At 35.5% G+C, this 144,179-nt stretch overlaps 2 long non-coding RNA genes and 24 other non-coding genes across 26 annotated transcripts; 1 reads left to right on the forward strand and 25 right to left on the reverse strand.

The window, feature by feature from the left end:
• Positions 1-2,440: 2,440 nt before the first annotated feature.
• Positions 2,441-2,512, reverse strand: Trnaa-ugc (transfer RNA alanine (anticodon UGC)). The gene has a single exon. It is a non-coding gene; the product is annotated as a tRNA-Ala (tRNA).
• A 3,312-nt stretch (positions 2,513-5,824) lies between these two features.
• Positions 5,825-5,896, reverse strand: Trnaa-ugc (transfer RNA alanine (anticodon UGC)). Its single transcript has one exon. It is a non-coding gene; the product is annotated as a tRNA-Ala (tRNA).
• Positions 5,897-9,209: 3,313 nt separating this feature from the next.
• Positions 9,210-9,281, reverse strand: Trnaa-ugc (transfer RNA alanine (anticodon UGC)). The gene has a single exon. It is a non-coding gene; the product is annotated as a tRNA-Ala (tRNA).
• Positions 9,282-12,594: 3,313 nt separating this feature from the next.
• Positions 12,595-12,666, reverse strand: Trnaa-ugc (transfer RNA alanine (anticodon UGC)). The gene has a single exon. It is a non-coding gene; the product is annotated as a tRNA-Ala (tRNA).
• A 3,312-nt stretch (positions 12,667-15,978) lies between these two features.
• Positions 15,979-16,050, reverse strand: Trnaa-ugc (transfer RNA alanine (anticodon UGC)). Its single transcript has one exon. It is a non-coding gene; the product is annotated as a tRNA-Ala (tRNA).
• Positions 16,051-19,361: 3,311 nt separating this feature from the next.
• On the reverse strand, positions 19,362-19,433 carry Trnaa-ugc (transfer RNA alanine (anticodon UGC)). Its single transcript has one exon. It is a non-coding gene; the product is annotated as a tRNA-Ala (tRNA).
• A 3,297-nt stretch (positions 19,434-22,730) lies between these two features.
• Trnaa-ugc (transfer RNA alanine (anticodon UGC)) lies at positions 22,731-22,802 on the reverse strand. Its single transcript has one exon. It is a non-coding gene; the product is annotated as a tRNA-Ala (tRNA).
• A 3,314-nt stretch (positions 22,803-26,116) lies between these two features.
• Positions 26,117-26,188, reverse strand: Trnaa-ugc (transfer RNA alanine (anticodon UGC)). Its single transcript has one exon. It is a non-coding gene; the product is annotated as a tRNA-Ala (tRNA).
• Positions 26,189-35,235: 9,047 nt separating this feature from the next.
• Trnaa-ugc (transfer RNA alanine (anticodon UGC)) lies at positions 35,236-35,307 on the reverse strand. The gene has a single exon. It is a non-coding gene; the product is annotated as a tRNA-Ala (tRNA).
• Positions 35,308-38,618: 3,311 nt separating this feature from the next.
• Positions 38,619-38,690, reverse strand: Trnaa-ugc (transfer RNA alanine (anticodon UGC)). Its single transcript has one exon. It is a non-coding gene; the product is annotated as a tRNA-Ala (tRNA).
• Positions 38,691-47,738: 9,048 nt separating this feature from the next.
• On the reverse strand, positions 47,739-47,810 carry Trnaa-ugc (transfer RNA alanine (anticodon UGC)). Its single transcript has one exon. It is a non-coding gene; the product is annotated as a tRNA-Ala (tRNA).
• A 3,311-nt stretch (positions 47,811-51,121) lies between these two features.
• Positions 51,122-51,193, reverse strand: Trnaa-ugc (transfer RNA alanine (anticodon UGC)). Its single transcript has one exon. It is a non-coding gene; the product is annotated as a tRNA-Ala (tRNA).
• Positions 51,194-60,240: 9,047 nt separating this feature from the next.
• On the reverse strand, positions 60,241-60,312 carry Trnaa-ugc (transfer RNA alanine (anticodon UGC)). The gene has a single exon. It is a non-coding gene; the product is annotated as a tRNA-Ala (tRNA).
• Positions 60,313-63,623: 3,311 nt separating this feature from the next.
• On the reverse strand, positions 63,624-63,695 carry Trnaa-ugc (transfer RNA alanine (anticodon UGC)). Its single transcript has one exon. It is a non-coding gene; the product is annotated as a tRNA-Ala (tRNA).
• Positions 63,696-67,007: 3,312 nt separating this feature from the next.
• Trnaa-ugc (transfer RNA alanine (anticodon UGC)) lies at positions 67,008-67,079 on the reverse strand. Its single transcript has one exon. It is a non-coding gene; the product is annotated as a tRNA-Ala (tRNA).
• Positions 67,080-70,397: 3,318 nt separating this feature from the next.
• On the reverse strand, positions 70,398-70,469 carry Trnaa-ugc (transfer RNA alanine (anticodon UGC)). Its single transcript has one exon. It is a non-coding gene; the product is annotated as a tRNA-Ala (tRNA).
• A 6,597-nt stretch (positions 70,470-77,066) lies between these two features.
• Trnaa-ugc (transfer RNA alanine (anticodon UGC)) lies at positions 77,067-77,138 on the reverse strand. The gene has a single exon. It is a non-coding gene; the product is annotated as a tRNA-Ala (tRNA).
• Positions 77,139-80,450: 3,312 nt separating this feature from the next.
• On the reverse strand, positions 80,451-80,522 carry Trnaa-ugc (transfer RNA alanine (anticodon UGC)). Its single transcript has one exon. It is a non-coding gene; the product is annotated as a tRNA-Ala (tRNA).
• Positions 80,523-83,832: 3,310 nt separating this feature from the next.
• On the reverse strand, positions 83,833-83,904 carry Trnaa-ugc (transfer RNA alanine (anticodon UGC)). Its single transcript has one exon. It is a non-coding gene; the product is annotated as a tRNA-Ala (tRNA).
• A 3,311-nt stretch (positions 83,905-87,215) lies between these two features.
• On the reverse strand, positions 87,216-87,287 carry Trnaa-ugc (transfer RNA alanine (anticodon UGC)). The gene has a single exon. It is a non-coding gene; the product is annotated as a tRNA-Ala (tRNA).
• A 3,311-nt stretch (positions 87,288-90,598) lies between these two features.
• On the reverse strand, positions 90,599-90,670 carry Trnaa-ugc (transfer RNA alanine (anticodon UGC)). The gene has a single exon. It is a non-coding gene; the product is annotated as a tRNA-Ala (tRNA).
• A 3,311-nt stretch (positions 90,671-93,981) lies between these two features.
• Trnaa-ugc (transfer RNA alanine (anticodon UGC)) lies at positions 93,982-94,053 on the reverse strand. Its single transcript has one exon. It is a non-coding gene; the product is annotated as a tRNA-Ala (tRNA).
• A 3,119-nt stretch (positions 94,054-97,172) lies between these two features.
• Trnaa-ugc (transfer RNA alanine (anticodon UGC)) lies at positions 97,173-97,244 on the reverse strand. The gene has a single exon. It is a non-coding gene; the product is annotated as a tRNA-Ala (tRNA).
• Positions 97,245-102,369: 5,125 nt separating this feature from the next.
• LOC149775487 (uncharacterized) lies at positions 102,370-115,515 on the reverse strand. The gene is made up of 6 exons (XR_016416452.1): positions 115,337-115,515; positions 112,812-112,961; positions 110,287-110,436; positions 107,761-107,910; positions 105,235-105,384; positions 102,370-102,859 (listed from the first exon to the last, which is right to left on the reverse strand). It is a non-coding gene; the product is annotated as an uncharacterized LOC149775487 (long non-coding RNA).
• Positions 115,516-132,436: 16,921 nt separating this feature from the next.
• LOC149775488 (uncharacterized) lies at positions 132,437-139,034 on the reverse strand. Its single transcript, XR_016416510.1, has 4 exons — positions 139,015-139,034; positions 137,832-137,981; positions 135,303-135,452; positions 132,437-132,926 (listed from the first exon to the last, which is right to left on the reverse strand). It is a non-coding gene; the product is annotated as an uncharacterized LOC149775488 (long non-coding RNA).
• A 2,515-nt stretch (positions 139,035-141,549) lies between these two features.
• Trnaa-ugc (transfer RNA alanine (anticodon UGC)) lies at positions 141,550-141,621 on the forward strand. Its single transcript has one exon. It is a non-coding gene; the product is annotated as a tRNA-Ala (tRNA).
• The last annotated feature ends 2,558 nt before the right edge of the window (positions 141,622-144,179 follow it).

The raw sequence follows: 144,179 nt of genomic DNA on the forward strand, positions 1-144,179 counted from the left end.
ATAATAATGATTGTATTACATCAAATAATAATTTCCAAAATTACGTTATACTGTACATTTGTGTTACTCTGATGCATCTTATACAAGTATAACATTTTGAAGCAACCATATTTCGCTTTTGATGGGTGTGCCGCATAGTGTGCATGTTTCGACAATGAGAGTCGCTTGTATGTTATGATCGTGGAGTGAAGAAAACAGTGTCTGATTATTCCATGGATATTCGTAATATTGATCACATTTCTTGGCTAAGCAGCACCTATCAAGTAACTGCTATTTTCTCTTGCAAATTCGACATGAATTTGTCCACTTTCATTTTTATAATTCCTGAATTTTTGCCGATAAGCCATAGGGACTAATGGATAACCCTTTAAGATGTATTATTTCACCAGATGATAGGAAGCGCTTTTCTGTACTGTCAGGGAAGCACCGATGTCTCGGTCTTTGCTGAAAAGTGCAGTCTGTAATAATCGACTCAAATGTTCCGTTGGCTATTTCGAATTTTTCAGCAATTTTTTCAAAATGTCGAAAATATTTGTTTACTTCTTTCTCTTTAAAAGGGAAAACTAACCTAAAATTCATAGCAACATCACAACTTGAATTTGTACGTAAATTGGTGATGTGCTTTTCATTTGTCAGCTGCAATTCTCTTGATCTAAATGGAAATTCTCTTTCTACTTTTCTTTTTTGCATTTGCATCTGTCTCTCTCTCTCCTATTTTTCTAATTGTTTTGATTCATCTCTCTCTCTCTCCACTTTCACCAGCAACACTTGTTTCTCTTCTTTCTGTAACTGCATTTGTTTCTCTCTCCCCCCTTTCTCCAACTGCAAATGCATTGGTTTTCTTCTTTCTATAACTTCATTTGTATTTCTCTCTCATCTTTCTCCAACTGCAACTGTATTCTCCTCTCATTCTCCTCTTTATCTAATTGTAGTCGCTTCTCCTCTTTCTGAAGTTCAAGCTTTCTTCTCTCTAATTCCATCTTGTATTTTGACCTAAATTCCTTTACATTCATGTTAAGTGCTGACACAGACCGTAGACATACTAACCAAAACCAAGGCACATTTATCCAAACCATTCTTTTCCACCAAATATTGGATCAAAATATTTTTTCTTTCAAGTTTCGTTAAAAGAGATTTTGCCTCAGAAAGATCATATTTTCTGGCAGGTTGAAGCAATTCATCTTGTTTCAAACAATCTAACTGCTCCAGGGTAGGATTTGAAATACATATCTCCACTTTTGATGACATTGCAAAAAGCATGCTGATTGTATTTAAGATTTCTAAAACGTGAAATAATACATGGGATTTAATAATTCTGAAACCAGGGAAATTTCAGTTTCAAAAACAAAGATTTCTGATATATTTTAGGGCAATTCATATCCCAATGACGAGCTGTCAGTTTCCTGTTACGAGTCCATGCTCTTAAAAAAAGAAAAGGAAAAGAGTGAAGGCAACCAGCTTTGCAAAGTTTAAAAAATAATTTTTTTCCCTAGAATACAAAGTAAAAAATGAGAAAGGTGTTTTACAAATTGAATCCAAAAGTTATCCAAGAATTAAAGACAAAAGTCATAGAAACAAAAAGTCCTCAATTAATCTCAGTGCAAGTCCCAAGGAAATTTAAAAGTGAAGGCAATGATATATATGTCATGACCTGCTTTGTATTTCTTTGCCAACAGTCTCGTGTTGAATCACATAAATATAATTCCTGATGATAATTCTGTATCACTTCGAATGAATGTCTTTATCCAATAATTTTATCAGAGCTTTTTGGTATTTCCAGAGAAAAGAATTAATTGAATCCAAATATATGAATGCAAAATGAAGCCTAAACTGGCCGAAATATAAGAGAACTTCCAATGCCAGATGTTAAAGCACAACTGGTAAAATTCTGACAGTCACAAGATACCATAGTTGTCTGTTTAACCGCAGGACACAACGTAGTATATTCTAACAACAACCATTACATAACGTACATCTCTTCCTGACGGCTCCGAAGTTCATACACCATATCAATGTCGTTCTTTCCGCCCATTAGGAACAAAGACATAAATAATTTAGTCTGTATGTCATTACATTATTGACTTGCTTTGTGCTTTTGAGCTACAATATTAAGGCAGGTCACCATTAGGTCTTTCATTATTATTTCACATTTCTGAAAAGAAATTATCTCCGCGTGACGGCAAAAGCGTGCGATTTCAATTAAAATCATTTTAAAAAAAAACAAAACAACTTACTACCTTATCATGATTACATGTCTTTAACGTGTGTAGCTAATGAGCTAGTACCATCAAGAACCAGTCCTCAAATGAGGCAACTTTTCGGACTGTATCTTAACGAAAGAAATAAAATCAGAATCAGCTAATGAATGTTGGGGTTGTTCAATGAACATTTGCTAGTAAAATGCATAAAAAAGATCTTAAAAAGCAAAAATCAATTATCGTGGAGATGCCGGGTCTCGAACCCGGGGCCTTTCGCATGCAAAACGAACGCTCTACCGCTGAGCTACATCCCCGACTCATTTTCCCTTTAGAATCATCCCTGCGCTACATTGATATTTTCATAATATTTGTTTTATAATCAATTACAATTTTCTTTACAGCAATATTAGTTGTCTTAACATCGAATTCTGATCAAATTTGGGTTAGGATAAAAGTTAAGGTTAAGACTATTTAATCTCGCTTTCTTTTACGATATGGCGATTTTCAAAGCTTTTCTACAAAGCACCACCAAACGGTGCTCGACTCGAGCTTGATGTTGGACAAAAAACAATGATCGGAAGGAAACAAATCGTACAGAGCGATAAAAATACTTCAGGTTAAACCCATAACCCATTCCGAAATAGGACCTTGTCTATCATACTATAGAAGAGAGTGGGTAATTAACTTCCAAATACTACGTTCCACCCATGACCCTAGATTTCCTGCTGCTATTGCCGTCTATAAAGGCACACGATCTTACGCTATGATATTATGTTTCTCCTTAGATATGTTTCTATTCATCAAACCATCGTTGACGTTTCTGCGTTTCACCAAACTGAAGCTACGGGCTCTGAAACTTGTGAATTTCCCGACTTGTGCCTGCAGGGACAACGTTACGCTCAGGTGAAAACCGGTGAAAAGAGCTCCATTTTCCATGTGTGCGACTCGACGATACATCCTTCTTTAATTACAGAACAGTGGTCGATTCTAAAGTAAGTTTTTTTTTAACATTAACTCGATCCAACTTTAGGAGTCCTGTTCCATGGAATATTTAAACATTGTCTTCTTCACTCCACACTTGTCGCATACAAGTGACTCTCATTTTCGAAACATGTACACTATGCGGCACACACGTCAACGAAATATGAAAAATTGGAGAAATAAATATGTCAGTCATTATCTAACGTACGATCGCTAAAATAATAATGATTGCATTACATCAAATAATAATTTCAAGAAATACGTTAAACTACTTTTTATTACTCTGATGCATCCCATACAAGTATAACATTTTAAACCAATCATATTTCGCTTTTGACGTGTGTGCCGCATAGTGTACATGTTTCGACAATGAGTGACGCTTGTATGTTACGATCATGGAGTGAAGAAGACAATATCTGATTATTCCATGGATAATCATAATATTGATCAAATTTCTTGGCAAAGCAGCACCTATCAAGTAACTGCTATTTTCTCTTGCAAATTCGACATGAATTTGTCCACTTTCATTTTTCTAATTCCTGAATTTTTGCCGATAAGCCATAGGGACTAATGGATAACCCTTTAAGATGTATTATTTCACCAGATGATAGGAAGCGCTTTTCTGTACTGTCAGGGAAGCACCGATGTCTCGGTCTTTGCTGAAAAGTGCAGTCTGTAATAATCGACTCAAATGTTCCGTTGGCCATTTAGAATTTTTGCAATTTTTTTCAACATGTGGAAAATATTTGTTTACTTCTTTCTCTTTAAAAGGGAAAACTAACTTAATATTCTTAGTAACATCAAAACTTGAATTTGTATATAAGTTGGTGATGTGCTTTTCATTTGTCAACTCTAATTCTCTTGATCTAAATTGAAATTCTCTTTCTTCTTTTCTTTTTTGCATTTGCATTTGCATCTGTCTCTCCCTCTCCTCATTCACTAATTGCATTTGACTCATCTCTCTCTCTCTCCACATCCACCAACAACACTTGTTTCTCTTCTTTCTGTAACTGCATTTGTTTCTCTCTCCCCTCTTTCTCCAACTGCAAATGCATTGGTTTTCTTCTTTGTATAACTTCATTTGTATTTCTCTCTCATCTTTCTCCAATTGCAACTATATTCTCCTCTTTATCTAATTGCAGTTGCTTCTCTTTCTGAAGTTCAAGCTTTCTTCTCTCTAATTCCATCTTGTATTTTAACTTAAATTCCTTTACATTCATGTTAAGTGCTGACACAGAACATAGGCATGCTTATCAAAACCAAAGCACATTTATCCAAACCATTCTTTTCCACCAAATATTGGATCAAAATATTTTTTCTTTCAAGTTTCGTTAAAAGAGATTTTGCCTCAGAAAGATCATATTTTCTGGCAGGTTGAAGCAATTCATCTTGTTTCAAACAATCTAACTGCTCCAGGGTAGGATTTGAAATACATATCTCCACTTTTGATGGCATTGCAAAAAGCTTGATGATTGTATTTAAGATTTCTGAAATATGAAATAATACATGGGATTTAATAATTCTGAAACCAGGGAAATTTCAGTTTCAAAAACAAAGATTTCTGATATATTTTAGGGCAATTCATATCCCAATGACGAGCTCTCAGTTTCCTGTTACGAGTCTATGCTCTTAAAATAAGAGAAGGAAAAGAGTGAAGACAACCAGCTTTGCAAAGTTTAACAAATAATTTATTTCCCTAGAATACAAAGTAAAAAATGAGAAAGGTGTTTTGCAAATTGAATCCAAAAGTTATCCAAGAATTAAAGACAAAAGTCATAGAAACAAAAAGTCCTCAATTAATCTCAGTGCAAGTCCCAAGGAAATTTAAAAGTGAAGGCAATGATGTATATGTCATGACCTGCTTTGTATTTCTTTGCCAACAGTCTCGTGTTGAATCACATAAATATAATTCCTGATGATAATTCTGTATCACTTCGAATGAATGTCTTTATCCAATAATTTTATCAGAGCTTTTTGGTATTTCTAGAGAAAAGAATTAATTGAATCCAGTTACATGAATGCAAAAAGAAGCCTAAACTGGCCGAAATATAAGAGAACTTCCAATGCCAGATGTTAAAGCACAACTGGTAAAATTCTGACAGTCACAAGATACCATAGTTGTCTGTTTAACCGCAGGACACAACGTAGTATATTCTAACAACAACCATTACATAACGTACATCTCTTCCTGACGGCTCCGAAGTTCATACACCATATCAATGTCGTTCTTTCCGCCCATTAGGAACAAAGACATAAATAATTTGGTCTGTATGTCATTACATTATTGACTTGCTTTGTGCTTTTGGGCTACAATATTAAGGCAGGTCACCATTAGGTCTTTCATTATTATTTCACATTTCTGAAAAGAAATTATGTCCGTGTGACGGCAAAAGCGTGCGATTTCAATTAAAATCCTTTAAATAAAGAAAACAACTTAATACGCTATCATGATAACGGGTCTTTAACATGTGTGTAGCTAATGAGCTAGTACCATCAAGAACCAGTCCTCAAAAGAGGCATCTTTTCGGACTGTTTCTTAACGAAAGAAATAAAATCAGAATCAGCTAATGAATGTTGGGGTTGTTGAATAAACATTTGCTAGTAAAATGCATAAAAAAGATCTTAAAAAGCAAAATCAATTAACGTGGAGATGCCGGGTCTCGAACCCGGGGCCTTTCGCATGCAAAGCGAACGCTCTACCGCTGAGCTACATCCCCGACTCATATGCCCTTTAGAATCATCTCTGCGCTACATTCATATTTTCATAACGTTTGCTTTATAATCAATTACAATTTTTGTACAGCAATATTAGTTGTCTTAACATCGAATTTTCATCAAATTTGGGTTAGGATAAAAGTTACGGTTAGGACTATTTAATCTCGCTTTCTTTTACGATATCGTGATTTTCAAATCTTTTCTCCAAAGCGTCACCCAAAGGAGCTCTACGCGAGCTTGATGTTTGGAAAAAAAAAACATTGATCTGAAGCAAACAAATCGCACAGAGTGATACAAATACTTCATATTACCCCCATAACCCGTTCTGAAATAGGACCTTATCTATAATACTAAATAAGAGAGAGAGAGAGTAATTAACTTGCAAATACTACGTTCCACCCATGACCCTAGATTTCCTGCTGCTATTGCCGTCTTTAAAGGCACGCGATAATACGTTATTATTTTTTTTCTCCTTAAATACGTTTCTATTCATCAAGCAATCATTGACGTTTCTGCGTTACGGGCTCTGAAACTTGTGAATTTCGCGAATTGTGCCTGCAGGGACAACGTTACGCTCAGGTGAAAACCGGTGAAAAGAGCTCCATATACCATGTGTGCGACTCGACGATACATCCATCTTTAATTACAGAATAGTACTCGATTCTAAAGTAATTTTTGTTTTGACATTAACTCGATCCAACTTTAGGAGTCCTGTTCCATGGAATATTTAAACATTGTCTTCTTCACTCCACACTTGTCGCATACAAGTGACTCTCATTTTCGAAACATGTACACTATGCGGCACACACGTCAACGAAATATGAAAAATTGGAGAAATGAATATGTCAGTCATTATCTAACGTACGATCACTAAAATAATAATGATTGTATTACATCAAATAATAATTTCCAAAATTACGTTATACTGTACATTTGTGTTACTCTGATGCATCTTATACAAGTATAACATTTTGAAGCAACCATATTTCGCTTTTGATGGGTGTGCCGCATAGTGTGCATGTTTCGACAATGAGAGTCGCTTGTATGTTATGATCGTGGAGTGAAGAAAACAGTGTCTGATTATTCCATGGATATTCGTAATATTGATCACATTTCTTGGCTAAGCAGCACCTATCAAGTAACTGCTATTTTCTCTTGCAAATTCGACATGAATTTGTCCACTTTCATTTTTATAATTCCTGAATTTTTGCCGATAAGCCATAGGGACTAATGGATAACCCTTTAAGATGTATTATTTCACCAGATGATAGGAAGCGCTTTTCTGTACTGTCAGGGAAGCACCGATGTCTCGGTCTTTGCTGAAAAGTGCAGTCTGTAATAATCGACTCAAATGTTCCGTTGGCTATTTCGAATTTTTCAGCAATTTTTTCAAAATGTCGAAAATATTTGTTTACTTCTTTCTCTTTAAAAGGGAAAACTAACCTAAAATTCATAGCAACATCACAACTTGAATTTGTACGTAAATTGGTGATGTGCTTTTCATTTGTCAGCTGCAATTCTCTTGATCTAAATGGAAATTCTCTTTCTACTTTTCTTTTTTGCATTTGCATCTGTCTCTCTCTCTCCTATTTTTCTAATTGTTTTGATTCATCTCTCTCTCTCTCCACTTTCACCAGCAACACTTGTTTCTCTTCTTTCTGTAACTGCATTTGTTTCTCTCTCCCCCCTTTCTCCAACTGCAAATGCATTGGTTTTCTTCTTTCTATAACTTCATTTGTATTTCTCTCTCATCTTTCTCCAACTGCAACTGTATTCTCCTCTCATTCTCCTCTTTATCTAATTGTAGTCGCTTCTCCTCTTTCTGAAGTTCAAGCTTTCTTCTCTCTAATTCCATCTTGTATTTTGACCTAAATTCCTTTACATTCATGTTAAGTGCTGACACAGACCGTAGACATACTAACCAAAACCAAGGCACATTTATCCAAACCATTCTTTTCCACCAAATATTGGATCAAAATATTTTTTCTTTCAAGTTTCGTTAAAAGAGATTTTGCCTCAGAAAGATCATATTTTCTGGCAGGTTGAAGCAATTCATCTTGTTTCAAACAATCTAACTGCTCCAGGGTAGGATTTGAAATACATATCTCCACTTTTGATGACATTGCAAAAAGCATGCTGATTGTATTTAAGATTTCTAAAACGTGAAATAATACATGGGATTTAATAATTCTGAAACCAGGGAAATTTCAGTTTCAAAAACAAAGATTTCTGATATATTTTAGGGCAATTCATATCCCAATGACGAGCTGTCAGTTTCCTGTTACGAGTCCATGCTCTTAAAAAAAGAAAAGGAAAAGAGTGAAGGCAACCAGCTTTGCAAAGTTTAAAAAATAATTTTTTTCCCTAGAATACAAAGTAAAAAATGAGAAAGGTGTTTTACAAATTGAATCCAAAAGTTATCCAAGAATTAAAGACAAAAGTCATAGAAACAAAAAGTCCTCAATTAATCTCAGTGCAAGTCCCAAGGAAATTTAAAAGTGAAGGCAATGATATATATGTCATGACCTGCTTTGTATTTCTTTGCCAACAGTCTCGTGTTGAATCACATAAATATAATTCCTGATGATAATTCTGTATCACTTCGAATGAATGTCTTTATCCAATAATTTTATCAGAGCTTTTTGGTATTTCCAGAGAAAAGAATTAATTGAATCCAAATATATGAATGCAAAATGAAGCCTAAACTGGCCGAAATATAAGAGAACTTCCAATGCCAGATGTTAAAGCACAACTGGTAAAATTCTGACAGTCACAAGATACCATAGTTGTCTGTTTAACCGCAGGACACAACGTAGTATATTCTAACAACAACCATTACATAACGTACATCTCTTCCTGACGGCTCCGAAGTTCATACACCATATCAATGTCGTTCTTTCCGCCCATTAGGAACAAAGACATAAATAATTTAGTCTGTATGTCATTACATTATTGACTTGCTTTGTGCTTTTGAGCTACAATATTAAGGCAGGTCACCATTAGGTCTTTCATTATTATTTCACATTTCTGAAAAGAAATTATCTCCGCGTGACGGCAAAAGCGTGCGATTTCAATTAAAATCATTTTAAAAAAAAACAAAACAACTTACTACCTTATCATGATTACATGTCTTTAACGTGTGTAGCTAATGAGCTAGTACCATCAAGAACCAGTCCTCAAATGAGGCAACTTTTCGGACTGTATCTTAACGAAAGAAATAAAATCAGAATCAGCTAATGAATGTTGGGGTTGTTCAATGAACATTTGCTAGTAAAATGCATAAAAAAGATCTTAAAAAGCAAAAATCAATTATCGTGGAGATGCCGGGTCTCGAACCCGGGGCCTTTCGCATGCAAAACGAACGCTCTACCGCTGAGCTACATCCCCGACTCATTTTCCCTTTAGAATCATCCCTGCGCTACATTGATATTTTCATAATATTTGTTTTATAATCAATTACAATTTTCTTTACAGCAATATTAGTTGTCTTAACATCGAATTCTGATCAAATTTGGGTTAGGATAAAAGTTAAGGTTAAGACTATTTAATCTCGCTTTCTTTTACGATATGGCGATTTTCAAAGCTTTTCTACAAAGCACCACCAAACGGTGCTCGACTCGAGCTTGATGTTGGACAAAAAACAATGATCGGAAGGAAACAAATCGTACAGAGCGATAAAAATACTTCAGGTTAAACCCATAACCCATTCCGAAATAGGACCTTGTCTATCATACTATAGAAGAGAGTGGGTAATTAACTTCCAAATACTACGTTCCACCCATGACCCTAGATTTCCTGCTGCTATTGCCGTCTATAAAGGCACACGATCTTACGCTATGATATTATGTTTCTCCTTAGATATGTTTCTATTCATCAAACCATCGTTGACGTTTCTGCGTTTCACCAAACTGAAGCTACGGGCTCTGAAACTTGTGAATTTCCCGACTTGTGCCTGCAGGGACAACGTTACGCTCAGGTGAAAACCGGTGAAAAGAGCTCCATTTTCCATGTGTGCGACTCGACGATACATCCTTCTTTAATTACAGAACAGTGGTCGATTCTAAAGTAAGTTTTTTTTTAACATTAACTCGATCCAACTTTAGGAGTCCTGTTCCATGGAATATTTAAACATTGTCTTCTTCACTCCACACTTGTCGCATACAAGTGACTCTCATTTTCGAAACATGTACACTATGCGGCACACACGTCAACGAAATATGAAAAATTGGAGAAATAAATATGTCAGTCATTATCTAACGTACGATCGCTAAAATAATAATGATTGCATTACATCAAATAATAATTTCAAGAAATACGTTAAACTACTTTTTATTACTCTGATGCATCCCATACAAGTATAACATTTTAAACCAATCATATTTCGCTTTTGACGTGTGTGCCGCATAGTGTACATGTTTCGACAATGAGTGACGCTTGTATGTTACGATCATGGAGTGAAGAAGACAATATCTGATTATTCCATGGATAATCATAATATTGATCAAATTTCTTGGCAAAGCAGCACCTATCAAGTAACTGCTATTTTCTCTTGCAAATTCGACATGAATTTGTCCACTTTCATTTTTATAATTCCTGAATTTTTGCCGATAAGCCATAGGGACTAATGGATAACCCTTTAAGATGTATTATTTCACCAGATGATAGGAAGCGCTTTTCTGTACTGTCAGGGAAGCACCGATGTCTCGGTCTTTGCTGAAAAGTGCAGTCTGTAATAATCGACTCAAATGTTCCGTTGGCCATTTAGAATTTTTGCAATTTTTTTCAACATGTGGAAAATATTTGTTTACTTCTTTCTCTTTAAAAGGGAAAACTAACTTAATATTCTTAGTAACATCAAAACTTGAATTTGTATATAAGTTGGTGATGTGCTTTTCATTTGTCAACTCTAATTCTCTTGATCTAAATTGAAATTCTCTTTCTTCTTTTCTTTTTTGCATTTGCATTTGCATCTGTCTCTCCCTCTCCTCATTCACTAATTGCATTTGACTCATCTCTCTCTCTCTCCACATCCACCAACAACACTTGTTTCTCTTCTTTCTGTAACTGCATTTGTTTCTCTCTCCCCTCTTTCTCCAACTGCAAATGCATTGGTTTTCTTCTTTGTATAACTTCATTTGTATTTCTCTCTCATCTTTCTCCAATTGCAACTATATTCTCCTCTTTATCTAATTGCAGTTGCTTCTCTTTCTGAAGTTCAAGCTTTCTTCTCTCTAATTCCATCTTGTATTTTAACTTAAATTCCTTTACATTCATGTTAAGTGCTGACACAGAACATAGGCATGCTTATCAAAACCAAAGCACATTTATCCAAACCATTCTTTTCCACCAAATATTGGATCAAAATATTTTTTCTTTCAAGTTTCGTTAAAAGAGATTTTGCCTCAGAAAGATCATATTTTCTGGCAGGTTGAAGCAATTCATCTTGTTTCAAACAATCTAACTGCTCCAGGGTAGGATTTGAAATACATATCTCCACTTTTGATGGCATTGCAAAAAGCTTGATGATTGTATTTAAGATTTCTGAAATATGAAATAATACATGGGATTTAATAATTCTGAAACCAGGGAAATTTCAGTTTCAAAAACAAAGATTTCTGATATATTTTAGGGCAATTCATATCCCAATGACGAGCTCTCAGTTTCCTGTTACGAGTCTATGCTCTTAAAATAAGAGAAGGAAAAGAGTGAAGACAACCAGCTTTGCAAAGTTTAACAAATAATTTATTTCCCTAGAATACAAAGTAAAAAATGAGAAAGGTGTTTTGCAAATTGAATCCAAAAGTTATCCAAGAATTAAAGACAAAAGTCATAGAAACAAAAAGTCCTCAATTAATCTCAGTGCAAGTCCCAAGGAAATTTAAAAGTGAAGGCAATGATATATATGTCATGACCTGCTTTGTATTTCTTTGCCAACAGTCTCGTGTTGAATCACATAAATATAATTCCTGATGATAATTCTGTATCACTTCGAATGAATGTCTTTATCCAATAATTTTATCAGAGCTTTTTGGTATTTCCAGAGAAAAGAATTAATTGAATCCAAATATATGAATGCAAAATGAAGCCTAAACTGGCCGAAATATAAGAGAACTTCCAATGCCAGATGTTAAAGCACAACTGGTAAAATTCTGACAGTCACAAGATACCATAGTTGTCTGTTTAACCGCAGGACACAACGTAGTATATTCTAACAACAACCGTTACATAACGTACATCTCTTCCTGACGGCTCCGAAATTCTTACACCATATCAATGTCGTTCTTTCCGCCCATTAGGAACAAAGACATAAATAATTTGGTCTGTATGTCATTACATTATTGACTTGCTTTGTGCTTTTGGGCTACAATATTAAGGCAGGTCACCATTAGGTCTTTCATTATTATTTCACATTTCTGAAAAGAAATTATGTCCGTGTGACGGCAAAAGCGTGCGATTTCAATTAAAATCATTTTAAAAAAAACAAAACAACTTACTACCTTATCATGATTACATGTCTTTAACGTGTGTAGCTAATGAGCTAGTACCATCAAGAACCAGTCCTCAAATGAGGCAACTTTTCGGACTGTATCTTAACGAAAGAAATAAAATCAGAATCAGCTAATGAATGTTGGGGTTGTTCAATGAACATTTGCTAGTAAAATGCATAAAAAAGATCTTAAAAAGCAAAAATCAATTATCGTGGAGATGCCGGGTCTCGAACCCGGGGCCTTTCGCATGCAAAACGAACGCTCTACCGCTGAGCTACATCCCCGACTCATTTTCCCTTTAGAATCATCCCTGCGCTACATTGATATTTTCATAATATTTGTTTTATAATCAATTACAATTTTCTTTACAGCAATATTAGTTGTCTTAACATCGAATTCTGATCAAATTTGGGTTAGGATAAAAGTTAAGGTTAAGACTATTTAATCTCGCTTTCTTTTACGATATGGCGATTTTCAAAGCTTTTCTACAAAGCACCACCAAACGGTGCTCGACTCGAGCTTGATGTTGGACAAAAAACAATGATCGGAAGGAAACAAATCGTACAGAGCGATAAAAATACTTCAGGTTAAACCCATAACCCATTCCGAAATAGGACCTTGTCTATCATACTATAGAAGAGAGTGGGTAATTAACTTCCAAATACTACGTTCCACCCATGACCCTAGATTTCCTGCTGCTATTGCCGTCTATAAAGGCACACGATCTTACGCTATGATATTATGTTTCTCCTTAGATATGTTTCTATTCATCAAACCATCGTTGACGTTTCTGCGTTTCACCAAACTGAAGCTACGGGCTCTGAAACTTGTGAATTTCCCGACTTGTGCCTGCAGGGACAACGTTACGCTCAGGTGAAAACCGGTGAAAAGAGCTCCATTTTCCATGTGTGCGACTCGACGATACATCCTTCTTTAATTACAGAACAGTGGTCGATTCTAAAGTAAGTTTTTTTTTAACATTAACTCGATCCAACTTTAGGAGTCCTGTTCCATGGAATATTTAAACATTGTCTTCTTCACTCCACACTTGTCGCATACAAGTGACTCTCATTTTCGAAACATGTACACTATGCGGCACACACGTCAACGAAATATGAAAAATTGGAGAAATAAATATGTCAGTCATTATCTAACGTACGATCGCTAAAATAATAATGATTGCATTACATCAAATAATAATTTCAAGAAATACGTTAAACTACTTTTTATTACTCTGATGCATCCCATACAAGTATAACATTTTAAACCAATCATATTTCGCTTTTGACGTGTGTGCCGCATAGTGTACATGTTTCGACAATGAGTGACGCTTGTATGTTACGATCATGGAGTGAAGAAGACAATATCTGATTATTCCATGGATAATCATAATATTGATCAAATTTCTTGGCAAAGCAGCACCTATCAAGTAACTGCTATTTTCTCTTGCAAATTCGACATGAATTTGTCCACTTTCATTTTTCTAATTCCTGAATTTTTGCCGATAAGCCATAGGGACTAATGGATAACCCTTTAAGATGTATTATTTCACCAGATGATAGGAAGCGCTTTTCTGTACTGTCAGGGAAGCACCGATGTCTCGGTCTTTGCTGAAAAGTGCAGTCTGTAATAATCGACTCAAATGTTCCGTTGGCCATTTAGAATTTTTGCAATTTTTTTCAACATGTGGAAAATATTTGTTTACTTCTTTCTCTTTAAAAGGGAAAACTAACTTAATATTCTTAGTAACATCAAAACTTGAATTTGTATATAAGTTGGTGATGTGCTTTTCATTTGTCAACTCTAATTCTCTTGATCTAAATTGAAATTCTCTTTCTTCTTTTCTTTTTTGCATTTGCATTTGCATCTGTCTCTCCCTCTCCTCATTCACTAATTGCATTTGACTCATCTCTCTCTCTCTCCACATCCACCAACAACACTTGTTTCTCTTCTTTCTGTAACTGCATTTGTTTCTCTCTCCCCTCTTTCTCCAACTGCAAATGCATTGGTTTTCTTCTTTGTATAACTTCATTTGTATTTCTCTCTCATCTTTCTCCAATTGCAACTATATTCTCCTCTTTATCTAATTGCAGTTGCTTCTCTTTCTGAAGTTCAAGCTTTCTTCTCTCTAATTCCATCTTGTATTTTAACTTAAATTCCTTTACATTCATGTTAAGTGCTGACACAGAACATAGGCATGCTTATCAAAACCAAAGCACATTTATCCAAACCATTCTTTTCCACCAAATATTGGATCAAAATATTTTTTCTTTCAAGTTTCGTTAAAAGAGATTTTGCCTCAGAAAGATCATATTTTCTGGCAGGTTGAAGCAATTCATCTTGTTTCAAACAATCTAACTGCTCCAGGGTAGGATTTGAAATACATATCTCCACTTTTGATGGCATTGCAAAAAGCTTGATGATTGTATTTAAGATTTCTGAAATATGAAATAATACATGGGATTTAATAATTCTGAAACCAGGGAAATTTCAGTTTCAAAAACAAAGATTTCTGATATATTTTAGGGCAATTCATATCCCAATGACGAGCTCTCAGTTTCCTGTTACGAGTCTATGCTCTTAAAATAAGAGAAGGAAAAGAGTGAAGACAACCAGCTTTGCAAAGTTTAACAAATAATTTATTTCCCTAGAATACAAAGTAAAAAATGAGAAAGGTGTTTTGCAAATTGAATCCAAAAGTTATCCAAGAATTAAAGACAAAAGTCATAGAAACAAAAAGTCCTCAATTAATCTCAGTGCAAGTCCCAAGGAAATTTAAAAGTGAAGGCAATGATATATATGTCATGACCTGCTTTGTATTTCTTTGCCAACAGTCTCGTGTTGAATCACATAAATATAATTCCTGATGATAATTCTGTATCACTTCGAATGAATGTCTTTATCCAATAATTTTATCAGAGCTTTTTGGTATTTCCAGAGAAAAGAATTAATTGAATCCAAATATATGAATGCAAAATGAAGCCTAAACTGGCCGAAATATAAGAGAACTTCCAATGCCAGATGTTAAAGCACAACTGGTAAAATTCTGACAGTCACAAGATACCATAGTTGTCTGTTTAACCGCAGGACACAACGTAGTATATTCTAACAACAACCGTTACATAACGTACATCTCTTCCTGACGGCTCCGAAATTCTTACACCATATCAATGTCGTTCTTTCCGCCCATTAGGAACAAAGACATAAATAATTTAGTCTGTATGTCATTACATTATTGACTTGCTTTGTGCTTTTGAGCTACAATATTAAGGCAGGTCACCATTAGGTCTTTCATTATTATTTCACATTTCTGAAAAGAAATTATCTCCGCGTGACGGCAAAAGCGTGCGATTTCAATTAAAATCATTTTAAAAAAAACAAAACAACTTACTACCTTATCATGATTACATGTCTTTAACGTGTGTAGCTAATGAGCTAGTACCATCAAGAACCAGTCCTCTAAAGAGGCATCTTTTCGGACTGTTTCTTAACGAAAGAAATAAAATCAGAATCAGCTAATGAATGTTGGGGTTGTTGAATAAACATTTGCTAGTAAAATGCATAAAAAAGATCTTAAAAAGCAAAATCAATTAACGTGGAGATGCCGGGTCTCGAACCCGGGGCCTTTCGCATGCAAAGCGAACGCTCTACCGCTGAGCTACATCCCCGACTCATATGCCCTTTAGAATCATCTCTGCGCTACATTCATATTTTCATAACGTTTGCTTTATAATCAATTACAATTTTTGTACAGCAATATTAGTTGTCTTAACATCGAATTTTCATCAAATTTGGGTTAGGATAAAAGTTACGGTTAGGACTATTTAATCTCGCTTTCTTTTACGATATCGTGATTTTCAAATCTTTTCTCCAAAGCGTCACCCAAAGGAGCTCTACGCGAGCTTGATGTTCGGAAAAAAAAAACATTGATCTGAAGCAAACAAATCGCACAGAGTGATACAAATACTTCAGATTACCCCCATAACCCGTTCTGAAATAGGACCTTATCTTTAATACTAAATAAGAGAGAGAGAGTAATTAACTTGCAAATACTACGTTCCACCCATGACCCTAGATTTCCTGCTGCTATTGCCGTCTTTAAAGGCACGCGATAATACGTTATTATTTTTTTTCTCCTTAAATACGTTTCTATTCATCAAGCAATCATTGACGTTTCTGCGTTACGGGCTCTGAAACTTGTGAATTTCGCGAATTGTGCCTGCAGGGACAACGTTACGCTCAGGTGAAAACCGGTGAAAAGAGCTCCATATACCATGTGTGCGACTCGACGATACATCCATCTTTAATTACAGAATAGTACTCGATTCTAAAGTAATTTTTGTTTTAACATTAACTCGATCCAACTTTAGGAGTCCTGTTCCATGGAATATTTAAACATTTTCTTCTTCACTCCACACTTGTCGCATACAAGTGACTCTCATTTTCGAAACATGTACACTATGCGGCACACACGTCAACGAAATATGAAAAATTGGAGAAATGAATATGTCAGTCATTATCTAACGTACGATCACTAAAATAATAATGATTGTATTACATCAAATAATAATTTCCAAAATTACGTTATACTGTACATTTGTGTTACTCTGATGCATCTTATACAAGTATAACATTTTGAAGCAACCATATTTCGCTTTTGATGGGTGTGCCGCATAGTGTGCATGTTTCGACAATGAGAGTCGCTTGTATGTTATGATCGTGGAGTGAAGAAAACAGTGTCTGATTATTCCATGGATATTCGTAATATTGATCACATTTCTTGGCTAAGCAGCACCTATCAAGTAACTGCTATTTTCTCTTGCAAATTCGACATGAATTTGTCCACTTTCATTTTTAAAATTCCTGAATTTTTGCCGATAAGCCATAGGGACTAATGGATAACCCTTTAAGATGTATTATTTCACCAGATGATAGGAAGCGCTTTTCTGTACTGTCAGGGAAGCACCGATGTCTCGGTCTTTGCTGAAAAGTGCAGTCTGTAATAATCGACTCAAATGTTCCGTTGGCTATTTCGAATTTTTCAGCAATTTTTTCAAAATGTCGAAAATATTTGTTTACTTCTTTCTCTTTAAAAGGGAAAACTAACCTAAAATTCATAGCAACATCACAACTTGAATTTGTACGTAAATTGGTGATGTGCTTTTCATTTGTCAGCTGCAATTCTCATGATCTAAATGGAAATTCTCTTTCTACTTTTCTTTTTTGCATTTGCATCTGTCTCTCTCTCTCCTATTTTTCTAATTGTTTTGATTCATCTCTCTCTCTCTCCACTTTCACCAGCAACACTTGTTTCTCTTCTTTCTGTAACTGCATTTGTTTCTCTCTCCCCTCTTTCTCCAACTGCAAATGCATTGGTTTTCTTCTTTCTATAACTTCATTTGTATTTCTCTCTCATCTTTCTCCAACTGCAACTGTATTCTCCTCTCATTCTCCTCTTTATCTAATTGTAGTCGCTTCTCCTCTTTCTGAAGTTCAAGCTTTCTTCTCTCTAATTCCATCTTGTATTTTGACCTAAATTCCTTTACATTCATGTTAAGTGCTGACACAGACCGTAGACATACTAACCAAAACCAAGGCACATTTATCCAAACCATTCTTTTCCACCAAATATTGGATCAAAATATTTTTTCTTTCAAGTTTCGTTAAAAGAGATTTTGCCTCAGAAAGATCATATTTTCTGGCAGGTTGAAGCAATTCATCTTGTTTCAAACAATCTAACTGCTCCAGGGTAGGATTTGAAATACATATCTCCACTTTTGATGACATTGCAAAAAGCATGCTGATTGTATTTAAGATTTCTAAAACGTGAAATAATACATGGGATTTAATAATTCTGAAACCAGGGAAATTTCACTTTCAAAAACAAAGATTTCTGATATATTTTAGGGCAATTCATATCCCAATGACGAGCTCTCAGTTTCCTGTTACGAGTCCATGCTCTTAAAAAAAGAAAAGGAAAAGAGTGAAGGCAACCAGCTTTGCAAAGTTTAAAAAATAATTTTTTTCCCTAGAATACAAAGTAAAAAATGAGAAAGGTGTTTTACAAATTGAATCCAAAAGTTATCCAAGAATTAAAGACAAAAGTCATAGAAACAAAAAGTCCTCAATTAATCTCAGTGCAAGTCCCAAGGAAATTTAAAAGTGAAGGCAATGATATATATGTCATGACCTGCTTTGTATTTCTTTGCCAACAGTCTCGTGTTGAATCACATAAATATAATTCCTGATGATAATTCTGTATCACTTCGAATGAATGTCTTTATCCAATAATTTTATCAGAGCTTTTTGGTATTTCCAGAGAAAAGAATTAATTGAGTCCAAATATATGAATGCAAAATGAAGCCTAAACTGGCCGAAATATAAGAGAACTTCCAATGCCAGATGTTAAAGCACAACTGGTAAAATTCTGACAGTCACAAGATACCATAGTTGTCTGTTTAACCGCAGGACACAACGTAGTATATTCTAACAACAACCGTTACATAACGTACATCTCTTCCTGACGGCTCCGAAATTCTTACACCATATCAATGTCGTACTTTTCGCCCATTAGGAACAAAGACATAAATAATTTAGTTTGTATGTCATTACATTATTGACTTGCTTTGTGCTTTTGAGCTACAATATTAAGGCAGGTCACCATTAGGTCTTTCATTATTATTTCACATTTCTGAAAAGAAATTATCTCCGCGTGACGGCAAAAGCGTGCGATTTCAATTAAAATCATTTTAAAAAAAAACAAAACAACTTACTACCTTATCATGATTACATGTCTTTAACGTGTGTAGCTAATGAGCTAGTACCATCAAGAACCAGTCCTCAAATGAGGCAACTTTTCGGACTGTATCTTAACGAAAGAAATAAAATCAGAATCAGCTAATGAATGTTGGGGTTGTTCAATGAACATTTGCTAGTAAAATGCATAAAAAAGATCTTAAAAAGCAAAAATCAATTATCGTGGAGATGCCGGGTCTCGAACCCGGGGCCTTTCGCATGCAAAACGAACGCTCTACCGCTGAGCTACATCTCCGACTCATTTTCCCTTTAGAATCATCCCTGCGCTACATTGATATTTTCATAATATTTGTTTTATAATCAATTACAATTTTCTTTACAGCAATATTAGTTGTCTTAACATCGAATTCTGATCAAATTTGGGTTAGGATAAAAGTTAAGGTTAAGACTATTTAATCTCGCTTTCTTTTACGATATGGCGATTTTCAAAGCTTTTCTACAAAGCACCACCAAACGGTGCTCGACTCGAGCTTGATGTTGGACAAAAAACAATGATCGGAAGGAAACAAATCGTACAGAGCGATAAAAATACTTCAGGTTAAACCCATAACCCATTCCGAAATAGGACCTTGTCTATCATACTATAGAAGAGAGTGGGTAATTAACTTGCAAATACTACGTTCCACCCATGACCCTAGATTTCCTGCTGCTATTGCCGTCTTTAAAGGCACGCGATAATACGTTATTATTTTTTTTCTCCTTAAATACGTTTCTATTCATCAAGCAATCATTGACGTTTCTGCGTTACGGGCTCTGAAACTTGTGAATTTCGCGAATTGTGCCTGCAGGGACAACGTTACGCTCAGGTGAAAACCGGTGAAAAGAGCTCCATATACCATGTGTGCGACTCGACGATACATCCATCTTTAATTACAGAATAGTACTCGATTCTAAAGTAATTTTTGTTTTAACATTAACTCGATCCAACTTTAGGAGTCCTGTTCCATGGAATATTTAAACATTGTCTTCTTCACTCCACACTTGTCGCATACAAGTGACTCTCATTTTCGAAACATGTACACTATGCGGCACACACGTCAACGAAATATGAAAAATTGGAGAAATGAATATGTCAGTCATTATCTAACGTACGATCACTAAAATAATAATGATTGTATTACATCAAATAATAATTTCCAAAATTACGTTATACTGTACATTTGTGTTACTCTGATGCATCTTATACAAGTATAACATTTTGAAGCAACCATATTTCGCTTTTGATGGGTGTGCCGCATAGTGTGCATGTTTCGACAATGAGAGTCGCTTGTATGTTATGATCGTGGAGTGAAGAAAACAGTGTCTGATTATTCCATGGATATTCGTAATATTGATCACATTTCTTGGCTAAGCAGCACCTATCAAGTAACTGCTATTTTCTCTTGCAAATTCGACATGAATTTGTCCACTTTCATTTTTATAATTCCTGAATTTTTGCCGATAAGCCATAGGGACTAATGGATAACCCTTTAAGATGTATTATTTCACCAGATGATAGGAAGCGCTTTTCTGTACTGTCAGGGAAGCACCGATGTCTCGGTCTTTGCTGAAAAGTGCAGTCTGTAATAATCGACTCAAATGTTCCGTTGGCCATTTAGAATTTTTGCAATTTTTTTCAACATGTGGAAAATATTTGTTTACTTCTTTCTCTTTAAAAGGGAAAACTAACTTAATATTCTTAGTAACATCAAAACTTGAATTTGTATATAAGTTGGTGATGTGCTTTTCATTTGTCAGCTCTAATTCTCTTGATCTAAATTGAAATTCTCTTTCTTCTTTTCTTTTTTGCATTTGCATTTGCATCTGTCTCTCCCTCTCCTCATTCACTAATTGCATTTGACTCATCTCTCTCTCTCTCCACATCCACCAACAACACTTGTTTCTCTTCTTTCTGTAACTGCATTTGTTTCTCTCTCCCCTCTTTCTCCAACTGCAAATGCATTGGTTTTCTTCTTTGTATAACTTCATTTGTATTTCTCTCTCATCTTTCTCCAATTGCAACTATATTCTCCTCTTTATCGAATTGCAGTTGCTTCTCTTTCTGAAGTTCAAGCTTTCTTCTCTCTAATTCCATCTTGTATTTTAACTTAAATTCCTTTACATTCATGTTAAGTGCTGACACAGAACATAGGCATGCTTATCAAAACCAAAGCACATTTATCCAAACCATTCTTTTCCACCAAATATTGGATCAAAATATTTTTTCTTTCAAGTTTCGTTAAAAGAGATTTTGCCTCAGAAAGATCATATTTTCTGGCAGGTTGAAGCAATTCATCTTGTTTCAAACAATCTAACTGCTCCAGGGTAGGATTTGAAATACATATCTCCACTTTTGATGGCATTGCAAAAAGCTTGATGATTGTATTTAAGATTTCTGAAATATGAAATAATACATGGGATTTAATAATTCTGAAACCAGGGAAATTTCAGTTTCAAAAACAAAGATTTCTGATATATTTTAGGGCAATTCATATCCCAATGACGAGCTCTCAGTTTCCTGTTACGAGTCTATGCTCTTAAAATAAGAGAAGGAAAAGAGTGAAGACAACCAGCTTTGCAAAGTTTAACAAATAATTTATTTCCCTAGAATACAAAGTAAAAAATGAGAAAGGTGTTTTGCAAATTGAATCCAAAAGTTATCCAAGAATTAAAGACAAAAGTCATAGAAACAAAAAGTCCTCAATTAATCTCAGTGCAAGTCCCAAGGAAATTTAAAAGTGAAGGCAATGATGTATATGTCATGACCTGCTTTGTATTTCTTTGCCAACAGTCTCGTGTTGAATCACATAAATATAATTCCTGATGATAATTCTGTATCACTTCGAATGAATGTCTTTATCCAATAATTTTATCAGAGCTTTTTGGTATTTCTAGAGAAAAGAATTAATTGAATCCAGTTACATGAATGCAAAAAGAAGCCTAAACTGGCCGAAATATAAGAGAACTTCCAATGCCAGATGTTAAAGCACAACTGGTAAAATTCTGACAGTCACAAGATACCATAGTTGTCTGTTTAACCGCAGGACACAACGTAGTATATTCTAACAACAACCATTACATAACGTACATCTCTTCCTGACGGCTCCGAAGTTCATACACCATATCAATGTCGTTCTTTCCGTCCATTAGGAACAAAGACATAAATAATTTGGTCTGTATGTCATTACATTATTGACTTGCTTTGTGCTTTTGGGCTACAATATTAAGGCAGGTCACCATTAGGTCTTTCATTATTATTTCACATTTCTGAAAAGAAATTATGTCCGTGTGACGGCAAAAGCGTGCGATTTCAATTAAAATCCTTTAAATAAAGAAAACAACTTAATACGCTATCATGATAACGGGTCTTTAACATGTGTGTAGCTAATGAGCTAGTACCATCAAGAACCAGTCCTCTAAAGAGGCATCTTTTCGGACTGTTTCTTAACGAAAGAAATAAAATCAGAATCAGCTAATGAATGTTGGGGTTGTTGAATAAACATTTGCTAGTAAAATGCATAAAAAAGATCTTAAAAAGCAAAATCAATTAACGTGGAGATGCCGGGTCTCGAACCCGGGGCCTTTCGCATGCAAAGCGAACGCTCTACCGCTGAGCTACATCCCCGACTCATATGCCCTTTAGAATCATCTCTGCGCTACATTCATATTTTCATAACGTTTGCTTTATAATCAATTACAATTTTTGTACAGCAATATTAGTTGTCTTAACATCGAATTTTCATCAAATTTGGGTTAGGATAAAAGTTACGGTTAGGACTATTTAATCTCGCTTTCTTTTACGATATCGCGATTTTCAAAGCTTTTCTCCAAAGCGTCACCCAAAGGAGCTCTACGCGAGCTTGATGTTTGGAAAAAAAACAAAACATTGATCTGAAGCAAACAAATCGTACAGAGTGACACAAATATTTCAGATTACCCCCATAACCCGTTCTGAAATAGGACCTTATCTATAATACTAAATAAGAGAGAGAGAGTAATTAACTTGCAAATACTACGTTCCACCCATGACCCTAGATTTCCTGCTGCTATTGCCGTCTTTAAAGGCACGCGATAATACGTTATTATTTTTTTTCTCCTTAAATACGTTTCTATTCATCAAGCAATCATTGACGTTTCTGCGTTACGGGCTCTGAAACTTGTGAATTTCCCGACTTGTGCCTGCAGGGACAACGTTACGCTCAGGTGAAAACCGGTGAAAAGAGCTCCATATACCATGTGTGCGACTCGACGATACATCCATCTTTAATTACAGAATAGTACTCGATTCTAAAGTAATTTTTGTTTTAACATTAACTCGATCCAACTTTAGGAGTCCTGTTCCATGGAATATTTAAACATTGTCTTCTTCACTCCACACTTGTCGCATACAAGTGACTCTCATTTTCGAAACATGTACACTATGCGGCACACACGTCAACGAAATATGAAAAATTGGAGAAATGAATATGTCAGTCATTATCTAACGTACGATCACTAAAATAATAATGATTGTATTACATCAAATAATAATTTCCAAAATTACGTTATACTGTACATTTGTGTTACTCTGATGCATCTTATACAAGTATAACATTTTGAAGCAACCATATTTCGCTTTTGATGGGTGTGCCGCATAGTGTGCATGTTTCGACAATGAGAGTCGCTTGTATGTTATGATCGTGGAGTGAAGAAAACAGTGTCTGATTATTCCATGGATATTCGTAATATTGATCACATTTCTTGGCTAAGCAGCACCTATCAAGTAACTGCTATTTTCTCTTGCAAATTCGACATGAATTTGTCCACTTTCATTTTTATAATTCCTGAATTTTTGCCGATAAGCCATAGGGACTAATGGATAACCCTTTAAGATGTATTATTTCACCAGATGATAGGAAGCGCTTTTCTGTACTGTCAGGGAAGCACCGATGTCTCGGTCTTTGCTGAAAAGTGCAGTCTGTAATAATCGACTCAAATGTTCCGTTGGCTATTTCGAATTTTTCAGCAATTTTTTCAAAATGTCGAAAATATTTGTTTACTTCTTTCTCTTTAAAAGGGAAAACTAACCTAAAATTCATAGCAACATCACAACTTGAATTTGTACGTAAATTGGTGATGTGCTTTTCATTTGTCAGCTGCAATTCTCTTGATCTAAATGGAAATTCTCTTTCTACTTTTCTTTTTTGCATTTGCATCTGTCTCTCTCTCTCCTATTTTTCTAATTGTTTTGATTCATCTCTCTCTCTCTCCACTTTCACCAGCAACACTTGTTTCTCTTCTTTCTGTAACTGCATTTGTTTCTCTCTCCCCCCTTTCTCCAACTGCAAATGCATTGGTTTTCTTCTTTCTATAACTTCATTTGTATTTCTCTCTCATCTTTCTCCAACTGCAACTGTATTCTCCTCTCATTCTCCTCTTTATCTAATTGTAGTCGCTTCTCCTCTTTCTGAAGTTCAAGCTTTCTTCTCTCTAATTCCATCTTGTATTTTGACCTAAATTCCTTTACATTCATGTTAAGTGCTGACACAGACCGTAGACATACTAACCAAAACCAAGGCACATTTATCCAAACCATTCTTTTCCACCAAATATTGGATCAAAATATTTTTTCTTTCAAGTTTCGTTAAAAGAGATTTTGCCTCAGAAAGATCATATTTTCTGGCAGGTTGAAGCAATTCATCTTGTTTCAAACAATCTAACTGCTCCAGGGTAGGATTTGAAATACATATCTCCACTTTTGATGACATTGCAAAAAGCATGCTGATTGTATTTAAGATTTCTAAAACGTGAAATAATACATGGGATTTAATAATTCTGAAACCAGGGAAATTTCACTTTCAAAAACAAAGATTTCTGATATATTTTAGGGCAATTCATATCCCAATGACGAGCTGTCAGTTTCCTGTTACGAGTCCATGCTCTTAAAAAAAGAAAAGGAAAAGAGTGAAGGCAACCAGCTTTGCAAAGTTTAAAAAATAATTTTTTTCCCTAGAATACAAAGTAAAAAATGAGAAAGGTGTTTTACAAATTGAATCCAAAAGTTATCCAAGAATTAAAGACAAAAGTCATAGAAACAAAAAGTCCTCAATTAATCTCAGTGCAAGTCCCAAGGAAATTTAAAAGTGAAGGCAATGATATATATGTCATGACCTGCTTTGTATTTCTTTGCCAACAGTCTCGTGTTGAATCACATAAATATAATTCCTGATGATAATTCTGTATCACTTCGAATGAATGTCTTTATCCAATAATTTTATCAGAGCTTTTTGGTATTTCCAGAGAAAAGAATTAATTGAATCCAAATATATGAATGCAAAAATAAGCCTAAACTGGCCGAAATATAAGAGAACTTCAAATGCCAGATGTTAAAGCACAACTGGTAAAATTCTGACAGTCACAAGATACCATAGTTGTCTGTTTAACCGCAGGACACAACGTAGTATATTCTAACAACAACCATTACATAACGTACATCTCTTCCTGACGGCTCCGAAATTCATACACCATATCAATGTCGTTCTTTCCGCCCATTAGGAACAAAGACATAAATAATTTGGTCTGTATGTCATTACATTATTGACTTGCTTTGTGCTTTTGAGCTACAATATTAAGGCAGGTCACCATTAGGTCTTTCATTATTATTTCACATTTCTGAAAAGAAATTATCTCCGCGTGACGGCAAAAGCGTGCGATTTCAATTAAAATCATTTTAAAAAAAAACAAAACAACTTACTACCTTATCATGATTACATGTCTTTAACGTGTGTAGCTAGTGAGCTAGTACCATCAAGAACCAGTCCTCAAATGAGGCAACTTTTCGGACTGTATCTTAACGAAAGAAATAAAATCAGAATCAGCTAATGAATGTTGGGGTTGTTCAATGAACATTTGCTAGTAAAATGCATAAAAAAGATCTTAAAAAGCAAAAATCAATTATCGTGGAGATGCCGGGTCTCGAACCCGGGGCCTTTCGCATGCAAAGCGAACGCTCTACCGCTGAGCTACATCCCCGACTCATTTTCCCTTTAGAATCATCCCTGCGCTACATTGATATTTTCATAATATTTGTTTTATAATCAATTACAATTTTCTTTACAGCAATATTAGTTGTCTTAACATCGAATTCTGATCAAATTTGGGTTAGGATAAAAGTTAAGGTTAAGACTATTTAATCTCGCTTTCTTTTACGATATGGCGATTTTCAAAGCTTTTCTACAAAGCACCACCAAACGGTGCTCGACTCGAGCTTGATGTTGGACAAAAAACAATGATCGGAAGGAAACAAATCGTACAGAGCGATAAAAATACTTCAGGTTAAACCCATAACCCATTCCGAAATAGGACCTTGTCTATCATACTATAGAAGAGAGTGGGTAATTAACTTCCAAATACTACGTTCCACCCATGACCCTAGATTTCCTGCTGCTATTGCCGTCTATAAAGGCACACGATCTTACGCTATGATATTATGTTTCTCCTTAGATATGTTTCTATTCATCAAACCATCGTTGACGTTTCTGCGTTTCACCAAACTGAAGCTACGGGCTCTGAAACTTGTGAATTTCCCGACTTGTGCTTGCAGGGACAACGTTACGCTCAGGTGAAAACCGGTGAAAAGAGCTCCATATACCATGTGTGCGACTCGACGATACATCCTTCTTTAATTACAGAACAGTGGTCGATTCTAAAGTAAGTTTTTTTTTAACATTAACTCGATCCAACTTTAGGAGTCCTGTTCCATGGAATATTTAAACATTGTCTTCTTCACTCCACACTTGTCGCATACAAGTGACTCTCATTTTCGAAACATGTACACTATGCGGCACACACGTCAACGAAATATGAAAAATTGGAGAAATAAATATGTCAGTCATTATCTAACGTACGATCGCTAAAATAATAATGATTGCATTACATCAAATAATAATTTCAAGAAATACGTTAAACTACTTTTTATTACTCTGATGCATCCCATACAAGTATAACATTTTAAACCAATCATATTTCGCTTTTGACGTGTGTGCCGCATAGTGTACATGTTTCGACAATGAGTGACGCTTGTATGTTACGATCATGGAGTGAAGAAGACAATATCTGATTCTTCCATGGATAATCATAATATTGATCAAATTTCTTGGCAAAGCAGCACCTATCAAGTAACTGCTATTTTCTCTTGCAAATTCGACATGAATTTGTCCACTTTCATTTTTCTAATTCCTGAATTTTTGCCGATAAGCCATAGGGACTAATGGATAACCCTTTAAGATGTATTATTTCACCAGATGATAGGAAGCGCTTTTCTGTACTGTCAGGGAAGCACCGATGTCTCGGTCTTTGCTGAAAAGTGCAGTCTGTAATAATCGACTCAAATGTTCCGTTGGCCATTTAGAATTTTTGCAATTTTTTTCAACATGTGGAAAATATTTGTTTACTTCTTTCTCTTTAAAAGGGAAAACTAACTTAATATTCTTAGTAACATCAAAACTTGAATTTGTATATAAGTTGGTGATGTGCTTTTCATTTGTCAGCTCTAATTCTCTTGATCTAAATTGAAATTCTCTTTCTTCTTTTCTTTTTTGCATTTGCATTTGCATCTGTCTCTCCCTCTCCTCATTCACTAATTGCATTTGACTCATCTCTCTCTCTCTCCACATCCACCAACAACACTTGTTTCTCTTCTTTCTGTAACTGCATTTGTTTCTCTCTCCCCTCTTTCTCCAACTGCAAATGCATTGGTTTTCTTCTTTCTATAACTTCATTTGTATTTCTCTCTCATCTTTCTCCAATTGCAACTATATTCTCCTCTTTATCGAATTGCAGTTGCTTCTCTTTCTGAAGTTCAAGCTTTCTTCTCTCTAATTCCATCTTGTATTTTAACTTAAATTCCTTTACATTCATGTTAAGTGCTGACACAGAACATAGGCATGCTTATCAAAACCAAAGCACATTTATCCAAACCATTCTTTTCCACCAAATATTGGATCAAAATATTTTTTCTTTCAAGTTTCGTTAAAAGAGATTTTGCCTCAGAAAGATCATATTTTCTGGCAGGTTGAAGCAATTCATCTTGTTTCAAACAATCTAACTGCTCCAGGGTAGGATTTGAAATACATATCTCCACTTTTGATGGCATTGCAAAAAGCTTGATGATTGTATTTAAGATTTCTGAAATATGAAATAATACATGGGATTTAATAATTCTGAAACCAGGGAAATTTCAGTTTCAAAAACAAAGATTTCTGATATATTTTAGGGCAATTCATATCCCAATGACGAGCTCTCAGTTTCCTGTTACGAGTCTATGCTCTTAAAATAAGAGAAGGAAAAGAGTGAAGACAACCAGCTTTGCAAAGTTTAACAAATAATTTATTTCCCTAGAATACAAAGTAAAAAATGAGAAAGGTGTTTTGCAAATTGAATCCAAAAGTTATCCAAGAATTAAAGACAAAAGTCATAGAAACAAAAAGTCCTCAATTAATCTCAGTGCAAGTCCCAAGGAAATTTAAAAGTGAAGGCAATGATGTATATGTCATGACCTGCTTTGTATTTCTTTGCCAACAGTCTCGTGTTGAATCACATAAATATAATTCCTGATGATAATTCTGTATCACTTCGAATGAATGTCTTTATCCAATAATTTTATCAGAGCTTTTTGGTATTTCTAGAGAAAAGAATTAATTGAATCCAATTACATGAATGCAAAAAGAAGCCTAAACTGGCCGAAATATAAGAGAACTTCCAATGCCAGATGTTAAAGCACAACTGGTAAAATTCTGACAGTCACAAGATACCATAGTTGTCTGTTTAACCGCAGGACACAACGTAGTATATTCTAACAACAAACATTACATAACGTACATCTCTTCCTGACGGCTCCGAAGTTCATACACCATATCAATGTCGTTCTTTCCGCCCATTAGGAACAAAGACATAAATAATTTGGTCTGTATGTCATTACATTATTGACTTGCTTTGTGCTTTTGGGCTACAATATTAAGGCAGGTCACCATTAGGTCTTTCATTATTATTTCACATTTCTGAAAAGAAATTATGTCCGTGTGACGGCAAAAGCGTGCGATTTCAATTAAAATCCTTTAAATAAAGAAAACAACTTAATACGCTATCATGATAACGGGTCTTTAACATGTGTGTAGCTAATGAGCTAGTACCATCAAGAACCAGTCCTCAAAAGAGGCATCTTTTCGGACTGTTTCTTAACGAAAGAAATAAAATCAGAATCAGCTAATGAATGTTGGGGTTGTTGAATAAACATTTGCTAGTAAAATGCATAAAAAAGATCTTAAAAAGCAAAATCAATTAACGTGGAGATGCCGGGTCTCGAACCCGGGGCCTTTCGCATGCAAAGCGAACGCTTTTTTTTTTCTTTCTTTATTTAAAAAACGCTTTGTACAGTATATAAGTTAAAAGTATACAGTCAGTATGTACATAGTAGTTTGTAATGCTATATTACAAAATAATGGTTCTACAATAGTATTTTGTAATGCTATATTACAAAACAATGATTCTACAATATTATTTTGTTAAGCTATGTTACAGAACAATGATTCTAAAATTTTATTTTGTAATCCTATAGTACAAAACAATGATTCTACAATGTAATAAACAGTTTATCCTCTTCTATTCTCATTAAAGGATTATCTTTTACAAAATACTTCGTAATCAATGTCTGATTTTTGTCTTTGTAATGTTGATACGCATATAATATATATTTTCTAGTCAAATATTGGAACAATCTTTCGATGTCTATTTGTTTCCCTAATAACGACATAATGTTTCTTCTTTTGTAAATGCACAATCGAGCAATGATCAGAATGTAGTTCAAAAAATAACTATTTACTAATTTTGTTTCTTTGTTATATCCTATCATGAGCATTTGTTCAAAAGAAGTGCTATTGAGAACACCAACTCTACAATTTTTAAAAAGAATCTCAACTATATATACAATATAATTCTTAAAAGAGCTTAATTCAGGACATTTCAAAAACATGTGAAATAAATCCTCTGTTTCCAACTGGCACACTGGACATAAGTCATTATCAATTTTGCCATAGTATTTTAGTCTCTCTTTTGTAAATATTCGATTGTGCATTATTCTGTAATCCAAATCTATACAATCTGGGGTCTTGAAAGGTAGGTGTATCAATTTCCAGTATTTATGCTTTTCCAAACTAAATATCTTACTCCAAAAGGAAACAGAAGCTGGTTCTTGAAAAATCAACGTACATAAAAGCTTGTAAAATAGTTGTGTTGTACATAAACAGAGGTCATATAATTTTGTATCAACTCTGAGAAACATATTATTTCTCCCATTGGTTACGGTGGGTTTTGACTCTGTTGCAACAATATTTCTCCAGCCTAATGGTATACTTTCTATTAAGCAATTATAGTCTTTTTTTATCTTATCTGTTTTGATCTCAGAATTTGATTTGTATATCATTTCTTGAATAGCTCTATAAGGTAGTATTCCAGGTACAAATTCATATGTAATATCCTGAACACGAACAATTCCTGCTTCTATAAATTCTGCGAAAAACAACGTTTTACCAGCACATGTAATATTAGGATTTAAAAAGAGAGGTTGTTCAAAAACATTCCTCACATCAATATTTGTATCGATATTATTTCTAAGTTTTCCCATGCATGAAACATTTCTCTGTAAAATATAGGTAGGGTATTCAATTGTTGCTTATTTAAAGACATGAGAAACAACTCTTTGGTCAACCTCATGTTCAGGACAGTAGATAAAAAGTGATCAAAGGTATTTTTCCACATAGCATGGCAATTCACATCAAAGTATCTTTTTAAAAATTTTAGTCTGAATGCATACATTTTCATCTTTATATCAGTTAACTGTAGTCCGCCATTTCGCTTATCACCAATTATTGTATAATAGTGAACCAAATGGGACTTTCCTGACCAGATAAATCTGAGAAATAATTGCTTCAATTCATCAGCAATCATATCAGGAAGAGGCTGAACTGACACTATGTACAATACTCTAGAAACTAATAAGTTATTAACAACTGTTACTTTTCCTTGTATTGTCAAAAATCTCTGTGACCACAGTTGCAATAAGTTTTTAATTTTAGACAATCTATCATTCCAGTTCAGTTGCTCACATAACTTTGCACATTTTCCAACATAAGCTCCCAAAATTAAGATGACTTGATCACACATTTGAATTTGTAATTGTTTGCAATAATCATCAGTAAGTTTACCAGATCCAATACACAGAAGTTCTGTCTTTTCCTTGTTCACCTTTGCACCAGATCCTTTACAATACAAGTCAAGTACATTAAAAGATTGATTAATGGATTGTGTGTCCGCTAATGTCAAGGTTGTATCATCTGCATGTTGAAAAACTTTACTTGTATTACTAGACAGTGGGAGTGGAATACCTTTAATAGTGGAATTTGCTTTGATAGCGAGTCCTAAGGGTTCTGCTGCTAATACATATAACATTGCTGATATAGGACAACCTTGTCTGACTGAATTTTTAATTAAAAAGGGTTTCATTAGATGACCATTGCATTTAACACTACTTTTAATTTCATTATAAAATATCTTTATCCACTGAATAAAATTGTCACCAAAACCGAACTTTCGTAAAACAGAAATCAGATATGAGTGGCAAACTCTGTCAAACGCTTTTTCTTGATCAATTTTTAAGATATATCCCTCAAGATTGTCTCTCTCAACCATATCTATAATATCTCTTACAGTGACTATAGTATCAGCAATATCTCTCCCAACTATACAACATGTCTGAGTTTGAGAAATAATTTTGGGTAATACCATTTTTAAACGTGTAGACAAAATCCTTGCCAAAATTTTATAATCTACATTAAGTAAACTGATAGGACGCCAATTTTGCAATCTTCTATTATCCCCCTTATTTTTATAAATAAGTGATATAACCCCAAATCTCATTGATCTCGACATAATATTGTCATTCTTAACACTCTGAAAGATGTGCAACAGAATATCATATATACAATCATAAAATTTACAATACCACTCTACTGTCAATCCGTCCGGGCCGGGGCTTTTATTTTTAGCCATCCCTTTTATAGCTGTATGTATTTCATCAACTGTTATTATGGCATCACACATATCTTTATCCTCATCAGATACAGAACAGTTTACAAAATTTAAAAGTGAATCAGTACAATTATCATCAACAGTTACCGAAGAATATAAATGACTATAAAACTGATGTATTTCATCTAAGATCCCGCTTGTATTTGAAATAATTACACCATCATCATCAATCAATTCATTAATTACATTTTTGTTGTGTCGATATTTCTCAAGATTTAGAAAGTATTTAGTATTTCTATCGCTTTCAATTGCCCATTTCGCCTTAGATCTCAAAATAGCACCCCGACAAAAATCAGTTTCATAGTCACTTAGCTGATGTTTTAGTTCTTCATATTTGTTAATGTCATATGATTCTTTATTTGCGACTTTTTCTGAAAATGATTTTAATTTATTTTGCAATGTAAAGTATTCTTGTAATCTTTCCTTATTTCTTCTTGTACAGTATACTTGGGAAAATTTTTTAATTTTGTATTTTACATTATCCCACCAAATGAGTGGTTCCCTGAAATACATTTCGTCAGTTTTTCCTTCGGTAAGAATTGATTTCACTCTTTGTACATATTTTTCCTCAAAAAGAACATTGTTGTTTAGTATCCATAATCCGGGCCCTGTTTCCACTTTGCAGGTATTTAGTTTAAGGTATACAAAAGAATGATCACTAAAGGATGTATCTGCATAATAAATATTTTGCACATTGGAATGCAATTTTGAGGAAATCAAAAAATAATCTATTCTACTCTGCTTCATTTCGCCTAGTACAACTTGTTTTCTGGAGAAACTACGAGTACTAGGATTTCGTGATCTCCATAAATCGGTAATATTCCTATCATGAATAATTTTATAAAGTTCACGCACTGCTACATCATCAATATGTAAGGCTTTGTTATGTCGATCAATACCTGCTAAAGTTGTATTAAAATCACCAGCCAGGATAGTGCTATCACTAGTACTGTTATGTAAATATGTATTTAGCTTCATGAAAAAGTTAAACCTTTCCTTCACAACATTTGGAGCATAAATATTGATTAAATCAATCACTTTATCATCAATAGCTATTTTAAGATGTAAAATCCTACCCTTTTCAATAATTTCTTGTGTCACCTGATTTCTCAATTCTCTCACTACTAAAACAGCAACACCTGCCCTCCTATTGTCTGCATTACTATAAAATATGTCACCATTCCAAATCTCATTTTCTCTAACACTTTCAACAAACTCATCATCCCAAAAGGTTTCTTGCAATAATAAAATATGGCCTCTTTTCTCTTTAAATATTTCTAAAACAGACTTTAGTTTATTCAAATTACGCAAGCCATTTACATTTAGAGATACAATATTTAAAGCCATGATTATGATGAGTGTATTGAAAGTATTAAAAAATGTTGAGTGTTTGATCATTTCTTAATAGGTGTTCGTCGCATGTTATTCAATTTCATGTTAGGTACTGGATTAAACCTTCTCCTTCTCCTTTGTACTACTTTGAAATTTTCGATATTAGTACCGTTTTCTTGACATGTACGTGATTCGTTTGATCTTTCAACAACGTCTGCAGCCATCTTCCTGTCATCATCTGAATCTGTCCCCGATCCATCTCCAATTGTATGATTGTTGTTTACTTCCTCTATTTCTACATTGGTCATATCAACTCCACTTCTTTCTTTTTCTTCCCCACTTTCTCCACTCTCATTATCTTTTTTTGCATTCTCAATTTCTTCTTTATCATCTTCATCACTCGGTAAGTCCAATATGTCTTCCCTCGTATCATCATCAACTTGCGAATGAATGCCTGCAATGGCCTCTCTGTAACACATACATGTTTGCGCCTCTTTGTGGCGTTTGTCGCATATCCTGCATGTACACATAAGAGGAAAACTTCCACAACTATCACATCTTTGCCTTGTGCAATTTTTTGCTACATGGCCTTGCTCCCCACACTTGTAGCATACAAAATCAGGGCAGTCTTTTATAACATGTCCCGGATCTAGACATCTAGAACATACCTTAACTTGATTATCATGTAATACTCTAAAGTATTGTTGACCATTAACAGTCTGAAATTTCAGACTGTAAGGCAAGGATTTTACCTGCTGTGGAAATTTACATTTGACATAACGAGTCCCATCAGCCACACTAGTTCCAGGATAATATCTGCGTTGAATGGGAGAAAGAAGTTCTACTCCGTATTCACCGAGCTTCATACTTATATCATCATCATTGATGTATGCTGGTAAATGAAGAATTGACACTATAATAGTGTCTGAATATAATAGAGTACAATCAAAGTGTTCACTTCCAATATCAATTCCACACAAGGTATTATATGCTACTTCCTTGCTCGGTAGTGTGACCTCATACAAATTTGCACCTTTGGGCACAACTGCATAGACCGACATATCTCCGGTTAATTCTTCTACACTTCTAACAATATCACTTGCCTTTATTTTCTTCACATCCTTTACATCAATCACCACGGTACATTCTTTCCCAAAACGACGAGAAGCTCCTGTCTGTCTATCAATGTTACTCGACATGCCATTCTTATTGTTAGCTATTCCACTGGTGTCATTAGAGTGTGAGTCAGCTCCTTGTGCTGCACGTGCAGCACGACCAGGCTTTGTATTCACTGTCACAGAAAATAATATATTGTGTGGTGGATAAAGTTATCCACACACTCAAAATATATCTCACTTATATATGAATGCGATCACACAAATCTTATCAACGTACCTGTAACAAATTAAAACAGCAAAAATGTCTATTAAAGGAAAAAAACTGGAAAATTCACGGAGCGATCATCAAACGTGTTTTCCTTCTGATGTCATCTTTCTTAACGAAAGAAATAAAATCAGAATCAGCTAATGAATGTTGGGGTTGTTGAATAAACATTTGCTAGTAAAATGCATAAAAAAGATCTTAAAAAGCAAAATCAATTAACGTGGAGATGCCGGGTCTCGAACCCGGGGCCTTTCGCATGCAAAGCGAACGCTCTACCGCTGAGCTACATCCCCGACTCATATGCCCTTTAGAATCATCTCTGCGCTACATTCATATTTTCATAACGTTTGCTTTATAATCAATTACAATTTTTGTACAGCAATATTAGTTGTCTTAACATCGAATTTTCATCAAATTTGGGTTAGGATAAAAGTTACGGTTAGGACTATTTAATCTCGCTTTCTTTTACGATATCGCGATTTTCAACGCTTTTCTCCAAAGCGTCACCCAAAGGAGCTCTACGCGAACTTGATGTTTGGAAAAAAAAAACATTGATCTGAAGCAAACAAATCGTACAGAGTGATACAAATACTTCAGATTACCCCCATAACCCGTTCTGAAATAGGACCTTATCTATAATACTAAATAAGAGAGAGAGAGAGTAATTAACTTGCAAATACTACGTTCCACCCATGACCCTAGATTTCCTGCTGCTATTGCCGTCTTTAAAGGCACGCGATAATACGTTATTATTTTTTTTCTCCTTAAATACGTTTCTATTCATCAAGCAATCATTGACGTTTCTGCGTTACGGGCTCTGAAACTTGTGAATTTCGCGAATTGTGCCTGCAGGGACAACGTTACGCTCAGGTGAAAACCGGTGAAAAGAGCTCCATATACCATGTGTGCGACTCGACGATACATCCATCTTTAATTACAGAATAGTACTCGATTCTAAAGTAATTTTTGTTTTAACATTAACTCGATCCAACTTTAGGAGTCCTGTTCCATGGAATATTTAAACATTGTCTTCTTCACTCCACACTTGTCGCATACAAGTGACTCTCATTTTCGAAACATGTACACTATGCGGCACACACGTCAACGAAATATGAAAAATTGGAGAAATGAATATGTCAGTCATTATCTAACGTACGATCACTAAAATAATAATGATTGTATTACATCAAATAATAATTTCCAAAATTACGTTATACTGTACATTTGTGTTACTCTGATGCATCTTATACAAGTATAACATTTTGAAGCAACCATATTTCGCTTTTGATGGGTGTGCCGCATAGTGTGCATGTTTCGACAATGAGAGTCGCTTGTATGTTATGATCGTGGAGTGAAGAAAACAGTGTCTGATTATTCCATGGATATTCGTAATATTGATCACATTTCTTGGCTAAGCAGCACCTATCAAGTAACTGCTATTTTCTCTTGCAAATTCGACATGAATTTGTCCACTTTCATTTTTATAATTCCTGAATTTTTGCCGATAAGCCATAGGGACTAATGGATAACCCTTTAAGATGTATTATTTCACCAGATGATAGGAAGCGCTTTTCTGTACTGTCAGGGAAGCACCGATGTCTCGGTCTTTGCTGAAAAGTGCAGTCTGTAATAATCGACTCAAATGTTCCGTTGGCTATTTCGAATTTTTCAGCAATTTTTTCAAAATGTCGAAAATATTTGTTTACTTCTTTCTCTTTAAAAGGGAAAACTAACCTAAAATTCATAGCAACATCACAACTTGAATTTGTACGTAAATTGGTGATGTGCTTTTCATTTGTCAGCTGCAATTCTCTTGATCTAAATGGAAATTCTCTTTCTACTTTTCTTTTTTGCATTTGCATCTGTCTCTCTCTCTCCTATTTTTCTAATTGTTTTGATTCATCTCTCTCTCTCTCCACTTTCACCAGCAACACTTGTTTCTCTTCTTTCTGTAACTGCATTTGTTTCTCTCTCCCCTCTTTCTCCAACTGCAAATGCATTGGTTTTCTTCTTTCTATAACTTCATTTGTATTTCTCTCTCATCTTTCTCCAACTGCAACTGTATTCTCCTCTCATTCTCCTCTTTATCTAATTGTAGTCGCTTCTAATCTTTCTGAAGTTCAAGCTTTCTTCTCTCTAATTCCCTCTTGTATTTTGACTTAAATTCCTTTACATTCATGTTAAGTGCTGACACAGACCGTAGACATACTAACCAAAACCAAGGCACATTTATCCAAACCATTCTTTTCCACCAAATATTGGATCAAAATAATTTTTCTTTCAAGTTTCGTTGAAAGAGATTTTGCCTCAGAAAGATCATATTTTCTGGCAGGTTGAAGCAATTCATCTTGTTTCAAACAATCTAACTGCTCCAGGGTAGGATTTGAAATACATATCTCCACTTTTGATGACATTGCAAAAAGCATGCTGATTGTATTTAAGATTTCTAAAACGTGAAATAATACATGGGATTTAATAATTCTGAAACCAGGGAAATTTCAGTTTCAAAAACAAAGATTTCTGATATATTTTAGGGCAATTCATATCCCAATGACGAGCTGTCAGTTTCCTGTTACGAGTCCATGCTCTTAAAAAAGTAAAGGAAAAGAGTGAAGACAACCAGCTTTGCAAAGTTTGACAAATAATTTTTTTCCCTAGAATACAAAGTAAAAAATGAGAAAGGTGTTTTACAAATTGAATCCAAAAGTTATCCAAGAATTAAAGACAAAAGTCATAGAAACAAAAAGTCCTCAATTAATCTCAGTGCAAGTCCCAAGGAAATTTAAAAGTGAAGGCAATGATGTATATGTCATGACCTGCTTTGTATTTCTTTGCCAACAGTCTCGTGTTGAATCACATAAATATAATTCCTGATGATAATTCTGTATCACTTCGAATGAATGTCTTTATCCAATAATTTTATCAGAGCTTTTTGGTATTTCCAGAGAAAAGAATTAATTGAATCCAAATATATGAATGCAAAAAGAAGCCTAAACTGGCCGAAATATAAGAGAACTTCCAATGCCAGATGTTAAAGCACAACTGGTAAAATTCTGACAGTCACAAGATACCATAGTTGTCTGTTTAACCGCAGGACACAACGTAGTATATTCTAACAACAACCGTTACATAACGTACATCTCTTCCTGACGGCTCCGAAATTCTTACACCATATCAATGTCGTTCTTTCCGCCCATTAGGAACAAAGACATAAATAATTTGGTCTGTATGTCATTACATTATTGACTTGCTTTGTGCTTTTGGGCTACAATATTAAGGCAGGTCACCATTAGGTCTTTCATTATTATTTCACATTTCTGAAAAGAAATTATCTCCGCGTGACGGCAAAAGCGTGCGATTTCAATTAAAATCATTTAAAAAAAAACAAAACAACTTACTACGCTATCATGATTACATGTCCTTAACGTGTGTAGCTAATGAGCTAGTACCATCAAGAACCAGTCCTCAAATGAGGCAACTTTTCGGACTGTATCTTAACGAAAGAAATAAAATCAGAATCAGCTAATGAATGTTGGGGTTGTTCAATGAACATTTGCTAGTAAAATGCATAAAAAAGATCTTAAAAAGCAAAAATCAATTATCGTGGAGATGCCGGGTCTCGAACCCGGGGCCTTTCGCATGCAAAGCGAACGCTCTACCGCTGAGCTACATCCCCGACTCATTTTCCCTTTAGAATCATCCCTGCGCTACATTGATATTTTCATAATATTTGTTTTATAATCAATTACAATTTTCTTTACAGCAATATTAGTTGTCTTAACATCGAATTCTGATCAAATTTGGGTTAGGATAAAAGTTAAGGTTAAGACTATTTAATCTCGCTTTCTTTTACGATATGGCGATTTTCAAAGCTTTTCTACAAAGCACCACCAAACGGTGCTCGACTCGAGCTTGATGTTGGACAAAAAACAATGATCGGAAGGAAACAAACCGTACAGAGCGATCAAAAATACTTCAGGTTAAACCCATAACCCATTCCGAAATAGGACCTTGTCTATCATACTATAGAAGAGAGTGGGTAATTAACTTCCAAATACTACGTTCCACCAATGACCCTAGATTTCCTGCTGCTATTGCCGTCTATAAAGGCACACGATCTTACGCTATGATATTATGTTTCTCCTTAGATATGTTTCTATTCATCAAACCATCGTTGACGTTTCTGCGTTTCACCAAACTGAAGCTACGGGCTCTGAAACTTGTGAATTTCCCGACTTGTGCCTGCAGGGACAACGTTACGCTCAGGTGAAAACCGGTGAAAAGAGCTCCATATACCATGTGTGCGACTCGACGATACATCCTTCTTTAATTACAGAACAGTGGTCGATTCTAAAGTAAGTTTTTTTTTAACATTAACTCGATCCAACTTTAGGAGTCCTGTTCCATGGAATATTTAAACATTGTCTTCTTCACTCCACACTTGTCGCATACAAGTGACTCTCATTTTCGAAACATGTACACTATGCGGCACACACGTCAACGAAATATGAAAAATTGGAGAAATAAATATGTCAGTCATTATCTAACGTACGATCACTAAAATAATAATGATTGCATTACATCAAATAATAATTTCAAGAAATACGTTAAACTACTTTTTATTACTCTGATGCATCCCATACAAGTATAACATTTTAAACCAATCATATTTCGCTTTTGACGTGTGTGCCGCATAGTGTACATGTTTCGACAATGAGTGACGCTTGTATGTTACGATCATGGAGTGAAGAAGACAATATCTGATTATTCCATGGATAATCATAATATTGATCAAATTTCTTGGCAAAGCAGCACCTATCAAGTAACTGCTATTTTCTCTTGCAAATTCGACATGAATTTGTCCACTTTCATTTTTATAATTCCTGAATTTTTGCCGATAAGCCATAGGGACTAATGGATAACCCTTTAAGATGTATTATTTCACCAGATGATAGGAAGCGCTTTTCTGTACTGTCAGGGAAGCACCGATGTCTCGGTCTTTGCTGAAAAGTGCAGTCTGTAATAATCGACTCAAATGTTCCGTTGGCCATTTCGAATGTTTGCAATTTTTTTCAACATGTGGAAAATATTTGTTTACTTCTTTCTCTTTAAAAGGGAAAACTAACTTAATATTCTTAGTAACATCAAAACTTGAATTTGTATATAAGTTGGTGATGTGCTTTTCATTTGTCAGCTCTAATTCTCTTGATCTAAATTGAAATTCTCTTTCTTCTTTTCTTTTTTGCATTTGCATTTGCATCTGTCTCTCCCTCTCCTCATTCACTAATTGCATTTGACTCATCTCTCTCTCTCTCCACATCCACCAACAACACTTGTTTCTCTTCTTTCTGTAACTGCATTTGTTTCTCTCTCCCCTCTTTCTCCAACTGCAAATGCATTGGTTTTCTTCTTTCTATAACTTCATTTGTATTTCTCTCTCATCTTTCTCCAATTGCAACTATATTCTCCTCTTTATCTAATTGCAGTTGCTTCTCTTTCTGAAGTTCAAGCTTTCTTCTCTCTAATTCCATCTTGTATTTTAACTTAAATTCCTTTACATTCATGTTAAGTGCTGACACAGAACGTAGGCATGCTTATCAAAACCAAAGCACATTTATCCAAACCATTCTTTTCCACCAAATATTGGATCAAAATATTTTTTCTTTCAAGTTTCGTTAAAAGAGATTTTGCCTCAGAAAGATCATATTTTCTGGCAGGTTGAAGCAATTCATCTTGTTTCAAACAATCTAACTGCTCCAGGGTAGGATTTGAAATACATATCTCCACTTTTGATGGCATTGCAAAAAGCTTGATGATTGTATTTAAGATTTCTGAAATATGAAATAATACATGGGATTTAATAATTATGAAACCAGGGAAATTTCAGTTTCAAAAACAAAGATTTCTGATATATTTTAGGGCAATTCATATCCCAATGACGAGCTCTCAGTTTCCTGTTACGAGTCTATGCTCTTAAAATAAGAGAAGGAAAAGAGTGAAGACAACCAGCTTTGCAAAGTTTAACAAATAATTTATTTCCCTAGAATACAAAGTAAAAAATGAGAAAGGTGTTTTGCAAATTGAATCCAAAAGTTATCCAAGAATTAAAGACAAAAGTCATAGAAACAAAAAGTCCTCAATTAATCTCAGTGCAAGTCCCAAGGAAATTTAAAAGTGAAGGCAATGATGTATATGTCATGACCTGCTTTGTATTTCTTTGCCAACAGTCTCGTGTTGAATCACATAAATATAATTCCTGATGATAATTCTGTATCACTTCGAATGAATGTCTTTATCCAATAATTTTATCAGAGCTTTTTGGTATTTCCAGAGAAAAGAATTAATTGAATCCAATTACATGAATGCAAAAAGAAGCCTAAACTGGCCGAAATATAAGAGAACTTCCAATGCCAGATGTTAAAGCACAACTGGTAAAATTCTGACAGTCACAAGATACCATAGTTGTCTGTTTAACCGCAGGACACAACGTAGTATATTCTAACAACAAACATTACATAACGTACATCTCTTCCTGACGGCTCCGAAGTTCATACACCATATCAATGTCGTTCTTTCCGCCCATTAGGAACAAAGACATAAATAATTTGGTCTGTATGTCATTACATTATTGACTTGCTTTGTGCTTTTGGGCTACAATATTAAGGCAGGTCACCATTAGGTCTTTCATTATTATTTCACATTTCTGAAAAGAAATTATGTCCGTGTGACGGCAAAAGCGTGCGATTTCAATTAAAATCCTTTAAATAAAGAAAACAACTTAATACGCTATCATGATAACGGGTCTTTAACATGTGTGTAGCTAATGAGCTAGTACCATCAAGAACCAGTCCTCAAAAGAGGCATCTTTTCGGACTGTTTCTTAACGAAAGAAATAAAATCAGAATCAGCTAATGAATGTTGGGGTTGTTGAATAAACATTTGCTAGTAAAATGCATAAAAAAGATCTTAAAAAGCAAAATCAATTAACGTGGAGATGCCGGGTCTCGAACCCGGGGCCTTTCGCATGCAAAGCGAACGCTTTTTTTTTTCTTTCTTTATTTAAAAAACGCTTTGTACAGTATATAAGTTAAAAGTATACAGTCAGTATGTACATAGTAGTTTGTAATGCTATATTACAAAATAATGGTTCTACAATAGTATTTTGTAATGCTATATTACAAAACAATGATTCTACAATATTATTTTGTTAAGCTATGTTACAGAACAATGATTCTAAAATTTTATTTTGTAATCCTATAGTACAAAACAATGATTCTACAATGTAATAAACAGTTTATCCTCTTCTATTCTCATTAAAGGATTATCTTTTACAAAATACTTCGTAATCAATGTCTGATTTTTGTCTTTGTAATGTTGATACGCATATAATATATATTTTCTAGTCAAATATTGGAACAATCTTTCGATGTCTATTTGTTTCCCTAATAACGACATAATGTTTCTTCTTTTGTAAATGCACAATCGAGCAATGATCAGAATGTAGTTCAAAAAATAACTATTTACTAATTTTGTTTCTTTGTTATATCCTATCATGAGCATTTGTTCAAAAGAAGTGCTATTGAGAACACCAACTCTACAATTTTTAAAAAGAATCTCAACTATATATACAATATAATTCTTAAAAGAGCTTAATTCAGGACATTTCAAAAACATGTGAAATAAATCCTCTGTTTCCAACTGGCACACTGGACATAAGTCATTATCAATTTTGCCATAGTATTTTAGTCTCTCTTTTGTAAATATTCGATTGTGCATTATTCTGTAATCCAAATCTATACAATCTGGGGTCTTGAAAGGTAGGTGTATCAATTTCCAGTATTTATGCTTTTCCAAACTAAATATCTTACTCCAAAAGGAAACAGAAGCTGGTTCTTGAAAAATCAACGTACATAAAAGCTTGTAAAATAGTTGTGTTGTACATAAACAGAGGTCATATAATTTTGTATCAACTCTGAGAAACATATTATTTCTCCCATTGGTTACGGTGGGTTTTGACTCTGTTGCAACAATATTTCTCCAGCCTAATGGTATACTTTCTATTAAGCAATTATAGTCTTTTTTTATCTTATCTGTTTTGATCTCAGAATTTGATTTGTATATCATTTCTTGAATAGCTCTATAAGGTAGTATTCCAGGTACAAATTCATATGTAATATCCTGAACACGAACAATTCCTGCTTCTATAAATTCTGCGAAAAACAACGTTTTACCAGCACATGTAATATTAGGATTTAAAAAGAGAGGTTGTTCAAAAACATTCCTCACATCAATATTTGTATCGATATTATTTCTAAGTTTTCCCATGCATGAAACATTTCTCTGTAAAATATAGGTAGGGTATTCAATTGTTGCTTATTTAAAGACATGAGAAACAACTCTTTGGTCAACCTCATGTTCAGGACAGTAGATAAAAAGTGATCAAAGGTATTTTTCCACATAGCATGGCAATTCACATCAAAGTATCTTTTTAAAAATTTTAGTCTGAATGCATACATTTTCATCTTTATATCAGTTAACTGTAGTCCGCCATTTCGCTTATCACCAATTATTGTATAATAGTGAACCAAATGGGACTTTCCTGACCAGATAAATCTGAGAAATAATTGCTTCAATTCATCAGCAATCATATCAGGAAGAGGCTGAACTGACACTATGTACAATACTCTAGAAACTAATAAGTTATTAACAACTGTTACTTTTCCTTGTATTGTCAAAAATCTCTGTGACCACAGTTGCAATAAGTTTTTAATTTTAGACAATCTATCATTCCAGTTCAGTTGCTCACATAACTTTGCACATTTTCCAACATAAGCTCCCAAAATTAAGATGACTTGATCACACATTTGAATTTGTAATTGTTTGCAATAATCATCAGTAAGTTTACCAGATCCAATACACAGAAGTTCTGTCTTTTCCTTGTTCACCTTTGCACCAGATCCTTTACAATACAAGTCAAGTACATTAAAAGATTGATTAATGGATTGTGTGTCCGCTAATGTCAAGGTTGTATCATCTGCATGTTGAAAAACTTTACTTGTATTACTAGACAGTGGGAGTGGAATACCTTTAATAGTGGAATTTGCTTTGATAGCGAGTCCTAAGGGTTCTGCTGCTAATACATATAACATTGCTGATATAGGACAACCTTGTCTGACTGAATTTTTAATTAAAAAGGGTTTCATTAGATGACCATTGCATTTAACACTACTTTTAATTTCATTATAAAATATCTTTATCCACTGAATAAAATTGTCACCAAAACCGAACTTTCGTAAAACAGAAATCAGATATGAGTGGCAAACTCTGTCAAACGCTTTTTCTTGATCAATTTTTAAGATATATCCCTCAAGATTGTCTCTCTCAACCATATCTATAATATCTCTTACAGTGACTATAGTATCAGCAATATCTCTCCCAACTATACAACATGTCTGAGTTTGAGAAATAATTTTGGGTAATACCATTTTTAAACGTGTAGACAAAATCCTTGCCAAAATTTTATAATCTACATTAAGTAAACTGATAGGACGCCAATTTTGCAATCTTCTATTATCCCCCTTATTTTTATAAATAAGTGATATAACCCCAAATCTCATTGATCTCGACATAATATTGTCATTCTTAACACTCTGAAAGATGTGCAACAGAATATCATATATACAATCATAAAATTTACAATACCACTCTACTGTCAATCCGTCCGGGCCGGGGCTTTTATTTTTAGCCATCCCTTTTATAGCTGTATGTATTTCATCAACTGTTATTATGGCATCACACATATCTTTATCCTCATCAGATACAGAACAGTTTACAAAATTTAAAAGTGAATCAGTACAATTATCATCAACAGTTACCGAAGAATATAAATGACTATAAAACTGATGTATTTCATCTAAGATCCCGCTTGTATTTGAAATAATTACACCATCATCATCAATCAATTCATTAATTACATTTTTGTTGTGTCGATATTTCTCAAGATTTAGAAAGTATTTAGTATTTCTATCGCTTTCAATTGCCCATTTCGCCTTAGATCTCAAAATAGCACCCCGACAAAAATCAGTTTCATAGTCACTTAGCTGATGTTTTAGTTCTTCATATTTGTTAATGTCATATGATTCTTTATTTGCGACTTTTTCTGAAAATGATTTTAATTTATTTTGCAATGTAAAGTATTCTTGTAATCTTTCCTTATTTCTTCTTGTACAGTATACTTGGGAAAATTTTTTAATTTTGTATTTTACATTATCCCACCAAATGAGTGGTTCCCTGAAATACATTTCGTCAGTTTTTCCTTCGGTAAGAATTGATTTCACTCTTTGTACATATTTTTCCTCAAAAAGAACATTGTTGTTTAGTATCCATAATCCGGGCCCTGTTTCCACTTTGCAGGTATTTAGTTTAAGGTATACAAAAGAATGATCACTAAAGGATGTATCTGCATAATAAATATTTTGCACATTGGAATGCAATTTTGAGGAAATCAAAAAATAATCTATTCTACTCTGCTTCATTTCGCCTAGTACAACTTGTTTTCTGGAGAAACTACGAGTACTAGGATTTCGTGATCTCCATAAATCGGTAATATTCCTATCATGAATAATTTTATAAAGTTCACGCACTGCTACATCATCAATATGTAAGGCTTTGTTATGTCGATCAATACCTGCTAAAGTTGTATTAAAATCACCAGCCAGGATAGTGCTATCACTAGTACTGTTATGTAAATATGTATTTAGCTTCATGAAAAAGTTAAACCTTTCCTTCACAACATTTGGAGCATAAATATTGATTAAATCAATCACTTTATCATCAATAGCTATTTTAAGATGTAAAATCCTACCCTTTTCAATAATTTCTTGTGTCACCTGATTTCTCAATTCTCTCACTACTAAAACAGCAACACCTGCCCTCCTATTGTCTGCATTACTATAAAATATGTCACCATTCCAAATCTCATTTTCTCTAACACTTTCAACAAACTCATCATCCCAAAAGGTTTCTTGCAATAATAAAATATGGCCTCTTTTCTCTTTAAATATTTCTAAAACAGACTTTAGTTTATTCAAATTACGCAAGCCATTTACATTTAGAGATACAATATTTAAAGCCATGATTATGATGAGTGTATTGAAAGTATTAAAAAATGTTGAGTGTTTGATCATTTCTTAATAGGTGTTCGTCGCATGTTATTCAATTTCATGTTAGGTACTGGATTAAACCTTCTCCTTCTCCTTTGTACTACTTTGAAATTTTCGATATTAGTACCGTTTTCTTGACATGTACGTGATTCGTTTGATCTTTCAACAACGTCTGCAGCCATCTTCCTGTCATCATCTGAATCTGTCCCCGATCCATCTCCAATTGTATGATTGTTGTTTACTTCCTCTATTTCTACATTGGTCATATCAACTCCACTTCTTTCTTTTTCTTCCCCACTTTCTCCACTCTCATTATCTTTTTTTGCATTCTCAATTTCTTCTTTATCATCTTCATCACTCGGTAAGTCCAATATGTCTTCCCTCGTATCATCATCAACTTGCGAATGAATGCCTGCAATGGCCTCTCTGTAACACATACATGTTTGCGCCTCTTTGTGGCGTTTGTCGCATATCCTGCATGTACACATAAGAGGAAAACTTCCACAACTATCACATCTTTGCCTTGTGCAATTTTTTGCTACATGGCCTTGCTCCCCACACTTGTAGCATACAAAATCAGGGCAGTCTTTTATAACATGTCCCGGATCTAGACATCTAGAACATACCTTAACTTGATTATCATGTAATACTCTAAAGTATTGTTGACCATTAACAGTCTGAAATTTCAGACTGTAAGGCAAGGATTTTACCTGCTGTGGAAATTTACATTTGACATAACGAGTCCCATCAGCCACACTAGTTCCAGGATAATATCTGCGTTGAATGGGAGAAAGAAGTTCTACTCCGTATTCACCGAGCTTCATACTTATATCATCATCATTGATGTATGCTGGTAAATGAAGAATTGACACTATAATAGTGTCTGAATATAATAGAGTACAATCAAAGTGTTCACTTCCAATATCAATTCCACACAAGGTATTATATGCTACTTCCTTGCTCGGTAGTGTGACCTCATACAAATTTGCACCTTTGGGCACAACTGCATAGACCGACATATCTCCGGTTAATTCTTCTACACTTCTAACAATATCACTTGCCTTTATTTTCTTCACATCCTTTACATCAATCACCACGGTACATTCTTTCCCAAAACGACGAGAAGCTCCTGTCTGTCTATCAATGTTACTCGACATGCCATTCTTATTGTTAGCTATTCCACTGGTGTCATTAGAGTGTGAGTCAGCTCCTTGTGCTGCACGTGCAGCACGACCAGGCTTTGTATTCACTGTCACAGAAAATAATATATTGTGTGGTGGATAAAGTTATCCACACACTCAAAATATATCTCACTTATATATGAATGCGATCACACAAATCTTATCAACGTACCTGTAACAAATTAAAACAGCAAAAATGTCTATTAAAGGAAAAAAACTGGAAAATTCACGGAGCGATCATCAAACGTGTTTTCCTTCTGATGTCATCTTTCTTAACGAAAGAAATAAAATCAGAATCAGCTAATGAATGTTGGGGTTGTTGAATAAACATTTGCTAGTAAAATGCATAAAAAAGATCTTAAAAAGCAAAATCAATTAACGTGGAGATGCCGGGTCTCGAACCCGGGGCCTTTCGCATGCAAAGCGAACGCTCTACCGCTGAGCTACATCCCCGACTCATATGCCCTTTAGAATCATCTCTGCGCTACATTCATATTTTCATAACGTTTGCTTTATAATCAATTACAATTTTTGTACAGCAATATTAGTTGTCTTAACATCGAATTTTCATCAAATTTGGGTTAGGATAAAAGTTACGGTTAGGACTATTTAATCTCGCTTTCTTTTACGATATCGCGATTTTCAACGCTTTTCTCCAAAGCGTCACCCAAAGGAGCTCTACGCGAACTTGATGTTTGGAAAAAAAAAACATTGATCTGAAGCAAACAAATCGTACAGAGTGATACAAATACTTCAGATTACCCCCATAACCCGTTCTGAAATAGGACCTTATCTATAATACTAAATAAGAGAGAGAGAGAGTAATTAACTTGCAAATACTACGTTCCACCCATGACCCTAGATTTCCTGCTGCTATTGCCGTCTTTAAAGGCACGCGATAATACGTTATTATTTTTTTTCTCCTTAAATACGTTTCTATTCATCAAGCAATCATTGACGTTTCTGCGTTACGGGCTCTGAAACTTGTGAATTTCGCGAATTGTGCCTGCAGGGACAACGTTACGCTCAGGTGAAAACCGGTGAAAAGAGCTCCATATACCATGTGTGCGACTCGACGATACATCCATCTTTAATTACAGAATAGTACTCGATTCTAAAGTAATTTTTGTTTTAACATTAACTCGATCCAACTTTAGGAGTCCTGTTCCATGGAATATTTAAACATTGTCTTCTTCACTCCACACTTGTCGCATACAAGTGACTCTCATTTTCGAAACATGTACACTATGCGGCACACACGTCAACGAAATATGAAAAATTGGAGAAATGAATATGTCAGTCATTATCTAACGTACGATCACTAAAATAATAATGATTGTATTACATCAAATAATAATTTCCAAAATTACGTTATACTGTACATTTGTGTTACTCTGATGCATCTTATACAAGTATAACATTTTGAAGCAACCATATTTCGCTTTTGATGGGTGTGCCGCATAGTGTGCATGTTTCGACAATGAGAGTCGCTTGTATGTTATGATCGTGGAGTGAAGAAAACAGTGTCTGATTATTCCATGGATATTCGTAATATTGATCACATTTCTTGGCTAAGCAGCACCTATCAAGTAACTGCTATTTTCTCTTGCAAATTCGACATGAATTTGTCCACTTTCATTTTTATAATTCCTGAATTTTTGCCGATAAGCCATAGGGACTAATGGATAACCCTTTAAGATGTATTATTTCACCAGATGATAGGAAGCGCTTTTCTGTACTGTCAGGGAAGCACCGATGTCTCGGTCTTTGCTGAAAAGTGCAGTCTGTAATAATCGACTCAAATGTTCCGTTGGCTATTTCGAATTTTTCAGCAATTTTTTCAAAATGTCGAAAATATTTGTTTACTTCTTTCTCTTTAAAAGGGAAAACTAACCTAAAATTCATAGCAACATCACAACTTGAATTTGTACGTAAATTGGTGATGTGCTTTTCATTTGTCAGCTGCAATTCTCTTGATCTAAATGGAAATTCTCTTTCTACTTTTCTTTTTTGCATTTGCATCTGTCTCTCTCTCTCCTATTTTTCTAATTGTTTTGATTCATCTCTCTCTCTCTCCACTTTCACCAGCAACACTTGTTTCTCTTCTTTCTGTAACTGCATTTGTTTCTCTCTCCCCTCTTTCTCCAACTGCAAATGCATTGGTTTTCTTCTTTCTATAACTTCATTTGTATTTCTCTCTCATCTTTCTCCAACTGCAACTGTATTCTCCTCTCATTCTCCTCTTTATCTAATTGTAGTCGCTTCTAATCTTTCTGAAGTTCAAGCTTTCTTCTCTCTAATTCCCTCTTGTATTTTGACTTAAATTCCTTTACATTCATGTTAAGTGCTGACACAGACCGTAGACATACTAACCAAAACCAAGGCACATTTATCCAAACCATTCTTTTCCACCAAATATTGGATCAAAATAATTTTTCTTTCAAGTTTCGTTGAAAGAGATTTTGCCTCAGAAAGATCATATTTTCTGGCAGGTTGAAGCAATTCATCTTGTTTCAAACAATCTAACTGCTCCAGGGTAGGATTTGAAATACATATCTCCACTTTTGATGACATTGCAAAAAGCATGCTGATTGTATTTAAGATTTCTAAAACGTGAAATAATACATGGGATTTAATAATTCTGAAACCAGGGAAATTTCAGTTTCAAAAACAAAGATTTCTGATATATTTTAGGGCAATTCATATCCCAATGACGAGCTGTCAGTTTCCTGTTACGAGTCCATGCTCTTAAAAAAGTAAAGGAAAAGAGTGAAGACAACCAGCTTTGCAAAGTTTGACAAATAATTTTTTTCCCTAGAATACAAAGTAAAAAATGAGAAAGGTGTTTTACAAATTGAATCCAAAAGTTATCCAAGAATTAAAGACAAAAGTCATAGAAACAAAAAGTCCTCAATTAATCTCAGTGCAAGTCCCAAGGAAATTTAAAAGTGAAGGCAATGATGTATATGTCATGACCTGCTTTGTATTTCTTTGCCAACAGTCTCGTGTTGAATCACATAAATATAATTCCTGATGATAATTCTGTATCACTTCGAATGAATGTCTTTATCCAATAATTTTATCAGAGCTTTTTGGTATTTCCAGAGAAAAGAATTAATTGAATCCAAATATATGAATGCAAAAAGAAGCCTAAACTGGCCGAAATATAAGAGAACTTCCAATGCCAGATGTTAAAGCACAACTGGTAAAATTCTGACAGTCACAAGATACCATAGTTGTCTGTTTAACCGCAGGACACAACGTAGTATATTCTAACAACAACCGTTACATAACGTACATCTCTTCCTGACGGCTCCGAAATTCTTACACCATATCAATGTCGTTCTTTCCGCCCATTAGGAACAAAGACATAAATAATTTGGTCTGTATGTCATTACATTATTGACTTGCTTTGTGCTTTTGGGCTACAATATTAAGGCAGGTCACCATTAGGTCTTTCATTATTATTTCACATTTCTGAAAAGAAATTATCTCCGCGTGACGGCAAAAGCGTGCGATTTCAATTAAAATCATTTAAAAAAAAACAAAACAACTTACTACGCTATCATGATTACATGTCCTTAACGTGTGTAGCTAATGAGCTAGTACCATCAAGAACCAGTCCTCAAATGAGGCAACTTTTCGGACTGTATCTTAACGAAAGAAATAAAATCAGAATCAGCTAATGAATGTTGGGGTTGTTCAATGAACATTTGCTAGTAAAATGCATAAAAAAGATCTTAAAAAGCAAAAATCAATTATCGTGGAGATGCCGGGTCTCGAACCCGGGGCCTTTCGCATGCAAAGCGAACGCTCTACCGCTGAGCTACATCCCCGACTCATTTTCCCTTTAGAATCATCCCTGCGCTACATTGATATTTTCATAATATTTGTTTTATAATCAATTACAATTTTCTTTACAGCAATATTAGTTGTCTTAACATCGAATTCTGATCAAATTTGGGTTAGGATAAAAGTTAAGGTTAAGACTATTTAATCTCGCTTTCTTTTACGATATGGCGATTTTCAAAGCTTTTCTACAAAGCACCACCAAACGGTGCTCGACTCGAGCTTGATGTTGGACAAAAAACAATGATCGGAAGGAAACAAACCGTACAGAGCGATCAAAAATACTTCAGGTTAAACCCATAACCCATTCCGAAATAGGACCTTGTCTATCATACTATAGAAGAGAGTGGGTAATTAACTTCCAAATACTACGTTCCACCAATGACCCTAGATTTCCTGCTGCTATTGCCGTCTATAAAGGCACACGATCTTACGCTATGATATTATGTTTCTCCTTAGATATGTTTCTATTCATCAAACCATCGTTGACGTTTCTGCGTTTCACCAAACTGAAGCTACGGGCTCTGAAACTTGTGAATTTCCCGACTTGTGCCTGCAGGGACAACGTTACGCTCAGGTGAAAACCGGTGAAAAGAGCTCCATATACCATGTGTGCGACTCGACGATACATCCTTCTTTAATTACAGAACAGTGGTCGATTCTAAAGTAAGTTTTTTTTTAACATTAACTCGATCCAACTTTAGGAGTCCTGTTCCATGGAATATTTAAACATTGTCTTCTTCACTCCACACTTGTCGCATACAAGTGACTCTCATTTTCGAAACATGTACACTATGCGGCACACACGTCAACGAAATATGAAAAATTGGAGAAATAAATATGTCAGTCATTATCTAACGTACGATCACTAAAATAATAATGATTGCATTACATCAAATAATAATTTCAAGAAATACGTTAAACTACTTTTTATTACTCTGATGCATCCCATACAAGTATAACATTTTAAACCAATCATATTTCGCTTTTGACGTGTGTGCCGCATAGTGTACATGTTTCGACAATGAGTGACGCTTGTATGTTACGATCATGGAGTGAAGAAGACAATATCTGATTATTCCATGGATAATCATAATATTGATCAAATTTCTTGGCAAAGCAGCACCTATCAAGTAACTGCTATTTTCTCTTGCAAATTCGACATGAATTTGTCCACTTTCATTTTTATAATTCCTGAATTTTTGCCGATAAGCCATAGGGACTAATGGATAACCCTTTAAGATGTATTATTTCACCAGATGATAGGAAGCGCTTTTCTGTACTGTCAGGGAAGCACCGATGTCTCGGTCTTTGCTGAAAAGTGCAGTCTGTAATAATCGACTCAAATGTTCCGTTGGCCATTTCGAATGTTTGCAATTTTTTTCAACATGTGGAAAATATTTGTTTACTTCTTTCTCTTTAAAAGGGAAAACTAACTTAATATTCTTAGTAACATCAAAACTTGAATTTGTATATAAGTTGGTGATGTGCTTTTCATTTGTCAGCTCTAATTCTCTTGATCTAAATTGAAATTCTCTTTCTTCTTTTCTTTTTTGCATTTGCATTTGCATCTGTCTCTCCCTCTCCTCATTCACTAATTGCATTTGACTCATCTCTCTCTCTCTCCACATCCACCAACAACACTTGTTTCTCTTCTTTCTGTAACTGCATTTGTTTCTCTCTCCCCTCTTTCTCCAACTGCAAATGCATTGGTTTTCTTCTTTCTATAACTTCATTTGTATTTCTCTCTCATCTTTCTCCAATTGCAACTATATTCTCCTCTTTATCTAATTGCAGTTGCTTCTCTTTCTGAAGTTCAAGCTTTCTTCTCTCTAATTCCATCTTGTATTTTAACTTAAATTCCTTTACATTCATGTTAAGTGCTGACACAGAACGTAGGCATGCTTATCAAAACCAAAGCACATTTATCCAAACCATTCTTTTCCACCAAATATTGGATCAAAATATTTTTTCTTTCAAGTTTCGTTAAAAGAGATTTTGCCTCAGAAAGATCATATTTTCTGGCAGGTTGAAGCAATTCATCTTGTTTCAAACAATCTAACTGCTCCAGGGTAGGATTTGAAATACATATCTCCACTTTTGATGGCATTGCAAAAAGCTTGATGATTGTATTTAAGATTTCTGAAATATGAAATAATACATGGGATTTAATAATTATGAAACCAGGGAAATTTCAGTTTCAAAAACAAAGATTTCTGATATATTTTAGGGCAATTCATATCCCAATGACGAGCTCTCAGTTTCCTGTTACGAGTCTATGCTCTTAAAATAAGAGAAGGAAAAGAGTGAAGACAACCAGCTTTGCAAAGTTTAACAAATAATTTATTTCCCTAGAATACAAAGTAAAAAATGAGAAAGGTGTTTTGCAAATTGAATCCAAAAGTTATCCAAGAATTAAAGACAAAAGTCATAGAAACAAAAAGTCCTCAATTAATCTCAGTGCAAGTCCCAAGGAAATTTAAAAGTGAAGGCAATGATGTATATGTCATGACCTGCTTTGTATTTCTTTGCCAACAGTCTCGTGTTGAATCACATAAATATAATTCCTGATGATAATTCTGTATCACTTCGAATGAATGTCTTTATCCAATAATTTTATCAGAGCTTTTTGGTATTTCCAGAGAAAAGAATTAATTGAATCCAATTACATGAATGCAAAAAGAAGCCTAAACTGGCCGAAATATAAGAGAACTTCCAATGCCAGATGTTAAAGCACAACTGGTAAAATTCTGACAGTCACAAGATACCATAGTTGTCTGTTTAACCGCAGGACACAACGTAGTATATTCTAACAACAAACATTACATAACGTACATCTCTTCCTGACGGCTCCGAAGTTCATACACCATATCAATGTCGTTCTTTCCGCCCATTAGGAACAAAGACATAAATAATTTGGTCTGTATGTCATTACATTATTGACTTGCTTTGTGCTTTTGGGCTACAATATTAAGGCAGGTCACCATTAGGTCTTTCATTATTATTTCACATTTCTGAAAAGAAATTATGTCCGTGTGACGGCAAAAGCGTGCGATTTCAATTAAAATCCTTTAAATAAAGAAAACAACTTAATACGCTATCATGATAACGGGTCTTTAACATGTGTGTAGCTAATGAGCTAGTACCATCAAGAACCAGTCCTCAAAAGAGGCATCTTTTCGGACTGTTTCTTAACGAAAGAAATAAAATCAGAATCAGCTAATGAATGTTGGGGTTGTTGAATAAACATTTGCTAGTAAAATGCATAAAAAAGATCTTAAAAAGCAAAATCAATTAACGTGGAGATGCCGGGTCTCGAACCCGGGGCCTTTCGCATGCAAAGCGAACGCTTTTTTTTTCTTTCTTTATTTAAAAAACGCTTTGTACAGTATATAAGTTAAAAGTATACAGTCAGTATGTACATAGTAGTTTGTAATGCTATATTACAAAATAATGGTTCTACAATAGTATTTTGTAATGCTATATTACAAAACAATGATTCTACAATATTATTTTGTTAAGCTATGTTACAGAACAATGATTCTAAAATTTTATTTTGTAATCCTATAGTACAAAACAATGATTCTACAATGTAATAAACAGTTTATCCTCTTCTATTCTCATTAAAGGATTATCTTTTACAAAATACTTCGTAATCAATGTCTGATTTTTGTCTTTGTAATGTTGATACGCATATAATATATATTTTCTAGTCAAATATTGGAACAATCTTTCGATGTCTATTTGTTTCCCTAATAACGACATAATGTTTCTTCTTTTGTAAATGCACAATCGAGCAATGATCAGAATGTAGTTCAAAAAATAACTATTTACTAATTTTGTTTCTTTGTTATATCCTATCATGAGCATTTGTTCAAAAGAAGTGCTATTGAGAACACCAACTCTACAATTTTTAAAAAGAATCTCAACTATATATACAATATAATTCTTAAAAGAGCTTAATTCAGGACATTTCAAAAACATGTGAAATAAATCCTCTGTTTCCAACTGGCACACTGGACATAAGTCATTATCAATTTTGCCATAGTATTTTAGTCTCTCTTTTGTAAATATTCGATTGTGCATTATTCTGTAATCCAAATCTATACAATCTGGGGTCTTGAAAGGTAGGTGTATCAATTTCCAGTATTTATGCTTTTCCAAACTAAATATCTTACTCCAAAAGGAAACAGAAGCTGGTTCTTGAAAAATCAACGGACATAAAAGCTTGTAAAATAGTTGTGTTGTACATAAACAGAGGTCATATAATTTTGTATCAACTCTGAGAAACATATTATTTCTCCCATTGGTTACAGTGGGTTTTGACTCTGTTGCAACAATATTTCTCCAGCCTAATGGTATACTTTCTATTATGCAATTATAGTCTTTTTTTATCTTATCTGTTTTGATCTCAGAATTTGATTTGTATATCATTTCTTGAATAGCTCTATAAGGTAGTATTCCAGGTACAAATTCATATGTAATATCCTGAACGCGAACAATTCCTGCTTCTATAAATTCTGCGAAAAACAACGTTTTACCAGCACATGTAATATTAGGATTTAAAACGAGAGGTTGTTCAAAAACATTCCTCACATCAATATTTGTATCGATATTATTTCTAAGTTTTCCCATGCATGAAACATTTCTCTGTAAAATATAGGTAGGGTATTCAATTGTTGCTTATTTAAAGACATGAGAAACAACTCTTTGGTCAACCTCATGTTCAGGACAGTAGATAAAAAGTGATCAAAGGTATTTTTCCACATAGCATGGCAATTCACATCAAAGTATCTTTTTAAAAATTTTAGTCTGAATGCATACATTTTCATCTTTATATCAGTTAACTGTAGTCCGCCATTTCGCTTATCACCAATTATTGTATAATAGTGAACCAAATGGGACTTTCCTGACCAGATAAATCTGAGAAATAATTGCTTCAATTCATCAGCAATCATATCAGGAAGAGGCTGAACTGACACTATGTACAATACTCTAGAAACTAATAAGTTATTAACAACTGTTACTTTTCCTTGTATTGTCAAAAATCTCTGTGACCACAGTTGCAATAAGTTTTTAATTTTAGACAATCTATCATTCCAGTTCAGTTGCTCACATAACTTTGCACATTTTCCAACATAAGCTCCCAAAATTAAGATGACTTGATCACACATTTGAATTTGTAATTGTTTGCAATAATCATCAGTAAGTTTACCAGATCCAATACACAGAAGTTCTGTCTTTTCCTTGTTCACCTTTGCACCAGATCCTTTACAATACAAGTCAAGTACATTAAAAGATTGATTAATGGATTGTGTGTCCGCTAATGTCAAGGTTGTATCATCTGCATGTTGAAAAACTTTACTTGTATTACTAGACAGTGGGAGTGGAATACCTTTAATAGTGGAATTTGCTTTGATAGCGAGTCCTAAGGGTTCTGCTGCTAATACATATAACATTGCTGATATAGGACAACCTTGTCTGACTGAATTTTTAATTAAAAAGGGTTTCATTAGATGACCATTGCATTTAACACTACTTTTAATTTCATTATAAAATATCTTTATCCACTGAATAAAATTGTCACCAAAACCGAACTTTCGTAAAACAGAAATCAGATATGAGTGGCAAACTCTGTCAAACGCTTTTTCTTGATCAATTTTTAAGATATATCCCTCAAGATTGTCTCTCTCAACCATATCTATAATATCTCTTACAGTGACTATAGTATCAGCAATATCTCTCCCAACTATACAACATGTCTGAGTTTGAGAAATAATTTTGGGTAATACCATTTTTAAACGTGTAGACAAAATCCTTGCCAAAATTTTATAATCTACATTAAATAAACTGATAGGACGCCAATTTTGCAATCTTCTATTATCCCCCTTATTTTTATAAATAAGTGATATAACCCCAAATCTCATTGATCTCGACATAATATTGTCATTCTTAACACTCTGAAAGATGTGCAACAGAATATCATATATACAATCATAAAATTTACAATACCACTCTACTGTCAATCCGTCCGGGCCGGGGCTTTTATTTTTAGCCATCCCTTTTATAGCTGTATGTATTTCATCAACTGTTATTATGGCATCACACATATCTTTATCCTCATCAGATACAGAACAGTTTACAAAATTTAAAAGTGAATCAGTACAATTATCATCAACAGTTACCGAAGAATATAAATGACTATAAAACTGATGTATTTCATCTAAGATCCCGCTTGTATTTGAAATAATTACACCATCATCATCAATCAATTCATTAATTACATTTTTGTTGTGTCGATATTTCTCAAGATTTAGAAAGTATTTAGTATTTCTATCGCTTTCAATTGCCCATTTCGCCTTAGATCTCAAAATAGCACCCCGACAAAAATCAGTTTCATAGTCACTTAGCTGATGTTTTAGTTCTTCATATTTGTTAATGTCATATGATTCTTTATTTGCGACTTTTTCTGAAAATGATTTTAATTTATTTTGCAATGTAAAGTATTCTTGTAATCTTTCCTTATTTCTTCTTGTACAGTATACTTGGGAAAATTTTTTAATTTTGTATTTTACATTATCCCACCAAATGAGTGGTTCCCTGAAATACATTTCGTCAGTTTTTCCTTCGGTAAGAATTGATTTCACTCTTTGTACATATTTTTCCTCAAAAAGAACATTGTTGTTTAGTATCCATAATCCGGGCCCTGTTTCCACTTTGCAGGTATTTAGTTTAAGGTATACAAAAGAATGATCACTAAAGGATGTATCTGCATAATAAATATTTTGCACATTGGAATGCAATTTTGAGGAAATCAAAAAATAATCTATTCTACTCTGCTTCATTTCGCCTAGTACAACTTGTTTTCTGGAGAAACTACGAGTACTAGGATTTCGTGATCTCCATAAATCGGTAATATTCCTATCATGAATAATTTTATAAAGTTCACGCACTGCTACATCATCAATATGTAAGGCTTTGTTATGTCGATCAATACCTGCTAAAGTTGTATTAAAATCACCAGCCAGGATAGTGCTATCACTAGTACTGTTATGTAAATATGTATTTAGCTTCATGAAAAAGTTAAACCTTTCCTTCACAACATTTGGAGCATAAATATTGATTAAATCAATCACTTTATCATCAATAGCTATTTTAAGATGTAAAATCCTACCCTTTTCAATAATTTCTTGTGTCACCTGATTTCTCAATTCTCTCACTACTAAAACAGCAACACCTGCCCTCCTATTGTCTGCATTACTATAAAATATGTCACCATTCCAAATCTCATTTTCTCTAACACTTTCAACAAACTCATCATCCCAAAAGGTTTCTTGCAATAATAAAATATGGCCTCTTTTCTCTTTAAATATTTCTAAAACAGACTTTAGTTTATTCAAATTACGCAAGCCATTTACATTTAGAGATACAATATTTAAAGCCATGATTATGATGAGTGTATTGAAAGTATTAAAAAATGTTGAGTGTTTGATCATTTCTTAATAGGTGTTCGTCGCATGTTATTCAATTTCATGTTAGGTACTGGATTAAACCTTCTCCTTCTCCTTTGTACTACTTTGAAATTTTCGATATTAGTACCGTTTTCTTGACATGTACGTGATTCGTTTGATCTTTCAACAACGTCTGCAGCCATCTTCCTGTCATCATCTGAATCTGTCCCCGATCCATCTCCAATTGTATGATTGTTGTTTACTTCCTCTATTTCTACATTGGTCATATCAACTCCACTTCTTTCTTTTTCTTCCCCACTTTCTCCACTCTCATTATCTTTTTTTGCATTCTCAATTTCTTCTTTATCATCTTCATCACTCGGTAAGTCCAATATGTCTTCCCTCGTATCATCATCAACTTGCGAATGAATGCCTGCAATGGCCTCTCTGTAACACATACATGTTTGCGCCTCTTTGTGGCATTTGTCGCATATCCTGCATGTACACATAAGAGGAAAACTTCCACAACTATCACATCTTTGCCTTGTGCAATTTTTTGCTACATGGCCTTGCTCCCCACACTTGTAGCATACAAAATCAGGGCAGTCTTTTATAACATGTCCCGGATCTAGACATCTAGAACATACCTTAACTTGATTATCATGTAATACTCTAAAGTATTGTTGACCATTAACAGTCTGAAATTTCAGACTGTAAGGCAAGGATTTTACCTGCTGTGGAAATTTACATTTGACATAACGAGTCCCATCAGCCACACTAGTTCCAGGATAATATCTGCGTTGAATGGGAGAAAGAAGTTCTACTCCGTATTCACCGAGCTTCATACTTATATCATCATCATTGATGTATGCTGGTAAATGAAGAATTGACACTATAATAGTGTCTGAATATAATAGAGTACAATCAAAGTGTTCACTTCCAATATCAATTCCACACAAGGTATTATATGCTACTTCCTTGCTCGGTAGTGTGACCTCATACAAATTTGCACCTTTGGGCACAACTGCATAGACCGACATATCTCCGGTTAATTCTTCTACACTTCTAACAATATCACTTGCCTTTATTTTCTTCACATCCTTTACATCAATCACCACGGTACATTCTTTCCCAAAACGACGAGAAGCTCCTGTCTGTCTATCAATGTTACTCGACATGCCATTCTTATTGTTAGCTATTCCACTGGTGTCATTAGAGTGTGAGTCAGCTCCTTGTGCTGCACGTGCAGCACGACCAGGCTTTGTATTCACTGTCACAGAAAATAATATATTGTGTGGTGGATAAAGTTATCCACACACTCAAAATATATCTCACTTATATATGAATGCGATCACACAAATCTTATCAACGTACCTGTAACAAATTAAAACAGCAAAAATGTCTATTAAAGGAAAAAAACTGGAAAATTCACGGAGCGATCATCAAACGTGTTTTCCTTCTGATGTCATCTTTCTTAACGAAAGAAATAAAATCAGAATCAGCTAATGAATGTTGGGGTTGTTGAATAAACATTTGCTAGTAAAATGCATAAAAAAGATCTTAAAAAGCAAAATCAATTAACGTGGAGATGCCGGGTCTCGAACCCGGGGCCTTTCGCATGCAAAGCGAACGCTCTACCGCTGAGCTACATCCCCGACTCATATGCCCTTTAGAATCATCTCTGCGCTACATTCATATTTTCATAACGTTTGCTTTATAATCAATTACAATTTTTGTACAGCAATATTAGTTGTCTTAACATCGAATTTTCATCAAATTTGGGTTAGGATAAAAGTTACGGTTAGGACTATTTAATCTCGCTTTCTTTTACGATATCGCGATTTTCAACGCTTTTCTCCAAAGCGTCACCCAAAGGAGCTCTACGCGAACTTGATGTTTGGAAAAAAAAAACATTGATCTGAAGCAAACAAATCGTACAGAGTGATACAAATACTTCAGATTACCCCCATAACCCGTTCTGAAATAGGACCTTATCTATAATACTAAATAAGAGAGAGAGAGAGTAATTAACTTGCAAATACTACGTTCCACCCATGACCCTAGATTTCCTGCTGCTATTGCCGTCTTTAAAGGCACGCGATAATACGTTATTATTTTTTTTCTCCTTAAATACGTTTCTATTCATCAAGCAATCATTGACGTTTCTGCGTTACGGGCTCTGAAACTTGTGAATTTCGCGAATTGTGCCTGCAGGGACAACGTTACGCTCAGGTGAAAACCGGTGAAAAGAGCTCCATATACCATGTGTGCGACTCGACGATACATCCATCTTTAATTACAGAATAGTACTCGATTCTAAAGTAATTTTTGTTTTAACATTAACTCGATCCAACTTTAGGAGTCCTGTTCCATGGAATATTTAAACATTGTCTTCTTCACTCCACACTTGTCGCATACAAGTGACTCTCATTTTCGAAACATGTACACTATGCGGCACACACGTCAACGAAATATGAAAAATTGGAGAAATGAATATGTCAGTCATTATCTAACGTACGATCACTAAAATAATAATGATTGTATTACATCAAATAATAATTTCCAAAATTACGTTATACTGTACATTTGTGTTACTCTGATGCATCTTATACAAGTATAACATTTTGAAGCAACCATATTTCGCTTTTGATGGGTGTGCCGCATAGTGTGCATGTTTCGACAATGAGAGTCGCTTGTATGTTATGATCGTGGAGTGAAGAAAACAGTGTCTGATTATTCCATGGATATTCGTAATATTGATCACATTTCTTGGCTAAGCAGCACCTATCAAGTAACTGCTATTTTCTCTTGCAAATTCGACATGAATTTGTCCACTTTCATTTTTATAATTCCTGAATTTTTGCCGATAAGCCATAGGGACTAATGGATAACCCTTTAAGATGTATTATTTCACCAGATGATAGGAAGCGCTTTTCTGTACTGTCAGGGAAGCACCGATGTCTCGGTCTTTGCTGAAAAGTGCAGTCTGTAATAATCGACTCAAATGTTCCGTTGGCTATTTCGAATTTTTCAGCAATTTTTTCAAAATGTCGAAAATATTTGTTTACTTCTTTCTCTTTAAAAGGGAAAACTAACCTAAAATTCATAGCAACATCACAACTTGAATTTGTACGTAAATTGGTGATGTGCTTTTCATTTGTCAGCTGCAATTCTCTTGATCTAAATGGAAATTCTCTTTCTACTTTTCTTTTTTGCATTTGCATCTGTCTCTCTCTCTCCTATTTTTCTAATTGTTTTGATTCATCTCTCTCTCTCTCCACTTTCACCAGCAACACTTGTTTCTCTTCTTTCTGTAACTGCATTTGTTTCTCTCTCCCCCCTTTCTCCAACTGCAAATGCATTGGTTTTCTTCTTTCTATAACTTCATTTGTATTTCTCTCTCATCTTTCTCCAACTGCAACTGTATTCTCCTCTCATTCTCCTCTTTATCTAATTGTAGTCGCTTCTAATCTTTCTGAAGTTCAAGCTTTCTTCTCTCTAATTCCCTCTTGTATTTTGACTTAAATTCCTTTACATTCATGTTAAGTGCTGACACAGACCGTAGACATACTAACCAAAACCAAGGCACATTTATCCAAACCATTCTTTTCCACCAAATATTGGATCAAAATAATTTTTCTTTCAAGTTTCGTTGAAAGAGATTTTGTCTCAGAAAGATCATATTTTCTGGCAGGTTGAAGCAATTCATCTTGTTTCAAACAATCTAACTGCTCCAGGGTAGGATTTGAAATACATATCTCCACTTTTGATGACATTGCAAAAAGCATGCTGATTGTATTTAAGATTTCTAAAACGTGAAATAATACATGGGATTTAATAATTCTGAAACCAGGGAAATTTCAGTTTCAAAAACAAAGATTTCTGATATATTTTAGGGCAATTCATATCCCAATGACGAGCTGTCAGTTTCCTGTTACGAGTCCATGCTCTTAAAAAAGTAAAGGAAAAGAGTGAAGACAACCAGCTTTGCAAAGTTTGACAAATAATTTTTTTCCCTAGAATACAAAGTAAAAAATGAGAAAGGTGTTTTACAAATTGAATCCAAAAGTTATCCAAGAATTAAAGACAAAAGTCATAGAAACAAAAAGTCCTCAATTAATCTCAGTGCAAGTCCCAAGGAAATTTAAAAGTGAAGGCAATGATGTATATGTCATGACCTGCTTTGTATTTCTTTGCCAACAGTCTCGTGTTGAATCACATAAATATAATTCCTGATGATAATTCTGTATCACTTCGAATGAATGTCTTTATCCAATAATTTTATCAGAGCTTTTTGGTATTTCCAGAGAAAAGAATTAATTGAATCCAAATATATGAATGCAAAAAGAAGCCTAAACTGGCCGAAATATAAGAGAACTTCCAATGCCAGATGTTAAAGCACAACTGGTAAAATTCTGACAGTCACAAGATACCATAGTTGTCTGTTTAACCGCAGGACACAACGTAGTATATTCTAACAACAACCGTTACATAACGTACATCTCTTCCTGACGGCTCCGAAATTCTTACACCATATCAATGTCGTTCTTTCCGCCCATTAGGAACAAAGACATAAATAATTTGGTCTGTATGTCATTACATTATTGACTTGCTTTGTGCTTTTGGGCTACAATATTAAGGCAGGTCACCATTAGGTCTTTCATTATTATTTCACATTTCTGAAAAGAAATTATCTCCGCGTGACGGCAAAAGCGTGCGATTTCAATTAAAATCATTTAAAAAAAAACAAAACAACTTACTACGCTATCATGATTACATGTCCTTAACGTGTGTAGCTAATGAGCTAGTACCATCAAGAACCAGTCCTCAAATGAGGCAACTTTTCGGACTGTATCTTAACGAAAGAAATAAAATCAGAATCAGCTAATGAATGTTGGGGTTGTTCAATGAACATTTGCTAGTAAAATGCATAAAAAAGATCTTAAAAAGCAAAAATCAATTATCGTGGAGATGCCGGGTCTCGAACCCGGGGCCTTTCGCATGCAAAGCGAACGCTCTACCGCTGAGCTACATCCCCGACTCATTTTCCCTTTAGAATCATCCCTGCGCTACATTGATATTTTCATAATATTTGTTTTATAATCAATTACAATTTTCTTTACAGCAATATTAGTTGTCTTAACATCGAATTCTGATCAAATTTGGGTTAGGATAAAAGTTAAGGTTAAGACTATTTAATCTCGCTTTCTTTTACGATATGGCGATTTTCAAAGCTTTTCTACAAAGCACCACCAAACGGTGCTCGACTCGAGCTTGATGTTGGACAAAAAACAATGATCGGAAGGAAACAAACCGTACAGAGCGATAAAAATACTTCAGGTTAAACCCATAACCCATTCCGAAATAGGACCTTGTCTATCATACTATAGAAGAGAGTGGGTAATTAACTTCCAAATACTACGTTCCACCAATGACCCTAGATTTCCTGCTGCTATTGCCGTCTATAAAGGCACACGATCTTACGCTATGATATTATGTTTCTCCTTAGATATGTTTCTATTCATCAAACCATCGTTGACGTTTCTGCGTTTCACCAAACTGAAGCTACGGGCTCTGAAACTTGTGAATTTCCCGACTTGTGCCTGCAGGGACAACGTTACGCTCAGGTGAAAACCGGTGAAAAGAGCTCCATATACCATGTGTGCGACTCGACGATACATCCTTCTTTAATTACAGAACAGTGGTCGATTCTAAAGTAAGTTTTTTTTTAACATTAACTCGATCCAACTTTAGGAGTCCTGTTCCATGGAATATTTAAACATTGTCTTCTTCACTCCACACTTGTCGCATACAAGTGACTCTCATTTTCGAAACATGTACACTATGCGGCACACACGTCAACGAAATATGAAAAATTGGAGAAATAAATATGTCAGTCATTATCTAACGTACGATCGCTAAAATAATAATGATTGCATTACATCAAATAATAATTTCAAGAAATACGTTAAGCTACTTTTTATTACTCTGATGCATCCCATACAAGTATAACATTTTAAACCAATCATATTTCGCTTTTGACGTGTGTGCCGCATAGTGTACATGTTTCGACAATGAGTGACGCTTGTATGTTACGATCATGGAGTGAAGAAGACAATATCTGATTATTCCATGGATAATCATAATATTGATCAAATTTCTTGGCAAAGCAGCACCTATCAAGTAACTGCTATTTTCTCTTGCAAATTCGACATGAATTTGTCCACTTTCATTTTTATAATTCCTGAATTTTTGCCGATAAGCCATAGGGACTAATGGATAACCCTTTAAGATGTATTATTTCACCAGATGATAGGAAGCGCTTTTCTGTACTGTCAGGGAAGCACCGATGTCTCGGTCTTTGCTGAAAAGTGCAGTCTGTAATAATCGACTCAAATGTTCCGTTGGCCATTTCGAATGTTTGCAATTTTTTTCAACATGTGGAAAATATTTGTTTACTTCTTTCTCTTTAAAAGGGAAAACTAACTTAATATTCTTAGTAACATCAAAACTTGAATTTGTATATAAGTTGGTGATGTGCTTTTCATTTGTCAGCTCTAATTCTCTTGATCTAAATTGAAATTCTCTTTCTTCTTTTCTTTTTTGCATTTGCATTTGCATCTGTCTCTCCCTCTCCTCATTCACTAATTGCATTTGACTCATCTCTCTCTCTCTCCACATCCACCAACAACACTTGTTTCTCTTCTTTCTGTAACTGCATTTGTTTCTCTCTCCCCTCTTTCTCCAACTGCAAATGCATTGGTTTTCTTCTTTCTATAACTTCATTTGTATTTCTCTCTCATCTTTCTCCAATTGCAACTATATTCTCCTCTTTATCTAATTGCAGTTGCTTCTCTTTCTGAAGTTCAAGCTTTCTTCTCTCTAATTCCATCTTGTATTTTAACTTAAATTCCTTTACATTCATGTTAAGTGCTGACACAGAACATAGGCATGCTTATCAAAACCAAAGCACATTTATCCAAACCATTCTTTTCCACCAAATATTGGATCAAAATATTTTTTCTTTCAAGTTTCGTTAAAAGAGATTTTGCCTCAGAAAGATCATATTTTCTGGCAGGTTGAAGCAATTCATCTTGTTTCAAACAATCTAACTGCTCCAGGGTAGGATTTGAAATACATATCTCCACTTTTGATGGCATTGCAAAAAGCTTGATGATTGTATTTAAGATTTCTGAAATATGAAATAATACATGGGATTTAATAATTATGAAACCAGGGAAATTTCAGTTTCAAAAACAAAGATTTCTGATATATTTTAGGGCAATTCATATCCCAATGACGAGCTCTCAGTTTCCTGTTACGAGTCTATGCTCTTAAAATAAGAGAAGGAAAAGAGTGAAGACAACCAGCTTTGCAAAGTTTAACAAATAATTTATTTCCCTAGAATACAAAGTAAAAAATGAGAAAGGTGTTTTGCAAATTGAATCCAAAAGTTATCCAAGAATTAAAGACAAAAGTCATAGAAACAAAAAGTCCTCAATTAATCTCAGTGCAAGTCCCAAGGAAATTTAAAAGTGAAGGCAATGATGTATATGTCATGACCTGCTTTGTATTTCTTTGCCAACAGTCTCGTGTTGAATCACATAAATATAATTCCTGATGATAATTCTGTATCACTTCGAATGAATGTCTTTATCCAATAATTTTATCAGAGCTTTTTGGTATTTCCAGAGAAAAGAATTAATTGAATCCAAATATATGAATGCAAAAAGAAGCCTAAACTGGCCGAAATATAAGAGAACTTCCAATGCCAGATGTTAAAGCACAACAGGTAAAATTCTGACAGTCACAAGATACCATAGTTGTCTGTTTAACCGCAGGACACAACGTAGTATATTCTAACAACAACCATTACATAACGTACATCTCTTCCTGACGGCTCCGAAGTTCATACACCATATCAATGTCGTTCTTTCCGCCCATTAGGAACAAAGACATAAATAATTTGGTCTGTATGTCATTACATTATTGACTTGCTTTGTGCTTTTGGGCTACAATATTAAGGCAGGTCACCATTAGGTCTTTCATTATTATTTCACATTTCTGAAAAGAAATTATGTCCGTGTGACGGCAAAAGCGTGCGATTTCAATTAAAATCCTTTAAATAAAGAAAACAACTTAATACGCTATCATGATAACGGGTCTTTAACATGTGTGTAGCTAATGAGCTAGTACCATCAAGAACCAGTCCTCAAAAGAGGCATCTTTTCGGACTGTTTCTTAACGAAAGAAATAAAATCAGAATCAGCTAATGAATGTTGGGGTTGTTGAATAAACATTTGCTAGTAAAATGCATAAAAAAGATCTTAAAAAGCAAAATCAATTAACGTGGAGATGCCGGGTCTCGAACCCGGGGCCTTTCGCATGCAAAGCGAACGCTCTACCGCTGAGCTACATCCCCGACTCATTTTCCCTTTAGAATCATCCCTGCGCTACATTGATATTTTCATAATATTTGTTTTATAATCAATTACAATATTTTTACAGCAATATTAGTTGTCTTAACATCGAATTCTGATCAAATTTGGGTTAGGATAAAAGTTACGGTTAGGACTATTTAATCTCGCTTTCTTTTACGATATCGCGATTTTCAAAGCTTTTCTCCAAAGCGTCACACAAAGGAGCTCAAACCGAGCTTGATGTTTGGAAAAAAGAAACTAAACATTGATCTGAAGCAAACAAATCGTACAGAGTGATACAAATACTTCAGATTACCCCCATAACCCGTTCTGAAATAGGACCTTATCTATAATACTAAATAAGAGAGAGAGAGTAATTAACTTGCAAATACTACGTTCCACCCATGACCCTAGATTTCCTGCTGCTATTGCCGTCTTTAAAGGCACGCGATAATACGTTATTATTTTTTTTTTCTCCTTAAATACGTTTCTATTCATCAAGCAATCATTGACGTTTCTGCGTTACGGGCTCTGAAACTTGTGAATTTCGCGAATTGTGCCTGCAGGGACAACGTTACGCTCAGGTGAAAACCGGTGAAAAGAGCTCCATATACCATGTGTGCGACTCGACGATACATCCATCTTTAATTACAGAATAGTGCTCGATTCTAAAGTAATTTTTGTTTTAACATTAACTCGATCCAACTTTAGGAGTCCTGTTCCATGGAATATTCAAACATTGTCTTCTTCACTCCACACTTGTCGCATACAAGTGACTCTCATTTTCGAAACATGTACACTATGCGGCACACACGTCAACGAAATATGAAAAATTGGAGAAATGAATATGTCAGTCATTATCTAACGTACGATCACTAAAATAATAATGATTGTATTACATCAAATAATAATTTCCAAAATTACGTTATACTGTACATTTGTATTACTCTGATGCATCTTATACAAGTATAACATTTTGAAGCAACCATATTTCGCTTTTGATGGGTGTGCCGCATAGTGTGCATGTTTCGACAATGAGAGTCGCTTGTATGTTATGATCGTGGAGTGAAGAAAACAGTGTCTGATTATTCCATGGATATTCGTAATATTGATCACATTTCTTGGCTAAGCAGCACCTATCAAGTAACTGCTATTTTCTCTTGCAAATTCGACATGAATTTGTCCACTTTCATTTTTATAATTCCTGAATTTTTGCCGATAAGCCATAGGGACTAATGGATAACCCTTTAAGATGTATTATTTCACCAGATGATAGGAAGCGCTTTTCTGTACTGTCAGGGAAGCACCGATGTCTCGGTCTTTGCTGAAAAGTGCAGTCTGTAATAATCGACTCAAATGTTCCGTTGGCTATTTCGAATTTTTCAGCAATTTTTTCAAAATGTCGAAAATATTTGTTTACTTCTTTCTCTTTAAAAGGGAAAACTAACCTAAAATTCATAGCAACATCACAACTTGAATTTGTACGTAAATTGGTGATGTGCTTTTCATTTGTCAGCTGCAATTCTCTTGATCTAAATGGAAATTCTCTTTCTTCTTTTCTTTTTTGCATTTGCATCTGTCTCTCTCTCTCTCCTATTTTTCTAATTGTTTTGATTCATCTCTCTCTCTCTCCACTTTCACCAGCAACACTTGTTTCTCTTCTTTCTGTAACTGCATTTGTTTCTCTCTCCCCCCTTTCTCCAACTGCAAATGCATTGGTTTTCTTCTTTCTATAACTTCATTTGTATTTCTCTCTCATCTTTCTCCAACTGCAACTGTATTCTCCTCTCATTCTCCTCTTTATCTAATTGTAGTCGCTTCTAATCTTTCTGAAGTTCAAGCTTTCTTCTCTCTAATTCCCTCTTGTATTTTGACTTAAATTCCTTTACATTCATGTTAAGTGCTGACACAGACCGTAGACATACTAACCAAAACCAAGGCACATTTATCCAAACCATTCTTTTCCACCAAATATTGGATCAAAATATTTTTTCTTTCAAGTTTCGTTGAAAGAGATTTTGCCTCAGAAAGATCATATTTTCTGGCAGGTTGAAGCAATTCATCTTGTTTCAAACAATCTAACTGCTCCAGGGTAGGATTTGAAATACATATCTCCACTTTTGATGACATTGCAAAAAGCATGCTGATTGTATTTAAGATTTCTAAAACGTGAAATAATACATGGGATTTAATAATTCTGAAACCAGGGAAATTTCAGTTTCAAAAACAAAGATTTCTGATATATTTTAGGGCAATTCATATCCCAATGACGAGCTGTCAGTTTCCTGTTACGAGTCCATGCTCTTAAAAAAAGTAAAGGAAAAGAGTGAAGACAACCAGCTTTGCAAAGTTTAACAAATAATTTTTTTCCCTAGAATACAAAGTAAAAAATGAGAAAGGTGTTTTACAAATTGAATCCAAAAGTTATCCAAGAATTAAAGACAAAAGTCATAGAAACAAAAAGTCCTCAATTAATCTCAGTGCAAGTCCCAAGGAAATTTAAAAGTGAAGGCAATGATGTATATGTCATGACCTGCTTTATATTTCTTTGCCAACAGTCTCGTGTTGAATCACATAAATATAATTCCTGATGATAATTCTGTATCACTTCGAATGAATGTCTTTATCCAATAATTTTATCAGAGCTTTTTGGTATTTCCAGAGAAAAGAATTAATTGAATCCAAATATATGAATGCAAAAAGAAGCCTAAACTGGCCGAAATATAAGAGAACTTCCAATGCCAGATGTTAAAGCACAACTGGTAAAATTCTGACAGTCACAAGATACCATAGTTGTCTGTTTAACCGCAGGACACAACGTAGTATATTCTAACAACAACCGTTACATAACGTACATCTCTTCCTGACGGCTCCGAAATTCTTACACCATATCAATGTCGTTCTTTCCGCCCATTAGGAACAAAGACATAAATAATTTGGTCTGTATGTCATTACATTATTGACTTGCTTTGTGCTTTTGGGCTACAATATTAAGGCAGGTCACCATTAGGTCTTTCATTATTATTTCACATTTCTGAAAAGAAATTATCTCCGCGTGACGGCAAAAGCGTGCGATTTCAATTAAAATCATTTAAAAAAAAAAAAAACAACTTACTACGCTATCATGATTACATGTCCTTAACGTGTGTAGCTAATGAGCTAGTACCATCAAGAACCAGTCCTCAAATGAGGCAACTTTTCGGACTGTATCTTAACGAAAGTAATAAAATCAGAATCAGCTAATGAATGTTGGGGTTGTTCAATGAACATTTGCTAGTAAAATACATAAAAAAGATCTTAAAAGGCAAATTCAATTATCGTGGAGATGCCGGGTCTCGAACCCGGGGCCTTTCGCATGCAAAGCGAACGCTCTACCGCTGAGCTACATCCCCGACTCATTTTCCCTTTAGAATCATCCCTGCGCTACATTGATATTTTCATAATATTTGTTTTATAATCAATTACAATTTTTTTACAGCAATATTAGTTGTCTTAACATCGAATTCTGATCAAATTTGGGTTAGGATAAAAGTTAAGGTTAAGACTATTTAATCTCGCTTTCTTTTACGATATGGCGATTTTCAAAGCTTTTCTACAAAGCACCACCAAACGGTGCTCGACTCGAGCTTGATGTTGGACAAAAAACAATGATCGGAAGCAAACAAATCGTACAGAGCGATAAAAATACTTCAGGTTAAACCCATAACCCATTCCGAAATAGGACCTTGTCTATCATACTATAGAAGAGAGTGGGTAATTAACTTCCAAATACTACGTTCCACCCATGACCCTAGATTTCCTGCTGCTATTGCCGTCTATAAAGGCACACGATCTTACGCTATGATATTATGTTTCTCCTTAGATATGTTTCTATTCATCAAACCATCGTTGACGTTTCTGCGTTTCACCAAACTGAAGCTACGGGCTCTGAAACTTGTGAATTTCCCGACTTGTGCCTGCAGGGACAACGTTACGCTCAGGTGAAAACCGGTGAAAAGAGCTCCATATACCATGTGTGCGACTCGACGATACATCCTTCTTTAATTACAGAACAGTGGTCGATTCTAAAGTAATTTTTTTTTTAACATTAACTCGATCCAACTTTAGGAGTCCTGTTCCATGGAATATTTAAACATTGTCTTCTTCACTCAACACTTGTCGCATACAAGTGACTCTCATTTTCGAAACATGTACACTATGCGGCACACACGTCAACGAAATATGAAAAATTGGAGAAATAAATATGTCAGTCATTATCTAACGTACGATCACTAAAATGATAATGATTGCATTACATCAAATAATAATTTCAAGAAATACGTTAAACTACTTTTTATTACTCTGATGCATCCCATACAAGTATAACATTTTAAACCAATCATATTTCGCTTTTGACGTGTGTGCCGCATAGTGTACATGTTTCGACAATGAGTGACGCTTGTATGTTACGATCATGGAGTGAAGAAGACAATATCTGATTATTCCATGGATAATCATAATATTGATCAAATTTCTTGGCAAAGCAGCACCTATCAAGTAACTGCTATTTTCTCTTGCAAATTCGACATGAATTTGTCCACTTTCATTTTTCTAATTCCTGAATGTTTGCCGATAAGCCATAGGGACTAATGGATAACCCTTTAAGATGTATTATTTCACCAGATGATAGGAAGCGCTTTTCTGTACTGTCAGGGAAGCACCGATCTCTCGGTCTTTGCTGAAAAGTGCAGTCTGTAATAATCGACTTAAATGTTCCGTTGGCCATTTAGAATTTTTGCAATTTTTTTCAACATGTAGAAACTATTTGTTTACTTCTTTCTCTTTAAAAGGGAAAACTAACTTAATATTCTTAGTAACATCAAAACTTGAATTTGTATATAAATTGGTGATGTGCTTTTCATTTGTCAACTCTAATTCTCTTGATCTAAATTGAAATTCTCTTTCTTCTTTTCCTTTTTGCATTTGCATTTGCATCTGTCTCTCCCTCTCCTCATTCACTAATTGCATTTGACTCATCTCTCTCTCTCCACATCCACCAACAACACTTGTTTCTCTTCTTTCTGTAACTGCATTTGTTTCTCTCTCCCCTCTTTCTCCAACTGCAAATGCATTGGTTTTCTTCTTTGCATAACTTCATTTGTATTTCTCTCTCATATTTCTCCAATTGCAACTATATTCTCCTCTTTATCTAATTGCAGTTGCTTCTCTTTCTGAAGTTCAAGCTTTCTTCTCTCTAATTCCATCTTGTATTTTAACTTAAATTCCTTTACATTCATGTTAAGTGCTGACACAGAACATAGGCATGCTTATCAAAACCAAAGCACATTTATCCAAACCATTCTTTTCCACCAAACATTGAATCAAAATATTTTTTCTTTCAAGTTTCGTTAAAAGAGATTTTGCCTCAGAAAGATCATATTTTCTGGCAGGTTGAAGCAATTCATCTTGTTTCAAACAATCTAAATGCTCCAGGGTAGGATTTGAAATACATATCTCCACTTTTGATGACATTGCAAAAAGCATGCTGATTGTATTTAGGATTTCTAAAACGTGAAATAATACATGGGATTTAATAATTCTGAAACCAGGGAAATTTCAGTTTCAAAAACAAAGATTTCTGATATATTTTAGGGCAATTCATATCCCAATGACGAGCTCTCAGTTTCCTGTTACGAGCCTATGCTCTCAAAAAAACAAAAGGAAAAGAGTGAAGACAACCAGCTTTGCAAAGTTTAACAAATAATTTTTTTCCCTAGAATACAAAGTAAAAAATGAGAAAGGTGTTTTACAAATTGAATCCAAAAGTTATCCAAGAATTAAAGACAAAAGTCATAGAAACAAAAAGTCCTCAATTAATCTCAGTGCAAGTCCCAAGGAAATTTAAAAGTGAAGGCAATGATGTATATGTCATGACCTGCTTTGTATTTCTTTGCCAACAGTCTCGTGTTGAATCACATAAATATAATTCCTGATGATAATTCTGTATCACTTCGAATGAATGTCTTTATCCAATAATTTTATCAGAGCTTTTTGGTATTTCCAGAGAAAAGAATTAATTGAATCCAAATATATGAATGCAAAAAGAAGCCTAAACTGGCCGAAATATAAGAGAACTTCAAATGCCAGATGTTAAAGCACAACTGGTAAAATTCTGACAGTCACAAGATACCATAGTTGTCTGTTTAACCGCAGGACACAACGTAGTATATTCTAACAACAACCGTTACATAACGTACATCTCTTCCTGACGGCTCCGAAATTCTTACACCATATCAATGTCGTTCTTTCCGCCCATTAGGAACAAAGACATAAATAATTTAGTCTGTATGTCATTACATTATTGACTTGCTTTGTGCTTTTGAGCTACAATATTAAGGCAGGTCACCATTAGGTCTTTCATTATTATTTCACATTTCTGAAAAGAAATTATGTCCGTGTGACGGCAAAAGCGTGCGATTTCAATTAAAATCCTTTAAATAAAGAAAACAACTTAATACGCTATCATGATAACGGGTCTTTAACATGTGTGTAGCTAATGAGCTAGTACCATCAAGAACCAGTCCTCAAAAGAGGCATCTTTTCGGACTGTTTCTTAACGAAAGAAATAAAATCAGAATCAGCTAATGAATGTTGGGGTTGTTGAATAAACATTTGCTAGTAAAATGCATAAAAAAGATCTTAAAAAGCAAAATCAATTAACGTGGAGATGCCGGGTCTCGAACCCGGGGCCTTTCGCATGCAAAGCGAACGCAATTGTACAGCAATATTAGTTGTCTTAACATCGAATTTTCATCAAATTTGGGTTAGGATAAAAGTTACGGTTAGGACTATTTAATCTCGCTTTCTTTTACGATATCGCGATTTTCAAAGCTTTTCTCCAAAGCGTCACCCAAAGGAGCTCTACGCGAGCTTGATGTTTGGGAAAAAAAACAAAACATTGATCTGAAGCAAACAAATCGTACAGAGTGATACAAATACTTCAGATTACCCCCATAACCCGTTCTGAAATAGGACCTTATCTATAATACTAAATAAGAGAGAGAGAGTAATTAACTTGCAAATACTACGTTCCACCCATGACCCTAGATTTCCTGCTGCTATTGCCGTCTTTAAAGGCATGCGATAATACGTTATTATTTTTTTTCTCCTTAAATACGTTTCTATTCATCAAGCAATCATTGACGTTTCTGCGTTACGGGCTCTGAAACTTATGAATTTCGCGAATTGTGCCTGCAGGGACAACGTTACGCTCAGGTGAAAACCGGTGAAAAGAGCTCCATATACCATGTGTGCGACTCGACGATACATTCATCTTTAATTACAGAATAGTGCTCGATTCTAAAGTAATTTTTGTTTTAACATTAACTCGATCCAACTTTAGGAGTCCTGTTCCATGGAATATTCAAACATTGTCTTCTTCACTCCACACTTGTCGCATACAAGTGACTCTCATTTTCGAAACATGTACACTATGCGGCACACACGTCAACAAAATATGAAAAATTGGAGAAATGAATATGTCAGTCATTATCTAACGTACGATCACTAAAATAATAATGATTGTATTACATCAAATAATAATTTCCAAAATTACGTTATACTGTACATTTGTATTACTCTGATGCATCTTATACAAGTATAACATTTTGAAGCAACCATATTTCGCTTTTGATGGGTGTGCCGCATAGTGTGCATGTTTCGACAATGAGAGTCGCTTGTATGTTATGATCGTGGAGTGAAGAAAACAGTGTCTGATTATTCCATGGATATTCGTAATATTTTGATCACATTTCTTGGCTAAGAAGCACCTATCAAGTAACTGCTATTTTCTCTTGCAAATTCGACATGAATTTGTCCACTTTCATTTTTATAATTCCTGAATTTTTGCCGATAAGCCATAGGGACTAATGGATAACCCTTTAACATGTATTATTTCACCAGATGATAGGAAGCGCTTTTCTGTACTGTCAGGGAAGCACCGATGTCTCGGTCTTTGCTGAAAAGTGCAGTCTGTAATAATCGACTCAAATGTTCCGTTGGCTATTTCGAATTTTTCAGCAATTTTTCCAAAATGTCGAAAATATTTGTTTACTTCTTTCTCTTTAAAAGGGAAAACTAACCTAAAATTCATAGCAACATCACAACTTGAATTTGTACGTAAATTGGTGATGTGCTTTTCATTTGTCAGCTGCAATTCTCTTCATCTAAATGGAAATTCTCTTTCTTCTTTTCTTTTTTGCATTTGCATCTGTCTCTCTCTCTCCTTTTTTTCTAATTCTTTTGATTCATCTCTCTCTCTCCACTTTAACCAGCAACACTTGTTTCTCTTCTTTCTGTAACTGCATTTGTTTCTCTCTCCCCTCTTTCTCCAACTGCAAATGCATTGGTTTTCTTCTTTCTATAACTTCATTTGTATTTCTCTCTCATCTTTCTCCAACTGCAACTGTATTCTCTTCTCATTCTCCTCTTTATCTAATTGTAGTCGCTTCTCCTCTTTCTGAAGTTCAAGCTTTCTTCTCTCTAATTCCATCTTGTATTTTAACTTAAATTCCTTTACATTCATGTTAAGTTCTGACACAGACCGTAGACATACTAACCAAAACCAAGGCACATTTATCCAAACCATTCTTTTCCACCAAATATTGGATCAAAATATTTTTTCTTTCAAGTTTCGTTAAAAGAGATTTTGCCTCAGAAAGATCATATTTTCTGGCAGGTTGAAGCAATTCATCTTGTTTCAAACAATCTAACTGCTCCAGGGTAGGATTTGAAATACATATCTCCACTTTTGATGACATTGCAAAAAGCATGCTGATTGTATTTAGGATTTCTAAAACGTGAAATAATACATGGGATTTAATAATTCTGAAACCAGGGAAATTTCAGTTTCAAAAACAAAGATTTCTGATATATTTTAGGGCAATTCATATCCCAATGACGAGCTCTCAGTTTCCTGTTACGAGCCTATGCTCTCAAAAAAAGAAAAGGAAAAGAGTGAAGACAACCAGCTTTGCAAAGTTTAACAAATAATTTTTTCCCTAGAATACAAAGTAAAAAATGAGAAAGGTGTTTTACAAATTGAATCCAAAAGTTATCCAAGAATTAAAGACAAAAGTCATAGAAACAAAAAGTCCTCAATTAATCTCAGTGCAAGTCCCAAGGAAATTTAAAAGTGAAGGCAATGATGTATATGTCATGACCTGCTTTGTATTTCTTTGCCAACAGTCTCGTGTTGAATCACATAAATATAATTCCTGATGATAATTCTGTATCACTTCGAATGAATGTCTTTATCCAATAATTTTATCAGAGCTTTTTGGTATTTCCAGAGAAAAGAATTAATTGAATCCAAATATATGAATGCAAAAAGAAGCCTAAACTGGCCGAAATATAAGAGAACTTCCAATGCCAGATGTTAAAGCACAACTGGTAAAATTCTGACAGTCACAAGATACCATAGTTGTCTGTTTAACCGCAGGACACAACGTAGTATATTCTAACAACAACCGTTACATAACGTACATCTCTTCCTGACGGCTCCGAAATTCTTACACCATATCAATGTCGTTCTTTCCGCCCATTAGGAACAAAGACATAAATAATTTAGTCTGTATGTCATTACATTATTGACTTGCTTTGTGCTTTTGAGCTACAATATTAAGGTAGGTCACCATTAGGTCTTTCATTATTATTTCACATTTCTGAAAAGAAGTTATCTCCGCGTGACGGCAAAAGCGTGCGATTTCAATTAAAATCATTTAAAAAAACAAAACAACTTACTACGCTATCATGATTACATGTCTTTAACATGTGTGTAGCTAATGAGCTAGTACCATCAAGAACCAGTCCTCAAATGAGGCAACTTTTCGGACTGTATCTTAACGAAAGAAATAAAATCAGAATCAGCTAATGAATGTTGGGGTTGTTCAATGAACATTTGCTAGTAAAATGCATAAAAAAAAAATCTTAAAAAGCAAAATCAATTATCGTGGAGATGCCGGGTCTCGAACCCGGGGCCTTTCGCATGCAAAGCGAACGCTCTACCGCTGAGCTACATCCCCGACTCATTTTCCCTTTAGAATCATCCCTGCGCTACATTGATATTTTCATAATATTTGTTTTATAATCAATTACAATTTTTTTTACAGCAATATTAGTTGTCTTAACATCGAATTCTGATCAAATTTGGGTTAGGATAAAAGTTAAGGTTAAGACTATTTAATCTCGCTTTCTTTTACGATATGGCGATTTTCAAAGCTTTTCTACAAAGCACCACCAAACGGTGCTCGACTCGAGCTTGATGTTGGACAAAAAACAATGATCGGAAGGAAACAAATCGTACAGAGCGATAAAAATACTTCAGGTTAAACCCATAACCCATTCCGAAATAGGACCTTGTCTATCATACTATAGAAGAGAGTGGGTAATTAACTTCCAAATACTACGTTCCACCCATGACCCTAGATTTCCTGCTGCTATTGCCGTCTATAAAGGCACACGATCTTACGCTATGATATTATGTTTCTCCTTGGATATGTTTCTATTCATCAAACCATCGTTGACGTTTCTGCGTTTCACCAAACTGAAGCTACGGGCTCTGAAACTTGTGAATTTCCCGACTTGTGCCTGCAGGGACAACGTTACGCTCAGGTGAAAACCGGTGAAAAGAGCTCCATATACCATGTGTGCGACTCGACGATACATCCTTCTTTAATTACAGCACAGTGGTCCATTCTAAAGTAAGTTTTTTTTTAACATTAACTCGATCCAACTTTAGGAGTCCTGTTCCATGGAATATTCAAACATTGTCTTCTTCACTCCACACTTGTCGCATACAAGTGACTCTCATTTTCGAAACATGTACACTATGCGGCACACACGTCAACGAAATATGAAAAATTGGAGAAATAAATATGTCAGTCATTATCTAACGTACGATCACTAAAATAATAATGATTGCATTACATCAAATAATAATTTCAAGAAATACGTTAAACTACTTTTTATTACTCTGATGCATCCCATACAAGTATAACATTTTAAACCAATCATATTTCGCTTTTGACGTGTGTGCCGCATAGTGTACATGTTTCGACAATGAGTGACGCTTGTATGTTACGATCATGGAGTGAAGAAGACAATATCTGATTATTCCATGGATAATCATAATATTGATCAAATTTCTTGGCAAAGCAGCACCTATCAAGTAACTGCTATTTTCTCTTGCAAATTCGACATGAATTTGTCCACTTTCATTTTTCTAATTCCTGAATTTTTGCCGATAAGCCATAGGGACTAATGGATACCCCTTTAAGATGTATTATTTCACCAGATGATAGGAAGCGCTTTTCTGTACTGTCAGGGAAGCACCGATGTCTCGGTCTTTGCTGAAAAGTGCAGTCTGTAATAATCGACTTAAATGTTCCGTTGGCCATTTAGAATTTTTGCAATTTTTTTCAACATGTGGAAACTATTTGTTTACTTCTTTCTCTTTAAAAGGGAAAACTAACTTAATATTCTTAGTAACATCAAAACTTGAATTTGTATATAAATTGGTGATGTGCTTTTCATTTGTCAACTCTAATTCTCTTGATCTAAATTGAAATTCTCTTTCTTCTTTTCCTTTTTGCATTTGCATTTGCATCTGTCTCTCCCTCTCCTCATTCACTAATTGCATTTGACTCATCTCTCTCTCTCCACATCCACCAACAACACTTGTTTCTCTTCTTTCTGTAACTGCATTTGTTTCTCTCTCCCCTCTTTCTCCAACTGCAAATGCATTGGTTTTCTTCTTTGCATAACTTCATTTGTATTTCTCTCTCATCTTTCTCCAATTGCAACTATATTCTCCTCTTTATCTAATTGCAGTTGCTTCTCTTTCTGAAGTTCAAGCTTTCTTCTCTCTAATTCCATCTTGTATTTTAACTTAAATTCCTTTACATTCATGTTAAGTGCTGACACAGAACATAGGCATGCTTATCAAAACCAAAGCACATTTATCCAAAGGATTCATTTCCACCAAACATTGGATCAAAATATTTTTTCTTTCAAGTTTCGTTAAAAGAGATTTTGCCTCAGAAAGATCATATTTTCTGGCAGGTTGAAGCAATTCATCTTGTTTCAAACAATCTAACTGCTCCAGGGTAGGATTTGAAATACATATCTCCACTTTTGATGACATTGCAAAAAGCATGCTGATTGTATTTAGGATTTCTAAAACGTGAAATAATACATGGGATTTAATAATTCTGAAACCAGGGAAATTTCAGTTTCAAAAACAAAGATTTCTGATATATTTTAGGGCAATTCATATCCCAATGACGAGCTCTCAGTTTCCTGTTACGAGCCTATGCTCTCAAAAAAAGAAAAGGAAAAGAGTGAAGACAACCAGCTTTGCAAAGTTTAACAAATAATTTTTTTCCCTAGAATACAAAGTAAAAAATGAGAAAGGTGTTTTACAAATTGAATCCAAAAGTTATCCAAGAATTAAAGACAAAAGTCATAGAAACAAAAAGTCCTCAATTAATCTCAGTGCAAGTCCCAAGGAAATTTAAAAGTGAAGGCAATGATGTATATGTCATGACCTGCTTTGTATTTCTTTGCCAACAGTCTCGTGTTGAATCACATAAATATAATTCCTGATGATAATTCTGTATCACTTCGAATGAATGTCTTTATCCAATAATTTTATCAGAGCTTTTTGGTATTTCCAGAGAAAAGAATTAATTGAATCCAAATATATGAATGCAAAAAGAAGCCTAAACTGGCCGAAATATAAGAGAACTTCAAATGCCAGATGTTAAAGCACAACTGGTAAAATTCTGACAGTCACAAGATACCATAGTTGTCTGTTTAACCGCAGGACACAACGTAGTATATTCTAACAACAACCGTTACATAACGTACATCTCTTCCTGACGGCTCCGAAATTCTTACACCATATCAATGTCGTTCTTTCCGCCCATTAGGAACAAAGACATAAATAATTTAGTCTGTATGTCATTACATTATTGACTTGCTTTGTGCTTTTGAGCTACAATATTAAGGTAGGTCACCATTAGGTCTTTCATTATTATTTCACATTTCTGAAAAGAAGTTATCTCCGCGTGACGGCAAAAGCGTGCGATTTCAATTAAAATCATTTAAAAAAACAAAACAACTTACTACGCTATCATGATTACATGTCTTTAACATGTGTGTAGCTAATGAGCTAGTACCATCAAGAACCAGTCCTCAAATGAGGCAACTTTTCGGACTGTATCTTAACGAAAGAAATAAAATCAGAATCAGCTAATGAATGTTGGGGTTGTTCAATGAACATTTGCTAGTAAAATGCATTAAAAAAAAATCTTAAAAAGCAAAATCAATTATCGTGGAGATGCCGGGTCTCGAACCCGGGGCCTTTCGCATGCAAAGCGAACGCTCTACCGCTGAGCTACATCCCCGACTCATTTTCCCTTTAGAATCATCCCTGCGCTACATTGATATTTTCATAATATTTGTTTTATAATCAATTACAATTTTTTTTACAGCAATATTAGTTGTCTTAACATCGAATTCTGATCAAATTTGGGTTAGGATAAAAGTTAAGGTTAAGACTATTTAATCTCGCTTTCTTTTACGATATGGCGATTTTCAAAGCTTTTCTACAAAGCACCACCAAACGGTGCTCGACTCGAGCTTGATGTTGGACAAAAAACAATGATCGGAAGGAAACAAATCGTACAGAGCGATAAAAATACTTCAGGTTAAACCCATAACCCATTCCGAAATAGGACCTTGTCTATCATACTATAGAAGAGAGTGGGTAATTAACTTCCAAATACTACGTTCCACCCATGACCCTAGATTTCCTGCTGCTATTGCCGTCTATAAAGGCACACGATCTTACGCTATGATATTATGTTTCTCCTTAGATATGTTTCTATTCATCAAACCATCGTTGACGTTTCTGCGTTTCACCAAACTGAAGCTACGGGCTCTGAAACTTGTGAATTTCCCGACTTGTGCCTGCAGGGACAACGTTACGCTCAGGTGAAAACCGGTGAAAAGAGCTCCATATACCATGTGTGCGACTCGACGATACATCCTTCTTTAATTACAGAACAGTGGTCGATTCTAAAGTAAGTTTTTTTTTAACATTAACTCGATCCAACTTTAGGAGTCCTGTTCCATGGAATATTCAAACATTGTCTTCTTCACTCCACACTTGTCGCATACAAGTGACTCTCATTTTCGAAACATGTACACTATGCGGCACACACGTCAACGAAATATGAAAAATTGGAGAAATAAATATGTCAGTCATTATCTAACGTACGATCACTAAAATAATAATGATTGCATTACATCAAATAATAATTTCAAGAAATACGTTAAACTACTTTTTATTACTCTGATGCATCCCATACAAGTATAACATTTTAAACCAATCATATTTCGCTTTTGACGTGTGTGCCGCATAGTGTACATGTTTCGACAATGAGTGACGCTTGTATGTTACGATCATGGAGTGAAGAAGACAATATCTGATTATTCCATGGATAATCATAATATTGATCAAATTTCTTGGCAAAGCAGCACCTATCAAGTAACTGCTATTTTCTCTTGCAAATTCGACATGAATTTGTCCACTTTCATTTTTCTAATTCCTGAATTTTTGCCGATAAGCCATAGGGACTAATGGATACCCCTTTAAGATGTATTATTTCACCAGATGATAGGAAGCGCTTTTCTGTACTGTCAGGGAAGCACCGATGTCTCGGTCTTTGCTGAAAAGTGCAGTCTGTAATAATCGACTTAAATGTTCCGTTGGCCATTTAGAATTTTTGCAATTTTTTTCAACATGTGGAAACTATTTGTTTACTTCTTTCTCTTTAAAAGGGAAAACTAACTTAATATTCTTAGTAACATCAAAACTTGAATTTGTATATAAATTGGTGATGTGCTTTTCATTTGTCAACTCTAATTCTCTTGATCTAAATTGAAATTCTCTTTCTTCTTTTCCTTTTTGCATTTGCATTTGCATCTGTCTCTCCCTCTCCTCATTCACTAATTGCATTTGACTCATCTCTCTCTCTCCACATCCACCAACAACACTTGTTTCTCTTCTTTCTGTAACTGCATTTGTTTCTCTCTCCCCTCTTTCTCCAACTGCAAATGCATTGGTTTTCTTCTTTGCATAACTTCATTTGTATTTCTCTCTCATCTTTCTCCAATTGCAACTATATTCTCCTCTTTATCTAATTGCAGTTGCTTCTCTTTCTGAAGTTCAAGCTTTCTTCTCTCTAATTCCATCTTGTATTTTAACTTAAATTCCTTTACATTCATGTTAAGTGCTGACACAGAACATAGGCATGCTTATCAAAACCAAAGCACATTTATCCAAAGGATTCATTTCCACCAAACATTGGATCAAAATATTTTTTCTTTCAAGTTTCGTTAAAAGAGATTTTGCCTCAGAAAGATCATATTTTCTGGCAGGTTGAAGCAATTCATCTTGTTTCAAACAATCTAACTGCTCCAGGGTAGGATTTGAAATACATATCTCCACTTTTGATGGCATTGCAAAAAGCTTGCTGATTGTATTTAAGATTTCTAAAACGTGAAATAATACATGGGATTTAATAATTCTGAAACCAGGGAAATTTCAGTTTCAAAAACAAAGATTTCTGATATATTTTAGGGCAATTCATATCCCAATGACGAGCTGTCAGTTTCCTGTTACGAGTCTATGCTCTTAAAAAAAGAAAAGGAAAAGAGTGAAGACAACCAGCTTTGCAAAGTTTAACAAATAATTTTTTTCCCTAGAATACAAAGTAAAAAATGAGAAAGGTGTTTTACAAATTGAATCCAAAAGTTATCCAAGAATTAAAGACAAAAGTCATAGAAACAAAAAGTCCTCAATTAATCTCAGTGCAAGTCCCAAGGAAATTTAAAAGTGAAGGCAATGATGTATATGTCATGACCTGCTTTGTATTTCTTTGCCAACAGTCTCGTGTTGAATCACATAAATATAATTCCTGATGATAATTCTGTATCACTTCGAATGAATGTCTTTATCCAATAATTTTATCAGAGCTTTTTGGTATTTCCAGAGAAAAGAATTAATTGAATCCAATTACATGAATGCAAAAAGAAGCCTAAACTGGCCGAAATATAAGAGAACTTCCAATGCCAGATATTGAAGCACAACTGGTAAAATTCTGACAGTCACAAGATACCATAGTTGTCTGTTTAACCGCAGGACACAACGTAGTATATTCTAACAACAACCATTACATAACGTACATCTCTTCCTGACGGCTCCGAAGTTCATACACCATATCAATGTCGTTCTTTCCGCCCATTAGGAACAAAGACATAAATAATTTAGTCTGTATGTCATTACATGATTGACTTGCTTTGTGCTTTTGGGCTACAATATTAAGGCAGGTCACCATTAGGTCTTTCATTATTATTTCACATTTCTGAAAAGAAATTATGTCCGTGTGACGGCAAAAGCGTGCGATTTCAATTAAAATCATTTAAATAAACAAAACAACTTAATACGCTATCATGATAACGGGTCTTTAACATGTGTGTAGCTAATGAGCTAGTACCATCAAGAAGCAGTCCTCAAAAGGGGCATTTTTTCGGACTGTTTCTTAACGAAAGAAATAAAATCAGAATCAGCTAATGAATGTTGGGGTTGTTGAATAAACATTTGCTAGTAAAATGCATAAAAAAGATCTTAAAAAGCAAAATCAATTAACGTGGAGATGCCGGGTCTCGAACCCGGGGCCTTTCGCATGCAAAGCGAACGCTCTACCGCTGAGCTACATCCCCGACTCATATGCCCTTTAGAATCATCTCTGCGCTACATTCATATTTTCATAACGTTTGCTTTATAATCAATTACAATTTTTGTACAGCAATATTAGTTGTCTTAACATCGAATTTTCATCAAATTTGGGTTAGGATAAAAGTTACGGTTAGGACTATTTAATCTCGCTTTCTTTTACGATATCGCGATTTTCAAAGCTTTTCTCCAAAGCGTCACCCAAAGGAGCTCTACGCGAGCTTGATGTTTGGAAAAAAAACAAAACATTGATCTGAAGTAAACAAATCGTACAGAGTGATACAAATACTTCAGATTACCCCCAAAACCCGTTCTGAAATAGGACCTTATCTATAATACTAAATAAGAGAGAGAGAGTAATTAACTTGCAAATACTACGTTCCACCCATGACCCTAGATTTCCTGCTGCTGTTGCCGTCTTTAAAGGCACGCGATAATACGTTATTACTTTTTTTCTCCTTAAATACGTTTCTATTCATCAAGCAATCATTGACGTTTCTGCGTTACGGGCTCTGAAACTTGTGAATTTCGCGAATTGTGCCTGCAGGGACAACGTTACGCTCAGGTGAAAACCGGTGAAAAGAGCTCCATATACCATGTGTGCGACTCGACGATACATCCATCTTTAATTACAGAACAGTGCTCGATTCTAAAGTAATTTTTGTTTTAACATTAACTCGATCCAACTTTAGGAGTCCTGTTCCATGGAATATTCAAACATTGTCTTCTTCACTCCACACTTGTCGCATACAAGTGACTCTCATTTTCGAAACATGTACACTATGCGGCACACACATCAACGAAATATGAAAAATTGGAGAAATGAATATGTCAGTCATTATCTAACGTACGATCACTAAAATAATAATGATTGTATTACATCAAATAATAATTTCCAAAATTACGTTATACTGTACATTTGTATTACTCTGATGCATCTTATACAAGTATAACATTTTGAAGCAACCATATTTCGCTTTTGATGGGTGTGCCGCATAGTGTGCATGTTTCGACAATGAGAGTCGCTTGTATGTTATGATCGTGGAGTGAAGAAAACAGTGTCTGATTATTCCATGGATATTCGTAATATTGATCAAATTTCTTGGCTAAGCAGCACCTATCAAGTAACTGCTATTTTCTCTTGCAAATTCGACATGAATTTGTCCACTTTCATTTTTATAATTCCTGAATTTTTGCCGATAAGCCATAGGGACTAATGGATAACCCTTTAAGATGTATTATTTCACCAGATGATAGGAAGCGCTTTTCTGTACTGTCAGGGAAGCACCGATGTCTCGGTCTTTGCTGAAAAGTGCAGTCTGTAATAATCGACTCAAATGTTCCGTTGACTATTTCGAATTTTTCAGCAATTTTTTCAAAATGTCGAAAATATTTTTTTACTTCTTTCTCTTTAAAAGGGAAAACTAACCTAAAATTCATAGCATCATTACAACTTGAATTTGTACGTAAATTGGTGATGTGCTTTTCATTTGTCAGCTGCAATTCTCTTGATCTAAATTGAAATTCTCTTTCTTCTTTTCTTTTTTGCATTTGCATCTGTCTCTCTCTCTCTCCTATTTTTCTAATTGTTTTGATTCATCTCTCTCTCTCCACTTTCACCAGCAACACTTGTTTCTCTTCTTTCTGTAACTGCATTTGTTTCTCTCTCCCCTCTTTCTCCAACTGCAAATGCATTGGTTTTCTTCTTTCTATAACTTCATTTGTATTTCTCTCTCATCTTTCTCCAACTGCAACTGTATTCTCCTCTCATTCTCCTCTTTATCTAATTGTAGTCGCTTCTCCTCTTTCTGAAGTTCAAGCTTTCTTCTCTCTAATTCCATCTTGTATTTTAACTTAAATTTCTTTACATTCATGTTAAGTGCTGACACAGACCGTAGACATACTAACCAAAACCAAAGTACATTTATCCAAACCATTCTTTTCCACCAAATATTGGATCAAAATATTTTTTCTTTCAAGTTTCGTTAAAAGAGATTTTGCCTCAGAAAGATCATATTTTCTGGCAGGTTGAAGCAATTCATCTTGTTTCAAACAATCTAACTGCTCCAGGGTAGGATTTGAAATACATATCTCCACTTTTGATGGCATTGCAAAAAGCTTGCTGATTGTATTTAAGATTTCTAAAACGTGAAATAATACATGGGATTTAATAATTCTGAAACCAGGGAAATTTCAGTTTCAAAAACAAAGATTTCTGATATATTTTAGGGCAATTCATATCCCAATGACGAGCTGTCAGTTTCCTGTTACGAGTCTATGCTCTTAAAAAAAGAAAAGGAAAAGAGTGAAGACAACCAGCTTTGCAAAGTTTAACAAATAATTTTTTCCCTAGAATACAAAGTAAAAAATGAGAAAGGTGTTTTACAAATTGAATCCAAAAGTTATCCAAGAATTAAAGACAAAAGTCATAGAAACAAAAAGTCCTCAATTAATCTCAGTGCAAGTCCCAAGGAAATTTAAAAGTGAAGGCAATGATGTATATGTCATGACCTGCTTTGTATTTCTTTGCCAACAGTCTCGTGTTGAATCACATAAATATAATTCCTGATGATAATTCTGTATCACTTCGAATGAATGTCTTTATCCAATAATTTTATCAGAGCTTTTTGGTATTTCCAGAGAAAAGAATTAATTGAATCCAATTACATGAATGCAAAAAGAAGCCTAAACTGGCCGAAATATAAGAGAACTTCCAATGCCAGATATTGAAGCACAACTGGTAAAATTCTGACAGTCACAAGATACCATAGTTGTCTGTTTAACCGCAGGACACAACGTAGTATATTCTAACAACAACCATTACATAACGTACATCTCTTCCTGACGGCTCCGAAGTTCATACACCATATCAATGTCGTTCTTTCCGCCCATTAGGAACAAAGACATAAATAATTTAGTCTGTATGTCATTACATTATTGACTTGCTTTGTGCTTTTGGGCTACAATATTAAGGCAGGTCACCATTAGGTCTTTCATTATTATTTCACATTTCTGAAAAGAAATTATGTCCGTGTGACGGCAAAAGCGTGCGATTTCAATTAAAATCATTTAAATAAACAAAACAACTTAATACGCTATCATGATAACGGGTCTTTAACATGTGTGTAGCTAATGAGCTAGTACCATCAAGAACCAGTCCTCAAAAGGGGCATTTTTTCGGACTGTTTCTTAACGAAAGAAATAAAATCAGAATCAGCTAATGAATGTTGGGGTTGTTGAATAAACATTTGCTAGTAAAATGCATAAAAAAGATCTTAAAAAGCAAAATCAATTAACGTGGAGATGCCGGGTCTCGAACCCGGGGCCTTTCGCATGCAAAGCGAACGCTCTACCGCTGAGCTACATCCCCGACTCATATGCCCTTTAGAATCATCTCTGCGCTACATTCATATTTTCATAACGTTTGCTTTATAATCAATTACAATTTTTGTACAGCAATATTAGTTGTCTTAACATCGAATTTTCATCAAATTTGGGTTAGGATAAAAGTTACGGTTAGGACTATTTAATCTCGCTTTCTTTTACGATATCGCGATTTTCAAAGCTTTTCTCCAAAGCGTCACCCAAAGGAGCTCTACGCGAGCTTGATGTTTGGAAAAAAAACAAAACATTGATCTGAAGTAAACAAATCGTACAGAGTGATACAAATACTTCAGATTACCCCCAAAACCCGTTCTGAAATAGGACCTTATCTATAATACTAAATAAGAGAGAGAGAGTAATTAACTTGCAAATACTACGTTCCACCCATGACCCTAGATTTCCTGCTGCTGTTGCCGTCTTTAAAGGCACGCGATAATACGTTATTACTTTTTTTCTCCTTAAATACGTTTCTATTCATCAAGCAATCATTGACGTTTCTGCGTTACGGGCTCTGAAACTTGTGAATTTCGCGAATTGTGCCTGCAGGGACAACGTTACGCTCAGGTGAAAACCGGTGAAAAGAGCTCCATATACCATGTGTGCGACTCGACGATACATCCATCTTTAATTACAGAACAGTGCTCGATTCTAAAGTAATTTTTGTTTTAACATTAACTCGATCCAACTTTAGGAGTCCTGTTCCATGGAATATTCAAACATTGTCTTCTTCACTCCACACTTGTCGCATACAAGTGACTCTCATTTTCGAAACATGTACACTATGCGGCACACACATCAACGAAATATGAAAAATTGGAGAAATGAATATGTCAGTCATTATCTAACGTACGATCACTAAAATAATAATGATTGTATTACATCAAATAATAATTTCCAAAATTACGTTATACTGTACATTTGTATTACTCTGATGCATCTTATACAAGTATAACATTTTGAAGCAACCATATTTCGCTTTTGATGGGTGTGCCGCATAGTGTGCATGTTTCGACAATGAGAGTCGCTTGTATGTTATGATCGTGGAGTGAAGAAAACAGTGTCTGATTATTCCATGGATATTCGTAATATTGATCAAATTTCTTGGCTAAGCAGCACCTATCAAGTAACTGCTATTTTCTCTTGCAAATTCGACATGAATTTGTCCACTTTCATTTTTATAATTCCTGAATTTTTGCCGATAAGCCATAGGGACTAATGGATAACCCTTTAAGATGTATTATTTCACCAGATGATAGGAAGCGCTTTTCTGTACTGTCAGGGAAGCACCGATGTCTCGGTCTTTGCTGAAAAGTGCAGTCTGTAATAATCGACTCAAATGTTCCGTTGACTATTTCGAATTTTTCAGCAATTTTTTCAAAATGTCGAAAATATTTTTTTACTTCTTTCTCTTTAAAAGGGAAAACTAACCTAAAATTCATAGCATCATTACAACTTGAATTTGTACGTAAATTGGTGATGTGCTTTTCATTTGTCAGCTGCAATTCTCTTGATCTAAATTGAAATTCTCTTTCTTCTTTTCTTTTTTGCATTTGCATCTGTCTCTCTCTCTCTCCTATTTTTCTAATTGTTTTGATTCATCTCTCTCTCTCCACTTTCACCAGCAACACTTGTTTCTCTTCTTTCTGTAACTGCATTTGTTTCTCTCTCCCCTCTTTCTCCAACTGCAAATGCATTGGTTTTCTTCTTTCTATAACTTCATTTGTATTTCTCTCTCATCTTTCTCCAACTGCAACTGTATTCTCCTCTCATTCTCCTCTTTATCTAATTGTAGTCGCTTCTCCTCTTTCTGAAGTTCAAGCTTTCTTCTCTCTAATTCCATCTTGTATTTTAACTTAAATTTCTTTACATTCATGTTAAGTGCTGACACAGACCGTAGACATACTAACCAAAACCAAAGTACATTTATCCAAACCATTCTTTTCCACCAAATATTGGATCAAAATATTTTTTCTTTCAAGTTTCGTTAAAAGAGATTTTGCCTCAGAAAGATCATATTTTCTGGCAGGTTGAAGCAATTCATCTTGTTTCAAACAATCTAACTGCTCCAGGGTAGGATTTGAAATACATATCTCCACTTTTGATGGCATTGCAAAAAGCTTGCTGATTGTATTTAAGATTTCTAAAACGTGAAATAATACATGGGATTTAATAATTCTGAAACCAGGGAAATTTCAGTTTCAAAAACAAAGATTTCTGATATATTTTAGGGCAATTCATATCCCAATGACGAGCTGTCAGTTTCCTGTTACGAGTCTATGCTCTTAAAAAAAGAAAAGGAAAAGAGTGAAGACAACCAGCTTTGCAAAGTTTAACAAATAATTTTTTCCCTAGAATACAAAGTAAAAAATGAGAAAGGTGTTTTACAAATTGAATCCAAAAGTTATCCAAGAATTAAAGACAAAAGTCATAGAAACAAAAAGTCCTCAATTAATCTCAGTGCAAGTCCCAAGGAAATTTAAAAGTGAAGGCAATGATGTATATGTCATGACCTGCTTTGTATTTCTTTGCCAACAGTCTCGTGTTGAATCACATAAATATAATTCCTGATGATAATTCTGTATCACTTCGAATGAATGTCTTTATCCAATAATTTTATCAGAGCTTTTTGGTATTTCCAGAGAAAAGAATTAATTGAATCCAATTACATGAATGCAAAAAGAAGCCTAAACTGGCCGAAATATAAGAGAACTTCCAATGCCAGATATTGAAGCACAACTGGTAAAATTCTGACAGTCACAAGATACCATAGTTGTCTGTTTAACCGCAGGACACAACGTAGTATATTCTAACAACAACCGTTACATAACGTACATCTCTTCCTGACGGCTCCGAAGTTCATACACCATATCAATGTCGTTCTTTCCGCCCATTAGGAACAAAGACATAAATAATTTGGTCTGTATGTCATTACATTATTGACTTGCTTTGTGCTTTTGGGCTACAATATTAAGGCAGGTCACCATTAGGTCTTTCATTATTATTTCACATTTCTGAAAAGAAATTATGTCCGTGTGACGGCAAAAGCGTGCGATTTCAATTAAAATCATTTAAATAAACAAAACAACTTAATACGCTATCATGATAACGGGTCTTTAACATGTGTGTAGCTAATGAGCTAGTACCATCAAGAACCAGTCCTCAAAAGGGGCATTTTTTCGGACTGTTTCTTAACGAAAGAAATAAAATCAGAATCAGCTAATGAATGTTGGGGTTGTTGAATAAACATTTGCTAGTAAAATGCATAAAAAAGATCTTAAAAAGCAAAATCAATTAACGTGGAGATGCCGGGTCTCGAACCCGGGGCCTTTCGCATGCAAAGCGAACGCTCTACCGCTGAGCTACATCCCCGACTCATATGCCCTTTAGAATCATCTCTGCGCTACATTCATATTTTCATAACGTTTGCTTTATAATCAATTACAATTTTTGTACAGCAATATTAGTTGTCTTAACATCGAATTTTCATCAAATTTGGGTTAGGATAAAAGTTACGGTTAGGACTATTTAATCTCGCTTTCTTTTACGATATCGCGATTTTCAAAGCTTTTCTCCAAAGCGTCACCCAAAGGAGCTCTACGCGAGCTTGATGTTTGGAAAAAAAACAAAACATTGATCTGAAGTAAACAAATCGTACAGAGTGATACAAATACTTCAGATTACCCCCAAAACCCGTTCTGAAATAGGACCTTATCTATAATACTAAATAAGAGAGAGAGAGTAATTAACTTGCAAATACTACGTTCCACCCATGACCCTAGATTTCCTGCTGCTGTTGCCGTCTTTAAAGGCACGCGATAATACGTTATTACTTTTTTTCTCCTTAAATACGTTTCTATTCATCAAGCAATCATTGACGTTTCTGCGTTACGGGCTCTGAAACTTGTGAATTTCGCGAATTGTGCCTGCAGGGACAACGTTACGCTCAGGTGAAAACCGGTGAAAAGAGCTCCATATACCATGTGTGCGACTCGACGATACATCCATCTTTAATTACAGAACAGTGCTCGATTCTAAAGTAATTTTTGTTTTAACATTAACTCGATCCAACTTTAGGAGTCCTGTTCCATGGAATATTCAAACATTGTCTTCTTCACTCCACACTTGTCGCATACAAGTGACTCTCATTTTCGAAACATGTACACTATGCGGCACACACATCAACGAAATATGAAAAATTGGAGAAATGAATATGTCAGTCATTATCTAACGTACGATCACTAAAATAATAATGATTGTATTACATCAAATAATAATTTCCAAAATTACGTTATACTGTACATTTGTATTACTCTGATGCATCTTATACAAGTATAACATTTTGAAGCAACCATATTTCGCTTTTGATGGGTGTGCCGCATAGTGTGCATGTTTCGACAATGAGAGTCGCTTGTATGTTATGATCGTGGAGTGAAGAAAACAGTGTCTGATTATTCCATGGATATTCGTAATATTGATCAAATTTCTTGGCTAAGCAGCACCTATCAAGTAACTGCTATTTTCTCTTGCAAATTCGACATGAATTTGTCCACTTTCATTTTTATAATTCCTGAATTTTTGCCGATAAGCCATAGGGACTAATGGATAACCCTTTAAGATGTATTATTTCACCAGATGATAGGAAGCGCTTTTCTGTACTGTCAGGGAAGCACCGATGTCTCGGTCTTTGCTGAAAAGTGCAGTCTGTAATAATCGACTCAAATGTTCCGTTGACTATTTCGAATTTTTCAGCAATTTTTTCAAAATGTCGAAAATATTTTTTTACTTCTTTCTCTTTAAAAGGGAAAACTAACCTAAAATTCATAGCAACATCACAACTTGAATTTGTACGTAAATTGGTGATGTGCTTTTCATTTGTCAGCTGCAATTCTCTTGATCTAAATTGAAATTCTCTTTCTTCTTTTCTTTTTTGCATTTGCATCTGTCTCTCTCTCTCTCCTATTTTTCTAATTGTTTTGATTCATCTCTCTCTCTCCACTTTCACCAGCAACACTTGTTTCTCTTCTTTCTGTAACTGCATTTGTTTCTCTCTCCCCTCTTTCTCCAACTGCAAATGCATTGGTTTTCTTCTTTCTATAACTTCATTTGTATTTCTCTCTCATCTTTCTCCAACTGCAACTGTATTCTCCTCTCATTCTCCTCTTTATCTAATTGTAGTCGCTTCTCCTCTTTCTGAAGTTCAAGCTTTCTTCTCTCTAATTCCATCTTGTATTTTAACTTAAATTTCTTTACATTCATGTTAAGTGCTGACACAGACCGTAGACATACTAACCAAAACCAAAGTACATTTATCCAAACCATTCTTTTCCACCAAATATTGGATCAAAATATTTTTTCTTTCAAGTTTCGTTAAAAGAGATTTTGCCTCAGAAAGATCATATTTTCTGGCAGGTTGAAGCAATTCATCTTGTTTCAAACAATCTAACTGCTCCAGGGTAGGATTTGAAATACATATCTCCACTTTTGATGGCATTGCAAAAAGCTTGCTGATTGTATTTAAGATTTCTAAAACGTGAAATAATACATGGGATTTAATAATTCTGAAACCAGGGAAATTTCAGTTTCAAAAACAAAGATTTCTGATATATTTTAGGGCAATTCATATCCCAATGACGAGCTGTCAGTTTCCTGTTACGAGTCTATGCTCTTAAAAAAAGAAAAGGAAAAGAGTGAAGACAACCAGCTTTGCAAAGTTTAACAAATAATTTTTTCCCTAGAATACAAAGTAAAAAATGAGAAAGGTGTTTTACAAATTGAATCCAAAAGTTATCCAAGAATTAAAGACAAAAGTCATAGAAACAAAAAGTCCTCAATTAATCTCAGTGCAAGTCCCAAGGAAATTTAAAAGTGAAGGCAATGATGTATATGTCATGACCTGCTTTGTATTTCTTTGCCAACAGTCTCGTGTTGAATCACATAAATATAATTCCTGATGATAATTCTGTATCACTTCGAATGAATGTCTTTATCCAATAATTTTATCAGAGCTTTTTGGTATTTCCAGAGAAAAGAATTAATTGAATCCAATTACATGAATGCAAAAAGAAGCCTAAACTGGCCGAAATATAAGAGAACTTCCAATGCCAGATATTGAAGCACAACTGGTAAAATTCTGACAGTCACAAGATACCATAGTTGTCTGTTTAACCGCAGGACACAACGTAGTATATTCTAACAACAACCATTACATAACGTACATCTCTTCCTGACGGCTCCGAAGTTCATACACCATATCAATGTCGTTCTTTCCGCCCATTAGGAACAAAGACATAAATAATTTAGTCTGTATGTCATTACATTATTGACTTGCTTTGTGCTTTTGGGCTACAATATTAAGGCAGGTCACCATTAGGTCTTTCATTATTATTTCACATTTCTGAAAAGAAATTATGTCCGTGTGACGGCAAAAGCGTGCGATTTCAATTAAAATCATTTAAATAAACAAAACAACTTAATACGCTATCATGATAACGGGTCTTTAACATGTGTGTAGCTAATGAGCTAGTACCATCAAGAACCAGTCCTCAAAAGGGGCATTTTTTCGGACTGTTTCTTAACGAAAGAAATAAAATCAGAATCAGCTAATGAATGTTGGGGTTGTTGAATAAACATTTGCTAGTAAAATGCATAAAAAAGATCTTAAAAAGCAAAATCAATTAACGTGGAGATGCCGGGTCTCGAACCCGGGGCCTTTCGCATGCAAAGCGAACGCTCTACCGCTGAGCTACATCCCCGACTCATATGCCCTTTAGAATCATCTCTGCGCTACATTCATATTTTCATAACGTTTGCTTTATAATCAATTACAATTTTTGTACAGCAATATTAGTTGTCTTAACATCGAATTTTCATCAAATTTGGGTTAGGATAAAAGTTACGGTTAGGACTATTTAATCTCGCTTTCTTTTACGATATCGCGATTTTCAAAGCTTTTCTCCAAAGCGTCACCCAAAGGAGCTCTACGCGAGCTTGATGTTTGGAAAAAAAACAAAACATTGATCTGAAGTAAACAAATCGTACAGAGTGATACAAATACTTCAGATTACCCCCAAAACCCGTTCTGAAATAGGACCTTATCTATAATACTAAATAAGAGAGAGAGAGTAATTAACTTGCAAATACTACGTTCCACCCATGACCCTAGATTTCCTGCTGCTGTTGCCGTCTTTAAAGGCACGCGATAATACGTTATTACTTTTTTTCTCCTTAAATACGTTTCTATTCATCAAGCAATCATTGACGTTTCTGCGTTACGGGCTCTGAAACTTGTGAATTTCGCGAATTGTGCCTGCAGGGACAACATTACGCTCAGGTGAAAACCGGTGAAAAGAGCTCCATATACCATGTGTGCGACTCGACGATACATCCATCTTTAATTACAGAACAGTGCTCGATTCTAAAGTAATTTTTGTTTTAACATTAACTCGATCCAACTTTAGGAGTCCTGTTCCATGGAATATTCAAACATTGTCTTCTTCACTCCACACTTGTCGCATACAAGTGACTCTCATTTTCGAAACATGTACACTATGCGGCACACACGTCAACAAAATATGAAAAATTGGAGAAATGAATATGTCAGTCATTATCTAACGTACGATCACTAAAATAATAATGATTGTATTACATCAAATAATAATTTCCAAAATTACGTTATACTGTACATTTGTATTACTCTGATGCATCTTATACAAGTATAACATTTTGAAGCAACCATATTTCGCTTTTGATGGGTGTGCCGCATAGTGTGCATGTTTCGACAATGAGAGTCGCTTGTATGTTATGATCGTGGAGTGAAGAAAACAGTGTCTGATTATTCCATGGATATTCGTAATATTGATCAAATTTCTTGGCTAAGCAGCACCTATCAAGTAACTGCTATTTTCTCTTGCAAATTCGACATGAATTTGTCCACTTTCATTTTTATAATTCCTGAATTTTTGCCGATAAGCCATAGGGACTAATGGATAACCCTTTAAGATGTATTATTTCACCAGATGATAGGAAGCGCTTTTCTGTACTGTCAGGGAAGCACCGATGTCTCGGTCTTTGCTGAAAAGTGCAGTCTGTAATAATCGACTCAAATGTTCCGTTGACTATTTCGAATTTTTCAGCAATTTTTTCAAAATGTCGAAAATATTTTTTTACTTCTTTCTCTTTAAAAGGGAAAACTAACCTAAAATTCATAGCAACATCACAACTTGAATTTGTACGTAAATTGGTGATGTGCATTTCATTTGTCAGCTGCAATTCTCTTGATCTAAATTGAAATTCTCTTTCTTCTTTTCTTTTTTGCATTTGCATCTGTCTCTCTCTCTCCTATTTTTCTAATTGTTTTGATTCATCTCTCTCTCTCCACTTTCACCAGCAACACTTGTTTCTCTTCTTTCTGTAACTGCATTTGTTTCTCTCTCCCCTCTTTCTCCAACTGCAAATGCATTGGTTTTCTTCTTTCTATAACTTCATTTGTATTTCTCTCTCATCTTTCTCCAACTGCAACTGTATTCTCCTCTCATTCTCCTCTTTATCTAATTGTAGTCGCTTCTCCTCTTTCTGAAGTTCAAGCTTTCTTCTCTCTAATTCCATCTTGTATTTTAACTTAAATTTCTTTACATTCATGTTAAGTGCTGACACAGACCGTAGACATACTAACCAAAACCAAAGTACATTTATCCAAACCATTCTTTTCCACCAAATATTGGATCAAAATATTTTTTCTTTCAAGTTTCGTTAAAAGAGATTTTGCCTCAGAAAGATCATATTTTCTGGCAGGTTGAAGCAATTCATCTTGTTTCAAACAATCTAACTGCTCCAGGGTAGGATTTGAAATACATATCTCCACTTTTGATGACATTGCAAAAAGCATGCTGATTGTATTTAAGATTTCTAAAACGTGAAATAATACATGGGATTTAATAATTCTGAAACCAGGGAAATTTCAGTTTCAAAAACAAAGATTTCTGATATATTTTAGGGCAATTCATATCCCAATGACGAGCTCTCAGTTTCCTGTTACGAGTCTATGCTCTTAAAAAAAGAAAAGGAAAAGAGTGAAGACAACCAGCTTTGCAAAGGTTAACAAATAATTTTTTCCCTAGAATACAAAGTAAAAAATGAGAAAGGTGTTTTACAAATTGAATCCAAAAGTTATCCAAGAATTAAAGACAAAAGTCATAGAAACAAAAAGTCCTCAATTAATCTCAGTGCAAGTCCCAAGGAAATTTAAAAGTGAAGGCAATGATGTATATGTCATGACCTGCTTTGTATTTCTTTGCCAACAGTCTCGTGTTGAATCACATAAATATAATTCCTGATGATAATTCTGTATCACTTCGAATGAATGTCTTTATCCAATAATTTTATCAGAGCTTTTTGGTATTTCCAGAGAAAAGAATTAATTGAATCCAAATATATGAATGCAAAAAGAAGCCTAAACTGGCCGAAATATAAGAGAACTTCAAATGCCAGATGTTAAAGCACAACTGGTAAAATTCTGACAGTCACAAGATACCATAGTTGTCTGTTTAACCGCAGGACACAACGTAGTATATTCTAACAACAACCGTTACATAACGTACATCTCTTCCTGACGGCTCCGAAATTCTTACACCATATCAATGTCGTTCTTTCCGCCCATTAGGAACAAAGACATAAATAATTTGGTCTGTATGTCATTACATTATTGACTTGCTTTGTGCTTTTGAGCTACAATATTAAGGCAGGTCACCATTAGGTCTTTCATTATTATTTCACATTTCTGAAAAGAAATCAGCTAATGAATGTTGGGGTTGTTCAATGAACATTTGCTAGTAAAATGCATAAAAAAGATCTTAAAAAGCAAAATCAATTATCGTGGAGATGCCGTGTCTCGAACCCGGGGCCTTTCGCATGCAAAGCGAACGCTCTACCGCTGAGCTACATCTCCGACTCATTTTCCCTTTAGAATCATCCCTGCGCTACATTGATATTTTCATAATATTTGTTCTATAATCAATTACGATTTTTTTTACAGCAATATTAGTTGTCTTAACATCGAATTCTGATCAAATTTGGGTTAGGATAAAAGTTAAGGTTAAGACTATTTAATCTCGCTTTCTTTTACGATATGGCGATTTTCAAAGCTTTTCTACAAAGCGCCACCAAACGGTGCTCGACTCGAGCTTGATGTTGGACAAAATACAATGATCGGAAGGAAACAAATCGTACAGAGCGATAAAAATACTTCAGGTTAAACCCAAAAACCATTCCGAAATAGGACCTTGTCTATCATACTATAGAAGAGAGTGGGTAATTAACTTCCAAATACTACGTTCCACCCATGACCCTAGATTTCCTGCTGCTATTGCCGTCTATAAAGGCACACGATCTTACGCTATGATATTATGTTTCTCCTTAGCTATGTTTCTATTCATCAAACCATCGTTGACGTTTCTGCGTTTCACCAAACTGAAGCTACGGGCTCTGAAACTTGTGAATTTCCCGACTTGTGCCTGCAGGGACAACGTTACGCTCAGGTGAAAACCGGTGAAAAGAGCTCCATATACCATGTGTGCGACTCGACGATACATCCATCTTTAATTACAGAACAGTGCTCGATTCTAAAGTAAGTTTTTTTTTTAACATTAACTCGATCCAACTTTAGGAGTCCTGTTCCATGGAATATTTAAACATTGTCTTCTTCACTCAACACTTGTCGCATACAAGTGACTCTCATTTTCGAAACATGTACACTATGCGGCACACACGTCAACGAAATATGAAAAATTGGAGAAATAAATATGTCAGTCATTATCTAACGTACGATCACTAAAATAATAATAATTGTATTACATCAAATAATAATTTCCAAAATTACGTAAGTAACTACTATTTTCTCTTGCAAATTCGACATGAATTTGTCCACTTTCATTTTATAATTCCTGAATTTTTGCCGATAAGCCATAGGGACTAATGCATAACCCTTTAAGATGTATTATTTCACCAGATCATAGGAAGCGCTTTTCTATACTGTCAGGGAAGCACCGATGTCTCGGTCTTTCCTGAAAAGTGCAGTCTGTAATAATCGACTCAAATGTTCCGTTGGCCATTTCGAATTTTTCAGCAATTTTTTCAACATGTGGAAAATATTTGTTTACTTCTTTCTCTTTAAAAGGGAAAACTAACCTAATATTCTTAGTAACATGAAAGCTTGAATTTGTTTGTAAATTGGTGATGTGCTTTTCATTTGTCAGCTCCAATTCTCTTGATCTAAATTGAAATTCTCTTTCTTCTTTTCTTTTTTGCATTTGCATTTGCATATGTCTCTCTCTCTCTCTCCTCTTTTTCTAATTGATTTGATTCATATCTCTCTCTCTCTCTCTCTCTCTCTCTCTCTCTCTCACTAACAACACTTGTTTCTCTTCTTTCTGTAACTGCATTTGTTTCTCTCTCCCCTCCTTCTCCAACTGTAAATGCATTGGTTTTCTTCTTTGTATAACTTCATTTGTATTTCTCTCTCATCTTTCTCCAATTGCAACTGTATTCTCCTCTCATTCTCCTCTTTATCTAATTGAGAAAGGTGTTTTACAATTTGAATCCAAAAGTAATCCAAGAATTAAAGACAAAAGTCATAGTAACAAAAAGTCCTCAATTAATCTCAGTGCTAGTCCCAAGGAAATTTAAAAGTGAAGGCAATGATGTATCTGTTATGACCTTTTAAGTACTCATTTGTCAACAGTCTCTTTTTGAATCACATAAATTTTATTCCAGATGTTACTTCTGTATCACTTCGAATGAATGTCTTTATCCAATAATTTTATCAGAGCCCTTTTGTATTTCCAGAGAAAAGAATTAATTGAATCCAATAATTTGAATGCAAAAAGAAGCCTAATCTGGCCAAAATATAAGAGAACTTCAAATGCCAGATGTTAAAGCACAACTGGTAAAATTATGACAGTCACAAGATACCATAGTTGTCAGGTTAACCGCAGGACACAACGTAGTATTTTCGAAAAACAACCATTACATAAGGTACATCTCGGCCTTTTGGCTCCGAAATTCTTACATCGTATCAATGTCGTTCTTTCAGCCCGTTAGGAACAAAGACATAAATAATTTGGTGTGTATATCATTACATTATTGACTTGGTTTGTGTTTTTGAGCTACAATATTAAGGCAGGTGACCATTAGATCTTTCATCAGTATTTCACATCTCTCTGTCTCTCTGAAAAGAAATTATGTCCGCGTGACGGCAAATTCGTGCGATTTAAATTAAAATCATTTAAAAAACAAAACAACTTAATACGCTATCATGCTGAAAAGTGCAGTCTGTAATAATGGACTCGAATGTTCCGTTGGCCATTTCGAATTTTTCAACAATTTTTTTAAAATGTGGCAAATATTTGTCTACTTCTTTCTCTCTAAAAGGGATAACTAACCTAATATTCTTATGCTATCAGAAAAATTTCCTTGTGAGGAATCTTCAAAGAAAGTTTCAACCAGTGTTTGAAATTTCTCATCAGTTGTGACCATTCAGAGAAATATTTTAGGTTGTTTTTACAGACTAATGTCATTTCTTGTTTCTATTTGGGGTAGTATCTAAAGTACGAATTATGTTCTGCCTGGCAAGTCACACAAGATAATTTATTTGAGCAGGGCATTCCACCGTGATCTGGGACAGGCTGGTTTGATCTTTGTGGGTTCATTTTTTTTTATTTTTTTTTTTTTTTGGAGGTGGGTAAAGAATGAACAAGCCGCGAATGACACGTCAGAAGAAAATATATTGAAATGAATAGTTAATTGATAGATAGGTCGTGCCGTGAATGGTACGATATACCCAACATATCGCAAAGGCAATAAATGTATGATGATGACAATTAGTCAAAGCCCGGGGTTGTATGGTATCACAGGGGCTTGTATCGTTGCTTACAATTTACCTGTCTTACACAAAGGGGCTTGTATCGTTGCTTATAATTTACCTGTCTTATATGTACTATACAATAAATACTTACGCATTGCAGTTAAATTATAAGCAACGATAAAAGCCCCTTTGGTGGTTTCGCGGGTCGTAAAATTAGCGATCGGCTAATGCATTCAATTTCCATCTGTGCTCGGTTGATTGCATGAAACGACCGATAAACAGACACCATTGACATGCCAGGCTATACAAGGGGGATCACTCTGATACAGCGGTAATACCAACAAGAAGACAAGGTGGCATTTACATGTCATAATGTTCGGAACTTGATGTGAATTTTGCACCCTATATAAATAAACTTGAAACGAACGTTCCCTTTAAGCTGCGCGAGTGGCCGCACAGCTGCTCAGACATTCCCGCGAATCGCAATCGACGAAGATCTAAAGACTTTGCTCAAGTCACCGTAAGGTCTCACTGGACAGTTTATCTGGTGAATTTTTATCCAACAATGACCAATTACTGAAAAATGAGAATACCTTTACACTGAAGATACAAATAAAAACAAACTAACGATTTTTTGTAGAAAGCATACATGTGAGATTTTGACTGCAGTAATCAGGTTAATTCCTGATGCAACCGGTGTTTTTAAACTGAGCCAACACTGCCACCAACCCCTAAATTTTTCATTCATTTTTGACAAGAAATAGCTATATTGAATATTTTCCTGTGACAAGGAAGCTAAAAGAATCATTATGTGCCTTATGCATGAATAAAGTTCACTAGTACTATAACAAATTAGCATACTTTTCATCACCCCTCAACCATCTAGATTTTTATATATTTACCTCTGTAGCAGACACACGTAACTACGTAAGCCAAGTTGGCAGCTCATTTGCAGCCCAAGTTACGCATTTGATCTCCAATTCTCATCTAAGGGGGCAGGGTCCAGTTTTTATGTACAAATTTAATGCCGCAATCAGTGACCTAGTATAAAAAATCATAAAAAATCAAATACACAAGTGAGGTCAAAAAGGTCCATATTTTTAGATACCTGTATTAAAACAGAGCATAAGAATAGTATTCACTTGACCAGAGAAGTCAATGGCAGTTCATAGCAGAAGAGGTTTATGCACCCCAACCCCTATTTTATACCTGCATTTTTCACATCCAAATGCCATTTTTGACAGCATGTAGTACTCACAGTGCAAACGCAAACCCTTTCCCTGGACGAAACTTTTGAAAAACATTGTCTACTAAATAGTTTGATGCAATTCAGAATAGTTGTCATCCAAGCCGTTTTTGAGATACTCGGCTTGCCTTGAACCCACGTGTCTACTGCTATGGGAGGCTAGCTCTTCTTCCTAGCCAACTATTGGTATTTCACTATCAACATACTGCAGAGCAACTATGGAAGGTGTACATGACTGACATCAATTTCAAGAACAACACAAGCCCAAAACACCTAGTTCACAAATATATCCATATCTATAAATAGTAAACAATAATAGCTGAAAAAGTCACACCATAGCCTTAAGTTAAGAAATTTGCCAGGGGCCAAATTACGAAACTGGACCCTGCCACCTTAAGGGTTTGGCTCAAAATGGCTTATGTCAAAAGTTGTGTACATATCACATATTTAGACATTATCTAGTACAATGGTATAAAGGAAAACTTTTTGTGCACAAAACTAAAAATGGTATTATGCTTTTAAAAAAGTTACCTCTTTGCGGCAAAAAGCACTGCATTATTTACATTGTGAATTATGACTGACTGCATTTCTTGAAAGATTTCAAATTGTTTGCAACCTACAATGCTCTTGGTCTTTGTTTACCACCATAGCATCAGTACAAAATCAAAATTCCTTTACAATGTTTCATGAATGTCAGGAAGAGATCTGGAAGTTATACATTTTAGGAGGGAATAACAGAAATGCTATGTTAGGTGTCAGTGACAGAAGTGAAAAGTTTCTCTAAACTCTTCTAGCAAACTTAAAGAAATCACACATTTAAGTAAATCATGAACTTTAGAAGTACTCTTAGACTGATATAAAAGAAGTGGTTCCTAACTTTTCATTATCATTCTGGAGATGCTAATAGCAACATCAGTGTTGTGTGAGTGTATATTGGGGGGGGGGTAATCGCAACACAAGTCTAGCTAGTCTGGAAAAGTCAAAGTTTAATCAATTAACATTAGACAATGCTGGAATATTGATATACTGATGTGTAGGACCCTAAAACTTACAAGGAGTGACATATCAAATAAATTCATTGATACATAGCCAATGAAATTGACCATACATATACAAATTACTCAATACAGTTTAACAGAGAAATTTCTTCTCAGACACTAATTTACTTACAACTGACTTTAATGTTTTCTGGAGTTTACAAAATCATAGTAAATAATAAGATAAGGTATAGAACAAATATTTATAGTGGAAAATCCAGTTCAAGGTAAAAAGCATATCACCGGCTTGGCTTTTGATAAGCACGTACCATAAAACAACTGCAGAAGCTAAGTCTGTCCGTCAAAGTCACTCTCTTGTGCACTTAGATCAGAATGACTATCTGGATGAGATTGAAGCTATTGTTTCTTTCAGCATGACTAACTGATTAATCCTAATCTCTCACTATGCAAACTGACACCTGCAAAAAGAAAAGAAACAAGTGATACTGATGTACTTTTAACATTCAGTGAAAACATAAGACTTTCAGAGGAGAAACTGTATGTGCATTGTCAAATGCATGAAGCTGCCACTTAATTTTAAGCTTTTCCCCCTTTGTTAACTGAACCTAGAAATTTCAAGATATATACATAACACTGAAACATTTTCTACTATCACCCAAGTGTGAGATATGAATCTCTTATGTCAACTTCAGAGTGGGGTCATGAAGGTAGAAACTATGTCGGTGTGCTAAAACTTTCATTCTTCTCACCAAAATATACCAAGTAATATGCCATATGCATCATTATTTCTAAGACTATTCCACTGGTGACATTCAATATTCACAACAGTATGTTTATGTATGATTCCTCTGAATTCTATCTGCTCCTGTGGAGTTAAATTACTTTAAAGAATACATGTTGACATGCTATGCAATTGTTTAGGTGTGTCTGTATTGAAATGTGAATAGTATTCATAAAAATAGAGGTGCAAAACCTTGACAGCTACAGAAAGTGCAAGACTATACATTATGGTTACCATTTTGTTCTCATATTTAGTAAGTTATATCCAAAATATGCTACTTTGTCATGATGTAAACAGTCCTCACATGGAGGTACAAAACACAGTTACCTCCCTCTCCAAAGAGCATCACACACAACACTATGTAATATATGGAAAAAGGAAGGAGATATAATAAAGCTAATGCATAAAAATTATTTAAATATACACAAAGAAACAGAAAAGTGTAATAGATGTGGCTGACTGCACCATCAAAAAATGATCAATTTTCCTTAAGGGGGCAGGGTCCAGTTTTTATGTACAAATTTAATGCCGCAATCAGTGACCTAGTATAAAAAATCATAAAAAATCAAATACACAAGTGAGGTCAAAAAGGTCCATATTTTTAGATACCTGTATTAAAACAGAGCATAAGAATAGTATTCACTTGACCAGAGAAGTCAATGGCAGTTCATAGCAGAAGAGGTTTATGCACCCCAACCCCTATTTTATACCTGCATTTTTCACATCCAAATGCCATTTTTGACAGCATGTAGTACTCACAGTGCAAACGCAAACCCTTTCCCTGGACGAAACTTTTGAAAAACATTGTCTACTAAATAGTTTGATGCAATTCAGAATAGTTGTCATCCAAGCCGTTTTTGAGATACTCGGCTTGCCTTGAACCCACGTGTCTACTGCTATGGGAGGCTAGCTCTTCTTCCTAGCCAACTATTGGTATTTCACTATCAACATACTGCAGAGCAACTATGGAAGGTGTACATGACTGACATCAATTTCAAGAACAACACAAGCCCAAAACACCTAGTTCACAAATATATCCATATCTATAAATAGTAAACAATAATAGCTGAAAAAGTCACACCATAGCCTTAAGTTAAGAAATTTGCCAGGGGCCAAATTACGAAACTGGACCCTGCCACCTTAAGGGTTTGGCTCAAAATGGCTTATGTCAAAAGTTGTGTACATATCACATATTTAGACATTATCTAGTACAATGGTATAAAGGAAAACTTTTTGTGCACAAAACTAAAAATGGTATTATGCTTTTAAAAAAGTTACCTCTTTGCGGCAAAAAGCACTGCATTATTTACATTGTGAATTATGACTGACTGCATTTCTTGAAAGATTTCAAATTGTTTGCAACCTACAATGCTCTTGGTCTTTGTTTACCACCATAGCATCAGTACAAAATCAAAATTCCTTTACAATGTTTCATGAATGTCAGGAAGAGATCTGGAAGTTATACATTTTAGGAGGGAATAACAGAAATGCTATGTTAGGTGTCAGTGACAGAAGTGAAAAGTTTCTCTAAACTCTTCTAGCAAACTTAAAGAAATCACACATTTAAGTAAATCATGAACTTTAGAAGTACTCTTAGACTGATATAAAAGAAGTGGTTCCTAACTTTTCATTATCATTCTGGAGATGCTAATAGCAACATCAGTGTTGTGTGAGTGTATATTGGGGGGGGGTAATCGCAACACAAGTCTAGCTAGTCTGGAAAAGTCAAAGTTTAATCAATTAACATTAGACAATGCTGGAATATTGATATACTGATGTGTAGGACCCTAAAACTTACAAGGAGTGACATATCAAATAAATTCATTGATACATAGCCAATGAAATTGACCATACATATACAAATTACTCAATACAGTTTAACAGAGAAATTTCTTCTCAGACACTAATTTACTTACAACTGACTTTAATGTTTTCTGGAGTTTACAAAATCATAGTAAATAATAAGATAAGGTATAGAACAAATATTTATAGTGGAAAATCCAGTTCAAGGTAAAAAGCATATCACCGGCTTGGCTTTTGATAAGCACGTACCATAAAACAACTGCAGAAGCTAAGTCTGTCCGTCAAAGTCACTCTCTTGTGCACTTAGATCAGAATGACTATCTGGATGAGATTGAAGCTATTGTTTCTTTCAGCATGACTAACTGATTAATCCTAATCTCTCACTATGCAAACTGACACCTGCAAAAAGAAAAGAAACAAGTGATACTGATGTACTTTTAACATTCAGTGAAAACATAAGACTTTCAGAGGAGAAACTGTATGTGCATTGTCAAATGCATGAAGCTGCCACTTAATTTTAAGCTTTTCCCCCTTTGTTAACTGAACCTAGAAATTTCAAGATATATACATAACACTGAAACATTTTCTACTATCACCCAAGTGTGAGATATGAATCTCTTATGTCAACTTCAGAGTGGGGTCATGAAGGTAGAAACTATGTCGGTGTGCTAAAACTTTCATTCTTCTCACCAAAATATACCAAGTAATATGCCATATGCATCATTATTTCTAAGACTATTCCACTGGTGACATTCAATATTCACAACAGTATGTTTATGTATGATTCCTCTGAATTCTATCTGCTCCTGTGGAGTTAAATTACTTTAAAGAATACATGTTGACATGCTATGCAATTGTTTAGGTGTGTCTGTATTGAAATGTGAATAGTATTCATAAAAATAGAGGTGCAAAACCTTGACAGCTACAGAAAGTGCAAGACTATACATTATGGTTACCATTTTGTTCTCATATTTAGTAAGTTATATCCAAAATATGCTACTTTGTCATGATGTAAACAGTCCTCACATGGAGGTACAAAACACAGTTACCTCCCTCTCCAAAGAGCATCACACACAACACTATGTAATATATGGAAAAAGGAAGGAGATATAATAAAGCTAATGCATAAAAATTATTTAAATATACACAAAGAAACAGAAAAGTGTAATAGATGTGGCTGACTGCACCATCAAAAAATGATCAATTTTCCTTAAGGGGGCAGGGTCCAGTTTTTATGTACAAATTTAATGCCGCAATCAGTGACCTAGTATAAAAAATCATAAAAAATCAAATACACAAGTGAGGTCAAAAAGGTCCATATTTTTAGATACCTGTATTAAAACAGAGCATAAGAATAGTATTCACTTGACCAGAGAAGTCAATGGCAGTTCATAGCAGAAGAGGTTTATGCACCCCAACCCCTATTTTATACCTGCATTTTTCACATCCAAATGCCATTTTTGACAGCATGTAGTACTCACAGTGCAAACGCAAACCCTTTCCCTGGACGAAACTTTTGAAAAACATTGTCTACTAAATAGTTTGATGCAATTCAGAATAGTTGTCATCCAAGCCGTTTTTGAGATACTCGGCTTGCCTTGAACCCACGTGTCTACTGCTATGGGAGGCTAGCTCTTCTTCCTAGCCAACTATTGGTATTTCACTATCAACATACTGCAGAGCAACTATGGAAGGTGTACATGACTGACATCAATTTCAAGAACAACACAAGCCCAAAACACCTAGTTCACAAATATATCCATATCTATAAATAGTAAACAATAATAGCTGAAAAAGTCACACCATAGCCTTAAGTTAAGAAATTTGCCAGGGGCCAAATTACGAAACTGGACCCTGCCACCTTAAGGGTTTGGCTCAAAATGGCTTATGTCAAAAGTTGTGTACATATCACATATTTAGACATTATCTAGTACAATGGTATAAAGGAAAACTTTTTGTGCACAAAACTAAAAATGGTATTATGCTTTTAAAAAAGTTACCTCTTTGCGGCAAAAAGCACTGCATTATTTACATTGTGAATTATGACTGACTGCATTTCTTGAAAGATTTCAAATTGTTTGCAACCTACAATGCTCTTGGTCTTTGTTTACCACCATAGCATCAGTACAAAATCAAAATTCCTTTACAATGTTTCATGAATGTCAGGAAGAGATCTGGAAGTTATACATTTTAGGAGGGAATAACAGAAATGCTATGTTAGGTGTCAGTGACAGAAGTGAAAAGTTTCTCTAAACTCTTCTAGCAAACTTAAAGAAATCACACATTTAAGTAAATCATGAACTTTAGAAGTACTCTTAGACTGATATAAAAGAAGTGGTTCCTAACTTTTCATTATCATTCTGGAGATGCTAATAGCAACATCAGTGTTGTGTGAGTGTATATTGGGGGGGGGGTAATCGCAACACAAGTCTAGCTAGTCTGGAAAAGTCAAAGTTTAATCAATTAACATTAGACAATGCTGGAATATTGATATACTGATGTGTAGGACCCTAAAACTTACAAGGAGTGACATATCAAATAAATTCATTGATACATAGCCAATGAAATTGACCATACATATACAAATTACTCAATACAGTTTAACAGAGAAATTTCTTCTCAGACACTAATTTACTTACAACTGACTTTAATGTTTTCTGGAGTTTACAAAATCATAGTAAATAATAAGATAAGGTATAGAACAAATATTTATAGTGGAAAATCCAGTTCAAGGTAAAAAGCATATCACCGGCTTGGCTTTTGATAAGCACGTACCATAAAACAACTGCAGAAGCTAAGTCTGTCCGTCAAAGTCACTCTCTTGTGCACTTAGATCAGAATGACTATCTGGATGAGATTGAAGCTATTGTTTCTTTCAGCATGACTAACTGATTAATCCTAATCTCTCACTATGCAAACTGACACCTGCAAAAAGAAAAGAAACAAGTGATACTGATGTACTTTTAACATTCAGTGAAAACATAAGACTTTCAGAGGAGAAACTGTATGTGCATTGTCAAATGCATGAAGCTGCCACTTAATTTTAAGCTTTTCCCCCTTTGTTAACTGAACCTAGAAATTTCAAGATATATACATAACACTGAAACATTTTCTACTATCACCCAAGTGTGAGATATGAATCTCTTATGTCAACTTCAGAGTGGGGTCATGAAGGTAGAAACTATGTCGGTGTGCTAAAACTTTCATTCTTCTCACCAAAATATACCAAGTAATATGCCATATGCATCATTATTTCTAAGACTATTCCACTGGTGACATTCAATATTCACAACAGTATGTTTATGTATGATTCCTCTGAATTCTATCTGCTCCTGTGGAGTTAAATTACTTTAAAGAATACATGTTGACATGCTATGCAATTGTTTAGGTGTGTCTGTATTGAAATGTGAATAGTATTCATAAAAATAGAGGTGCAAAACCTTGACAGCTACAGAAAGTGCAAGACTATACATTATGGTTACCATTTTGTTCTCATATTTAGTAAGTTATATCCAAAATATGCTACTTTGTCATGATGTAAACAGTCCTCACATGGAGGTACAAAACACAGTTACCTCCCTCTCCAAAGAGCATCACACACAACACTATGTAATATATGGAAAAAGGAAGGAGATATAATAAAGCTAATGCATAAAAATTATTTAAATATACACAAAGAAACAGAAAAGTGTAATAGATGTGGCTGACTGCACCATCAAAAAATGATCAATTTTCCTTAAGGGGGCAGGGTCCAGTTTTTATGTACAAATTTAATGCCGCAATCAGTGACCTAGTATAAAAAATCATAAAAAATCAAATACACAAGTGAGGTCAAAAAGGTCCATATTTTTAGATACCTGTATTAAAACAGAGCATAAGAATAGTATTCACTTGACCAGAGAAGTCAATGGCAGTTCATAGCAGAAGAGGTTTATGCACCCCAACCCCTATTTTATACCTGCATTTTTCACATCCAAATGCCATTTTTGACAGCATGTAGTACTCACAGTGCAAACGCAAACCCTTTCCCTGGACGAAACTTTTGAAAAACATTGTCTACTAAATAGTTTGATGCAATTCAGAATAGTTGTCATCCAAGCCGTTTTTGAGATACTCGGCTTGCCTTGAACCCACGTGTCTACTGCTATGGGAGGCTAGCTCTTCTTCCTAGCCAACTATTGGTATTTCACTATCAACATACTGCAGAGCAACTATGGAAGGTGTACATGACTGACATCAATTTCAAGAACAACACAAGCCCAAAACACCTAGTTCACAAATATATCCATATCTATAAATAGTAAACAATAATAGCTGAAAAAGTCACACCATAGCCTTAAGTTAAGAAATTTGCCAGGGGCCAAATTACGAAACTGGACCCTGCCACCTTAAGGGTTTGGCTCAAAATGGCTTATGTCAAAAGTTGTGTACATATCACATATTTAGACATTATCTAGTACAATGGTATAAAGGAAAACTTTTTGTGCACAAAACTAAAAATGGTATTATGCTTTTAAAAAAGTTACCTCTTTGCGGCAAAAAGCACTGCATTATTTACATTGTGAATTATGACTGACTGCATTTCTTGAAAGATTTCAAATTGTTTGCAACCTACAATGCTCTTGGTCTTTGTTTACCACCATAGCATCAGTACAAAATCAAAATTCCTTTACAATGTTTCATGAATGTCAGGAAGAGATCTGGAAGTTATACATTTTAGGAGGGAATAACAGAAATGCTATGTTAGGTGTCAGTGACAGAAGTGAAAAGTTTCTCTAAACTCTTCTAGCAAACTTAAAGAAATCACACATTTAAGTAAATCATGAACTTTAGAAGTACTCTTAGACTGATATAAAAGAAGTGGTTCCTAACTTTTCATTATCATTCTGGAGATGCTAATAGCAACATCAGTGTTGTGTGAGTGTATATTGGGGGGGGGGTAATCGCAACACAAGTCTAGCTAGTCTGGAAAAGTCAAAGTTTAATCAATTAACATTAGACAATGCTGGAATATTGATATACTGATGTGTAGGACCCTAAAACTTACAAGGAGTGACATATCAAATAAATTCATTGATACATAGCCAATGAAATTGACCATACATATACAAATTACTCAATACAGTTTAACAGAGAAATTTCTTCTCAGACACTAATTTACTTACAACTGACTTTAATGTTTTCTGGAGTTTACAAAATCATAGTAAATAATAAGATAAGGTATAGAACAAATATTTATAGTGGAAAATCCAGTTCAAGGTAAAAAGCATATCACCGGCTTGGCTTTTGATAAGCACGTACCATAAAACAACTGCAGAAGCTAAGTCTGTCCGTCAAAGTCACTCTCTTGTGCACTTAGATCAGAATGACTATCTGGATGAGATTGAAGCTATTGTTTCTTTCAGCATGACTAACTGATTAATCCTAATCTCTCACTATGCAAACTGACACCTGCAAAAAGAAAAGAAACAAGTGATACTGATGTACTTTTAACATTCAGTGAAAACATAAGACTTTCAGAGGAGAAACTGTATGTGCATTGTCAAATGCATGAAGCTGCCACTTAATTTTAAGCTTCTCCCCCTTTGTTAACTGAACCTAGAAATTTCAAGATATATACATAACACTGAAACATTTTCTACTATCACCCAAGTGTGAGATATGAATCTCTTATGTCAACTTCAGAGTGGGGTCATGAAGGTAGAAACTATGTCGGTGTGCTAAAACTTTCATTCTTCTCACCAAAATATACCAAGTAATATGCCATATGCATCATTATTTCTAAGACTATTCCACTGGTGACATTCAATATTCACAACAGTATGTTTATGTATGATTCCTCTGAATTCTATCTGCTCCTGTGGAGTTAAATTACTTTAAAGAATACATGTTGACATGCTATGCAATTGTTTAGGTGTGTCTGTATTGAAATGTGAATAGTATTCATAAAAATAGAGGTGCAAAACCTTGACAGCTACAGAAAGTGCAAGACTATACATTATGGTTACCATTTTGTTCTCATATTTAGTAAGTTATATCCAAAATATGCTACTTTGTCATGATGTAAACAGTCCTCACATGGAGGTACAAAACACAGTTACCTCCCTCTCCAAAGAGCATCACACACAACACTATGTAATATATGGAAAAAGGAAGGAGATATAATAAAGCTAATGCATAAAAATTATTTAAATATACACAAAGAAACAGAAAAGTGTAATAGATGTGGCTGACTGCACCATCAAAAAATGATCAATTTTCCTTAAGGGGGCAGGGTCCAGTTTTTATGTACAAATTTAATGCCGCAATCAGTGACCTAGTATAAAAAATCATAAAAAATCAAATACACAAGTGAGGTCAAAAAGGTCCATATTTTTAGATACCTGTATTAAAACAGAGCATAAGAATAGTATTCACTTGACCAGAGAAGTCAATGGCAGTTCATAGCAGAAGAGGTTTATGCACCCCAACCCCTATTTTATACCTGCATTTTTCACATCCAAATGCCATTTTTGACAGCATGTAGTACTCACAGTGCAAACGCAAACCCTTTCCCTGGACGAAACTTTTGAAAAACATTGTCTACTAAATAGTTTGATGCAATTCAGAATAGTTGTCATCCAAGCCGTTTTTGAGATACTCGGCTTGCCTTGAACCCACGTGTCTACTGCTATGGGAGGCTAGCTCTTCTTCCTAGCCAACTATTGGTATTTCACTATCAACATACTGCAGAGCAACTATGGAAGGTGTACATGACTGACATCAATTTCAAGAACAACACAAGCCCAAAACACCTAGTTCACAAATATATCCATATCTATAAATAGTAAACAATAATAGCTGAAAAAGTCACACCATAGCCTTAAGTTAAGAAATTTGCCAGGGGCCAAATTACGAAACTGGACCCTGCCACCTTAAGGGTTTGGCTCAAAATGGCTTATGTCAAAAGTTGTGTACATATCACATATTTAGACATTATCTAGTACAATGGTATAAAGGAAAACTTTTTGTGCACAAAACTAAAAATGGTATTATGCTTTTAAAAAAGTTACCTCTTTGCGGCAAAAAGCACTGCATTATTTACATTGTGAATTATGACTGACTGCATTTCTTGAAAGATTTCAAATTGTTTGCAACCTACAATGCTCTTGGTCTTTGTTTACCACCATAGCATCAGTACAAAATCAAAATTCCTTTACAATGTTTCATGAATGTCAGGAAGAGATCTGGAAGTTATACATTTTAGGAGGGAATAACAGAAATGCTATGTTAGGTGTCAGTGACAGAAGTGAAAAGTTTCTCTAAACTCTTCTAGCAAACTTAAAGAAATCACACATTTAAGTAAATCATGAACTTTAGAAGTACTCTTAGACTGATATAAAAGAAGTGGTTCCTAACTTTTCATTATCATTCTGGAGATGCTAATAGCAACATCAGTGTTGTGTGAGTGTATATTGGGGGGGGGTAATCGCAACACAAGTCTAGCTAGTCTGGAAAAGTCAAAGTTTAATCAATTAACATTAGACAATGCTGGAATATTGATATACTGATGTGTAGGACCCTAAAACTTACAAGGAGTGACATATCAAATAAATTCATTGATACATAGCCAATGAAATTGACCATACATATACAAATTACTCAATACAGTTTAACAGAGAAATTTCTTCTCAGACACTAATTTACTTACAACTGACTTTAATGTTTTCTGGAGTTTACAAAATCATAGTAAATAATAAGATAAGGTATAGAACAAATATTTATAGTGGAAAATCCAGTTCAAGGTAAAAAGCATATCACCGGCTTGGCTTTTGATAAGCACGTACCATAAAACAACTGCAGAAGCTAAGTCTGTCCGTCAAAGTCACTCTCTTGTGCACTTAGATCAGAATGACTATCTGGATGAGATTGAAGCTATTGTTTCTTTCAGCATGACTAACTGATTAATCCTAATCTCTCACTATGCAAACTGACACCTGCAAAAAGAAAAGAAACAAGTGATACTGATGTACTTTTAACATTCAGTGAAAACATAAGACTTTCAGAGGAGAAACTGTATGTGCATTGTCAAATGCATGAAGCTGCCACTTAATTTTAAGCTTTTCCCCCTTTGTTAACTGAACCTAGAAATTTCAAGATATATACATAACACTGAAACATTTTCTACTATCACCCAAGTGTGAGATATGAATCTCTTATGTCAACTTCAGAGTGGGGTCATGAAGGTAGAAACTATGTCGGTGTGCTAAAACTTTCATTCTTCTCACCAAAATATACCAAGTAATATGCCATATGCATCATTATTTCTAAGACTATTCCACTGGTGACATTCAATATTCACAACAGTATGTTTATGTATGATTCCTCTGAATTCTATCTGCTCCTGTGGAGTTAAATTACTTTAAAGAATACATGTTGACATGCTATGCAATTGTTTAGGTGTGTCTGTATTGAAATGTGAATAGTATTCATAAAAATAGAGGTGCAAAACCTTGACAGCTACAGAAAGTGCAAGACTATACATTATGGTTACCATTTTGTTCTCATATTTAGTAAGTTATATCCAAAATATGCTACTTTGTCATGATGTAAACAGTCCTCACATGGAGGTACAAAACACAGTTACCTCCCTCTCCAAAGAGCATCACACACAACACTATGTAATATATGGAAAAAGGAAGGAGATATAATAAAGCTAATGCATAAAAATTATTTAAATATACACAAAGAAACAGAAAAGTGTAATAGATGTGGCTGACTGCACCATCAAAAAATGATCAATTTTCCTTAAGGGGGCAGGGTCCAGTTTTTATGTACAAATTTAATGCCGCAATCAGTGACCTAGTATAAAAAATCATAAAAAATCAAATACACAAGTGAGGTCAAAAAGGTCCATATTTTTAGATACCTGTATTAAAACAGAGCATAAGAATAGTATTCACTTGACCAGAGAAGTCAATGGCAGTTCATAGCAGAAGAGGTTTATGCACCCCAACCCCTATTTTATACCTGCATTTTTCACATCCAAATGCCATTTTTGACAGCATGTAGTACTCACAGTGCAAACGCAAACCCTTTCCCTGGACGAAACTTTTGAAAAACATTGTCTACTAAATAGTTTGATGCAATTCAGAATAGTTGTCATCCAAGCCGTTTTTGAGATACTCGGCTTGCCTTGAACCCACGTGTCTACTGCTATGGGAGGCTAGCTCTTCTTCCTAGCCAACTATTGGTATTTCACTATCAACATACTGCAGAGCAACTATGGAAGGTGTACATGACTGACATCAATTTCAAGAACAACACAAGCCCAAAACACCTAGTTCACAAATATATCCATATCTATAAATAGTAAACAATAATAGCTGAAAAAGTCACACCATAGCCTTAAGTTAAGAAATTTGCCAGGGGCCAAATTACGAAACTGGACCCTGCCACCTTAAGGGTTTGGCTCAAAATGGCTTATGTCAAAAGTTGTGTACATATCACATATTTAGACATTATCTAGTACAATGGTATAAAGGAAAACTTTTTGTGCACAAAACTAAAAATGGTATTATGCTTTTAAAAAAGTTACCTCTTTGCGGCAAAAAGCACTGCATTATTTACATTGTGAATTATGACTGACTGCATTTCTTGAAAGATTTCAAATTGTTTGCAACCTACAATGCTCTTGGTCTTTGTTTACCACCATAGCATCAGTACAAAATCAAAATTCCTTTACAATGTTTCATGAATGTCAGGAAGAGATCTGGAAGTTATACATTTTAGGAGGGAATAACAGAAATGCTATGTTAGGTGTCAGTGACAGAAGTGAAAAGTTTCTCTAAACTCTTCTAGCAAACTTAAAGAAATCACACATTTAAGTAAATCATGAACTTTAGAAGTACTCTTAGACTGATATAAAAGAAGTGGTTCCTAACTTTTCATTATCATTCTGGAGATGCTAATAGCAACATCAGTGTTGTGTGAGTGTATATTGGGGGGGGGTAATCGCAACACAAGTCTAGCTAGTCTGGAAAAGTCAAAGTTTAATCAATTAACATTAGACAATGCTGGAATATTGATATACTGATGTGTAGGACCCTAAAACTTACAAGGAGTGACATATCAAATAAATTCATTGATACATAGCCAATGAAATTGACCATACATATACAAATTACTCAATACAGTTTAACAGAGAAATTTCTTCTCAGACACTAATTTACTTACAACTGACTTTAATGTTTTCTGGAGTTTACAAAATCATAGTAAATAATAAGATAAGGTATAGAACAAATATTTATAGTGGAAAATCCAGTTCAAGGTAAAAAGCATATCACCGGCTTGGCTTTTGATAAGCACGTACCATAAAACAACTGCAGAAGCTAAGTCTGTCCGTCAAAGTCACTCTCTTGTGCACTTAGATCAGAATGACTATCTGGATGAGATTGAAGCTATTGTTTCTTTCAGCATGACTAACTGATTAATCCTAATCTCTCACTATGCAAACTGACACCTGCAAAAAGAAAAGAAACAAGTGATACTGATGTACTTTTAACATTCAGTGAAAACATAAGACTTTCAGAGGAGAAACTGTATGTGCATTGTCAAATGCATGAAGCTGCCACTTAATTTTAAGCTTTTCCCCCTTTGTTAACTGAACCTAGAAATTTCAAGATATATACATAACACTGAAACATTTTCTACTATCACCCAAGTGTGAGATATGAATCTCTTATGTCAACTTCAGAGTGGGGTCATGAAGGTAGAAACTATGTCGGTGTGCTAAAACTTTCATTCTTCTCACCAAAATATACCAAGTAATATGCCATATGCATCATTATTTCTAAGACTATTCCACTGGTGACATTCAATATTCACAACAGTATGTTTATGTATGATTCCTCTGAATTCTATCTGCTCCTGTGGAGTTAAATTACTTTAAAGAATACATGTTGACATGCTATGCAATTGTTTAGGTGTGTCTGTATTGAAATGTGAATAGTATTCATAAAAATAGAGGTGCAAAACCTTGACAGCTACAGAAAGTGCAAGACTATACATTATGGTTACCATTTTGTTCTCATATTTAGTAAGTTATATCCAAAATATGCTACTTTGTCATGATGTAAACAGTCCTCACATGGAGGTACAAAACACAGTTACCTCCCTCTCCAAAGAGCATCACACACAACACTATGTAATATATGGAAAAAGGAAGGAGATATAATAAAGCTAATGCATAAAAATTATTTAAATATACACAAAGAAACAGAAAAGTGTAATAGATGTGGCTGACTGCACCATCAAAAAATGATCAATTTTCCTTAAGGGGGCAGGGTCCAGTTTTTATGTACAAATTTAATGCCGCAATCAGTGACCTAGTATAAAAAATCATAAAAAATCAAATACACAAGTGAGGTCAAAAAGGTCCATATTTTTAGATACCTGTATTAAAACAGAGCATAAGAATAGTATTCACTTGACCAGAGAAGTCAATGGCAGTTCATAGCAGAAGAGGTTTATGCACCCCAACCCCTATTTTATACCTGCATTTTTCACATCCAAATGCCATTTTTGACAGCATGTAGTACTCACAGTGCAAACGCAAACCCTTTCCCTGGACGAAACTTTTGAAAAACATTGTCTACTAAATAGTTTGATGCAATTCAGAATAGTTGTCATCCAAGCCGTTTTTGAGATACTCGGCTTGCCTTGAACCCACGTGTCTACTGCTATGGGAGGCTAGCTCTTCTTCCTAGCCAACTATTGGTATTTCACTATCAACATACTGCAGAGCAACTATGGAAGGTGTACATGACTGACATCAATTTCAAGAACAACACAAGCCCAAAACACCTAGTTCACAAATATATCCATATCTATAAATAGTAAACAATAATAGCTGAAAAAGTCACACCATAGCCTTAAGTTAAGAAATTTGCCAGGGGCCAAATTACGAAACTGGACCCTGCCACCTTAAGGGTTTGGCTCAAAATGGCTTATGTCAAAAGTTGTGTACATATCACATATTTAGACATTATCTAGTACAATGGTATAAAGGAAAACTTTTTGTGCACAAAACTAAAAATGGTATTATGCTTTTAAAAAAGTTACCTCTTTGCGGCAAAAAGCACTGCATTATTTACATTGTGAATTATGACTGACTGCATTTCTTGAAAGATTTCAAATTGTTTGCAACCTACAATGCTCTTGGTCTTTGTTTACCACCATAGCATCAGTACAAAATCAAAATTCCTTTACAATGTTTCATGAATGTCAGGAAGAGATCTGGAAGTTATACATTTTAGGAGGGAATAACAGAAATGCTATGTTAGGTGAGCAGGGGGGGCGAATCGGACATTTTGTCCAATCGTTATTTTGCTTAATTATTACTTTCTGCACTCAACGATCTAGTGTCGTCAGCGCCTGGTAAAAAAAAAACGACGACGTCGTTGGGGGATCGTCGCGTCGTCATTTGGTTTAATTAACACCTTCTGCGCGCCGATCCCCAGCGTCGTCAGCGTCCGGTAAGCACATCGACGACCGCGTCGATGTCATCGCCCCCCCTGCTGCTAAGAAGTTATTTACAATTATCTTACAAACAGAGTGATCACTAACTCCTCCTCCTGTAGATCAATTAGGTTATTTGACTGATCGGTGAGTTTAAAATTAATTCTCGTTAAAAACCGATCATGGCATCGCATATAGACCGGATTAATCGGATTCTCAACGATTAAAAATCCCGGAGGGGCTGTTGGTGAAAATGAATAAAGGATATATCCCTGTTGAGCTTGATCTGATTGATTGGTATCTACCTGGTAACTCCCTTCGATAACATCACACACTAGATTGATTGCTATCACCGATGCGATATTTACGTTGTATGGAGCAATATGCATACCATCATCCCCGTTATCGTGTCTGAGGATATAAGTTGATGGACTGAGAAAATCATTAAGAGACTTTCTTAGTTCTGGCGCGTTGTATCCTGGAAACTTGAAATCGGGTAAATCGGCTTCTGTGATATTATACCCGGTTAGGAATTTTTGTTTATTATCATCGCTGCTATCGGATATTGTCTTAACGATTCGCTCATTAATATATTCCATGTCTGATATAAGTTGATTTAACACCTCAACGTGTTTTCGTGCTTTTGTTTTCCGTAGCTGTTCTAGTTGTGATTGGTAATTACGATTAATCTCGGCAAACGCACCAGTGATATCATCTAAACGAACTGTGACCTTGGCTGACAATTCAGGAGTTTTCTTATACGGAAAAAACCATTGCATGGTATTCCTGTCTTGAAATATAAACTCGCTGGGTAATAACGTGTTTCTTATAATAGACAAATCATTCAGATAACTGGGATTAATCTCATGATACGATTGCACATTTGTGTGCAAATCCGCGGGTGGATTCTTAGGCCATCCTAGTATGGTTCTTATTGAACTGTTATAAATATCAACCATATACCCCGGTGTGCTTATTTCAATCGTCGATGATAACGTCGGTTCATGAACCGTAATAGCGATTTTTGATTCCTTTCCTGTGATCGATTTTATTCTGCGTTGAAATTCTTTATTGATTTGCTCTATTTGGTATGACCCAGTTGGTATTGTAACCTCCTCCCAGTCTGGGGTCCCATCGGGTTTATTTTTCCGTGCAAAAACCAGCGAGTTATTAGGTTGTTGTCCGTTAAATGCGTCCGCTCGAATATTAGGCCAACTGTGATATACTCGCAATTTTGCCAGCGCTATTTCCTTCACTGGAACCGGCGACGGGAAGTTCACACTGAATTCGGGTTTCGTTGACGTTATTGATATCATATTTGTTTGTACCGGAGTGGTGTTCTCCGCGATCCGCTGAAGTAATTGAAACCCTTCGGGGTTCAGCGACATTATTATTATTTGTTGTCTTTAGTGTCTAATTTCAACAACCAGGTGGTTCCGGCTTCCAGTTGAAAATCCTCGATTTTTGACATCGCGGAGCTATACAACTGGACCATCGTGGAGAATTCAACATCGGATACGAACAAATTATCAATTGACAACGAGATCAACCCGGATAATTTCGAGTACGCGTCGGATACTATTTGATGTTTTACTGTATACTCGTTGAGTTTTTTCTGAAAACACGATGATATCTTCCTAGTGATTGCGTTGGCGACTCCAGCAACTGTTGTCATCGCGGAGACAGCGATTGGAACAGCGATCGGGGTTATCGTGGTCACCGTGGATAAAATAACACCGGTACCGGCCACTATACCCGACACCGAGTACACGACCGCGTCGATGGCGGTTATTTTTCGGCGGTATTTTTTTATTTTTGCACGGTATTGTTCGGAAAGCGTTTTCAAGTTCGCGGAGAATTCTTTTGCGGTATCGAATCGATATTGATGTGACGTCGGTGATACCTCTGATTCAATTTCCTTGGTGGTCATTTTTATTTTAAAAGAACTAGTGTTTTTAATTACTTAGATTCGCTACAAATTCCACATACCATGTAATGTTTGCCCCGGCTAGATTTCTATCAACGGCATAAATTGTAAACTTTTCAGTTGCGTTCTTGTCTATAATTGTTGATATTGTATTGTTAAACCCGGATGAACTCGACGATAATATATTAAACTGCATCATTGAAATCAGTGTCAATCGATAAATGCCCTTAACAGTTGCGGTGATATTTACTGTATTCTGTGTAGGAGTCCAATCGAATGATCCATGCCGAATTGTGTATACTGTGTTGATGATGTTCTCATGAGGGATTTTTATTTTTTCAAATTGCTCTGCTACTCTCGGTAGCCCGTCTTTAATCGCTTCAACATCAGTTCTGATTATTCCTACTTCCTGCCAATGCGCGTCTATATTATTCTTGTTCGCTGCAACATTAGTTTTGATTGTTTCTATTTCCCGTGTATTCTCGGTCATACTTTTTTTGTTTGCTGCAACATCAAGTTTGATTGTTCCTATTTCATATGTATGCACGTCTATACCTTTTTTGTTCGCTGCAACATCAGTTTTGATTAATCCTATTCCCCGCCAATACGCGTCTACATTTTTTTTGTTCGCTTCGACATCAGTTTTGATTGTTCCTATTTCCTGTGTATGCGCGTCCACACCCTTTTTGTTCGCTTCAATATCAGTTTTGATTGTTCCTATTTCCTGTGTATGCGCGTCCATATTATTTATGATCGTTGTAACATCAGTTTTGATTGTTTCTATTTTCCGTCCATGCGAGTCTACATTATTTATGATCGTTGCAACATTAGCGCCGATTATTTCTATTTCCCGTTCATGCGCGTCTACACTCCTTTTGTTTGTTGCAACATCAGTTTTGATTGTTTTTATTTCCTGTCCATACGCAGTGATATCATTTATAGTTATTGTAATCTCATCCGGCTTGGTATTTTTTTTACCAAAGAATTTATCAAAGTTGTCATCGATCCTGTTAACATTTTTTCGCAACGGGGGTAAATTGGCCGACATCTCCATAAGATCCGAAATAGCATTTTTTATTATTACAAGATTTGGTTCGTCTGCCGTCGGGGGTCCCCGAAAAAAACTATTGACAATGTCTCGCATTTCGCTGACGTGCGTTATCATCGACCTGAACTGTTCTCCATGAAAGATAAATTCACCACGTAAACCCTTTAACGAATTTGACATGGTTATATAATTGTCGCCAAGTGTACTTATTTTTCCATTTATTGTCAAGATGGATTCACCCGGTTTGAGTCGTCCGTCGCCGGTATACAACGCGATAGTGCCCTCGGCGGCATCACGCTGTCGTATTAAAACGTCATTCAGCGACACATTACTGGATTTCAATTTACCCTGGCGGTCTTGAAATACAACTATTTCATCTGGGTCAACACTGGTTAAGTTCAACGTATCAGCGATTTCATCCTCAATTAGTTTTTTATGTCATCGGTGGCGGGCGTTTCCGTGGGCTTTTTCAGCGCCGAAACCGGTCGTCCCCAGATATCAATCATCGTTATTGTAAAAAAAACCAGCGTTTCTAATTAACCCGCCGGGCCTCTACGACCCCACTAGTATATTCGTTTACAACCATATGAGATGGTTTTCGCGATGATGAAATCGCCGCGAGTACGTTCAATACCTCACGGCCACATATCGGCGGGTCACTCAATTGCTGTGTTGGCAGCGTGGAATAAAAAACCCGGGCTGAACACGCCCGGGCTGAACACGCCCGGATATACCGCATAAACTCTTTCGGCGGAGCTAACCCGTATGAATCAAAATAGACGATCGCACGCGGATCAATCGCGTATGCAACCCAATGAGTTCCCGCTCCGGAGGACCCATCGAGGTTAATTATACCGGTTTCAATATTCCTTGGTTTTGTCGGTAATTGATCCCTCATAAAAACACCTCTGAAGTTTTTTATCGCTAACGCGTTTGCGGCGTCTATTAAATCAAAATTAGACATAGGAGTCATTGACTCAGGAGTTAATAAACGGTTCCCGGTAGTCTTAGACCCTTTCCCGAGTACCATGAATACGGGGTTCCCGGTAGTCTTAGACCCTTTCCGGCCACGGGTCGTTTTTTTTTGTAGCCTTTCCCGGTTGCCTTCTTTAATGCCATTCCCGCCGCGGTACCAACGGCTCCTAACGCCGCCGCCTTAGCCACTGCTGGTGCGGCCGCGGCAATCAATGCCGGAATCGCAGCTAACAGCGGAAATATCCCACCGGTCTTTTCCATGTTTTTAATTGCTGCGGCTGAAAAATCTAGTTGAACACCCTTTTTATTCTTCATCGCATCATTGAAATGTTTTATTTGACGCGCCGTCAACGATATCTTATGATTACCACCTGCCATCTGTGACGGCTTCAGCGTTATTGTGGTCCCGCATTGTTTAGCCGACTTTGATCGTAATTTCTTGACTTGACCATCAGTCAACTCTACACTGACGACACTATACGACATTTTATTGTAAACGCGTTTTGTGCTTTCAATTACATGTTTTCCACTGGCGCATCAACGATTCTCATTCGTCCACCAACGCCTTCTAGCAGCATTGATTTATCGCTGAGAATGACAGCAACCGCTCTATAATTAACACCAGCCGGGGCTATACGAGCTCTGAAGTGTATATCAACGACGGATTGTCTCGTTAAATCAAGATGTTCCAACGAAAAATAATAAATCGGATACAGGTTTTTAAAATCAAGTTGTGATATTTGCAAACCAGTGTCGACGTTTTGATCACGACCCATATACGACAGCAATCGATGATACACACGTGCGATATGGTTGTCGCCGTAATTAAGCTGTATATCCTCGGATGGTTCCTGTTGTCCGTTTATTCTCAGCGAAACATCCCTGACTCCTAATTGATCAAATATCATATGGCTGCGTTCTTGACTACCCAATCGTTCCCTATTCTGCAGCGCTATGAATATATGACGCGGGGCTGAAACACCCTGTTTTGACGCCAGGTGCCATGTAAACGTATCGGCGACGTTATCCTCTTTAGCATCAGTTGTTACCGCTAGCCAACTCAACAACGATTTTCCTCCCTGTTCCATAAATGCTAACAATCGTGCTTCCGTGGTAACTGATGGAGTCAACACCGGCATCCACAATGCCATTTTAGTTAAAACGACTTTACCGGCAGCGACTCCAGCAGCATGCCATATTGCATTGTTATCATCGCCCCTTCGCGTCAGCGCGATTGTATGCTTAGCCCCATAGACAACTTTTCTGACATTTCTGCAGAATCCAAATATGTGATGGAGTGGAATCGCGCATGAAAACTTTCGGCGTTGTCCTTGCAACATTCCTACTCGTGCTGCGAATCCCATATTGTAATTATCGTTAAGACTTTTTATAATATTGAAATTAACGCCTGGTTTTACTCTGCGGTCTGGGTTATTTGCTTCAGCCTGATCAATTGCGGTATCTTTTTCCACCAGCACGTTGATGTACTGAAGATGATCAGCGTTATTAGTGGTGTCCTTCGCAAACATCATAGATGGGCCCGCCGATCTTGTATAATCATCCGAGTATCTCGCTAACCCAATTATCGTCGTTGCAACATCAACCTCGCGTTCTATTGATTCAATTTCTCGCCCGTCAATAAGATATCTGGCGCTCTCAAATAACGCCATGATACCGTTGTTGACGAAGCCAACTCGAACACGATGGTCATCTGCGTATGGTGCATTATCGGCGGCATTTGTCACGAGTTCTCCCTCGATTTCGATAAACGCTTCACACGGCAAAAAATATTTACTGGTATCTTGGACTTGAAGTTCAATTCGCGATCGTAGGTCGGGTTGCGCTGCATAATAAGAATAAAATTGATAATCACGGACAGAATCATCCCTGCGCACTGGGGCGTCCATATCAAACGCGGGATCAGCGGTTCGCGCAAACATTCTATTATTTATCATGTTGATGTTTTCAATTGAAATCCATCAACGTCGTTTTCGTCGTAAATTCTTTGAATTTAAACCACTCCCCGCTATCGCGTTCATAAGCGCGTTGGTTGCCGCATCGGCGGATGGCGAAGTCGCCAACGACTCTAGTTTTTCTTCCACGGCGTTATTTATTACTTTACTGACATTTGCAGGCATCACTGTCGTTGATGGCATTACCGGTGGTTTCTGTTTTCTTTTTGAAAATCTCTTGGATTTCACCAACGACATTAGTTTGTCCCGCGCGGCTGAAAGCGCCTTTCCGGCAACATCTCCAATAGCGCTGATTCCCTTATCACGAATAACATCAATAGCCTTCATTCCTAATTGTTTGGCTAACGGCGCTACTTTTGGAGCCATTCTTGTAAATAACCCCGCAATGGTGCTACCGAGACCATCTCCATAGTACGCGCGGTAAACAGGCAATCGCGAGTTTACCACGTAGACGAGTACTGGTTTATCGTGGTTGTAGTGTATGATCATCCTTATTAAAAACACCAGTTTTCCAATTAATCATCCACGAGCTCGTCTATGAGCGTTCGATATGCATTAATGTCCATAATACCGCCTGCAAATAACCGCTTGCAAATATCAGCGGCCTCATTGATTATTTCCGGAGAGTTATTTCCGGCTCGTTTTCCTCCGATTAGTACTTCCAGCCGTGATATATCACTGAGAACACTATTAGGACAGGTAACGCCGTAGGATTCTTTACCAACAGAGTATCCTTTTCCTTTTTTTGGTGTTATACTCTTAACTTCCTTGTGGAATGCGTCGTAATCGGATTTACTACGATGTGGTAATGCATCTTTATGTTTACTCGCTAAATACACTATTCTTGCCCAGTCCTTTAACGACTTTATATTTTTCTCGTAACCGCTATTGATATGCTTCTTATCTCGTATGCTCTTAGCAAAATTGTTGGCAGCAAAATTAATTAATTCTTCCCTGTTGCTGAAGCCTCTAATTTCATCTATTGTGCTCTTCTTGAGTACAATACGGGGTATATTCCCCTCTTTTTCTTCCGGTATTTCTTCTTCTGGTGTTTCTTCGGGTATTTCTTCTTCTGGTTCTTTCGCAGTAGCACCTAATTCTTCCTCGTCGGCCATTGTAACATAAGGTTCTTGTGGTTCGGTTATAGCGAGTGGCGGTGGCCTCCGTGTTGTAGCAGCCGCTATTTTTGCAGGGAGTGTTTCTAAAGACCTTTTTGTTTGTTTTGTCTCTGCCGCTATCTTTTCAAGCGCACCAAGAACGGGTACAGTTACCGCCGTAACATCCTTAGTCGCTTTAGTTACCGGGGCAAATAACTGTTCACTTCCAACAGCAAAATCAGTTTGCATTTGTTGTCGCGTTTGAAGTTTCTCTCTCACTCTGTCTCGTAACGGTATGAACTTTTTAAGCGCTGCTAGCCGCTCTCTGGCTAGCCGAGTAGTAAGTGATTCACCTACCATTATTGTAAATTGATCCGCAATTTTCTAATTTTCCGCCGAGTGTACCATCGGGGGCTCCACGGAGTTTTCGTCTATAATCCTTCTAATGTTTTTGATCTTACTAGAAATCTCCCGGCGTCGTTCATAAACACGTCCGAGTTTTTTTCGTATTATTTCAACGGCAGTGAATAGTCCAATGAATGCATTTGCGTCATTGTGGTACAAGTTTTCATTGATCGTATGTTGTAATCGTTTTATAAAAAAATACTCGCGGGCCAGGGTAAAACGTCCCCGTTTTGATTGCTCGTTAATAATTTCATAATCGGATAATATTTTTTCACTGTCGAGACCATCAGATAATTCAATTCCTTGATTTTTTAATTTTGAAATCTCGGCTAATATATTATTGATGTCTTCGATATTCATTATTCTTATGAAACATCTTGTTTTTAAATAAAAAGAAAAATGAAACCCCGTGTATCAATTCCGAAGGTGTTTAATAATTCGTTAGACGTGACCTCGTCAGCGCCATAGGCGCCGGTGACTTCATCACTCGCTGATTTCTGTTATATATGAAAATCGAATTCTATGCCCGGTCTTTTTTGAGATCGCTGAATTCTGTATTCCTTCTGCAACAAATCGTATTGAGGCGATATAAATGTCAAAATATTTTCCTGCCTCATTCATCGACTGAAATATTTTTTCCTCGTGAGTTGTTGTATCAAATGACTTTACGGGTTTTGCTTTCTTTGGGTATTTACCGGTTTGGCCTTTTTTGGTATTCTGACTTTGCGAGATAGCTTGCAAGTTTGTAAGAGAATTATCAGTCTTATTATTATTAATATGATCAATCACAAGCCCATTTTCGATTAATCCGTTGAATGCTTCAAATACAATCCTGTGAACATAATACTTCTTTTTTCCGGCACCAAACATCAAATACCCCTGATTACTTACGGTACCAACTGGGTTTTTTAGTCTACGATTTCTAACAATGCCGTCGCGAGATGCCTCGTAATTGACGACCAGGGGATGCGGCTGAAATTCTTGGTCCATTTGTATAATAATACTACTTGTCTAATTTATTATTTGGTTTAATTATGAATCTTTCAACGTAGTCTTGGGGGGTTTTGATGACGAAGTCGGCGGTGGGGTCAATGACGGCGTTTTTAATTCGCTTGTCATAATAGCGTTTTAGTTCCCTGTATCGCTTTCCGCCACAATTAATACATAACTGCGATTTTCCTCTTACACCGACGTGACAAACCAAGCACGGCAGGGGGCCAAGAGAACCATTACGAACGCTTTGTAAATGATACCCGCAGAATTCACCTCTACATGATTTATTGCACGGGGTTGTCGACCCAATCATCAACCATTTGCAGTGATTCATTATACTATATTCTTTCATTTAAATACTTGTTTTAATTATATGGATGAGTTTGAGAGATTAGCAGTAATTAAGCCCTGGAAAAATATTAAGTTCAATCTCGATAGAGTCCTCAAGGACACACCAAAAGCGTTAATAAACGATAAAACCCTGTTGAATAAAATACGCGATTGTATCAATGAATTCAAACGTGATGGTGCATCTCATAGTTGGTCAACATTTCGAATTGATGGTGTTGTTGATGCTACCATGAACGACAACCGCGCAGCAATGATAATATCACAACTTGACAGTAAAAGGTATTTCTTCAGAGTAAAATTCATTGTCCGGGTGGAATCAGGCGATTGGATCATACGTGATAAATTTGAACCAGTTTTCAGCGACAAGAAAACAGTCACTGTCAGCCGCGACTCCAAGCCGGGGTTGTTAACCGGAATTGACAGACCATACTATGAACGAGCGTATCCTGAAACAGCAGTTGTTTATGGAATATACCCGTTAAATAAGAAACCTGATATCGGAAAACTGAAACCGATGAAACAGTCAACGGGGATAAATTGTGTAGCAGAACGAATAATAGAGCATTTTACAAATGCATGTCGAGGAAACAAATTGACTGATTTACGACGTAGCAAAATCAACCAGTGGGAACTAACCGTAAAAGAGCGTGGAGCGACCATCAGCGACATAGCGAGATTAGAAACATCGCTGAGATTTCCAATAACCGTTACAACGATAACCGGTGAAGTATTACACGAATCAAAGTACAAATCAAAGGGAGCCCCAATCAAAATTATTGATCATAACGAACACGCATGGACGCCCGCGATCACAATATTTCCACGGGATAGAACAGTAAAGTATATACCCGAAGAATTTTTAGGAGAACAATTCTCCAGGGATGGTTTTCTCGCGGAGAGGAAACTATTTGATGCTATTGCCTACTTGTGTAAAAACGACCCTGTATCAGTGTGGTTACTTCGCAGCGCTGAAAACGATGCGGATACCTTTGATCAGTTTGTAAGGCCAAACGGTGAATTATATCGCACTGAAGCATTTCACAACAGGATGAAAAAAACCGCCATAGAATTTGAGGAGCATGATGAACAACTGCTAACAAATTGTTTTACGATTCCATCGGTTGCGGCTCATGTTGCAGCAAGGAAAAATGCGTGGAGACCAACGCGCAAGGAATTTCTACCGGATGTACAATCCAGTTGTTTGGAGTATTATCACGGTGGATTATGGAACACTGGATACAACCGCGACGCTATGATCTCGGTTGATATGGTTGCCTGTTATCCAGCGAGTTTTCTCGGGTATGGATCCGCCGCTGAGTATTTCAAACGATTTGGACACCCCAGACATGAAATGACTCGTGTTGCTATTAATGGACCACTGCCTGATTTTGATTTAACCGGATTCGCTCGCATAGTATCATTTGAATTCGCGGCAGGACTCCATCGCTGTTGCTATATTTGGATCGGTAGACACATGGCTGAAAAGAAGTGGCTGCCAATAGCGCTGCTACGGTATATGATTGATCGTAAAATGCTAGTTTCGTTGATTGTCAGTGACGCGATTATATCATACCGGGCACAGACTGAAGTCTGGTTACCAGAACCGGAGCGTCTAGATAGCATAATTGACGAGTCCAGAAAAAACATTGATGCCGACGAGGAATATATCATCGAATGGTCCAGGAGGATATTTAACCAACGAAACCGCGAGGCAAAAGATCTCGGTAGAAGAATAATCGGTAAGTTCACACAAGGTGGAAAAAACTGCGACTACAAACGATATTGCTCACGGCTGATTATAGATGACGCAGAATATGATTTCGTAATCAAGGACGCAGTGGCAAAAAATAGATACGTGAACTGCAAAACAGCTTTCTTGTCCAATGGAACGAGGTTGGGTACAGTTGTTACCTACAGCGATGGAGACAGCCCGGCGTATCCACATTTGAGGGCGTCTATGCTGGGTTATGCCGCTATCAATTTATTCTCGATGATAAATAGATTCCCCGATACCGCGGTTAGAGTAGCCGTTGATTCGTTTTATGTTAACGTAGCGTATAAGGAAAACGTAGCCGAGTTTACTAGTCCGGACGAGAGTTGGGGTACATGGAGAATTAAAAATGAAATACGACGCGATTATTCCCCGTCAGCAGATGTCACCGTTGAGAACAACTACTTACGCGGTGATAAATTGTCAGAATGGTCTAATGCACCATCGTGTTCTGATCCAATTTGTAGACACAAGACGGTTTATTTAAGCGGCTGTGGCGGGTCCGGAAAGACGACTCGGGCAATTGAATTATTTCGAACGCGGGCAAGTATAATCGTGCTTACACCGACCCATAGACTAGCGCGAGAGATAAAACAACGAAATGTTGACGCCGTTACTTATCACAGCTTTTTTCGATACAGCGGCGGTGAGTGGACTCCTGATCGAATGGGTGAAAAATTTATTCCCGATATTATCATCTGGGATGAGATATGTACTGTTTCGTTAGATACTTTACAAATGTTTCTTGAGTGGTTGCTGCGCGCGAATACAGCGGTAATCATGTGTGGCGACCATGGCCAACCACCACCATTTGTCGGCGAGGGTCCACATGATTGGTTAAGGGGTTTTGTGGACTATTATGAAGAAACCGATACTGATTACCGAGCACTTGATGAACAACTGCGCGAGGTTAAGAAATTAATCAGATTACAGCCGGATAGAGTTCAGTGTGAAATAATTCGCGAGGTGATTCCGGAAACGCCGTTAAATGAATTCTGGGAAACATGGAGACCAAACGATTTAATTGTAGCGAGTAGAAAGATAGTCAGAGACACACTTCAGCGGAAGTTGTTTACGTTGCATAAGGAAAAGTTTCCAACGCGTCCAGTACCGTTATGTTATAGACCCGCGGACACACGGCGGCAGAACATTGAAGTTGAAATCCCGGGCCCGACAGCGTCAGGGACAAAAAAACAAATTCTCGTGCTGAATGATATCGTGCTCGTTGATATCGGTGTCGTCGAGGACGCGCTACGTGCTGATAAATCCCCGTGGACGCTAGGATACGCAACAACAATACACTCCTCGCAGGGACTGACCATCACGGATACAATTGTTTGGATAGTTGATAATCGCATCGAATGGTCAAATCTAGTCTATCTTGCAGTGTCCAGAGTACGGAGAATGAATCAGCTTCGAAGAATTGTTGTTGACGGAGCCGGTGACGAAGCCGGCGACAAGGTCACCATCGATACAAGCGTCATTGATAGAAAACTCTCGGGTTACCGCCAACAGGATAAAAAAAAACAGCGGCGTTTTGATATTGATGCCGAATTAATAATCTCGCTACGACAACAACAGAATAATCACTGCGCGAGTTGCAATTGTATAATGAGTTGGCGTTATTCGGATAAAGACACTCGCCAATTTACCGTGGACAGGATCGATAACAGTCTCGGTCATGTCAAAAACAATGTGAGGTTGACCTGTCTTGAGTGCAATAGACGCAACGGCGCTAGTTAAGACCACGCGGGGGTAATTGAGTATCGTTAGGTATCACTTGTAGTTGCTCGCGTGTAAATCCGCGCTGAGGAGCAGTTGAATCCAGTCTGTAGATCGGTGGTCTACCAGTTGATCGTGTTATCGTTGATATGTTATGTGTGGTAACACTCCAGATAGGATCAGTAGCTCTTTTTTTACCGCCTTCAAGCTCTCCTGGTTCATATAGATATCTAACAGTGACATCGCCAAGAATCGGCTTGGAAACGCTATTTATTTTTGATTTTCCGGGTATATACTCGTATTTAATCGCGTCGCTGGGCTTCATGTTGATTGCTCGGGTAATCTCGTTATTTAACGCTGCAATTACGCCTGACAACCTTTTAACCCATTCACGAGATCGTTTTTCTTGGATGAATTCCTTCGCGTATTGATATCCAAATAACCGTTCAGCGAGAGTCCGATTGAATCGTTCAACAATTGCCTGATCACGATGTAGCGCAGTATGACCTCGTCGTATCGCGACGCTATGATGTTTCAGCGTTGATAAAACAGCGCCGCGAAATTCACTACCAGGATCAACTTGTAATAGATTTGGCCAGCGCAGAGGGCCTCTTCGATAAATTCTTTCAAACGCAGCGGCTACTTCAGTTGCCGACTTTGTTTTTAACGGCTCCGCTTGTTTGTATCGACTCGCAACATCAACTACGGTTAGCGCGTATTTGTAACCGTTGTCATGCGGCAGAAATAATATATCAGCCTGATGAACTTCATTAGGTACGCTGACATCAAAGCGCGAGAAGTTGATTTGTTTAGGCGGTGGTAGATAGATTTGCCATATAGCCTGTTTGGATAACCAATTAGCCGCAGTGGTCTTTGTTACCTTTGCAGCGCTTGCAAGCTTACCAATTGCGGCCTTCCCCTTCCAGTATCCTCTCGGAGAATAATAGATGGATTCCATGTTGTTATTATAAACGCTAGCGTTTTCAATTACCAGCGCGAGAAGCTCCGCTTCCAATCATTAATTTACCTTTCATAGCCGATTTTACCAACCATGAGGCCAATTTTTCTTTGACGGATTTATCAGGAATAGCATTTAATGCGTGAATTAATTTTACATCCGCGATATGACGCTGTTGCAGATCACCGCTACGATAAGCTATATCATGTATCCGACATGCTTCGTCGATAGCGTTTATTGGATACTCACCGGGTTTGGGCTGATTTTGATCATCGAGTCTGATATCTAATCGTGTTCCGGGGCCACAGTAGCTATATCCTGGGAGGTGCTTTTCTCCTGGATACTTTGCCCACGGGGTTCCGGGGAGTTTTGATAACTTGGCTGCAATATCACCTCCTCGCTTTTTTTTAAAGCATCCCCGGGTTTAATAGAAATAAATCTAAATTTCTTTGTACCGCATTGTACACACTTACCAGTAAGCGCCGATCTATTATTTCTTGTTGTAACGGTTGTCATATCATTTGTGCCAGTACGCACTCTACACTTCACACAATATAGATCCATAATTTATGTATAGAGATATGAATATAATTGATTTTTCGGCAACTAAAACGAGAGAACCAGTTAAGCATGTTGCAGCGTTACCAAACTCGATCCGGATGATTATCATCGGACCATCTGGATCCGGCAAGACGCAATTGTTACTCAATTTAATAATGAGATGGATGAAGTGGGATAAGTTGTATTTGGTTGCTCCTAGCGTAGATGATCAACGATGCTACGAGGTGTTGAAAGATTTCAACGAGAATGCATCAGCGATCGCTAAAAAAAATGTCATCGAGTTTATTACAGATATCAATGATGCACCAGGTATCGATGATATTGATGGCGACGTTAACAATCTAGTCGTGTACGATGATGTTATGTTAGACAATCAAAAAAACCCAGCTAGGATATTTTCCAGAGGCAGGCATAAAAACACTGACGTGATATATGTCACTCAACGATACACTCAGATTCCAAAAGTAATCAGAGACAACTGTAATATTCTTGCTGTATTCAACGGCGTTGATACACACACGCTACGAAATATTTGGCAGTCATGGTGCGGCGGTGACATGGACTTTAATGGTTTTCGAAACTTTTTTAGTCATGCTCAGTCGACCCCACATGGATTTGTAACGATAAATTTACATGATCCTCGGACACGATATCGTATCGGACTTGACCAAATATTCGGTTAGTTGTAAATAATTTTCATTGTAAATAACCACTTAGCAGCAGGGGGGGCAATGACATCGACGCGGTCGTCGATGTGCTTACCGGACGCTGACGACACTGGGGATCGGCGCGCAGAAGGTGTTAATTAAACCAAATGACGACGCGACGATCCCCCAACGACGTCGTCGTTTTTTTTTTACCAGGCGCTGACGACACTAGATCGTTGAGTTGCAGAAAGTATTAATTAAGCCAAATAACGATTGGACAAAATGTCCGATTCGCCCCCTCTGCTGCTAGGTGTCAGTGACAGAAGTGAAAAGTTTCTCTAAACTCTTCTAGCAAACTTAAAGAAATCACACATTTAAGTAAATCATGAACTTTAGAAGTACTCTTAGACTGATATAAAAGAAGTGGTTCCTAACTTTTCATTATCATTCTGGAGATGCTAATAGCAACATCAGTGTTGTGTGAGTGTATATTGGGGGGGGGGGTAATCGCAACACAAGTCTAGCTAGTCTGGAAAAGTCAAAGTTTAATCAATTAACATTAGACAATGCTGGAATATTGATATACTGATGTGTAGGACCCTAAAACTTACAAGGAGTGACATATCAAATAAATTCATTGATACATAGCCAATGAAATTGACCATACATATACAAATTACTCAATACAGTTTAACAGAGAAATTTCTTCTCAGACACTAATTTACTTACAACTGACTTTAATGTTTTCTGGAGTTTACAAAATCATAGTAAATAATAAGATAAGGTATAGAACAAATATTTATAGTGGAAAATCCAGTTCAAGGTAAAAAGCATATCACCGGCTTGGCTTTTGATAAGCACGTACCATAAAACAACTGCAGAAGCTAAGTCTGTCCGTCAAAGTCACTCTCTTGTGCACTTAGATCAGAATGACTATCTGGATGAGATTGAAGCTATTGTTTCTTTCAGCATGACTAACTGATTAATCCTAATCTCTCACTATGCAAACTGACACCTGCAAAAAGAAAAGAAACAAGTGATACTGATGTACTTTTAACATTCAGTGAAAACATAAGACTTTCAGAGGAGAAACTGTATGTGCATTGTCAAATGCATGAAGCTGCCACTTAATTTTAAGCTTTTCCCCCTTTGTTAACTGAACCTAGAAATTTCAAGATATATACATAACACTGAAACATTTTCTACTATCACCCAAGTGTGAGATATGAATCTCTTATGTCAACTTCAGAGTGGGGTCATGAAGGTAGAAACTATGTCGGTGTGCTAAAACTTTCATTCTTCTCACCAAAATATACCAAGTAATATGCCATATGCATCATTATTTCTAAGACTATTCCACTGGTGACATTCAATATTCACAACAGTATGTTTATGTATGATTCCTCTGAATTCTATCTGCTCCTGTGGAGTTAAATTACTTTAAAGAATACATGTTGACATGCTATGCAATTGTTTAGGTGTGTCTGTATTGAAATGTGAATAGTATTCATAAAAATAGAGGTGCAAAACCTTGACAGCTACAGAAAGTGCAAGACTATACATTATGGTTACCATTTTGTTCTCATATTTAGTAAGTTATATCCAAAATATGCTACTTTGTCATGATGTAAACAGTCCTCACATGGAGGTACAAAACACAGTTACCTCCCTCTCCAAAGAGCATCACACACAACACTATGTAATATATGGAAAAAGGAAGGAGATATAATAAAGCTAATGCATAAAAATTATTTAAATATACACAAAGAAACAGAAAAGTGTAATAGATGTGGCTGACTGCACCATCAAAAAATGATCAATTTTCCTTAAGGGGGCAGGGTCCAGTTTTTATGTACAAATTTAATGCCGCAATCAGTGACCTAGTATAAAAAATCATAAAAAATCAAATACACAAGTGAGGTCAAAAAGGTCCATATTTTTAGATACCTGTATTAAAACAGAGCATAAGAATAGTATTCACTTGACCAGAGAAGTCAATGGCAGTTCATAGCAGAAGAGGTTTATGCACCCCAACCCCTATTTTATACCTGCATTTTTCACATCCAAATGCCATTTTTGACAGCATGTAGTACTCACAGTGCAAACGCAAACCCTTTCCCTGGACGAAACTTTTGAAAAACATTGTCTACTAAATAGTTTGATGCAATTCAGAATAGTTGTCATCCAAGCCGTTTTTGAGATACTCGGCTTGCCTTGAACCCACGTGTCTACTGCTATGGGAGGCTAGCTCTTCTTCCTAGCCAACTATTGGTATTTCACTATCAACATACTGCAGAGCAACTATGGAAGGTGTACATGACTGACATCAATTTCAAGAACAACACAAGCCCAAAACACCTAGTTCACAAATATATCCATATCTATAAATAGTAAACAATAATAGCTGAAAAAGTCACACCATAGCCTTAAGTTAAGAAATTTGCCAGGGGCCAAATTACGAAACTGGACCCTGCCACCTTAAGGGTTTGGCTCAAAATGGCTTATGTCAAAAGTTGTGTACATATCACATATTTAGACATTATCTAGTACAATGGTATAAAGGAAAACTTTTTGTGCACAAAACTAAAAATGGTATTATGCTTTTAAAAAAGTTACCTCTTTGCGGCAAAAAGCACTGCATTATTTACATTGTGAATTATGACTGACTGCATTTCTTGAAAGATTTCAAATTGTTTGCAACCTACAATGCTCTTGGTCTTTGTTTACCACCATAGCATCAGTACAAAATCAAAATTCCTTTACAATGTTTCATGAATGTCAGGAAGAGATCTGGAAGTTATACATTTTAGGAGGGAATAACAGAAATGCTATGTTAGGTGTCAGTGACAGAAGTGAAAAGTTTCTCTAAACTCTTCTAGCAAACTTAAAGAAATCACACATTTAAGTAAATCATGAACTTTAGAAGTACTCTTAGACTGATATAAAAGAAGTGGTTCCTAACTTTTCATTATCATTCTGGAGATGCTAATAGCAACATCAGTGTTGTGTGAGTGTATATTGGGGGGGGGGTAATCGCAACACAAGTCTAGCTAGTCTGGAAAAGTCAAAGTTTAATCAATTAACATTAGACAATGCTGGAATATTGATATACTGATGTGTAGGACCCTAAAACTTACAAGGAGTGACATATCAAATAAATTCATTGATACATAGCCAATGAAATTGACCATACATATACAAATTACTCAATACAGTTTAACAGAGAAATTTCTTCTCAGACACTAATTTACTTACAACTGACTTTAATGTTTTCTGGAGTTTACAAAATCATAGTAAATAATAAGATAAGGTATAGAACAAATATTTATAGTGGAAAATCCAGTTCAAGGTAAAAAGCATATCACCGGCTTGGCTTTTGATAAGCACGTACCATAAAACAACTGCAGAAGCTAAGTCTGTCCGTCAAAGTCACTCTCTTGTGCACTTAGATCAGAATGACTATCTGGATGAGATTGAAGCTATTGTTTCTTTCAGCATGACTAACTGATTAATCCTAATCTCTCACTATGCAAACTGACACCTGCAAAAAGAAAAGAAACAAGTGATACTGATGTACTTTTAACATTCAGTGAAAACATAAGACTTTCAGAGGAGAAACTGTATGTGCATTGTCAAATGCATGAAGCTGCCACTTAATTTTAAGCTTTTCCCCCTTTGTTAACTGAACCTAGAAATTTCAAGATATATACATAACACTGAAACATTTTCTACTATCACCCAAGTGTGAGATATGAATCTCTTATGTCAACTTCAGAGTGGGGTCATGAAGGTAGAAACTATGTCGGTGTGCTAAAACTTTCATTCTTCTCACCAAAATATACCAAGTAATATGCCATATGCATCATTATTTCTAAGACTATTCCACTGGTGACATTCAATATTCACAACAGTATGTTTATGTATGATTCCTCTGAATTCTATCTGCTCCTGTGGAGTTAAATTACTTTAAAGAATACATGTTGACATGCTATGCAATTGTTTAGGTGTGTCTGTATTGAAATGTGAATAGTATTCATAAAAATAGAGGTGCAAAACCTTGACAGCTACAGAAAGTGCAAGACTATACATTATGGTTACCATTTTGTTCTCATATTTAGTAAGTTATATCCAAAATATGCTACTTTGTCATGATGTAAACAGTCCTCACATGGAGGTACAAAACACAGTTACCTCCCTCTCCAAAGAGCATCACACACAACACTATGTAATATATGGAAAAAGGAAGGAGATATAATAAAGCTAATGCATAAAAATTATTTAAATATACACAAAGAAACAGAAAAGTGTAATAGATGTGGCTGACTGCACCATCAAAAAATGATCAATTTTCCTTAAGGGGGCAGGGTCCAGTTTTTATGTACAAATTTAATGCCGCAATCAGTGACCTAGTATAAAAAATCATAAAAAATCAAATACACAAGTGAGGTCAAAAAGGTCCATATTTTTAGATACCTGTATTAAAACAGAGCATAAGAATAGTATTCACTTGACCAGAGAAGTCAATGGCAGTTCATAGCAGAAGAGGTTTATGCACCCCAACCCCTATTTTATACCTGCATTTTTCACATCCAAATGCCATTTTTGACAGCATGTAGTACTCACAGTGCAAACGCAAACCCTTTCCCTGGACGAAACTTTTGAAAAACATTGTCTACTAAATAGTTTGATGCAATTCAGAATAGTTGTCATCCAAGCCGTTTTTGAGATACTCGGCTTGCCTTGAACCCACGTGTCTACTGCTATGGGAGGCTAGCTCTTCTTCCTAGCCAACTATTGGTATTTCACTATCAACATACTGCAGAGCAACTATGGAAGGTGTACATGACTGACATCAATTTCAAGAACAACACAAGCCCAAAACACCTAGTTCACAAATATATCCATATCTATAAATAGTAAACAATAATAGCTGAAAAAGTCACACCATAGCCTTAAGTTAAGAAATTTGCCAGGGGCCAAATTACGAAACTGGACCCTGCCACCTTAAGGGTTTGGCTCAAAATGGCTTATGTCAAAAGTTGTGTACATATCACATATTTAGACATTATCTAGTACAATGGTATAAAGGAAAACTTTTTGTGCACAAAACTAAAAATGGTATTATGCTTTTAAAAAAGTTACCTCTTTGCGGCAAAAAGCACTGCATTATTTACATTGTGAATTATGACTGACTGCATTTCTTGAAAGATTTCAAATTGTTTGCAACCTACAATGCTCTTGGTCTTTGTTTACCACCATAGCATCAGTACAAAATCAAAATTCCTTTACAATGTTTCATGAATGTCAGGAAGAGATCTGGAAGTTATACATTTTAGGAGGGAATAACAGAAATGCTATGTTAGGTGTCAGTGACAGAAGTGAAAAGTTTCTCTAAACTCTTCTAGCAAACTTAAAGAAATCACACATTTAAGTAAATCATGAACTTTAGAAGTACTCTTAGACTGATATAAAAGAAGTGGTTCCTAACTTTTCATTATCATTCTGGAGATGCTAATAGCAACATCAGTGTTGTGTGAGTGTATATTGGGGGGGGGGGGGTAATCGCAACACAAGTCTAGCTAGTCTGGAAAAGTCAAAGTTTAATCAATTAACATTAGACAATGCTGGAATATTGATATACTGATGTGTAGGACCCTAAAACTTACAAGGAGTGACATATCAAATAAATTCATTGATACATAGCCAATGAAATTGACCATACATATACAAATTACTCAATACAGTTTAACAGAGAAATTTCTTCTCAGACACTAATTTACTTACAACTGACTTTAATGTTTTCTGGAGTTTACAAAATCATAGTAAATAATAAGATAAGGTATAGAACAAATATTTATAGTGGAAAATCCAGTTCAAGGTAAAAAGCATATCACCGGCTTGGCTTTTGATAAGCACGTACCATAAAACAACTGCAGAAGCTAAGTCTGTCCGTCAAAGTCACTCTCTTGTGCACTTAGATCAGAATGACTATCTGGATGAGATTGAAGCTATTGTTTCTTTCAGCATGACTAACTGATTAATCCTAATCTCTCACTATGCAAACTGACACCTGCAAAAAGAAAAGAAACAAGTGATACTGATGTACTTTTAACATTCAGTGAAAACATAAGACTTTCAGAGGAGAAACTGTATGTGCATTGTCAAATGCATGAAGCTGCCACTTAATTTTAAGCTTTTCCCCCTTTGTTAACTGAACCTAGAAATTTCAAGATATATACATAACACTGAAACATTTTCTACTATCACCCAAGTGTGAGATATGAATCTCTTATGTCAACTTCAGAGTGGGGTCATGAAGGTAGAAACTATGTCGGTGTGCTAAAACTTTCATTCTTCTCACCAAAATATACCAAGTAATATGCCATATGCATCATTATTTCTAAGACTATTCCACTGGTGACATTCAATATTCACAACAGTATGTTTATGTATGATTCCTCTGAATTCTATCTGCTCCTGTGGAGTTAAATTACTTTAAAGAATACATGTTGACATGCTATGCAATTGTTTAGGTGTGTCTGTATTGAAATGTGAATAGTATTCATAAAAATAGAGGTGCAAAACCTTGACAGCTACAGAAAGTGCAAGACTATACATTATGGTTACCATTTTGTTCTCATATTTAGTAAGTTATATCCAAAATATGCTACTTTGTCATGATGTAAACAGTCCTCACATGGAGGTACAAAACACAGTTACCTCCCTCTCCAAAGAGCATCACACACAACACTATGTAATATATGGAAAAAGGAAGGAGATATAATAAAGCTAATGCATAAAAATTATTTAAATATACACAAAGAAACAGAAAAGTGTAATAGATGTGGCTGACTGCACCATCAAAAAATGATCAATTTTCCTTAAGGGGGCAGGGTCCAGTTTTTATGTACAAATTTAATGCCGCAATCAGTGACCTAGTATAAAAAATCATAAAAAATCAAATACACAAGTGAGGTCAAAAAGGTCCATATTTTTAGATACCTGTATTAAAACAGAGCATAAGAATAGTATTCACTTGACCAGAGAAGTCAATGGCAGTTCATAGCAGAAGAGGTTTATGCACCCCAACCCCTATTTTATACCTGCATTTTTCACATCCAAATGCCATTTTTGACAGCATGTAGTACTCACAGTGCAAACGCAAACCCTTTCCCTGGACGAAACTTTTGAAAAACATTGTCTACTAAATAGTTTGATGCAATTCAGAATAGTTGTCATCCAAGCCGTTTTTGAGATACTCGGCTTGCCTTGAACCCACGTGTCTACTGCTATGGGAGGCTAGCTCTTCTTCCTAGCCAACTATTGGTATTTCACTATCAACATACTGCAGAGCAACTATGGAAGGTGTACATGACTGACATCAATTTCAAGAACAACACAAGCCCAAAACACCTAGTTCACAAATATATCCATATCTATAAATAGTAAACAATAATAGCTGAAAAAGTCACACCATAGCCTTAAGTTAAGAAATTTGCCAGGGGCCAAATTACGAAACTGGACCCTGCCACCTTAACTGTGACAGGCTATCACCGACAAGCCAATCTATTTCCAAGCCCAGCTCAAATTAAATCTAAATCACATTATAGATTTAGCTTATGTGTGAATTTATAAATGCTAGGCTTGTGATAATTAGGTTCATGCTTTCTACCTTAAAAATTAGGGATGTCAAAATACGAAACTATCCAGTGAGACCTAATGCTAGCACAATGCAGCGCGTGCATGTATCATTTGCTCAGAGGGAACGTTGCTTGAAACACGCATGGAAGTCGAAAAAGTATGTTGATGAAAAACTAATAACATATGGTCAACCCGTATATATAAGATAAGATAATATATTTTTTTTAATTTCAAATTACATAGCCCATACATCTAAATTAAAATATAAAGTTGTTGTTGTTGTTGTTGTGGGGTTTAACCCCATTTTTCAGCACACTATAGGCTATGCATGGCGGCCAGTATAAATGGTGGAGGAAGAACACGGGAAAACACCGGGAAGAACCACCGACCGACGAGAAGCTACTGGCAAGCTTTCTCACATATCCACATTGGCCGAATCCTAGACTCGAACCCACGCAGACAGAGGTGAGATGGCAGTGATCCGTAAGGTAGATATAAAGTAAAAACGCTGTAAACATCAAAGAACATATATATGATACATACAAGTATACAGATAAATCTACAACTATTAACTGCGCCTGCATTGTTAAGAATGTTATTAATTGACACATTTAAAGAGTAATTTGTTCCATCTACTAATAATGAGAATTTAAACGAACGTCATAGTTCCAAAGAGATTTCAATATACAGTTCCTACTATGTTCTTACTATTAGATATTCTTGTCATCATTGACATATTTTCTCATTACTTCATCAAAAGTGAATACATTATAATTTACAAATATATTGGAGGCACTGTTCCATCTAGGAAGATCTAATAGAAAACGAAGACTATTATTATAACCAATCAGGGCCGGCGCTACCATATAGGCAAACTAGGCAGCCGCCTAGGGCGCTGATTTCAGGGGGCGCATTTTTAAAATTTTTTATTGTTTATAAATTTGGAAATTGATATTTTCCGGGGGGTGGGGGGGGGTGCGCCAGAATCTAGACTAACCTTGCCCAGGGCGCTAGATAGTCTGACCGGGTCTGGCGCCGGCCCTGTAACCAATAACTAGTTTTCTTTCCATACTGTCTTTAAAAAAATTTCCACAGAGGAGTACAATACATAGTGCAGCGATTAGATTTGAATAATCTAGTTATGATATTCAATTAACAATTCTTAAATTTACGTAGAAGCATGTATGTTCGAGTACACAAAAATTGGTACTGTAACATCATATCTTCATTATCTGACCGATTGGATTTCAAAATATGACCCAAATACGTATAATTGTTGACATACGTAATAACATTGGCGTTAAGATGTACTGTGTGTGTGTGTGTGTGTGTGTTTGTGTGTGTGTGTAATTTGGATTGTTATCGTAACTTTAACAGTTTTTCAGTCATATCGCTACGATGTGTGGTGTGTCAGTTTACAGTGATGTCTAGCACTGGGGCATCATGCCGCAGACATGTAGTATGATGTCTTCCGCCTAGTCACATTATCCTGACACCAAGCCGACCAGGCCTAACACTAACCTCTTAATGCGAGGAAGCTGTTAGTTCCATTTGTATAAGTCTTTGGTATGACTCGGCCGTGGATCGACCCCACGAACTCCTGCATCCGAGGCGGACGCTCTAACCATTAGGCTACCGGAGCTGTGAGGAGATGTACAGGTGAAGGAGATGGTAATTTGAAAGAAGTTGGCTCATACAACATGCATACTGATTTGTTGTATTCTAGGTATCATTTTCAAATGCGTATTGTTCACATATCTTTAATAATATAAGCGCACGATGGGTGGTACTATCTAGAAAAGCTTTGAAAATCGCGATATCGTAAACGGAAACAAGATTACATAGCCCTAATCGTAACTCTTATCCTAACCAAACTTTGATCAAAATTCAATGTTATGATAACTAATATTGCTATATGAAAATTGTAATTGATTATAATCCAAATAGTTATGAAAACAAGATTATAGGACAGCGATAAATGTAAGGTACTTATTGGTGGGGATGTAGCTCAGCGGTAGAGCGTTCGCTTTGCATGCGAAAGGCCCCGGGTTCGAGACCCGGCATCTCCATGTTAAATTTTACTTTTTTTTTAAGAACATTTTTCCCTGCATTTTACTAGAGAATGTACAATGATGAACTCCAACATTTATTAACTCATTGCGATTTTATTTATTTTGTAATTAAGAAACAGTCCTAAAACTTGCCTCTTTTGAGGACAGGTTTTTAAAGGCACTACCTCATTAGCTACACACATGTTAAAGACACGTGATCATGATAATGTAATGAAGTTGTTTTGTTCTTTAAAGATTTTAATTTACATCGCACGTTTTTGTTGTCACACGGACATAATTTCTTTTTTTAGAGAGAGAGATGTGAAATATTGATGAAAGATGTAATGGTCACCTGCTAAAAACTAGCCTTACTATTATAGATTAAAAACACAAACCAAGTCAAATGATGTAATAATATACAGACCAAATTACGTATATATTTGTTCCCAATGGGTGGAAAGACAGATTGAAACGGGGTTCGAAGACATCAGGCCGAGATCTTCCTATGTTCCGAAACATTCCATATGTTCCTACGCGATATTAAACAAGTTCTTTTCCTCTGACTCAGAACAAAACATTTAGGTATTTTTGAAATATACGACCCTTTTATTCACACATTCATTAATTTTTGCAGTGTACACTTTAAAAAAAATGAATCAGACATTTGGCATTTTATAAAAGATATTACACTACCATCATGTAAGTAAATGGGTCTTGGCCAAGATTCATACTGTGCAGTTGCATCATTGGTCTGCCTGCATTACAGATAAAAATTAACTCTTTAGTGATGAATTTCAAACATATGTTGCATGGGATTTAATTTCCAGTCCACAGGCAAGTGGCTGTTTCCTTTCTTCTGATATGGATCAAAGGTTTTGAACCAGTAAGTGGCCCTTTTTCTTACAAATGTCTATTGATGCGAGTGATGTTGGGGTTGGAGCAAGAAGATAAAAATGGTGTTGATCATTCGTGTGTTATTTTTCTAAGAAATTAAATGAGCATCAGAGAATGTATTCCACAATCGAGAAGGAATGTTTGGCTTTGATATTGGCAGTACAACACTTTGATGTTTGCATTAGTTCAGCTCTCGGATTATTGTGTTTAGTGATCACAACCCCCTTTCATCGGCAAGATGAAAAACGAAAATCAAAGATTAATTAGGTGGATTTTGTTATTGAAGGAATATAATATTAATATCAGGCACAGCAAGGGGAAAGATTCATCTTATGTTTTTTTTTTACCACATGCATATTTGACCTTTAGTAAAAAAAAAAACTTTATGTTTCCCCCTTCTCTCTAATGCATAACAGAAAAAAAACAACTACGCTGAAATCTGGAGTGAGAGAGAAAAAAGAATTTGGGATATATTAACACCTTGAACCTGAACTTACACCAAGTAACCTACAAGAATATGCTTTGTTGTAACAGTATGTATGCACTTTCTAAGGATTTATCTACAGTGTTTATACAATCAATGATACAAAGTTGCAGTAAATTTCTCGGTTACGTGGTGCACATACGGTGATAGATTTCATGTTTAGTTGCTGTTGTTGTTCTTCAAATCGATTATTTTTAATTAAGTATGAAAACATCCAAAGGCCACACTTCCCTCCTCCCCCCCCCCCCACCCTCTTTCTCTGGGTAATCATAGCAAGATATGAGTGAAAACATATGAAAAGATGAGCGTAGAGGATTTTCAGTTGTGTCATCCTACTATGTCTCTGGACTTTATGAATGATGGTAAAAGTGAAGTCAAACAGACCAAAGGATAAGAGAGAGAAAGAGAGAGTTTTAAAGTCAATCCGACCAGAGAGAAAGAGAAATACAGAGCGAGAAATTTATGATTGGTAGTACTGTTATTAAATTAGAATGATTGTCTTTGATCAACTGTAAAAATATTAAAATATTTAAAGTACCTCTTGTTAGTTCGTCCTTTCACTTAGTTTCTATTCAGTATTAATTTCCATGCGTCGGTACATGAATGGCTGAGCATTCATGTGAATGGCGTAGCAAACCATGTATTTGTAGTGCTATAGTTTCTTCATCAAAACCATCTTTCATGTTTAAATCTTAAGTGTGTTTTATATTGATTTAATCAATGGGAAGAAAAATAGAAACTCAAAAAACAAAAGAATCAACTTATCAATAAGCAAAGGTGATTGTGAATAGACACAAAAGGCATAGAACTAAATTTTGTAACGGAAACACTCGGCAGGATGCGAGTTCATTCATTCACTTGATCAATAAAGAGTTGCCTGTAGTAAATCTGAACTCCATTCAAAGGGTAAATGTAAGTATTTGTATGTGACATAAATCAAATATATGTATAGTATGTACGTTTAACAATGATATATCACGAGATGTATACATTTTTCATTATAAAGAAATGAGGTTTGTAAACATAATAGGACTCCTTCAAACCTGTTTTTTAATATTCACTAGGATATATTTTAATTTTAGAAAAGCTAAACACTGTTCATATATAATTCTGTTGAAGTCGCAAGAATTCTGAATATAAACATACAGTTCCCTCTAGTTGCCCCAGTGATGAAAATTCTCAACAGCATTGTAACAAG

The sequence above is a fragment of the Sinohyriopsis cumingii genome, chromosome 19, assembly GCF_028554795.1.
Source record: "Sinohyriopsis cumingii isolate HCF-2022 chromosome 19, ASM2855479v2, whole genome shotgun sequence".
Classification (NCBI taxonomy): Eukaryota; Metazoa; Mollusca; class Bivalvia; order Unionida; family Unionidae; genus Sinohyriopsis; species Sinohyriopsis cumingii.